Here is a 144,179-nt window from a genome sequence, read left to right as displayed (position 1 = left end):
CACTTGTGTGGTTATGTATATGTATTGCATTTTTAAATTTCCTATTATGTAGAAAATTACAGTGAGTAGCAGCAGATGTATTTGTACGTTTGGGAAATATGCAGGCCTACGGTAAGATGACAAATCCTACAAGTGCCATCACTTTGTAACTATTTGGGGGTTCCTCAAACCTATAGGAGGGAGTAGCTCATTCCACCACTTGCCAAGACGCAACACTCCACATGGTGAGCAAGACATGCTACTCTGACCGTCACGCACACGTTGGGGATCTTCTGCCGGAACTGTAGATAGAGGGAAGAAGTGCTCTCTCTCCAGTAAGGCACCCTAATTATTCCCTCCTGACTGTATTCTGAGCCCAAAGGGGTTTAAACTACAGTCAGCCGGGACTGATATTCTGGGTTAATTCAGTGGTAAATTACAAAACATAGGTTTTTCAATGGCGCTAGTGTGGCTATGCTGCTGGGTGATCAAACTGTTTCTGGCCATTGTTACGAACACCTGACGACAGTAGAAGTGAAGTCAGCATTCAGTGTTTCTTCATGAATTGAATTTGGAAAGTAATGACTCCATCTCCGACCCACAATCTCTGCTACAGTAGCTGTGTGTGTGTGTGTGTGTGCATATGTGCATAAATACAGTATGTGTGAGCATTTTCATATTTCCCCTCAGACTACAGACAGGGTCCTGGCATCTGCTTGAGGCACTGCTAAAGTAAAGATCTACACTCTAAAATGAGTTCTGTCAGATGATGCCAGCACATACTTACTGTTCATTCCTGGGGGTGTCGACAGTGTCTCCTCAGTTCATTACAGATGGCTACTGGGAGTCAGGTGGAGGGCGAGCTGAAGAATACACAGCACAGGAAGTTCATAGCCCAAAACTAGAGGCAAACTGTGACAGACAAGCACAGCACAGGTTTGGCTTTTACTGTAGGTCTCATGATTCAAATATGAATTTACTGTTAATGGACCGTGTGTGTGATTTTTCTCCAGATTTTTTGTTTGGAATTGTATATATTTGACAGATTTCTACAAATAAATATGTCTGGTTAGCCTACTGTCTGACCTCTATTGTTTGTGTGTACTTCCTTTACTGTTGTGTGATGTTATCCATGCACATGTTTCGAACCATACTGAAATGGCTTGACATAATATCAGATGCAGTCAGATACACGTGTCCACTCACACATACAGTGCCTTCAGAAAGTATTCACACCCCTTGACTTGTTCTGCATTTTGTTGTGTTTCAGCCTGAATTTAAAATTGATTCAATTTAGATGTTGTTGTCACTGGCCTACACACAATACCCCATAATGTCAAAGTAGAAATATGTTTTTCAAAATGTTTACAAATAATAAAAAATGAAAAGCTGAATTGTCTTGAGTCAATAAGCGTTCAACCCCTTTCTTATGGCAAGCCTAAATAAGTTTAGGAGTACAAATGTGCTTAAGGCCAGGCACCACAGGCAAAAATTGTGATTTTGCTCCATCTATCAATTTTCAGATTTGGGGATATTTTGCAACTATAACTTACATACTTTCATAAAATGTACAAATAAATTGGCAATAATGTATATAAATACTTCATTTGTATCATTTTATTCCAACCGCGTCAACTACACCTACCATAAATGCCGTTCTTGATAGCTATGTTTCATGTAGAACTTCAACCCTATTTTTAAAACTTTCCAGGTTGAATCATATATCATTCAAAGGCTTATTTTCCAGAGCATATTATTAGCCAGTCTATACATGGCTATATCCTTTGTATGAGTAGTGCTTCGTGCTGAAAGATTAGTAATTTCCTGACATCCGTTTGTTTACTCGAATTTAAAGGCCCTTTCCCGGCTACCTGATTGGTTAAAATTTCTCACGTGCTATGCAGCACTTCCTTGTTTGAAAATATCTTCCGCGACAAGTCAACGTAAAGAGAGACCAAATGAAAGAATCTCAAAGAATATACCTACAGTACGTTAATAAAAATAGGCGATCTCAGTTAGCCAATGTGAGAAAAGCAGTGAATGAAAGAAAACATTTGCCTGATCGGCCGATCGAGGTAGTGGCAATACAGGAGTAAAATGAGTTAGCCCGCAGCAGCGCGTTGAGTCGCAAATTAGTTGAGATGAAGATGACAACTAGCGGCGATCGACCAGACAGCAAGCAGCCACCAGTGGCTTTTATTCCACATGTCTCAAACAAATCAACTTGTACATCATTTGATTTGCCCTCATGGACTTCACCAACCAGTGATTCTGTAATTCTGTCATGGTAGAATGTGCAGAATGTGAAGGGGATCGTGATGCATTTAGGAGGAGTGTTTACACTTCCTCCAGGCTGCAGGAGTGCTCCAGGGGAGATGTGGCATTTGATATAAATGTGAGGATGGTTCTTCTAGCCCACGAACTTGGACTTGGTTATGCAGCTCTAAAGAATAAGCAAAGGGATTCCTTCCTTGCTTCTCAGCTCATATCAGAGACATGACAGGAGAATGACAGGTAAATAAAAAAAGGGAGAGTAGCCCATTATTGTCAGGTGACTTGCTGTGTATAAATAATATGTATTTCCTTGTTCCTGCAAATGTATTCAAAGTTAACAAAACAGAGTGACAGGAAAACATATCTATACAATGAGACTGTCACGTAGGCCTACAGTGTCATAGGGTTGTAGCCTAATGTGATTAATGAGAAAATTAGCTTTACATATAGTAAATGCATGCTGATATTGCTTAATATTTACATAGGTTAACATGCTGATATTTAGTCGACAGACATAATGAGTACTTTTTCACCCAACTTTAGTTGCAGAGATTCAGAGAGGGAGAGTCAATGGCGAGTGCTGCAAAGATAATTAGAAGAGCATACGTGGATATAGATCCAGACATAGCAGAGTTGCTGAAGGATGAGGATGCCATCATAGACATTAATGTATCCTTCTATGGCACTTGGCACAAGAGAAGATTCACTTCCAACTATGGGATAGATGTGAGCCATAGAAAACGGTGAAGATCCACACCGTCACAAAAACCTTGGAGGCCATACATTTTAAATAGAGATGTTGCACAGAAAATGGTACCTGTATATCATAGGATATCAAATGATGAGGTCCTCAAAAGAATTTACCACGGAGAAACCCAGAATGCAAATTAATGCCTGAACTCAAATATGGTCGCGATGCCCCAAAACTGTCTTTGTGGGCAAAAACAGCATTGACGGAGCAGCCACGTTCAATGTGGGAGCCACTGCTAAAACAAATGTGATGAACAAATTGTGGCTTGACAGCACTTTGGTGACACTGGAGCAATCAGACAGGAGTTGTAAAAGCTGATGCTGGTTCAATGGAGTGTGCCAAGCGTAGACGCAGGTCCCATGACACTATCAAGAAAGTAAAGCGTCACCAGCAACAACTCAAAGAGGGCCTTACATATGGGTCAGGCATAGCTGATTAATGTCCTGCATGTTTCAACAGCCATACAAAATTATTGTATGTGACAAATTGAGCGAAGTGATATGAGAATTTGCCCAAAACGGCATATTTGCCGAACAGACCCGTATTCAAAGCATATGCTCTAGTGCTTGAAACAAATGTATTAAACATGCTCTGTATATGTAAAAAGGATATTGTATATTTATTTGTCAGTTTAGAAGTAATATATGAATAAGAGTTTAATTAATGTGACATAAATGGTCGTATTTATGGAAATTACATTTGAATTGCATTAGCCCAACTTTATCGGCCATTTTCTCAAAATGACACGTTCCTGGTGCGCCAATTCATTTTTCTCATTCTTCAAAGGATGAACATTCCCATTATTCCACACACAGGTTCTAAGGTCTTATATTCAGACTTTTACCGAGGCTATTTTTTATATCTTGTGTCGTTTTGATTTCAAGTGTCATTTTATGTGTAAATATATGCATCCATCATACATGTGAATAGTGTTTTAAAAATATATATATTTCCATATTCCATGGCAGCAGGGTAGCCTAGTGGTTAGAGTGTTGGGCTAGTAACCGAAAGGTTGCAAGTTTGAATACCCAAGCTGACAAATCTGTCGTTCTGCCCCTGAACAACCCACTGTTCCTAGGCCGTCATTGAAAATAAGAATTTGTTCTTAACTGACTTGCCTAGTTATTAAATAAAGGTAAAAAATGACAATATTTTGATGAACTGATCTGTAAAAGTCTTACGATTGAGTGTCTTTATAAAACTAAATAAAACATTCTGCCTTGAAGCAATGTGTTGAAAAACAGATTCTCATAATGTGCAAATTAGAGCATATTTAAGGTAGGTTTGCCTCATTTGCATATTTTAATTTTAAAACAAATACATATTGTACTACAATAGTATATTGTATTTATGTATACTTTCAACTGGTAAAGTTTTAGTCTGGTGAGAGTAAAGAAGAAAAAAATCCCTATTAGCCTGTGGTGCCTGGCCTTAACAAGTCACATAATAAGTTGCATGGACTCACTCTCTGTACAATTCTAGTGTTTAACATGATGTTTTAATGACTACCTCATCTCTGTACCCCACACATATAATTATTTCAAACACAGATTCAACCATAAAGACCAGGGAGGTTTTCCAATGCCTCATAAAGAGGGCACCTATTACATTTACATTTACATTTAAGTCATTTAGCAGACGCTCTTATCCAGAGCGACTTACAAATTGGTGCTTTCACCTTATGACATCCAGTGGAACAGCCACTTTACAATAGTGCATCTAGGTCTTTTAAGGGGGGAGGGGGAGAAGGATTACTTTATCCTATCCTAGGTATTCCTTAAAGAGGTGGGGTTTCAGGTGTCTCCGGAAGGTGGTGATTGACTCCGCTGTCCTGGCGTCGTGAGGGAGTTTGTTCCACCATTGGGGGGCCAGAGCAGCGAACAGTTTTGACTGGGCTGAGCGGGAACTGTACTTCCTCAGTGGTAGGGAGGCGAGCAGGCCAGAGGTGGATGAACGCAGTGCCCTTGTTTGGGTGTAGGGCCTGATCAGAGCCTGGAGGTAGTGAGGTGCCGTTCCCCTCACAGCTCCGTAGGCAAGCACCATGGTCTTGTAGCGGATGCGAGCTTCAACTGGAAGCCAGTGGAGAGAGCGGAGGAGCGGGGTGACGTGAGAGAACTTGGGAAGGTTGAACACCAGACGGGCTGCGGCGTTCTGGATGAGTTGTAGGGGTTTAATGGCACAGGCAGGGAGCCCAGCCAACAGCGAGTTGCAGTAATCCAGACGGGAGATGACAAGTGCCTGGATTAGGACCTGCGCCGCTTCCTGTGTGAGGCAGGGTCGTACTCTGCGGATGTTGTAGAGCATGAACCTACAGGAACGGGCCACCGCCTTGATGTTATTTGAGAACGACAGGGTGTTGTCCAGGATCACGCCAAGGTTCTTAGCGCTCTGGGACGAGGACACAATGGAGTTGTCAACCGTGATGGCGAGATCATGGAACGGGCAGTCCTTCCCGGGAGGAAGAGTAGCTCCGTCTTGCCGAGGTTCAGCTTGAGGTGATGATCCGTCATCCACACTGATATGTCTGCCAGACATGCAGAGATGCGATTCGCCACCTGGTCGTCAGAAGGGGGAAAGGAGAAGATTAATTGTGTGTCGTCTGCATAGCAATGATAGGAGAGACCATGTGAGGTTATGACAGAGCCAAGTGACTTGGTGTATAGCGAGAATAGGAGAGGGCCTAGAACAGAGCCCTGGGGGACACCAGTGGTGAGAGCACGTGGTGAGGAGACGGTTCTCGCCACGCCACCTGGTAGGAGCGACCTGTCAGGTAGGACGCAATCCAAGCGTGGGCCGCGCCGGAGATGCCCAACTCGGAGAGGGTGGAGAGGAGGATCTGATGGTTCACAGTATCGAAGGCAGCCGATAGGTCTAGAAGGATGAGAGCAGAGGAGAGAGAGTTAGCTTTAGCAGTGCGGAGCGCCTCCGTGATACAGAGAAGAGCAGTCTCAGTTGAATGACTAGTCTTGAAACCTGACTGATTTGGATCAAGAAGGTCATTCTGAGAGAGATAGCGGGAGAGCTGGCCAAGGACGGCACGTTCAAGAGTTTTGGAGAGAAAAGAAAGAAGGGATACTGGTCTGTAGTTGTTGACATCGGAGGGATCGAGTGTAGGTTTTTCAGAAGGGGTGCAACTCTCGCTCTCTTGAAGACGGGAGGGACGTAGCCAGCGGTCAGGGATGAGTTGATGAGCGAGGTGAGGTAAGGGAGAAGGTCACCGGAGATGGTCTGGAGAAGAGAGGAGGGGATAGGGTCAAGGGGGCAGGTTGTTGGGCGGCCGGCCGTCACAAGACGCGAGATGTCATCTGGAGAGAGAGGGGAGAAAGAGGTCAGAGCACAGGGTAGGGCAGTGTGAGCAGAACCAGCGGTGTCGTTTGACTTAGCAACGAGGATCGGATGTCGTCGACCTTCTTTTCAAAATGGTTGACGAAGTCATCTGCAGAGAGGGAGGAGGGGGAGGGGGAGGAGGATTCAAGAGGGAGGAGAAGGTGGCAAAGAGCTTCCTAGGGTTAGAGGCAGATGCTTGGAATTTAGAGTGGTAGAAAGTGGCTTTAGCAGCAGAGACAGAGGAGGAAAATGTAGAGAGGAGGGAGTGAAAGGATGCCAGGTCCGCAGGGAGGCGAGTTTTCCTCCATTTCCGCTCGGCTGCCCGGAGCCCTGTTCTGTGAGCTCGCAATGAGTCGTCGAGCCACGGAGCGGGAGGGAGGACCGAGCCGGCCTGGAGGATAGGGGCATAGAGAGTCAAAGGATGCAGAAAGGGAGGAGAGGAGGGTTGAGGAGGCAGAATCAGGAGATAGGTTGGAGAAGGTTTGAGCAGAGGGAAGAGATGATAGGATGGAAGAGGAGAGAGTAGCGGGGGAGAGAGAGCGAAGGTTGGGACGGCGCGATACCATCCGAGTAGGGGCAGTGTGGGAAGTGTTGGATGAGAGCGAGAGGGAAAAGGATACAAGGTAGTGGTCGGAGACTTGGAGGGGAGTTGCAATGAGGTTAGTGGAGGAACAGCATCTAGTAAAGATGAGGTCGAGCGTATTGCCTGCCTTGTGAGTAGGGGGAAGGTGAGAGGGTGAGGTCAAAAGAGGAGAGGAGTGGAAAGAAGGAGGCAGAGAGGAATGAGTCAAAGGTAGACGTGGGGAGGTTAAAGTCGCCCAGAACTGTGAGAGGTGAGCCGTCCTCAGGAAAGGAGCTTATCAAGGCATCAAGCTCATTGATGAACTCTCCGAGGGAACCTGGAGGGCGATAAATGATAAGGATGTTAAGCTTGAAAGGGCTGGTAACTGTGACAGCATGGAATTCAAAGGAGGCGATAGACAGATGGGTAAGGGGAGAAAGAGAGAATGACCACTTGGGAGAGATGAGGATCCCGGTGCCACCACCCCGCTGACCAGAAGCTCTCGGGGTGTGCGAGAGCACGTGGGCGGACGAAGAGAGAGCAGTAGGAGTAGCGGTGTTGTCTGTGGTGATCCATGTTTCCGTCAGAGCCAAGAAGTCGAGGGACTGGAGGGAGGCATAGGCTGAGATGAACTCTGCCTTGTTGGCCGCAGATCGGCAGTTCCAGAGGCTACCGGAGACCTGGAACTCCACATGGGTCGTGCGCGCTGGGACCACCAGATTAGGGTGGCTGCGGCCATGCGGTGTGGAGCGTTTGTATGGTCTGTGCAGAGAGGAGAGAACAGGGATAGACAGACACATAGTTGACAGGCTAGAGAAGAGGCTACGCTAATGCAGAGGAGATTGGAATGACAAGTGGACTACACGTCTCGAATGTTCAGAAAGTTAAGCTTACGTAGCAAGAATCTAATTGACTAAAATGATTAAAATGATAGAGTACTGCTGGGGTAGGCTAGCTGCGTTGTTGACACTACCCTAATCAAGTCGTACCGTTGAGTGTGAAGTTTCTACAGTGCTGCTGTAGATGGGTAAAAAAAAAAGCAGACATTAAATATCCCTTTGAGCATGGTGAAGTTATTAATTATGCTTTGGATGGTGTACACCCAGTCACTACAAAGATGCAGGCGTCCTTCCTTACTCAGTTGCCGGAGAGGAAGAAAACTGCTCAGGGATTTCACCATGAGGCCAATGGGGACTTTAAAAAAGTTACAGAGTTTAATGGCTGTGATAGAAGAAAACTGAGGAGGGATCAAGAACATTGTAGTTACTCCACAATAATAACCTAATTGACCGAGTGAAAAGAGGGAAGCCTGTACAGAATACAAATATTCCAAAACATGCATCCTGTTTGTTGTAACAAGGCACAAGGGTGTGAACTGGAGCTCGCTCCATATTGTTTTTATCCGCTATTGAACACAGTATATTCCGTCTTAAATTATATTGATTATTTATGTTTTAGGATATCTAAGGTTGGATTAGGAAAGTTGTTTGAAATGTTTGGACCAAGTTTACAGGTAACTTTTTAGATACTTTGTAGTCATGTTGGGCGAGTTGGAACCGGTGTATTTCTGAATCAAATGCGCCAAATAAATTGACATTTTGGGGATATAAATAAGGAATTTATCGAACAAAAGGAGTGCCAACAGAAGAAGCTCTTCAAAGGTAAGGCATGAATTATATCCGTATTTCTGACTTTTGTGTCGCACCTGCCTGGTTGGAATATGTTTTTCATGTGTTTGTAGCGGGGCTCTGTCCTCAGATAATCGCATGGTTTGCTTTCGCAGTAAAGCCTTTTTGAAATCTGACACAGCGGCTGGATTTACAACAAGTTAAACTTTATTTTTATGTATTGCACTTGTGATTTTATGAAAGTTAAATATTTATAGTAATTTATTTTGAATTTGGCACTCTGCAATTTCACCGGATGTTGTCGAGGTGGGACGCCACTGATCCGAAAGAAGTTAAATTAAATCTACTTGAAAATCTAAAACCTGACAATGGTGGTCCCGCAATGATCAACAACCAATTTGACAGAGCTTGAAGAATTTTGAAAAGAATAATGGTCAAATGTTGCACAATCCAGGTGTGGAAAGCACTTCGAGACTTACCTACATACCTACTTACCTACTTACATACATACAATCATATGGGAAATGCAAGTGGCATTTCCCATATGATTGATGAGGATCTCCACACTGAAAATGAACGATCACTTACTAGACGTCCGCGGGTGTTATTAAAATAGGACGACGGCCTCAGGTCATTCCCCAGGGCCCGGTCTTCCGAGAAGTCATCAAATAAAGTCTCTCGGACATTTTGTTTCTGCGTTATACATTTTAAATGTTGGGACATTTTTCTGCTGTACCGAAAAATTCCACCAGATGGCAACTGGCTGTATATTGCAAATGGACAAAACATCACCAAATGTACACGGCCGTTTCTCGTAAACGGAAAAGTGTTCGAAGACGAAACTTGGTGAGCACAGGTTTGGCCAAATGTGCTTTTAGTCCAGAAACAAGATGGCGTTAAGGCCTCAATGCCCTTTGTGTTAGCCCATTTTCTGGAATGAAAGGTCAAATAATGGTAATGCAGCACTAATTTGACCGCTTCTCATCAAGGTACATAAACCTACGGTGTCAGGAAAAATAGAACCAGCCATTTATCGTAATTTACGAGAAATCGTACTACTTCCGTTTGATGATGGTTAAACAAATGTTGTTTTTTGTTTGTTTTTAAGTTATAGATCTAGTTGCGGTGTGTTAAGGTGAATCCGTTAAGGCGAGTTTCCTAGCTCTACGTGATTTCTGTGATGTTCTGTACTCACACACACAATGTGGAGTGACAGTGTGGGGCTTACAGACACACAGAACCTGCAATAGTTACTGGCGTTCGTACCATCAAAGAGCTCTGAAACTTTATAAACCTGTTCTAGAGCTTAAGTCGATAGTGCATGGTGAGTTGTGTGGCTCTTAGAAGGTTCTCAGGCTGAGAAACAGCCTCGTCCATTTGCAATAACTTTAACCAGTTGCTCCTACCCTCTACTTTTTGAACATTTTGTTAAAAATCGCGCAACATTTCAGCGCCCTGCTACTCATGCCAGGAATATAGTACGTTCATATGGTTAGAATGTGTGGATAGGAAACCCTCGGACGTTTTTAAAACTGGTTAAATCACGACTGTGGCTATAACATAACGTGCGTTACATCGGAAAGCACAGGAAAACCTGATCACAGAAAATGGAAATAAATATCCTTGCGCAACTTCCAGCAATTGTTCACAGTGAGCCGAATTAGATAAGACCGAGCATTCAACTACCACAGCATCCCCATGTTGTCTAGAGTCTTGTGAATTGAATCATCTTTGATTCTTGGTTGAACCGAAACAGGGGCACCACTTACCTCCGGTCTCCGCCCAGATCATTCTGGAAGAGCTCTCTCGTGAAATTTTTTCCAAGACGACAGCTAATGATTTTTACATCGCCTACGGATGATTTTTATCGCTTATTAACGTTTACTAATACCTAAAGTAGCATTACAAACGTATTTTGAAGTGTTTTGTGAAAGTTTATCGACTACTTTTTGAATTTAAAAAAATGACGTTACGTTGTGAAATCGCTGTTTTTTTCGTTTATCACACAGTCTACATATAACGATATCTTGGCTTTATATGGCCCGATTTAATCGAAATAAAGACCCAATAGTGTTTATGGGACATCTAGGAGTGCCAACAAAGAAGATGGTGAAAGGTAATGACTGTTTTCTATTTTATTGTGCGGTTTGTGTAACGCCGAAATGCTAATTATTTTGTTTACGTCCCCTGCTGTGCTTTTGTGTTGTAGTGTATTGGTGCATGCTATCAGATAATAGCTTCTCATGCTGTCGCAGAAAAGCATTTTAAAAATCTGACTTGTTGCCTGGATTCACAACGAGTGTAGCTTTAATTCGATACCCTGCATTTGTATTTTAATGAACTTTTGAGTTTTAACTAATACTATTAGCATTTAGCGTAGCACATTTGCATTTCCAGAGCTCTAGTTGGGACGCAAGCGTCCCGAGTAGAGGAAAGAGGTTAATTCATTTTTAACGCCGTCGTAAATGACAACATTTAGAAGAGTCCCAGAATCACAAGACTAGGTGCATTGATACTGCCTCGGCCCATAGAGACTGACCCTACATGTTTCTCGCCGAAAGCTCGTCCAGGGACCCCATAGCGTCCCCCGAAATAAGTGAATTTCAGGCTCCGAATTACCTATTTATCCTAAACTCTGGATTCGGGGTTTCATCAGCTAGGCCTACACATAATGTCAGAACGGGCCACACAGCTTGAATGTAACTATGCTTTTTATGTTTTTTTAATGGTTTTAACAGAAGGCGCTATACGTTGTGGGCCGACTCTGAAATATGTGAGAGTTGACTTCTAAAAGAGTTTGACAAAGTAAGTTTGTTATCAGTATGATATCTTATTGACTGATGGCTGACTTGATGGCAGTATAATATATTGGCATTGTACATTTTATATTGCAAATGGACAGTGTACATTTCCAATGTATTTAATGAGGGATTTACCATCACCAAATGGACAGGGTGAAATCAACACCAAAGAGCGATGGAGAGGAACCACTATCACTGCTCGGCCATCCCGAGATCAATTGGACATTTCTGCAGTATATTAGAGCATGACCAATTCGTGATGGTAAATGCCCATTGTAAGACATTGCAAATGGACAGTGTACATTTCTAATGTATTTAATGAGGGTTTTTCCATCACCAAATGGACAGGCTGAAATCAACACCAACGAGTGATTGAACACGTGCTATATTGTCAGTGTGAACATGCTCTTCTGCAAGTTGACAGTGTCCATTGCCAATGTATATCCATAAGGACTTCCCATTACGAAATGGACATGCTGAATCAACACCAATGAGAAATTCTTACTTCCTATGACTTACTATGATCAAACATGGCAAATAGACCTTCTAGGTTGATTCAGGACATATACATAATTTGGTCAGTATATATGCCATTTGGACATTTCTTATGCCATTTGGAAATGGTTCACTGATATTTGGGTTCGGAAGCCAGCTTCCTATGATCATATAAGGCAAATGGACAAAAAATAGGCCTTATGGACACACTCAATAAAATAAGACAAATGTATGTCCATACGGTTACTGCATATGTATAATTGACACATTTGTTTTATATATATTTTTTTTTAAACTGTCCAAAACTCACTTTTTATGAGTTTGAAATATTTTTTTGAGATTTTGAACATTTCCCATATGAAAATCTACGGTGTAGCACCCTCACCCCCTATGGGACTGTTGGTTTATTACACTTCGCATTTGCAATGTTTCGGTTGCAATATGGTTTTGATGAACTGCCGTCCATTTGAGTGGTATTTGCGATTGTATATATGGTTCGCCCAATGCCAGTAAGTTGCCATTAATTTTTGTCTGTTCCATGAATCCTTCCCGTACCCAGAAAGACTCACATTTGTAATCGCTGCCAAAAGTGCTTTTACAAAATATTGACCCAGGGGTGTGAATTCTTATGTAAATTAGACATTTTAATTTTAATTTTCAATTACTTTGTCATTATGGGGTATTGTGTAAAACAACTTCAGGATGTAACACAACAAAAGTCACTGTACACATACGCAATCTCTCTCTGTCTGTCTGTCTGTCTGTCTGTCTGTCTGTCTGTCTGTCTGTCTGTCTGTCTGTCTGTCTGTCTGTCTGTCTGTCTGTCTGTCTGTCTGTCTGTCTGTCTGTCTGTCTGTCTGTCTGTCTGTCTGTCCTCTCTCTCTCACACACACAGACTACATGTACTCTCACACACACACACAGACTACATGTACTCTCACACACACACATACTCTGACACAACCCCCTCATATTTTTCACTCTATTTCCCACACTTCCTAACATGCATGCATTCACAAAACACACACAGACACACACACACACTCACAAGCACAGAGTCAAGCAAACAAACTCGTTGGCACGCACACCGACTAATGATTAAGAGGTCGGACGGCCTTCAAGAAAGGCTTGGAATGGGGGCTGCAGTGAATCAGAGCTCTGATGTGGCCGATGCTTTCTAATCCTATTTGTCAGAGAGGCTCAGGGCCCTGCCCACTGAAGTGTGAGTAGGACCAGGCAGGGCCACGGCAGGCACTCTCTCTAGCCCAAGCTTCTCCTGCTGCTACGCAAGGGCCAGTATTCTAATTCAAGAGCACACTGGAAACTCAATGCTAACTGGACTCATTCTAGACTCAATGTGGGGAAGGGGAACCCAGGTCGATGTTGATATAATAATTTTTAACACTTTTCACATACATAGTGGCCGTAACTACATATGAGGACACAGTGGTCTGGACCAAAGTAATTTTTCTAATTAGATTTTTTTTTTTTTATATAATAGAAATATATATTTTGTACACAATACAGAAAATTAATTACAGGTCAACATTTAAATATTGATCTAGGCTCAGAAAGCTTATATTCTTGATCTGACTGAGTTCAAATCACCCGTGCCTCTTTGCGAATGAGAGGGATCATGAGCAGTGGTTTGTTCGTTATGTTTACCTGTGTCCCCTGGATTTGCGTTTTTAGCACCACATTCACCAGTCATCAATCTCTCAAAATGACTAACTCCGCCCTCTCACAGCACAGGCCGAGGCCCTGAGACGTGAAACGAACTACCCCAGCTCGCAGTCAGCTCAAGTAGGCAATAGAGTCGCTGTTGACAGTGTGTTTGAGAGATGCCGGACAAAAGGCAATTAAAAAAACGTACAGAAACTCCTGCCGTGTCATCCCCCAAACAAACAAAAAACAACTCTTGGAGAATGAGTGCAGAATGAGCGCAATGCATGGAGGAGGAAGCAGAGGAGATAGCGAGAGTGGAAACAAGCAGAACAAGAGGTTAGTACAGTGGTTCCCAAACTTGGGGTCAGGCCCCATGTGGGGTCCCCTGAGAAAACCTGTACGGATATCAAACAAGTTAGGAACTGTAAAAAAAATATATTAAAAAAGACATTAAAATGCTATCAAAATGCAAACAATACAGTTCTAAAATGTTTATGCTTTTTCGTTGCGTCGCTGATGCTACGTGTCAGTGTGAATCATTTCTCATAACCCACAACACCTTCCGGACCTCACTAAAACTGAAACCCTGGTTTATGTATACTTTCCCCAAAGTATACAGAAAGTACTGTAATATACAGGCAGAAGTTAATTGATTGTATGTAACCAAGGATGGGGTTTTAAGTTAAAAAAATATATACTGTATATGGAAAATCCTAAACTAAAGAAAGGAAAAAATGTCATTAGAAACACAATGCACTAGGTTCTTACACTCAGTACCACCAATCTGTACTGTACATCTCTGTGTGGTGGAAGCAGGGCCGTCAAGTTTCTGTGGGCTGTCAAACACAGCCCCTCGGCGAGCATAATGAGGAGCGTGACGCATTACATTTACATTTAAGTCATTTAGCAGACGCTCTTATCCAGAGCGACTTACAAATTGGTGCGTTCACCTTAAGACATCCAGTGGAACAGCCACTTTACAATAGTGCATCTAAATCTTTTAAGGGGGTGAGAAGGATTACTTTATCCTATCCTAGGTATTCCTGAAAGAGGTGGGGTTTCAGGTGTCTCCGGAAGGTGGTGATTGACTCCGCTGTCCTGGCGTCGTGAGGGAGTTTGTTCCACCATTGGGGGGCCAGAGCAGCGAACAGTTTTGACTGGGCTGCGCGGGAACTGTACTTCCTCAGTGGTAGGGAGGCAAGCAGGCCAGAGGTGGATGAACGCAGTGCCCTTGTTTGCATCAGACCCTATCGCTTGGCCTCGCCGCTGACCAGTCGCTTACGTATGCCGTGTACACCACTGGATCCCAAAACAGACACTGTCAGGTGTGATAACAGCTCCAGCTCTAAAACCCTGCCCTCTCCCATTCCCCCATGGCCTGTTTGATGCTGCACAGCTCATGGACCACAATGCACCGCTGTGAGTGCTGTGTCCCAAAGATACTTTCCCTGCTTCACCTGTAGGTACACTGCGGTACAGACCCCTGGCTGAGGCCTAGAGATAACCTTGCTCTGCTCCATTTAACTGGACAATTACCGCACCATCAGAGGAAAGACTGTACCTCCACATGGGTTTTTTAGGAGAGATAAGGGCCACTACTGTACCACTGGTCTGCGGAGGGAATCAAATGCCTTCCCTCTCTCTATCACAGAGGCAAGGTTCACTGTGAGGATACTGGCTCTTCCCAACTTTAAGCTGAATGCATACTGCATATTATTTGCAGTATGAAAAAAAAATACTGCCCAAACGTTAATGGTATATGCAGTGTTATTGGATTAACTCATTGTAACTGTCTTGTAGTGTACTGTACGTTTTCTGTATTAATATGCCTCTCTCTTCCTGAGGACCTGCTCCCTCTGAATCATGTATTGGAGTGGAAATTTCACTTTTTTGTTGTTTCTATGTCCTCTGGCATCCTCCATGCCCCTTGGTCCCAAATCTGCTGCCTACATTTGGCATTGGGTTAATATTCCCTGGCACACACTCATTATTTCAATCCTCACAAGCCTGCCGACAGGCACAGCTTCCCTGACAGCATTTGATGCTGCTTCTCTCTCTCTCTCTCTCTATCTCTCTTTTTTTTTATTTCTAGTCTCTTTTTCCTTCTCCCATTCTCTTCTTTTCTCTCCCAAATCCCTCTTCTCTTGATGATAAAAAAAACTGTAGAAATAACAAGGGGGAAAATAGAGCAGCAGCACTTGGGAAAAAAGGTTTTTTGTTGTGCATCAAAACGCTGCACAGTAAACTGTCTGTCTCTCCTGGCTCACACACTGTCCCTTTTGGAGAAAATGTCAGACATGTTTATTTCGGTAAGTAAGAGTGTTTGCACGTTGAGTCACACAAGGTAAATCCTCTACAATCTCCAGAGATGATCCATTCATTGGTAATTACTGGAGGTTAGGGTGGGAACATATAAGTACATGCAAATCGATAGGAGATGAAGCCCACATGAGGTATAAGATCTCAGCATCCGAGGCCTCTTTATTCTAGCTCATCCTGTCCATCACGTCTCAACCTGGCTGGCTGTTTGCTATAGTGAACCTCTGACCGTTTCCCTTTCGCGCTGTTTGGTTTGCAACATGAATGGGAATGATATAGCAAATACTGTAGCAGCCTAAGGATGCTGGAGTCTGACAAAACAATGTAGGGGTGGAGGAGGAGAGGAAAGGAAGAAATGAAGAAGAGCAATTTCCTGTGGCAGATTGTTCTCTTTGATCTGGGGTGCAGTAAAAGGAGGTCATTATGTAACCGTCTTCAGCACACACATGGCTGAGGGTGTGACTGCAAAACAGAGAGAAGGAGAGAGAGAGAAAGAGAGAGAGAGAGAGCAAAGCCACAGGCCCAAACCCCACTAATACACCCACCCAAACCCCGTCCTGCAACCTAAGAGGCTCAACGTGCTCTGCTCACACCTACTGTAATGGTCTAAGCCTAAACCACACAAAAACAACACTAGACACTATGGGACACTATACACTTTTACTATCTCATTATGGAATATACAGGTCTGATGTCATCTGGCCTAAAGAGCAGGAACCCAGACTTCATCAAAGAAATTGGAAATACAGACATTGTCATCCTACAAGAAACATGGTATAGAGGAGACAGACCCACTGGTTGCCCTCTAGGTTACATAGAACTGCTAGTCCCATCCACTAAACTACCAGGTGTGAAACTGGGAAGAGGCTCAGGTGGTATGCTAATTTGGTATAGAGCAGACCTAACCCACTCTGTTAGTCAAAACAGGAACATTCTACATCTGGCTAGAAATTAAGAAGGCAATGATCTCAACGGAGAAAAATGGCCTACCTTTATCCCCCCAATATAATCCCCATACAGCTTCTCCGTCCTATAGGGGGAGATCAAACATGTCCCAGCGCAGAGACATGTAATAGTCTGTGGCAACCTAAATGCCAGACTGGACAAGAACCTGACACTCTTAGCACACAGGTGGACAAACACCTACCTGGAGGTGAAATAAATCCCTCCCAAATATGCCCCCAGACACAACAATGACAAAACAACCAACAAAAACGGGTCACAACTCCTGCAGCTCTGTTTTATGCTGGGTCTGAACATACAGTGCCTTCGGAAAGTATTCAGACCCCTTGACTTTTTCCACATTTTGTTAGGTTACAGCCTTATTCTAAAAGGTATTATTCTTCTCTTGAGTGACCCATCCTCTCAAGCCGTTAGGTTGGATGGGGAGCGTTGCTCCACAGCTATTTCCAGGTCTCCATCGGGTCCGGCTCTGGCTTGGTCACTCAAGATTATTCAGAGACTTGTCCTGAAGCCACTCCTGCATTCTCTTGGCTTTGTGCTTAGGGTCGTTGTCCTGTTGGAAGGTGAACCTTCGCCTCAGTCTGAGGTCCTGAGTGCTCTAGAGCAGGTTTTCTCTCTGTACATCGCCCAGTCCCTGCTGCTGAAAAACATCCCCACAGCATGATGCTGCCACCACCATGCTTCACTGTAGGGATGGTGCCAGGTTTCCTCCAGACGTGACGCTTGGTATTCAGCCAAAAGAGTTCAATCTTGGTTTCATCAGACCAGAGAATTTAGTTTCTCATGGTCTGAGAGTCTTTAGATGCCTTTTGGCAAACTCCAAGCGGGCTGTCATGAGCCTTTTACTGAGGAGTGGCTTCTGTCGGGTCACTCTACCATAAAGGCCTGATTGGTTGTGCTGCAGAGATGTTTGTCTTTCTGGAAGGTTCCCCCATCACCACAGAGGAACTTTAGAATTCTGACAGAGTGACCAACGGGTTGGTGGTTACCTCTCTGACCAAGACCCTTCTCCCCCAATTGCTCAGTTTGACCAGACTGCCAGCTTTAGGAAGAGTCTTGGTGGTAAATGTCTTCCATTTAAGAATGATGGAAGCCATCGTGTTCTTGCTGCAGGTACCCTTTCCCAGATCTGTGCCTCAAAACAATCTTGTCTCGGAGTTCTACGGACAATTCCTTCTATCTTTTTGCTCTGAAATGCACTGTCAAAGTGGGACCTTATATAGACAAACGTGTGCCTTTCCAAATCATGTCCAATCAATTGAATTTACCACAAGTGGACTGCAATCAAGTTGTAGAAAGGATGATCAATGGAAACAGGATGCACCTGAGCTCCATTTTGAGTCTCATAGTGAAAGGTCTGAAAACTTACGTAAATAAGGTATTTCTGTTTTTTAGCAAAAAAACATCATTTTGTTTATTATCTATTTCACTTGCTTTGGCAATGTAAACATATTTTCCCCATGCAGATAAAGCCCTTTGAATTGAATTAAATTGAGAGAAAAAGAGAAAGAGAGAGATGGAAAGAGAGGGAGACGAGAGACAGTGAGGCAGAGAAAGACGGAAGACGTGATAGGAGCAACACCGCTGCTGATATTGGTGTTAGGTCACTTTCCTTATTAAGGCTGTTCAGTGGAGCAGCTGTAACATGGACCCTAACGAGCCTGATAATGAGATACAGTTGAAGTCGGAAGTGTACATACACTTAGGCTGGAGTCATTAAAACTCGTTTTTCAACCACTCCACAAATTTCTTGTTTACAAACTATAGTTTTGACAAGTCGGTTAGGACATGTACTTTGTGCATGACACAAGTAACTTTTCCAACAATTGTTTACAGACAGATTATTTCACTGTATCACAATTACAGTGGGTCAGACGTTTACATACACTAAGTTGACTGTGCCTTTAAACAGCTTGGAAAATTCCAGAAAATTATGTCATGGCTTTAGAAGCTTCTGATAGGCTAATTGACATCATTTGAGTCAATTGGAGGTGTACCTGTGGATGTATTTCAAGGCCTACCTTCAAACTCAGCACCTCTTTGCTTGACATCATGGGAAAATCAAAAGAAATCATCCAAGACTTCAGAAAATAAATAGTATACCTCCACAAGTCTGGTTCATCCTTGGGAGTAACTTCCAAAAGCCTGAAGGTACCACGTTCATCTGTACAAACAATAGTATGCAAATATAAACACCATGGGACCACACAGCCGTCATACCGCTCAGGAAGGAGACGCATTCTGTCTCCTAGAGATGAACGTACTTTAGTGAGGAAAGTGCAAATCAATCCCAGAACAACAGCAACCTCAAATCAAATGTATTTATAAAGCTCTTCTTTCATCAGGTGATATCTGAAAGTGCTGTACAGAAACCCAGACTAAAACCCCAAATAGCAAGCAATGCAGGTGTAGAAACACGGTGGCTAGGAAAAACTCCCTAAAAAGGCCAGAACCTAGGAAGAAACCTAGAGAGGAACCAGGCTATGAGGGGTGGCCAGTCCTCTTCTGGCTGTGCCGGGTGGAGATTATAACAGAACATGGACAAGATGTTCAAATGTACATAGATGACCAGCAGGGTCAAATAATAATAATCACAGTGGTTGTCGAGGGTGCAACAGGTCAGCACCTCAGGGGTAAATGTCAGTTCAGAGTATCTCTACCGCTCCTGCTGTCTCTAGTGAGTTGAAAACAGCAGGTCTGGGACAGGTAGCACGTCCGGTGAACAGGTCAGGATTCCATAGCGCAGGCAACTGTTCTCAGTTGAAACTGGAACAGCAGCACGGCCAGGTGGACTGGGGACAGCAAGGAGTCATCAGGCCAGGTAGTCCTGAGGCATGGTCCTAGAGCTCAGGTCCTCCAGGAGAGAGAAAGAAAGAGAGAAAGAGAATTAGAGAGAGCAAAGTTAAATTCACACAGGACAAGACAGGAGAAATACTCCAGATATAACAGACTGACCCTAGCCCCCCGACACATAAACTACTACAGCATAAATACTGGAGGCTGAGACAGGAGGGGTCGGGAGACACTGTGGCCCCATCCGACGATACCCTGGACAGGGCCAAACAGGCAGGATATAACCCCACCCACTTTGCCAAAGCACAGCAAAGGACCTTATGAAAATGCTGGAAAAAACAGGTAGAAAAGTATCAATATCCACAGTAAAACTATCGACATGACCTGAAAGGCCGCTCAGCAAGGAAGAAGCCACTGCCCCAAAACCGCCATAAAAAAAGCCAAACTACGGTTTGCATCTGCACATGGGGACAAAGATCATACTTTTTGGAGAAATGTCCTCTGGTCGGATGAAACAAAAATAGAACTGTTTGGCCATATTGACCATCATTATGTTTGGAGGAAAAAGGAGAAGGTTTGCAAGCCAAAGAACACCATCCCAAACGTGAAGCACAGGGGTGGCAGCCTCATGTTGTGGGGGTGCTTTGCTGCAGGACGGACTGGTGCACGTCACAAAATTGATGGCATCATGAGGACGGATAATTATGTGGATATATTGAAACAAGACATCAGTCAGGAAGTTAAAGCTTGGTCACAAATGGGTCTCCCAAATGGACAATGACCCCAAGCATACTTCCAAAGTTGTTGCAAAATGGCTTCAGGACAACAAAATCAAGGTATTGGAATGGGCAACACAAAGCTCTGACCTCAAGCCTATAGAAGATTTGTGGGCAGAACTGAAAAAGCGTGTGCGAGCAAGGAGGCCTACAAACCTGACTCAGTTACACCAGCTCTGTAAGGAGGAATGGGCCAAAATTCACGCAACTTATTGTGGGAAACTTGTGGAAGGCTACCCGAAACGTTTGACCCAAGTTAAACAATTTCAAGGCAATGCTACCAAATACTAATTGAGTGCATGTAAACTTATGACCCACTGGGAATGTGATGAAAGAAATAAAAGCTGAAATAAATCATTCTCTCTACTATTATTCTGACATTTCACATTCTTAAAATAAAGTGGTGGTCCTAACTGACCTAGGACAGGGAATTTTTACTAGGATTAAATGTCAGGAATTGTGAAAAACTGTGTTTAAATGTATTTGGCTAAGGTGTATTTAAACTTCCGACTTCAACTGTATCAGAATGCCCCTTAGTTATGGTTCAACATACATTCTCTGCTGCTCCATGCCCAAGGCCCACTGTCTCAATACAGCCCTTTCTGGGGCATACATTAACCTAAGGATTGTTGTTATATAAATACATGAGGGTGCTGATCTTGTAAGACATTAAAAAAATATATGGTTGCTGTCTAATTACAAAAACATACTGACTTATCGTGATGGTTTGTTCATCTTAATTGGGGACAACTCATTATTTTAGGGGGATGGGGTGGGTGGGTGATGGTAAGTGCCAGGTCATGCTATTGTGTAGCAGATGGGTTTTGTAATCAATCATTCAAAGAGAATGAATAATAAATAAAAAATCTTTAAATTATATGTCACTTGTATCCTTTGGAAATGTCCTGTCCCAAACACCATACGGTCCATAAACCTCAAATAACAGGCTGCTAATAGGCTTGTCTAATGTACACTACAAAGGAGGTCAGAGATGTACATGACAGTACACTGAGACAGCAAGACTGAAAAGTATAAATAGATCATGGCAAATCAATGTTTACACGCCATACAGGGGGATAACAAAGGGAAGCTGTCTTAACTGACGAATGAAGGATATGAGGTAGCAGGAGCGATTGGCTGACACTGAGACGGCCTGACAGGTTCTGTTTCTGCTCATTGGTGGACCGTTATCCGGAGTGACCGCGTTGTCTTTCCTTCCCTCCACTGAGGTTATACCATTGCCAGCAGTCCACATGACACAGTGAATGAGTCTCCAACACGGCTGGCTGGGGCCAGGCAGAGGCACAGAGAGACCCTCATCAGGTCAGCCCACTGAAGGTAATTCACCAGTCCTCTCAACCCCCCCTACACTGGACCTATACACACCACACATCACTCTCCACACATCACAGTAGCATGGGCTTGGGATGGGGGTCAATCACCCAGATAGCTCTCCATATATTGCCGCCTTTGTTTGTGACCCATGGTAGCGACCGCTGCGTTTGGAAGATGACGTGCTTTGTAATCGGGTGTGTTGGGCTGTCAGCTCAGGGTGCATGACCTACGCCAGCATGACTCAAGTCTGCCCGTGAGCCGCTTCCTGCGCTTGTTCATCTACTCCAGTTGCTTGTATGATCTATTTTAGATTCTCTAGCCCAAGGATGTGTGCGCATCCACACAGCAGGGAGCCACAGAGAAAAAGAGGGGTAGGGGGATAGATAATATTCAAATAATCTAAAGGCAATCATGCAAAATCCCCTTCCGTGGTGCACTCAGGGATGTAGATAGCAGAGCAGCCCTACATCCTCATCAGCCACAACACATTTGGAATTATGCAAACCAGCGAATGAGATCTCTATCAGCCCTTTGCACACACCAACATGTAGGCTACACGTATGTCAACACGTGACAGTCAAAGGGGGCACGTTTCTATTTACCCTTTAGAATGACTCAATTGATTGCCATTACAACCGGGCGTCTGTGAATCGCTCTAAAATATGCGTATCTAGTGAACTCGCTGTGTTTCAGTGGTACGTCCGCTTTACATAACTGCTATGGAACACAATGGGAAAGGACACTGTCAACTGATGTCTGACTTGACCATGTCTGTGAGCATAAGTCTGTGGTATTACAGCGATAGCAGGCGGCAGGGGCTGAGGACCGGTTCTCTTCGTCTCCACTGCAGATGTCACGCTCCTTGCAGCCTTCGCACACTGAAGCATTCAGGCCTGGGTTTGGCGTGGCCCTGAAGTGTCGTTCTGATTTAGACCCTATTGTCTGTGTCTACTGCTGATGTGGCCTGATGGCTGTGCGGCCATGTCGGGACTACGCCATGCTCTGTGTCTGCCATTGGGTTTTTGCATTAGGCGGGGAAATGTGTATCTTCTTCCTTCTTCTTTCCTCTCCTCCCAGTAATCCCAAAGGAAAAGGTTTCCTTGGAAGGCTTGGTGTAGTAGGAGAAGTAGCATTGTGCCGTTTCAATGGTTAAATCTAATCTCGTGGAGGCAGGGGTCTGTTGGAGGGGTTTTAGAGCAGCTTTGAGCCTGAGGGGCGCAAGCACAAAAATCCCAGGGATCTTCCCCCTATCCCAGTTAGAAGATGTGGGTTACCATGGGGGGTGTTGGGCAAATTCTGTGTTGCCAAACTAACTGGAGGGGCTCTGACTTGTAAATGACATACTGTAGGACTGCCTAAATCCATCGAGCCAAAAAAACGAGGCCATCTGAAATGTCGCTTGAAGTTCTAAAATCAAACAATGAATGTGTTAATCCTATACATTTCTCCACTGCATGGTTGCATTGTTGATTGCCAGAGGCATCAGTTATGATAGGGAGCAACATTTTACAATCTCTCCAGCAGCAGCAGCAGCAGTAACCCTACTGACCGCAAGATGGTGCCATTATTCATTTTACCTCGTAAAAGAGCAGCAGTAAATAACAAAAGTGGGGCTATATACAGGGGGTACCGGTACAGAGTCAATGTGCGGGTGGGGGGCACCGATGTCGAGGTAATTGAGGTAATATGTACATGTACAGTTGAAGTCGGAAGTTTACATACACTTAGGTTGGAGTCATTAAAACTCGTTTTTCAACCACTCCACAAATGTCTTGTTAACAAACTATAGTTTTGGCAAGTCGGTTAGGACACCTACTTTGTGCATGAAACAAGTAATTTTTCCAACAATTGTTAACAGAGATTATTTCACTTATTATTCACTGTATCACAATTCCAGTGGGTCAGAAGTTTACATAAACTAAGTTGACTGCGCCTTTAAACAGCTTGGAAAATTCCAGAAAATGATGTCATGGCTTTAGAAGCTTCTGATAGGCTAATTTACATTTTTTGAGTCAATTGGATGTGTAACTGTGGATGTATTGAAGGCCTACCTTCAAACTCAGCACCTCTTTCCTTGACATCAAGGGAAAATCAAAAGAAATCAGTCGTCCTCAGAAAAAGAAATTGTAGACCTCCACAAGTCTGGTTCATCCTTGGGAGCAATTTCCAAACACCTGAAGGTACCACGTCCATCTGCACAAACATTAGTATGCAAGTATAAACACCATGGGACCGCGCAGCCGTCATACCGCTCAGGAAGGAGAAGCGTTCTGTCTCCTAGAGATGAACGTACTTCAGTGCAAAAAGTGAAATTCAATCCCAAAACAACAGAAAATGACCTTGTGAAGATGCTGGAGGAAACAGGTACAAAAGTATCTATATCCACAGTAAAACAAGTCCTGTATCCACAGTAAAAACGAGTCCTATACCAACATAACCTGAAAGGCCACTCAGCAAGGAAGAAGCCACTGCTCCAAAACCACCATAAAAAAGCCAGACTACGGTTTGTAACTAAACATTATTGATTGCACTTATTGATAAAGCTCTGTGTGTAGAGTAACGGTGGTCTAGAATTTTTTTTCCTCTCGTTGCTCATTTAACATGCTGATATAAATGAGGTAAAACTGACTTAAGTTTCCCTGCATTAAAGTCCCCGGCCAATAGGAGCCCCGCCTCTGGATGAGCGTTTTCCTGTTTGTTTATGATGGTATACAGCTCATTGAGTGCGGTTTTAGTGCCAGCATTGGTCTGTGGTGGTATGTAGACAGCTACGAAAAATACAGATGAAAACTCTCTAGGTAGATAGTGTGGTCTACAGCTTATCATGAGATACTCTGCCTCAGGCGAGCAAAACCTTAGATATCACCAGCTGTTGTTTATATATATGCAAAGGCCCCCGCCCCGTGTCTTACCAATGGCTGCTGTTCTATCCTGCCGAACGCGCCAGCTGTATGTTCTTAATGTCGTCGTTCAGCCACATCTCAGTGAAACATAAGATATTTCAGTTTTTTAATGTCCCATTGGTAGGATATACGTGTAAAGGCCCAATGTAGCAGTTTTTATATCAAATCAAATCAAATGTTATTTTGTCACACGCGCCAAATACAACAGGTGGCGACCTTACCGTGAAATGCTTACTTACAAGCCCTTAACCAACAATGCAGTTAAAAAATATAGTTAAGAAAATATTTACTAAATAAACTAAAGTAAAAACAAAGGGGGTCAATGTAAATATGTAAATAGTCCAGTGGCCATTTGATTAATTGTCTTATAGTTTGGGGGTAGAAGCTGTTAAGGAGACTTTTGTACTTGGCTCTCCGGTACCTCTTGCCGTGTGGTAGCAGAGAAAACAGCCTATGACTTGAGTGACTGGAGTCTTTGACAATTTTTTGGTCCTTCCTCTGACACTGCCTTGTATATAGGTCCTGGATGGCAGGAAGATTGGCCCCAGTGATGTATTTGGACGTACGCACTACCTTCTGTAGCGCCTTACGGTCGGCTGAGAGCAGTTGCCATACCAGGCGGTGATACAACCGTTCAGGATGCTCTCGATGGTGCAGCTGTAGAACTTTTTGAGGATCTGGGGACCCATGTCAAATCTTTTCAGTCTCCTGAGGGGATAAAGGTGTTCTCGTGCCCTCTTCACCACTGTCTTGGTGTGTTTGGACCATGACCATATCAATACCAAATCATTTCTGGGTAACAATTAAGTACCTTACTGTAATAGATTTCCATTGAAGCAAAAAATATATATTTGTTAAACACACATTTTGCTAGGACTGTCTGTGAGCGGTCTGAGTGGGGAGGGGAAAACTAGCTGTTATTGGCAGGGAGGTTTGGAACGCTCTTTCTTATTGGTCTATTAACTCATTTACCATGGTGATGTCACCATTGAAAGCCGAAACTCCTGTATATGCAAACCTACTGATTAGAAGGTCCTGTGTCGATTATATTTTCAACCAGCAACTACCAGGAAATAATCAAATGTTTTCACACTTTTATAGTGTTAGTTTCATCAGCTGTTGTACTATATGATATAAAACACAGGAAAAACAGAATTTTGACTGACTGGGCCTGTTCATACATAAAACATCCTCCATTCAGGCTGCAAAAATGTGTCAGTTTCATCCTTAACTCTGTTTAATGGATCCTGTGTAAAAAAATATGCAAACTGTCTTAATAAAACACAATTTTTCACCACAATTTTTTTGATTTTCAGACAACTTCCGGATTTTGCATACCAAGGCTGTATTTCAAACACTTAAAAGACACACCCTATTGTCACATATACTCCCTCTCCGGCCTCTAGGTCATCGGGCTGCTGATTATGCCGCACAAATGTCAGCATCGTCTTGTGTACCTGCGCCTCATAACACTCACCTGGACTCCATCACCTCCTTGATTATCTCCCCTATATCTGTCCCTCCCCTTGGTTCTTTCCTCAGGTGTTATTGACTCTGTTTTCATGTTGGTGCGTTGTTTGTGTTTTGTGTTCATTGTTTCTTTTATTCATTAAAACACTCACTCCCTGAACTTGCTTCCTGACTCTCAGGGCACTCATTATACCATATCCCCTCAGCCCTCAAATTAAGTGGACACTTCTGATGACTTATCATGACGTCTGACGAGTATACACTTGCAGGGCAAGAGGCGAGGAAGGAAGGAATGATTTCTAAAATGAACAGCCCTTGCCGGAAATTTGTCACTGTTCATCCCTGGATGATTGTGTTTTCAGCCACCGGTAGCTTGTGGGTGCTTTATATGCGCTACAGTCATTTATGATTGCATGTCTACTTAAATTAAGTATATAATGATTAATATACGCCTACTGTATGATAGCTAGAAAATGAATTAGCTAACTAATGTTAGCCTGCCTAGCTGGAACTTCTGAAGAATTTTCTTTTATTTCTACAATTTCCAAAAGCTAACCAAACAAAAACATTACTTTTACAAGATGTGTTTGTGCGGCCATGTGCATTAGAAGCACAATTTCTAATCTTTTTACATTCGTATTTACTTACACTTGTATGCTGATTTATCCATGTTGAGGTTTTAAGTTTCGGCTGACTTTTTTTTTAGCAGATGTACAATCATTGCGAATTGAATTATGGTGCGTTTCAGGCCCCAAAGTGAAAATAATTGTACACTCGCAAACTCGACCAGAAACGAGGGCTGAGGCGAGGGTAAGTGGATGAGGGTGTGTCTTTTATGAGTTTGAAGCACAGCCCTAGTGAGTGTGTTTACCCCTTCCTGAAAGTGCACCGCAACATCAGGAAGTAGCATTAGCCACCCTAGCATGGTGATGGAAAATAGTTTTATTAAGACAGTACACATATTTTACCCGTTTTTTTCCCCACGACGAGATCTTAAATCGAGTTAAGAAGGAAACTGATGCTTTTGCAGCCTGAATGGAGGATGTTTTATATATGAGCCGGTCCATGGAAGATAGAGTGTATTACTGGCTGGGCTGACTGGGTCGGCACCTAGAGGTAATTGGACATCAGGAAGAACTACGCCCTCTAGGGGTCTCAGCGCTAGAGCAGCACTATCAAATGCAAATCCAGGAGCCAGGTAGACAGCAGAGAATGACGCCTTCGGTAATCTACCCCTTTCATCATGAGATTATGCTGTCACCTGCGTTTGTTTCAGTGGAAAACACATGTAAGAATAAATAATATGAGAGATGAGAGATGTTTCATTCAAATCAGCCTTCCCAGAGTGATAATGCACCTTTTCTTTGTTTGGTCTCTGGGTAGTGGAAGGAGTTTCATAGTGCCGTCTGTATCGTGGTTCTATACTGCCATCTAGTGGGTGGAGATACACTTAGCGTTGGCTCAAATCCGTGTTATGCGGCTCCATGCTCAAACTAATACCTGGATGACAACAATCTTGTGTTCTGAAAAACAAGTTCAACCAGATATGGGAAATGTTGCACTTGGGCCCTCTTTAGGCGTTTATGCTAATCTGTCCCTGAAATAACATTTGACTTTGCAAGAAAGGCATTTCACTATACTTGTTCATGTCACATTAAAACTTGAAACTTGAAATTACACTAATATAGCCTAATTTGCCTGATTTTGGACTAATGACAGTGATAGTATCTCTTTCATGTATCACTGTCTGGACCAGCAGGGTTGGGTGTGAAACAGGTCTTGTGAACTAACTTTAGTTGCCTGCAGTAATCCAACCATTACTTTATCGCCAAAACAATTACATTTTCACTAGTTTACATTGCGCAGTTTTATAAATTGCCTAGTGTTGAACGTGATTAGCCAAGAGACAGATATTTAAACACAGCCTCACAGACCAAAATGTGTCAGCTTCCCCAAGTGACAGAATAAAGACATCATCATTAAAAAAGCAGTCATGGAAATCCTTCAAAACATGTTACTACGATTGCCACTGAGTCAGTGACCTCACAACTTGAGAATAGTTTCACCAAACAATGGCAAGACAGAACCATTAAAAGGGAGGGTGTAACCCCACCAACAGTCAGAGGATAATACAAACCAGATCTTGTGGTGGTGTGACACTTGTTTGGGCCTATCAGCCAAAGCTTACAGAGTCACACATATACTCATTGGATGTAAAATGTAGTCTATTTCATGACTTTTATGGCTCTGTGATCCCTACTAGCAGTTGAAAGAGGTTAGTTACACATCACAAATACTGTAATTACACAAATATAATATAGTTGACAACCATTGCATTATGATATAAAGATTCTATATTCTTGCGGCTGCAGTTTGGTCCAAAAACTCTCTTGTATTAACGCAGCCATCTGAGGACACTGTTTGTTGAGGTCCCTCTCTCTCATAGGCTGACCACCTGTTACGCGAGTGCAGCAAGGAGCCAAGGTAAGTTGCGAGCTAGCATTAAACGTATCTTATAAAAAACAATCAATCTTAACATAATCACCAGTTAACTACACATGGTTGATGATTTTGCTAGTTTAACTAGCTTGTCCTGCGTTGCATGTAATCATTGCGGTGCCTGTTAATTTAGCATCGAATCACAGACTATCACAAACCATAAACATCAATGTCTTTCTTAAAATCAATACACAAGTATATATTTTTAAACCTGCATATTTAGTTAAAAGAAATTAAGGCAATAATAACTAGGGAAATTGTGTCACTTCACTTGTGTTCCAGTGCAAGCAGAGTCAGGGTATATGCAGCAGTTTGGGCCGCCTGGCTCGTTGCGAATCGTGTGAAGACCATTTCTTCCTAACAAAGACCGTAATTAATTTTCCAGATTTGTACATAATTATGACATAACATTGAAGGATGTGCAATGTAACAGCAATATTTGTGTCAGTTTCTGACAGAGAAGACCTCATCATTTGTCTCAAGTTTTTGGCAAGAAATAGCGGACGGGCTGGCACAAATGGTTGCCACCCGTTCGATAAAATACGGAACAGTTCCGTATTTCCCTGAAAGAATAAACGGTTTGTTTTCTAAATTATAGTTTCCGGATTTGACCATATTAATGACCTAAGGCTCGTATTTCTGTATGTTTATTATATTATAATTAAGTCTATGATTTGATATTTGATAGAGCAGTCTGGTCTGAGCGGTGGTAGGCAGCAGCAGGCTCGTAAACATTCATTCAAACAGCACTTTCCTGCGTTTGCCAGCAGCTCTTCGCAATGCTTGAAGCACACCGCTGTTTACGACTTCAAGCCTATCAACTCCCGAGATTAGGCTGGCAATACTGTAGTGCCTATAAAAACATCCAATATGGAATATTGAAGACTCATGTTAAAAGGAACAACCAGCTTTCATGTTTTGAGCAAGGAACTTAAACGTTAGCTTTTTTACATTACATTTCATTATAGTACAACGGTTTGATTTGTCTAATCTTAGCAATTTCTTCTTAGCTAGCTACATAGCCGTCTTTGTATCAAAGATAATTGCGTAATTATCGTATTTCGTCGTCCTAACGTAGCCTACACTGCTATCTGCCCAGCAGCTAGCCAGCTAGCTAACGTCCACCGTCTACCGTATAGCAGCACTGTAGTAACTATTACCCTCAACTGAACGACTTGATTAGTGTAGTGTTAGCTAGCTACATAGTTGTCTTTGCTGTCTTCGTATCCAAGATAATTGTGTAGTTTAGAGTGTGTAGTTTTAGAGTGATTATCTTAATTTACCGAGGTTAGCTAGCCAGCTATTTGTCGTCCTTAACGTAGGAGACACTGCTAGCTAGCCAACAGCTAGCCAACGTCTACCGAATAGAACTTAACAAACCGGTCGCATTCCGCCTCGCTCCACAGGTAGTATCACATTTTCATTTCATTTCATTACAGTACAACGGTTTGATTTGTTTGATCGTAGCTAGCTACATAGCTAGCTACATAGCCGTCTCTGTATCAAAGATAATTGTGTAGTCTAGAGCGATTTTCTAGGTTACCTAGCCAGCTATTGTCGTTCTTTTAACGCAACGTAACGTAATCAACACTGCCAGCTAGCCCCCGAATCAACAACGCAGCCACTGCCAGCTAGCCTACTTCAGCAGTACTGTATCATTTTTAATCATTTTAGTCAATAAGATTCTTGCTACGTAAGCTCAACTTTCTGAACATTCGAGACGTGTAGTCCACTTGTCATTCAATCTCCTTTGCATTAGCGTAGCCTCTTCTGTAGCCTGTCAACTATGTGTCTGTCTATCCCTGTTCTCTCCTCTCTGCACTGACCATACAAACGCTCCACACCGCGTGGCGCGGCCACCTAATCTGGTGGTCCCAGCGCGCACGACCCACGTGGAGTTCCAGGTCTCCGGTAGCCTCTGGAACTGCCGATCTGCGGCCAACAAGGCAGAGTTCATCTCAGCCTATGCCTCCCTCCAGTCCCTCGACTTCTTGGCACTGACGGAAACATGGTTTCTTTTATAGCACGTAATCAGTTTGCTGGCTAGCCAGCTAGCCCCGAATCAACAAAGCCACTGCCCAGCTAGCCACTTCAGCAGTACCATTTTAATCGTCAATAAGATTCTTGCTACGTAAGCTCAATGGATCACCACAGATAACACTGCTACTCCTACTGCTCTCTCTTCGTCCGCCCACGTGTTCTCGCACACCCGAGAGCTTCTGGTCAGCGGGGTGGTGGCACCGGGATCCTCATCTCTCCCAAGTGGTCATTCTCTCTTTCTCCCCTTACCCATCTGTCTATCGCCTCCTTTGAATTCCATGCTGTCACAGTTACCAGCCCTTTCAAGCTTAACATCCTTATCATTTATCGCCCTCCAGGTTCCCTCGGAGAGTTCATCAATGAGCTTGATGCCTTGATAAGCTCCTTTCCTGAGGACGGCTCACCTCTCACAGTTCTGGGCGACTTTAACCTCCCCACGTCTACCTTTGACTCATTCCTCTCTGCCTCCTTCTTTCCACTCCTCTCCTCTTTTGACCTCTCCCTCTCACCTCCCCCCCTACTCACAAGGCAGGCAATACGCTCGACCTCATCTTTTACTAGATGCTGTTCTTCCACTAACCTCATTGCAACTCCCCTCCAAGTCTCCGACCACTACCTTGTATCCTTTTCCCTCTCGCTCTCATCCAACACTTCCCACACTGCCCCTACTCGGATGGTATCGCGCCGTCCCAACCTTCGCTCTCTCTCCCCCGCTATTCTCTCCTCTTCCATCCTATCATCTCTTCCCTCTGCTCAAACCTTCTCCAACCTATCTCCTGATTCTGCCTCCTCAACCCTCCTCTCCTCCCTTTCTGCATCCTTTGACTCTCTATGTCCCCTATCCTCCAGGCCGGCTCGGTCCTCCCCTCCCGCTCCGTGGCTCGACGACTCATTGCGAGCTCACAGAACAGGGCTCCGGGCAGCCGAGCGGAAATGGAGGAAAATTCGCCTCCCTGCGGACCTGGCATCCTTTCACTCCCTCCTCTCTACATTTTCCTCTTCTGTCGCTGCTGCTAAAGCCACTTTCTACCACTCTAAATTCCAAGCATCTGCCTCTAACCCTAGGAAGCTCTTTGCCACCTTCTCCTCCCTCCTGAATCCTCCTCCCCCTCCACCCCCCTCCTCCCTCTCTGCAGATGACTTCGTCAACCATTTTGAAAAGAAGGTCGACGACATCCGATCCTCGTTTGCTAAGTCAAACGACACCGCTGGTTCTGCTCACACTGCCCTACCCTGTGCTCTGATCTCTTTCTCCCCTCTCTCTCCAGATGAAATCTCGCGTCTTGTGACGGCCGGCCGCCCAACAACCTGCCCGCTTGACCCTATCCCCTCCTCTCTTCTCCAGACCATTTCCGGAGACCTTCTCCTTACCTCACCTCGCTCATCAACTCATCCCTGACCGCTGGCTACGTCCCTTCCGTCTTCAAGAGAGCGAGAGTTGCACCCCTTCTGAAAAAACCTACACTCGATCCCTCCGATGTCAACAACTACAGACCAGTATCCCTTCTTTCTTTTCTCTCCAAAACTCTTGAACGTGCCGTCCTTGGCCAGCTCTCCCGCTATCTCTCTCAGAATGACCTTCTTGATCCAAATCAGTCAGGTTTCAAGACTAGTCATTCAACTGAGACTGCTCTTCTCTGTATCACGGAGGCGCTCCGCACTGCTAAAGCTAACTCTCTCTCCTCTGCTCTCATCCTTCTAGACCTATCGGCTGCCTTCGTTACTGTGAACCATCAGATCCTCCTCTCCACCCTCTTTTATTTTTTTTATTTTACCTTTATTTAACCAGGCAAGTCAGTTAAGAACAAATTCTTATTTTCAATGACGGCCTAGGAACAGTGGGTTAACTGCCTGTTCAGGGGCAGAACGACAGATTTGTACCTTGTCAGCTCGGGGGTTTGAACTTGCAACCTTCCGGTTACTAGTCCAACGCTCTAACCACTAGGCTACTCTCCGAGTTGGGCATCTCCGGCGCGGCCCACGCTTGGATTGCGTCCTACCCTGACAGGTGGCTCCTACCAGGTGGCGTGGCGAGAATCCGTCTCCTCACCACGTGCTCTCACCACTGGTGTCCCCCAGGGCTCTGTTCTAGGCCCTCTCCTATTCTCGCTATACACCAAGTCACTTGGCTCTGTCATAACCTCACATGGTCTCTCCTATCATTGCTATGCAGACGACACACAATTAATCTTCTCCTTTCCCCCTTCTGATGACCAGGTGGCGAATCGCATCTCTGCATGTCTGGCAGACATATCAGTGTGGATGACGGATCACCACCTCAAGCTGAACCTCGGCAAGACGGAGCTGCTCTTCCTCCTGGGGAAGGACTGCCCGTTCCATGATCTCGCCATCACGGTTGACAACTCCACTGTGTCCTCCTCCCAGAGCGCTAAGAACCTTGGCGTGATCCTGGACAACACCCTGTCGTTCTCAACTAACATCAAGGCGGTGGCCCGTTCCTGTAGGTTCATGCTCTACAACATCCGCAGAGTACGACCCTGCCTCACACAGGAAGCGGCGCAGGTCCTAATCCAGGCACTTGTCATCTCCCGTCTGGATTACTGCAACTCGCTGTTGGCTGGGCTCCCTGCCTGTGCCATTAAACCCCTACAACTCATCCAGAACGCCGCATCCCGTCTGGTGTTCAACCTTCCCAAGTTCTCTCACGTCACCCCGCTCCTCCGCTCTCTCCACTGGCTTCCAGTTGAAGCTCGCATCCGCTACAAGACCATGGTGCTTGCCTACGGAGCTGTGAGGGGAACGGCACCTCAGTACCTCCAGGCTCTGATCAGGCCCTACACCCAAACAAGGGCACTGCGTTCATCCACCTCTGGCCTGCTCGCCTCCCTACCACTGAGGAAGTACAGTTCCCGCTCAGCCCAGTCAAAACTGTTCGCTGCTCTGGCCCCCCAATGGTGGAACAAACTCCCTCACGACGCCAGGACAGCGGAGTCAATCACCACCTTCCGGAGACACCTGAAACCCCACCTCTTTAAGGAATACCTAGGATAGGATAAAGTAATCCTTCTCACCCCCCTTAAAAGATTTAGATGCACTATTGTAAAGTGGCTGCTCCACTGGATGTCATAAGGTGAATGCACCAATTTGTAAGTCGCTCTGTATAAGAGTGTCTGCTAAATGACTTAAATGTAATGTAAATGTTACATGGCACATATTGCACTTTTACTTTCTTCTCCTACACTGTGTTTTGGCATTATTTAAACCAAATTGAACATGTTTCATTATTTATTTGAGACTGATTTTATTTATGTATTATATTAAGTTAAAATACAAGTGTTGATTCAGTATTGTTGTAATTGTCATTATTACAAATATATATACGGTGTGTGTGTGTGTGTGTGTGTGTGTGTATATATATATATATTTTTTTTTTTAAATCGGCCGATTAATCGGTATCGGCTTTTTTTGGTCCTCCAATTATCTGTATCGCCATTGAAAAATCATAGTCAGTCGACCTCTAGTTTCCACTGACTGACCACAACTCCCCCAACGCAGTCCTCCTCTGAACTTTCGAAATAAGCAGCAGCATTATGAAATTTGCCAACACCCTGATGGTCAAATGACAGACTTCATCATGGGCTGATTCTACTCATTAACACTGCTGTGGCCCCAACAAGCCTGTAATGCCCTAGAGACTTCTGCCTTCAACTGCCCCATCCAACTGGCCCTATTATTAATGGAAATTAGACAGAGTATAGTTTCCCCTTGATGTTCAGACACAGGATTTGGTTTGGATGTTTATGTTCCTCAACTTCCTAACTTTACTCTTCACTGAACGAGGGTGGGGGGTGGGGGGACTCTTGTTTAGAGGGAGTTGGTGTTTGAGAAATAGAAAGACAGAGAGAGATAATTACATCCCTCCCTGCCAGCACTGAGAAACAACAATCCCACAGCACAGCTGTAACTAGTTACTGTATGTTACCACCACGCCCATGAGGCCAAATACAACTTTATTTATGAATAGTAAATCAACGACCCAGAACTGCCTCTGTAACCAGGTAATCAATGCAAGTAAATGTCAGAATTAAAAAAATGTCAGGACAGGCCGGATGGAGACAGAACATTTGTCAGTAAACTTTCCAAATGTCAGCAAAACACAATACGCTGACAAGGTGGGATCTTTCTTTGTCTGTAAAATACATTTTGCGAGGAATGGCAATTGAAAATCCTTCATGCGCAAATATTATTAATAATAATAACCATCATATGGAAGTAAACTTGAAGTCACGTAATTATATATTTTGACAGGTAGCCCAGCGGTTAAGCGCATTGGGTTAGTAACCGAAAAATCACTGGTTAGAATCCCCTAGCCAGAGAGCTGAAAATAATCTGCGGAAGACACATTTTGGATTAATTCATTCAGTTGTGCAACTGACTAGGTAGGCTCTCCCCTTTCCTCATCCCACTACGACTTGGAAAAGCATGCAGTCTATGAAGGGATGTATCAAAAGTATTGTTTAATCTAGTCCAGGGCAGGGTCATGTAATTTTGTAATTGATGAAATTTCTAAATCGATGTGTTTGCCCGATGCCGCCCCTCATCTCTGATTTACTGTGGTCTCAATCAAATGATCCATAGCCTATAGCAGGGGCGCTACTTTGGTTTTAGAAGTGGGTGGGACATAATTTTTTCATCCAGTCAGATGAACACTGCGAACAGCCTACCAGACCGCTCGGAGGCGTCCGCACGATCCTAAAGCACACCGTCGCCTTGTTTTGTATCACATTCCAAAGATAAATCTTGGGAGGGACAAAAATACCGTTTTGGAATGTCGGGGGGTCATGTCCCCCCGTCCCCAATGAAATTTGCGCCCCTGGCCGTATAGGCTTTGACGTTCATGCACGGAGAAGCACAGAGCAAAGTTATACTTTTAAAATAGCTGCTGGGATGGTCTAAATAAAACCCATCAGTCAAGTTGAAAATGACCCATTTAACTTGCCTTTTTTTTTTGTTGGTACATGAGCATTTAAGTGCAAGTTATCTTTATGTGCACTACGCCATTACGCAAAGCCTTTAATCGGCAACAAGTCAATTTGATGGTGGGAAAATGTGCATATTGTTTTTTTGCCAGCTTTAGAAAATTCACATGAAATATTTGCCAATTGGATGGAAACCTAGCTTGTGGCTGGTTTCATGGCAATGGGCTGGGATCTGTTGCAAGATGTGAAAATTGCCCAAAGTCTGAATGGTGAATTACATTGTTCGACAAATATTGATGAAACAAAACAAAAAAACATTAAAATACTGGACTGAGAGAGCATTTTAAAGTTTATTTAGGAGAAATCAAGTACAAAAAAAGTGACATTTTCTTTTGAAAAAAATAAGACAAAAATAAAGTAAATAAAAGGTGAACAAAAAGTAAAAGGCAATGTAGTTTCCCATGTGAAGCCACAGAGTTAGTCTAGTTCCTGTGACTTGTCGTCTAGAGGCACAAGCAGTCGAATACCAATTAAATAACATTGGAACATTAAACCCCAACATATCACTGAGAGACAACTCGTGATAAGCCCTTACAGTTCCACTGCAGTATAGAAACAGACTCAAAACATGCAGCAGTAATGTCACCCTGACATTATCTTTATACTGAACAAAAATATAAATGCAACAATTTAATTTGATATGAGGAAATCAAAATTTGGCCCTAACCTATGGATTTTACATGACTGAGAATACAGATATGAATCTAGCTTGCGGCTGGTTTCATGGCAATTCCATAACCCCACCGCCACCATGGGGCACTCTGTTCACAACATTGACAGCAAACCATCCACGACGCCATAGACGTGGTTTGCGGATGTGAGGCCGGTTGGGCATACTACCAAATTCTCTAAATTAACATTACATTCTCTGGCAACAGCTCTGGTGGAAATTCCTGCAGTCAACATGCTAATTGCACACTCCCCCAAAACTTGAGACATCTGTGGCATTGTGTTGTGGGACAAAACAGCACATTTTAGAGCAGCCTTTTGTCCCCAGCACAAGGTTCACCTGTGTAATGATCATGCTGTTTAAACTGATTCTTGATATTGCACACCTGTCAGGTGGATGGATTATCTTGTCAAAGGACAAATGCTCACTAACAGGGATGTAAAAAATTTGAGAGAAATTTTCTGCGTATGGAAAGTCCAGGATCTTTTATTTCAGCTCATGAAACATGGGACCAACACTTACCATGTTGCATTTATAATTTTATTCAGTGTACATTTAGATGGAGCAATTAGTGTTAAGTGCCTTGCTCAAGGGCACATACAGATTTTTGACCTTGTCGGCTCTGGGATTCGAACCAGCGACTTTTCGGTTACTGGCCCAATACGCTTAACTGCTAGGCTACTTGCCGCCCCCTTTATGCCAAGAGAGCCTTATTCATAGAATGACAAGTGTGTTCCTGCACTTATCACACCTCAGACAACTCTGGAGAAAGAAAAAAAAAATCAACTTTTTAGATAGATAAAAATGCATCGTTAGAGTAATAATGAATATCCAATGGCTGGATATACAGTATAAAGTTTTTTTTAAATGTATAGGATCTTTACGCGCCGCGCAATGATAGTCTTTACAAATTAAAGAAAAACAGAATATAATAGTTCGTAGTAATTCTTAAACAGTGTGTAGAATATTGGATGCAAGTACATAATTCTCAAAGAGCTGAGAGGTGACTAAAACAATGTCAACGTACTATAACATAGTGTTAACCCATAGATTTAATAAATGAAATGGAAATCATTTCAGAAAAGTCATACAACTGTATTAATCTGTATAACCTGCACCTTCAGTACATTAGATGTTCTAGAGTGGTACTACCCTGGATTCTGTTCTGTTTTTTTTTACTCCCTTACAGTTTATGCTACACGAAGGAAACACCCCAAATTGAAGAGAAGCTATCCTCAATCCACAAATCTTACCAGCTCTTACTTGAAACATAAAATGGAGTTGGGTAGTAATGGTGGAATGTTCATGCCATTGTCTCAAGACAAGCATGAGCAAGGGTTTTGTTCAAGGCCAGCCATGATACGTGTGTGAAGTCACCAGGATTTTCAGTTTTAGAGTTAATAAACCACTACACTTTCAAAAATAAAGATTTGAGTAGAAATCCTCATTACTAGTCAATCTAACAAAAGTTAGTCAATGTGATAGCATTCAAAGTTCAAATGGAAGTTGAACTGAAACTAAACAGATTAGAGTAAATAAAATCATGACTAAATGGCATGGTGAAGATAGAACAGTCCTATCTAGGAGTTGACTACAGATGTTCAATGTTTACTGTATTCAGTCATAGCATCCAGTAACACAGAATAACAATGCAATCGAGCCTATTATACTGCAGCCAGGCAGCCTTGCCAGAGGCTGCGTTTTGTAGATGGATGCGTGTGAATATATATATTCTAATGAAAACCAGATACAAAAAAATATATTTAGTACGACTGTACCAGCAGTGAATATTTCTAAAACGGTTACTGACAAAAATAAATTCTGATGGTAAATAGTATAGAATAACAAGGCTTATAATAGATACCAGCTATTTGAAACATGCGTCTCGGTGAGCAGAATACTATCCTTATTACCAACTGTATCTATGAAATTAACCACAGTGAGTATTACGAGAACAAAAAGGATCAAAACAAAATGTAAAGTCCACAAATAAGAAAGTGAGTCCAGTTCAGAATAGTGGGAGAGAAAAAGAGAAACATTCAGACCGGAGGGAGGCCCGAGCCTTAATTGCATTACCACAGTTAGTATTGTAAAAAAAAATAAAAAATAAAAAAAAAGTATTAATAATCCCCCCCCAAAAATGGTATGCTCCAAATGAAACAGGTATGCCGCTACCCCTACCTCAATCTAACACATATAATAGTGCAAATCAGAGCCGGCCTTCCTTTCCAAGAAAAAACACACTCAAAACACGGGGTTACAGGGTGAGTGGAGAGTTAAAGGAGATGGCAGGATGATGGAGACAGAAGAGGGGCTAACCAGACTATGGCTTTTTGTTTGAAGTGGCAGGTGAGTTCTTTGGCTAATAAAGAAGGCATGAGGGAGTTAAGACAGAACACCTTCTCAAAGGCTTACATTATTTGATCGTTTTGGGAATCTCTGTCAGGGTTAAGTCTATAAAATGTTTTTTTAAATTGTTATTATCAATAGAAGAACTCAAAGATGACATCAGCGCTGACTAATACTGGTCCTAGAGGGCTCCTCAAATTGATATTTCTGCCTTCAAAAAGGAAGAATTTACACACTTGGACTCAATCCAAAACTGCCCTAACTGAACAAATCCTCCCAGATCTGAGTCAGTAATTTAATAGGAGCAGAAGCCACCCCCCAGGTCCGTAAAAAGACAGTCTTGGTGTACAATACAGTATTCAAACTGATCGTCTTGTTTAGCATGGTTGTCACAGTTGTTCTGAGCTCAGGGATGTCAAGCTTGACAATGAATGGTATAGGGAGGTCAATCTGTGCCCTTATCTGATGCCACAGACAAAAGGAGTGATTGTGTTTCACCACTCAACAATGAGGGAGGCTCAGCCCATCTTTCAGGAGTTGGCCTCTGGACTGTGGGGGCCTCCCCCTGGCCCCTTGGCCTTGATCTGGAGCCAGGTCTTCCCCAAGGCCTTGGCAAAGTGGTCATCCACAGAGCCTGTGATGGACACAGAGTTGGAGATGGGTTCGGGCTCCTTGTAGTTCTTCCCCAGGCTGCGGCGGAAGTGCTCTTCGATCACAGGGTCGACGGCAGTGTTAGCTGGGATTACAGAATAGAGGTAAGTAATTACAGCTCCTGAATTGAGTAAAGCTATTTATGAGTATTGAGAAAAGTCTAAATTCCAAGTGTGGTATGGTAACAATGGTGCAGATGTCCAATTTATGCACAGAGATTTACCAGTAGGGTAATGTGGTGCTAAGGATTTACCATTGGCCTTCCTCTGATCGATGGGTGGGCTGGGACTGTGAGACTTGTGGCAATGAGACCGGTAGCAATTGCGATTGCTTGCAGGAGCACAGGTGATCACAGAGGGACGATTCTATAAGAGATAAATACACACAAATTAAGAGACTGTAGGCAAGACGCAACTGATGAATGCATGACAGTATTTCTTATTTGTCAGAATAACCTGTGGTCTGTCCACAGGGCCGGGCATGGCAGGCCTCTCTGCACCACCCAGTCCAGATTCCAGGCTGTTTTTAGTCAGAGCCAGGGGCTGGTCCAAGCCATAGGAGGGGATGGAGGCATACAAGTGGTTGTCATGGAGACAATTGGAGGAGGAAGTGATGTGCTCCACAGAGCTGTGTCCGAGGCTCCAAGGATCGCTGCGGTTGTCTCCACCGGCAGGCCTTCCCCTTGTTAAAGGACGGACAAGTGGCAGATTACCCCTGACAGCCTTACACAGCCCACCAACTGCACAGACTATTCATAGGCCACTTTCAAAATCAATCTCACTTTGATGTCAGGAGATTGGGCCATGCAGACTGTAGCTTAATGAGGATTCCGTGCTAGAATGTTCAAAAACCAGCCGTGTTTACTTATGACACATTTAACCACATGCACACTCCTGTGTGCAATCCTCTGATCGATACATCTAAGTCCATTCATGCCGATAAATGTTTGGATACAAGTAACATTTAAATATTGTCATAAAACAAACATCTAAAAAGTATGTAAGATTGCACTTACAGTTGAGCAGCAAACAGTCTGCTCATTTTGGTCATGTGGTCATTGTCACAGTCAATGCGGTCATCCACTTGCTCCTCGCCATACTTCCTTTTGCTGGAGCAGATGGGGGGAGGACCGGTCCTCATGTTAGTCATTGCAGAGGGCAGCGAGGGAATCCTGGACTCACCTGTAAGAGAAGATTCAGCTGTAGAGAACAGTCCCCGTTTATACATTTCATGTAAACCAGGGTGATCATGTCTCAATAATTTAGAACGTTTTTAAACTAAATCAGTAATAGGTGGTTTGAGCCATCCTCCCCCCACGTGATCTAGTTACCTGCTGTGACTATTACCTGAAAAGTGGGGACTAATGTTAGAGGTGGGGCGGCAGGTGCCTAGTGGTTAGAGCATTGGGTCAGTAACCGAAAGGTTGCTGGATCGAATCCGAGCTGACAAGGTTAAAACTAAACTAAATCTGGCCTTCAGCCCCTGAACATGGCAGTTAACCCACAGTAGCCCGTAATTGTCACTAAGAATTTGTTCTTAACTGACCTGTCTAGTTAAATAAAAGGTTACAGAGGTTTAGCGTTAGTTTTTGTCAATCCTTGCAGCCACAATGAGTGGTTAAAAAAAGTGGCACGGTGTAATTGATCAATACATTAAAATTGTGTTCGCTAACGTTACTCGCGGTTGGTTTGTCAAAACATAATATGGCACATAGCTAGCCAGCTATGTGAACTACGAGGGCTAGCTAGTTAGCGAACAACTAGTACTAGCTTGTTACGCCAATAACACACGCATGGAAAAATTGTAAATTATTCTCCCTTACCTTCGTAGTGTAGTCTCCCGATATTGTTGTTCATTTTGTCCAGGAACTGATAGTTCAACAGGTCCATTCTCGTGTAAAGCATTTACGCGTACAGGCTACTTGCTAACATCAAAGTTAGCAAAATAGCAGCTGGTTAACTAGTTGGGGTGCGTCCTAGAATATAAGAAATATAACATTAGTTAGCTAACGTTAAATAACATTATAGGTACCTAGCTAGTTAGCTAATGGTTTAGCAACCTCTGACAACGAACGTTAGCTAATCAGTGTGTCCCTGTCAAATGGCCCACTTTGCCTGTAAACATTGGACACGTTAGCTGGCAAGGCTAACTAATTACATCGCTAGCAACGCTGGTTAACTAGCTAACTAAACTGTAAACTGGTTAGCTACCTAGCTAAGAAGATTTAAACTTACACTTCGTTCGAGTAAAGAGGTCCAGATTCGATGACCGATAGTCAAAACGAGCTGTGGATCAACTTGACGAAAATCAGTTCATCGTCACTATTCAAAATGTTTCACAAACACAGTTTAGACAAGGGACGTTGCGCCACATTCCAGCCTAGCTAAACAGTGTGGCTGCTTTGCTAACCTACCTAGCTAGCGAGCCAACTAAGTCCGATGATTCATAGCAGCTCTCCTTCTTCTTTTGTATTATGGGGCACCGCAAACAAATGTTATAGGTGAATGCCGCCACCTACGGTGTTGGCTGTGCATCAGTTTACTAGTATCATCCTACTTTTCTGTTGTATGAATGCGGAAAAACAACCTTATTGAATGAAGCATGTTATTCCCATCACTCTCTTATTGGCCTCGGCCTTACTCACCTGGACCCATCTTCCCCTACTAATCTATTCACTGCCTCAGCATAGGACAACTGGCATAGGACACCTGGCAACCTCAACCTGCCTTTCTAGTGCTGACACCATGGGTACCCCTACAGTTTACACACATCATATCTTCTCTCCCATGACCCACTCAATTTATGGTGCTTTTAAAACAACTGGGAATTCAGAAAAAAAACAAGGTTCAATTATGTCAGTGATCTTCAAGTCAGAAAGTCAGAGCTCTAGAAAGAAGGCAAAGTTTTCCACTTGGAATTCTGAGTTGGATCACCAGTCGGATCTTGTTTCTTGTTTTTTTTCCAGAGTTCCCAATTCCCAATCCTCACTGAAGTTGGGAGTCATAGATTTCCAGTTGTTTTGAACCTTGAACACAAAAATCTCAGACTTCCGACTTCAGAGCTTGCAAGACAACAGGGAACTCGGGGGGAAAAGTATCTCCGACTGGGAAAAATCTTTTTGAATGGTCATCCAACTCGGAATTCCAAGTCAGGAACAGGCATCTTTCTAGAGCCCCGACATTCTGACCAAAAGATCACTGACATAATTTAACCTGATTTTTTTCTGAATTACCAGTTGTTTTGAAAGTACCAATACAGATGTAGGACTTTGACATGCATGAAATTTGTAAAATCTTCAACAACACTTGAAGCACATAGAATATAATAACTTTTTTCTGAGAGATTGGTTTGGTTGTGGCATTATTCAATAAGCCTAGTATTTTTGAGTTTTGACCCTTGGGGGGCCTCAGAGAGCTTTCTGCAGTGTTGGTAGTAGTAAACTACATGTAGCGCAAATAGTAATTTAACTACATTTTGCAGTAGCTTGGTTGTAGTTGAACTGAATAAAAATGTTGGTAGTGTTTTCAATAGTTAATAACTTTTTTTGCCACGTAGCGGTGTAACTAACTACTGGATCTACACACAACTTTTTTGCATGAAATAAATATAGCTCTCAGTACCACAAGGATGACGCAAGTGAAGTTTAGTTCTGTAGGTTGGATGCAGCAGGTAATCATTCTTAAAGTCATTAGGGCTAGATGTCCTGTCAGCGGGACACCTGCAGGCAACTTCCGGTGAAGTTGGAGGGCGTGCAATTAAAATAAATAATCATACAAATGATGAATATTAAACATCTAGATACATACAAGTGTCTTGTATCGGTTAAAGGCTTAAATTCCTGTTAATCTAACTGCATTGTCCGATTTACAATAGGCTTTACAGCGAAAGCTGTAACTGCGTTCGTCTGTTGTTGAAAGAGAGGCGGACCGAAATGCAGCGTGGTGGTTACTCATGATCTTTAATGAAGGAAATCGGAACGATACATGAAATAACTTATAAAGACGAAAACAACAAACAGAACGTGACCCTTATTACAGCCTATCTGGTGCACACTACACTAAGACAGGAACACTCACCCACAAATACAAAGTGAAACTCAGGCTACCTAAATACGGTTCCCAATCCGAGACAACGAGAATCACCTGACTCTGATTGAGAACCGCCTCAGGCAGCCAAGCCTAACTAGACACACCCCTAATCATACACAATCCCAATGCTATAAAACCCCATTACGAACACAACACATAACCCATGTCACACCCTGGCCTGACCAAAATATATACGAAAACACAAAACATTATGACCAAGGCGTGACAAAAGCATGCTATTGTTCGATGACGTCGCCCCACATCAAGATATTTTTCAACCAGCACAGGCTTCATGAAATCACAAATAGCGATTAAATATTCACTTACTTTTTGAAAATCGTCCTCTGATTTGCAATCCCAAGGGTCCCAGCTACAACATGCATGGTCGTTTTATATCCCCAAAATTATGTTTAGTTGGTGCCATCGATTTGCTACCGCTAAACGTTGTTAAAACAGGTCAAAATAAATTTCTATATAATCCTCAGGTACCCTAAAATGTAATTAAACTATAATATTTTATACGGAAAGAAGTATGTTCAATAGAAAAGCTAAACTAGCAAGTGTGCGTCCTCTTCGTCGCGCGCCACCAGACTTATTTCCAACTCTGACTCCCTGTACCAAAACTCTAAATTTTTCCTCATTTGGGAAGAAACAAGCCTGAAACCTTGAACAAAGACTGTTGACATCTATTGGAAGCCATAGGAATTGCAATCTGGGAGCTGGAATTGCATCGGACCCATAGCTTTCCATTGAAAGAGTGTGGGCTCTCTTCTTTGGATTTTTTGGCTACCATATCAATTGTGTAATAGTCTCAGACATTATTTTAACTTTTCTATGAACTTCAAAGTGTTTTCTATCCAATGGTACCAATTATATGCATATCCTGGCTTCTGGGCCTGAGTAACAGGCAGTTTACTTTGGGCACATCAGTCAGACAGGAAGTGGAGAAAAATAGACCCTAGCCTGAAGAAGTTGTGCTGAGTTTATATATAAATATGAATATTTATAAATATAGTGCCTTCAGAAAGTATTCACACCCCTTGACTTTTTCCCCATTTTGTTGTGTTACAGCCTGATTGAAATTGTATTACTATTTTTTTTTATTCACTGGCCTACATACACTACCCCATAATGTCAAAGTGGAATTGTGTTTTTCAAAAATGTAAAACATTTATTTTTTTAAATGAAAAGCTGAAATGTCTTGAGTCAATAAGCATTCAACCCCTTTGATATGGCAAGCCTAAATAAGTTCAGGAGTAAGAATGTACTTAACAAGTCACATAATAATGTGCATGGACTCACTCTGTGTACAATAATAGTGTTTGACATGATTTTTGAATGACTACCTCATCTCTGTACTCCAGACGAGCTTAAATGCCATTACAACTCTCCTTCCGTTGCCTCCAACTGCTCTTAAATGCAAGTAAAACTAAATGCATGCTCTTCAACCGATCGCTGCCCACACCTACCTGCCCGTCTAGCATCACTACTCTGGACGGTTCTGACTTAGAATATGTGGACAACTACAAATACCTAGGTGTCTGGTTAGACTGTAAACTCTCCTTCCAGACTCACATTAAGCATCTCCACTCCAAAATTAAATCTAGAATCAGCTTCCTATTTCGCAAAAAAGCATCCTTCACTCATGCTGTCAAACATACCCTTGTAAAACTGACTATCCTACCGATCCTTGTCTTCGGCAATGTAATTTACAAAATAGCCTCCAACCCTCTACTTAGCAAATTGGATGCAGTCTATCACACTGCCATCCATTTGGTCAACATATACTACCCCCATTTATATTTATTTTTTTGCTCCTTTGCACCCCAGTATCTCTACTTGCACATTCATCTTCTGCACATCTATCACGCCAGTGTTTAATTGCTAAATTGTGATTATTTCGCCACTACGGCCTATTTATTGCCTTACCTCCCTAATCTTGCTTCATTTGCACACACTGTACATAGACCTTTCTATTGTGTCATTGACTGTACGTTTGTTTATTCCATGTGTAACTCTGTGTTGTTTGTGTCGGAGTGCTTTGCTTTTTCTTGGCCAGGTCGCAGTTGTAAATGAGAACTTCCTCTTAACTGGCCTACCTGGTTAAATAACGGTGAAAAAAATATGTATCAGGTTTGAAGGTAAGACCCAAATGCAGACTGTGTGGAAGTAACAATGTTTATTACAGCAACAGGGGCAGGCAAACGACAGGTCAAGTCAGGCAGGGGTTGATAATCCAGAGTAGTGGGGCAAAGGAACAGGACAGCAGGCAGGCTCAGGGTCAGGTCAGGCAGAGGTCGGTAATCCAGAGTAGTGGGGCAAAAGTATAGGACGGCAGGCAGGCTTAGAGTCAGGGCAGGCAGGAATGGTCAAAACTGTGAAAAACAGAAAACAGGCACAATAGGCAAGACAGGAGCAGGTGGAAAACCACTGGTAGATTTGAAGAACAAAATGAACTGGCAACAGACAAACAGAGAACACAGGTATAAATATACAGGGGATAATGGGGAAGATGGGTGACACCTGGAGGGGGGTGAAGACAATCACAAGGACAGGTGAAACAGATCAGGGCGTGACAAATATCTGTAAGATCCCTCAGTCGAGTAGGGAATTTCAAACACAGATTTAACCTCAAAGATCAGGGAGGTTTTGCAATGCCTTCCAAAAAAGAGAGCCATTTGGTAGATGGGTACAAATAAAAAAGCAGACATTGAATATCCCTTTGAGCATGGTGAAGTTATTAATTACACTTTGGATGGTGTATCAATACACCCAGCCACTACAAAGATAAAGTTGTCCTTCCTTACTCAGTTATCAGAGAGGAAGGAAACCAATCAGGGAGTTCACCGTGAGTTCACCAGAGTTACCTCTGCTGTCTGTAAGAAAACTGAGGATGGGGATCAACAACATTGTAGTTACACAATATGAACCTAATTGAAAGAGTGAAAAGAAGAAAGCTTGTACCGAATAAAAAATATAGCAACATGTGCATCCTGTTTGCAACAAGGCACTAAAGTAATAATGCAAAAAATGTTGCAAAGCAATACACTTTTTGTCCTGAATACAAAGTGTTAGGTTTGGTGCAAATCCAATAAAACACATTACTGAGTACCACTCTCCATATTTTCAAGCATAGTGGTGGCTGCATCAAGTTATGGGTATACTTGTAATCGTTAAGGACTGTGGAGCTATTCCAGGATAAAAAAGAAACAATGTAGCTAAGCACAGGCAAAATCCTATAGAATAATCTGGTTCAGTCTGCTTTCACCAGACACTGGGAGATGATTTCCCCTTTCTGCAGGACAATAACCTAAAACACAAGGTCAAATCTACACTGGAGTTGCATAACAAGAAGACAGTGAATGTTCCTGAGTGGACAGTTTTTACGTAAATCTGCTTGAAAATTTATGGCAAGACCTGAGAATGGTTGTCTAGCAATGATGAACAACAAATTTGACAGAGTTTGAAGAATTTTGAAAATAACAAGGGGCAAATGGTGTGGAAAGCTCTTAGATACCCAGAAAGAATCACAGCTGTGATCACTGCCATAGGTGATTCTAACATGTATTGACTCAAGGGGTTGAATACTTATTTAATCAAAGTATATTAGTGTTTCTTTTTATATACATGTTTTACAAATGTTAGAACTTTTCTTCCATTTTGATATTACAGCGTATTGTGTGTAGATTGTCATTTTTTTGTTTGTTTTACTATTAACTCATTTTTAATCGCACTTTGTAACACACCAAAATGTGGAAAAAGTCCAGGGGTGTGAATACTTTCTGAAGACATATTCAGACTCCTTGACTTTTTACAAATTCTTTATGAACCAATCTTTTTCTAAAATTGATGAAATAAAACAAAGTAAAACTAGGTTTTTAGAAATGTTTGCAAATGTATAAAAAAAACTGAAACACTGTATTTACATAACTATTCAGACCCTTTGCTATGAGACTCGAAATTAAGCTCAGGTGCATCCTGTTTCCATTGATCATCCTTGAGATGTTTCTACAACTTGATTGGTGTCCACCTGTTGTAAAATCAATTGATTGGACATGATTTGGAAAGGCACACACCTGTCTATATGAGGTCCCACGGTTAACAGTGAATTTCAGTGCAAAAAGCAAGCCATGACGTCGAAGGAATTGTCCGTAGAGCTCAGAGACAGGATTGTGTCGAGGCACAGAACTGGAGAAGTGTACCAAAAAAATTCTGCAGCATTGAAGGTCCCCAAGAACACAGAAGCCTCCATCATTATTAAGAAGCCTCCACCAATACTTTTTCTTAAGCTGGCAGGTCAGCCAAACTGAGCAATTGGGGGAGAAAGTGTTTGGTCAGGGAGGTGAACAAGAACCCGATGGTCACTCTCACAGAGCTCCAGAGTTCCTCTGTGGAGATTAGAGAATATTCCAGAAGGACAACCATCTCTGCAACACTCCACCAATCAGGCCTTTATGGTAGAGTGGCCAGACGGAAGCTAAAGTCTGACCATGAGAAACAAGATTCTCTGGTCTGATGAAACCAAGATTGAACTCTTTGGCCTGAATGCCAAGCGTCAAGTCTGGATGAAACCTAGCACCATCCCTACGGTGAAACATGATAGTAGCAGCATCATGCTGTGGGGATGTTTTTCAGAGGCAGGGACTGGGAGACTAGTCAGGATTCAGGGAAAGATGAACGGAGCAATGTACAGAGAGATCCTTGATGAACACCTGCTCCAGAGCACTCAGGACCTCAGACTGGGGTGAAGGTTCACCTTCCAACAGGACAACGACCCTAAGCACACAGCCAAGACAATGCAGGACTGGCCTTGGGACAAGTCTCTGAATGTCCTTGAGTGGCCAAACCAGAGGGGGACTGGAATCCAATCAAACATCTCCGGAGAGACCTGAAAATAGTGTGCAGTGACTCTCCCCATTCAACCTGGCAGAGCTTGAGAGGATCTTCAGAGAATAAGGTTAAACATTCCCCAAATACAGGTGTGCCAAGCTTGTAGCGTCATATCCAAGAAGACTTGAGGCTGTAATCACTGCAAAAGGTGCTTCAACAAAGTACTGAGTAAGGGGTCTGAAAACTTAGGTAAATGTTATATTTCAATTTTCAATTTTCATCCCGATATTTCACATTGTTTGTCTGCATAATTTAAATCTAACAATAATTTGCATGAGACAAAGTCTACTTGATCAATAGTTATTGCTATAGTATCTTATTGTGCCATTGGTGCCAATGACATCTATAGTGCCACCACTACTTTGAGAATCTTCAAAGTAGCCACCCTTTGCCTTGATGACAGCGTTGCACACTCCTGGCATTCTTAATTAACAGGTGTGCCTTGTTAAAAGGTCATTTGTGGAATTTCTTTCCTTCTTAATTTGTTTGAGCCAATTAGTTGTGTTGTGACAAGATAGGGGTGGTATACAGAAGATAGCCCTATTTGGTAAAAGACCAAGTCCATATTATGGCAAGAACAGCTCAAATAAGCAAAGAGAAACGACAGTCCATCATAACTTTTTAAGAGATGAAGGTCAATCAAACAGGAAAATGTCAATATCTTTGAACATTTCTTCAAGTGTAGACCCAAAAACCATCCAGCGCTATGATGAAGCTGGCTCTAATGAGGACCACCACAGGAAAGGAAGACCCAGAGTTACCTCTGCTGCAGAGGATAAGTTCACTAGAGTTACCAGCCTCAGATGTTGCAGCTTAAAAAAATGCTTCACAGAGTTCAAGTATTTGTGGTTCCAACTGCTGTGTCTTTGTGAGATACAGAGTAGGTGAATGGATGATCTCCGCATGTGTGGCTCCCACCGTGAAGCATGGAGGAGGAGGTGAGATGGTGTGGGGGTGCTTTTCTGGTGACACTGTCAGTGATTTATTTAGCGTTTAAGGCACACTTAACCAGCATGGCTACCACACATTCTGCAACGATATGCCATGCCATCTGGTTTGCGCTTAGTGGGACTATCATTTGTTTTCAACAGGACAATGACCCAGAACACACCTCTAGGCTGTGTAAGGGCTATTTGACCAAGAAGAAGAGTGATGGAGTGCTGCATCATATGACCTGGCCTCCACAATCACCCAACCTCAACCCAATTGAGATGATTTGGGATGAGTTGGACCGCAGAGTGAAGGAAAAGCAGCCAACAAGTGCTCAGCATGTGGGAACTGTTGGAAAAGCATTCAAAGTGAAGCTGGTTGAGAGAATGCCAAGAGTGTGCAAAGCTGTCAGAGGCAAAGGGCGGCTACTTTGGAGAATCTAAAATCCAAAATACATTTTGATTTGTTTAACAATTTTTTGGTTACTACTTGATTCTATATGTTATTTCATAGTTTTGATATCTTCACTATTATTCTACAATGTAGAAAATAGTAACAATGAAAATTAAACTTGATTGAGTAGGAGTGTCCAAACATTTGACTTTACATAACTACTGTATATAACTGAACAAAAATATAAATGCAACAATTTCAATGATTTTACTGAGTTACAGTTCATATAAGGAAATCTGTCAATTGAAATAAATGCATTAGGCCCTAATCTATGGATTTCACATGACTGGGCAGGGGTGCAGCCATGGGTGGGCCTGGGAGGTCATTGGCTTGGGAACCAGGCCCACCCACTGGGGAGCCGGGCCCAGCAAATCCAAATTAATTTTCCCCTTCGTGCGGTGACGTCGATAGACCAGTCGTGGAATTAGTCGGGTTCCAAGTAGCTCTAGGTAGCTAGTAGGACGCGGTTAGCAGAATGGGCCTTCAGCCAGATTATGTAGGTATTCCAGTCGTAGAGGATCAGTGGGCTGGCAGTAGAAGGGGTCCGGATATTGTAGCCCAGGAGTGGGCTTCGGTGGTAGCACAGGAGCCCTGGCCGGGTTAGCTTCAGGCTAATTGGTGCTTGCTCTGGGATGGAAACGCTAGCCAGGAGTAGTCACCCGGGATTGCGGTTAGCTAGTTGCGAAGATCCAGATGAAAATGTTCAGAGTTTGCGGTAGGAATACGGGGATATGGGTAAATAAATTTAAAAAATAATAATAATAGGTCCGTTATGCTCTGGTTTAAGGGTCATTAGGCCATATGATAGTATGTGTTTAACTCATAGAGATACTGCATCATGATGGATCATGTTTTTATGGGTGTGTTTTAAATGAAAGACATAACTTTATGGGTGTGTTTGAAATAAAAGACATAACTACAATGTAGCAACTTTAACCCAACACCTAGAAACCTTGTCAAGAGGTTTGGACCTCTTGGCATACCTGTGAAGGTTTTGGCTTGACAGTCACAGGACTAGGACCCCCCCCATCCCCAATGTAGGCAATGCGTTTATTGCGCTGTGATTAGGGATGATCATAATATTATACTGTAATTTACTAGTATTGTTTGCAGAATTATCTACCCTCGCATTAACCACTGTTGTGCTCCTACTCATTAAGACTTGTGTCCTTCCTTTCTGGACAAAACACTTACGATCCACCATCTACACTTATCACCCTACCTGAGATAATAGCAGATTTCTAACCACAGTTTCCATGGAGATACATTTTCTGCCACTAGTTACAATGTGTTCTACACTCTGTGCAGAATGTAGCCTAGAGCTGTGGCAGAGCAGCATGACATTTAATAACATTACCTGAAAGAAAGAGCACCTCTTAGGTCAGCGTATGACAATGTGAAATGAGTTATTCACATAGCTCCTTAGGTGGTCATCATGTTCTTTGGCTTTTTTAGTGCCTTCAACACCATCTAGCCCCATTATCTAACTCGCAAACTCCAGGTCGTGCAGTTACATCCTTCCACCATCACCAGGATAATGGACTTCCTCACTGACAGGCTGCAGTGGGTCGTCAGACTACAGAATCACTCTGTAGGTGCACCACAAGGGATGGTTTTGTCACCATTCCTCTTCACTCTCTACACAGCAGACTTCCGGCACTCCCAAGCCACCTGTCACCTACAAAAGTTTTCACACAATTCAGCCCATAATAGGCTGCATCACGAAGGATGATGGCAAGTAAAGTTAAGTTTACTTATCCAAAGCTAAGCTAGTTATCCATAGAATATAGTGTATTTGTCATTTTAGTGAATTATCGCTTGAACAAATGTGTGATGAACATGAATTTCTACATTTGATGATGTGATTAGAATAAAAGGAAGGGTATAATCTTTATTTAATAATTAAATGTTTGTACTTTTCTATTGAAAAGTTCATTATTTTAACGGTCCAATGTATATGTTTTTATCTCTTTTTATATAAAATAATTTCTGGTTAACTATTAAAGACATGCTCCAGAACTTTGGAAACTACTAAATATTTTTTTGAACCTCACGCTTTATTGGGCTGGGTGTGTCAATGTGTAATTCATACATGCATAATCTATGAGCAGAATTATGGTTTTACCTCAATTAGCCACGAAATCCCTAGTTTAAAAGCAACAGTTTTTCTGGAAGCATTTTACCTACATTTTCCCCCACGTGGGCCAACCCCCTAGCAATTAGAGTTCAACCAATGAGCTTCGGCCCCTTGCCATTTGAAAACATTTTTTGAAGTCATTGAAGTATAAACTAACAAAGTTACCATAGATTGCCATAGATTAACTGTTAATTACGAAAATTACCGAAGATTCCAGTAGCTTCAGTAAATTACCAATAGCTTTGTAACCCTAGCTCTGAGTGGCGAGGGGAAAACTGAAAATTGGCAGAGAGGTTTGGAACTCTCTTTCTTATTGGTCTGTTAACTAATTTACTGCCTGGGGATGTCTGTCACCAGGCAGGCCAAAACTCCATCCCACCAAAACAGACTGAAATTTCAGGCGACCTTTTCAAATAGCTCTTACTCTAAAAGGGCCTTATCAAACTGTTCACAATTTCACAGTATTATTCCAACCTTATTTCAACCTACACATGGAAATCGCATTTTTGTGCCAGATAGAACCTTATTACTGAACCCAGATTGACATTTCAGAACTATAAGGTTCTATCTGCAATTGCACCCCCCTAAAAAAAACTGATTTTACAAGTGTCTCAGGATTTTGATACTCTGCACTTTAGGTAGGCCTATCTGACATTTGAGTCTTTTTACTTTTTGTATGCAAACCATTATCATTATATTTTATTCCACCATCAAAGCCATAGAAATGACTGTGTGAGCCTATATGAAAAATGTATTCGATAGCATGGCATTATGGGAATTAATCTATTTGCAGCAGGAGCAAAGCTCCCCAATCATACATTATGCAGACCTCCACACACCCACATTATATATTTTTTTAAATCATGCTGGTCATGTACAATAGTAAAGATATGTCAATATTTACCAAAAATGTTTTAAATGTAAATATTTAAAACAACTCTAAGTCCACTTGGATGAATCCGAAAGGCTGCATGGGGACTTTCCTCAGTTAAATCGGCTGTTTGATGATGAAGGACAAATCCATCACATGACAACGTGAAGGAAGGGGTTTTAACAGCATGCACGATTGTCCACACCGACACCAGACCAAACAGCCATTTTCTCTCTACATCCCCAAAGCTGTATTAGGCACAGGCAGTTAAGGACAGGGAGACAACATAAGGAGAGAGAAGGGTGCAGTCTGTATTGGAGGTTTCCTCTATATTACTACCCCAGGCATTTCCATTGGAAACCCCTCTCCCCCCCCCTTTTTTTTTGCAGAAGTACGAAAAGATGTAACGCTTGTGAGGCAGTAAAGAATGGGGGAGGGGTAGAGGAGGCAGGCACGCATACGATACGAGTGAGTGGGAGTAGGGAGGAGAGAGTGGAGGAGGGGTGGAGAGTGTGAGCATCTTTTGCAGTCGTTCAGGCTGGCAGAGAGGCAGTTCGATTGGCTGAGGGGAAGAATAGCGTCACGGCCACAGTGAGGGGAGCTCTGAGGATGCACGGCTGAGCTGGGAGGAAACACATTACATTCACTGGGAGTTTGCATGGAGAAGAGCTGAGCCTTCAACCAGCTGCACACTGGGAAGTGGCATCTTCTGCAAATTAATACGACCCTCAGGTGATATCGTCTGGACTCAACCATCCCCTTAAGGACTCTTCATATCCAGCCGTCGTTGATCCGTCTGCTCTAACAGCTCTCCAGCTATGAACTACCTGCGCCGGCGTCTCTCTGACAGCACCTTCATCTCCAACCTGCCCAATGGCTACATGACGGACCTCCAGAGGCCTGATCCCGCTCAGCCGCCTTCCCCAGCTACAGCAGCCCCACCCAAATCTCCCACGGTGGGGTCGACGCCGCCCGTCACCTCCCCTACCCCCTCCCCGGCCCCGGAGAGGAAACCCCAGCCGTCCCAGTCCAGTGGGGCAGGCTTCTTCAGCTCCATAACCAACGTAGTCAAGCAGACTGCTGCCTCAGCAGGGCTGGTGGAGCAGTCCGCGGTCACGACACCCAAGAAGTTCAAGATCCTCCTGGTCATCGATGAACCACAGCAGGAATGGTGAGCAACAAGCTGTGTCTTGCTGTAGAAAGATGTGATGTGAAGACGTGAATTATTAATGTGTTGATGTATATGTTGTTTGTTGTTTTGTAAACCCGGAGCTGTCCTCTTGGCCAGGTCACTGTTGTAAAATAGATATTCTGCTGAGGATCCTTTTTTGAAAAGAGGAGCTCTCAGTTGGACCTAGCTTGTGGTAAAGTAAAGGTTCAAACAACCTGTCAGCCAACAGGTCTGGTGTCCATCAAGCTCTGCAGATCAGATTTGATCAGGGTACTTGCATGGGTCGTCTAATGCCAGTGCACGTCTCTCTAATGACAAAAAACAGATGCAGTGCTCAGGAGGAGAGGAGGAAACAAGGTCCACTGACTGACTCACCATCTTAATGATATTACAGCACCGGGAAGTCTTTTTATGGCTTGCCTCACCCATATACTGTGGTTCCTGCAGTAATTGAATTCGTTGGTTTATGCCCCCTTTGACATGACATTTTTTCTAAATTACAGATTGGCCTTGCAGCAGGACGAAAATCCAATATATTTTGAGGAGTTGTTGTTTTTAATCTCAATCATTGGTTTGACTTGGTATTCCAAGAAACCAGTGTGCATTCTGCCGCTATTTTGCATATTAGCTCCGTTTCCTGCAACCACCTGTGAGTGTGCGTACGATATAAACCAATTTAATGGATTAGTCTAATCAACTCAGTGAACTCAAACATGGATTTGCATCATTGCGGAGAAAGCCAATGCCATGAATCTTCAACAACCAGTGAGTGCATGGGAAATGCGTTTGTGTTTTCTTGATTAAGTAAAGACTGCAGTGATGTCCAGTCACCAATGAGGATTCCCTTTCCCACAGACATGGCATCGTTATAGGATGCATTAATGGAAAACATAAGTGATACATAGGCTAGGAGTAGCACTTGAAACATTGAGTGGAAAATGACAATGTTAGTTCAGACAGACTCCTCTCTCTAATGCTGTGTGTTGGGGAGGGGGAGGCAGGGGAGGAGGCAGATCGAGATCTACTTTAAATCAAGCCTCTTTTTCTAATGTTCTGCATAATTTAAGGCAACTGCAGTGTTGTGAGTGAAAAGGTTGACTTATGGTTGATTCCTCTTGAAACTAGAACCAAAGAAATGATTACATTTTATTTTATTACAAAATGTAATCCATAGAAGGGTTCTTTGGAGGAAGGATTGTTGAAATATTTTACATTTGTATCTTAAAGCATAATTGAGAAATAGTTCATTGAAGTTGGAATATGTGTGACATTTTGGCCTTACCCAGGCCTCCTTTAAGACTCCATCATGTTTCATTTGTATGTGCTACAAACCAAAAATTGGTGTCATATGAAGCTTTACCAGTTTGTCAAATTCTTCTATATAGTTGCACATAATATACTCTATGGGTATATCAAAGTTCCAGAGCTGGACCTCTGCTTGGGGGATCACCCTTATGATATATTAAAAACAAACCATTACATTTTAAGTGAGAAGTAGGTATTGGTCCCGAAAAAGAAAGGACATATACATGAGCACCAATGCCTACTCCACCCATGCTCTGCCAAGGTTTTCCAGCACACAACTTTGACTTGCTACAGTAGCTATGTTAATATATTCTACTTCAAACAACGTCTGTGCAGGTTGCTTAGGATTCAAACCTTCTCAAACAGCCTAATTCACACTCTTCAATGGAATAATGGACTTTACCGTGTCCTGCTATTAAAATGTATACAGTGCTTTCAGAAAGTATCCATATCCCTTGACGTGTCCCACATTTTCTTGTGTTACAGCCTGGGGAGGGGGTTATGCAGGGACCAATGGGTTGCAGGAACGCCCCAAATTACGGTCCGCAATCACACACTATTAGCAAACGCGCACAGTAGTACACACCCCACAGTCCCTGTCCATTGCCACTCATCAATGCTCTTTTAAGAGCAACCTAACAATTGAAAATAAGCACACGGGCTAATGTGTGTGTGTTAGGACAAAGGAGGTGTCAAAACTTGACACGAAAGGGAATGCTAAAATGTCTCATCCGAGAAGCGAACCCAGGACCTTTGTATTGGTCGTCACTAGTTACCACTGCCACAAAGTCATAAATCCCATCTATTTCTAACATTTCTCTTCTTAAAATCTGATTTAAAACCTAACCACACTGCTAACCTTGTGCCCAACCCTAACCTTATATTAAGACACATTTTTACGATATAGACCATTTTTACTGTGTGGCTGTGGTAACTAGTGGAAACCCATCAGATGTCGTGGCAGTGACATTAACGCTTACGCTATGAACCCTCTCATGAATTCATTCTCTTGACCCAATTTAAATGGACAGTATGGTGATGACAGGATGTTTTTGTTGTTGTTTATTCACTCAGTACTGATTGAACATTTATTTTTTGTCTTACTTGGTTATAAAAAAGAGCTGACAGTCACATAGCTAACCAAGTTAGCAAGCATGGCATTTTCCTTTCACTGCACAAAGGTCATGCAAACAAACAATGATGTTAGTGGTGTTTCATCCTGGGTGAACCCGCACCCCCTGGCTACTTTGTACTTGGATGGTGACTTCAGGTTTTCGGGAATATATTGAAAAGTAACTTGACACTTTGTTAATCGACTAAGCATAAATTTGGACTAATGACAAGAAGAAAATTGCATTGACAGAGGAGGAGCGTACTGAATCAATGCATAAGGTAAGGCCTGTATTGTTAGCCAGCTACATTGTAAAGCAAGACATATTGATTAGTGCATGAGTAACTCTAGCTAACTTTTAACACCAAGCTAAAGTTGGTTTTATATTCACACATTCGGACATTCATCAGACATTCATCAGACATTCACCAAAAGCCCTTTAAAATTGTAAAATTCAATAACTAATTCATTCACAGAAACAGAAAAATAGATATAATTTATTCTATCAATGTCTAGCACACTTTTACAATGTTTTTTTATAATTAAAAAATCCAGTTCTGATTTGATGGAAATACATAATATCTTAAAAATGCCATTTAAAGCTGTATAAATCAATAACTAATTCACCGTTTGTCACAGATTCATCAAACAAGATATGATTTATTCTATAAATGTCTAGCATACGTTTACAACCTTTGTTTTGAATACAAATTCCAATTTAAGTCAAGGGTTTAGCTATTTTGGAATGAAGAACATTTCCAATAACTTTATTTTCAAGAATCTAATTTCCTCTTAACTTTTTGCTCAAGGAGAGGCATAAGAAATGGTGCAAAAACATTTCCAATAACCTTTTTAAGGAATAGCAACTTTGCTTAACTTTCTTCTTTAATCTATAGTTAAGGAAAAAATGGCAGTTAAGAAGAAATTTCTTCTTAAGAAGGTTTTGTGAATCTGAACTCAGAGTCATTAAGAACCTTTGGGTGATTGTTCTTGGTGACTGGAATCACAGTAGACTGTTGGCTGTGTGATAACGTAAAGATATAATTAAAGATAGGGCATAACTCCTCTGCACAGGAGGTGAGCAGGCGGATACCTACAGTATGTTGTCAGGTCCGGGGCTTTTTCTGGGTTTGTTCCATCTAAAGGCACTGCGTTCATCAAAAAGAGTTTTGAGTGGATGTAAGCCCGTCAATCACCAGCTCCGAGTCCAAATCCTTATCCTTAAGCTACAGGATGTCTCAGTGAGAGACAGAATACAGGCATCTCTGAATACATGTTGAAACGAACAGGGACTTGCAGTTCATCAGTTTTGTTAGGAAAATAATTACCATTTGCTGGAATGGCCAGAGGAATGCACAACAGAGACTGACGCTTCGCCCTTTCCCGGACTAACCCTCTTACCCAGTTTTCTCGCCTTGCGGTGTAGCTCGCTGGTAGAATCCCTTTGACCAGTATTATGGGGATGGCAGGTAGCCTAGTGGTTAGAGCGTTGGGCCAGTAATCAAAAGGTTGCTAGATCAAGTCCCAGAGCTGACAAGGTTAAAAATCTGTTGTTCTACCCCTGAACAAGGCAGTTAACCCCCTGTTCCTAGGCTGTCATTGTAAATAATAATTTGTTCTTAACTGAATTGCCTAGTTAAATAAAGGATCAAATGCGTCAAGGTTTGGGTAAATTAAATCCGAGGGAGGATTGGCATTTGGGGGATTATTTCTATGGAGAAGAAACTCCCTGCAGTACTGGATTTGTGTTGACAGATATTGATGACTTTGTGCCAGGTGTCCACAATAAAATAAAAAAAGACAGCTAACTCCATATTCCTGAAAGAAATTAGAGGACTAGTTCAACATGGTTCTTTCTATTTAATTGATCTATATATAAATAATTGCATTCAGTGATTTAAAACAGTGATCTAAAACTGGACAAATAGCAAATAACATACAAACAGTCAAAGAAACACCTTTCTGCTGGTTGCTGCAAGAGCATGCATACCTTGACTTTGCTCTTGTTACTTGGGTCCTCTGCTGATTCTCCTCAGACATACTGTATGTAGCTACACTACATGACCAAATGTATGTGGACACCTACTGGTCAAACATCTCATTCCAAAATCATGGGCATTAGTATGGAGTTGGTCCCCCCTTTGCTGATATAACAGCCTGCACTCTTCTGTGAAGGCTTTCCACTAGATGTTGGAACATTGCTGCGGGGACTTGCTTCCATTCAGCCACAAGAGCATTAGTGAGGTCGGGCACTGATGTTGGGCGATTAGGCCTGGCTCGCAGTCGACGTTCCAATTCATCCCAAAGGCGTTCGATGGGGTTAAGGTCAGGGCATTGTGCAGACCAGTCAAGTTCTTCCAAACCAATCTCGACAAACCATGGATCTCGCTTTGTGCACGGGAGCATTGTCATGCTGAAACAGGAAAGGGCCTTCCCCAAACTGTTGCCACAAAGTTGGAAGCACAGAATCGTCTAGAACGTCAATCATTGTATGCTGTGGTGTTAACATTTCCCTTCACTGGAACTAAGGGGCCTATCCCGAACCATGAATAAGAGCCCCAGACCATTATTCCTCCTGCACAAAACTTTACAGTTGGCATTAGGCATTGAGGCAGATGCCTTTCTCCTGGCATCCGCCAAACCCAGATTCGTCCGTCAGACTGCCAGATGGTGAAACGTGATTTATCACTCCAGAGAATGCGTTTCCACTGCTCCAGAGTCCAATGGCGGTGAGTTTTACACCACTCCAGCTGACACTTGGCATTGGTGATTATAGGCTTGTGTGCGGCTGCTCGGCCATAGAAACCCATTTCATTAAGCTCCCGACGAACAGTTCTTGTGCTGATGTTGCTTCCAGGGGCAGTTTGGAACTTGGTAGTTTGTGTTGCAACCGAGGACAGAGTATTTTTTACATGCTACGTACTTCAGCACTCGGCGGTCCCATTCTGTGAGCTTGTGTATCCTACTACTTCGCGGCTGAGCCGTTGTTGCTCCTAGATGTTTCCACTTCACAATAACAGCACTTGTAGATGACTGGGGCAGCTCTAGCAGGGCAGAAATTTGACGAACTGCCCTGCTAAAGGTGCGATCCTATGACGGTGCCATGTTGAAAGTCACTGAGCTCTTCAGTAAGGCCATTCTACTGACAATGTTTGTCTATGGAGATTGCATGGCTGTGAGCTCAATTTTATATAACTGTCAGCAACGGGTGTGGCAGAAATAGACAAATCCACTCATTTGAAAGGGCGTCCACATACTTTTGTATACAGCACCTTCGGAAAGTATTCAGACCCTTTGACTTTTTCCACATTTTGTTACGTTACAGCCTTATTCTAAAAATATATGTATATTTTTTTTATCCTCATCAATCTACTCAGATTTTTTTGCAAATGTATTAAAAATAAAAAACTGAAATACCTTATTTAGATAAGTATTCAGACCCTTTGCTATGAGACTCGAAATTTGGCCCAGGTGCATCCATTGATCCACCTGTGGTAATTTAAATTGTTTGGACATGATTTGGAAAGGCACACACCTGTCTATATAAGATCCCACAGATCCCACAGTGCATGTCCGAGTGAAAAGCAAGCCATGAGGTCAAAGGAATTGCCCGTAGAGCTCCGAGACAGGATTGTGTTGAGGCACAGATCTGGGGAAGGGTACCAAAAACTTTCTGCAGTATTGAAGGTCCCAAAGAACACAGTGGCCTCCATCATTCTTACATGGAAGAAGTTTGGAAACACCGACTTCCTAGAGGTGGGTGCCCGGCCAAACTGAGCAATCAGGGGAGAAGGGCCTTGGTCAGGGAAGTGACCAAGAACTCGATGGTCACTCTGACAGAGCTCTAGAGTTCCTCTGTGGAAATAGGAAAACCTTCCAGAAGGAAAACCATCTCTGCAGCACTCCACCAATCAGGCCTTTATGGTAGAGTGGCCAGACGGAAGCCACTCCTCAGTAAAAGGCACAACAGCCCGCTTGGACTTTGCCAAGAGGCACCTAAAGGACTCTGACCATGAGAAACAAGATTCTCTGGTCTGACGTTACCAAGATTGAACTCTTTGGCCTGAATGGAAACTTGGCACCATCCCTACGGTGAAGCATGGTGGTGGTAGCATCATGCTTTGGGGATGTTTTTCAGCGGCATGTACTGGGAGACTAGTCAGGATCAAGGGAAAGATGAACGGAGCAAAGTACAGAAAAATCCTGCTTCAGAGCACTCAGGACCTCAGACTGGGGTGAAGGTTCACCTTCCAACAGGACAACAACCCTAAGCACACAGCCAAGACAATGCAGGAGTGGCCTTGGGACAAGTCTCTGAATGTCCTTGAGTGGCCAAACCAGAGGGGGACTGGAATCCAATCAAACATCTCCGGAGAGACCTGAAAATAGTGTGCAGTGACGCTCCCCATTCAACCTGGCAGAGCTTGAGAGGATCTGCAGAGCAGAACGGGAGAAACTCCTCAAATATAGGTGTGCCAAGCTTGTAGAGTCATACCAAAGAAGACATGAGGCTGTAATTGTTGCCAAAGGTGCTTAAACAATGTACTCAGTAAACGGTCTGAATACTTGTTTGATGTTTCAGTTTATTTTATTTTGTACATTTGCAAAAATGTATAAAAACCTATTTTTGCTTCGTCATTATGGGGTATTGTTTGTAGATTGATGAGGGGAAAAAAACGATTTAATCCATTTCTGAATAAGGCTGTAACGTAACAAAATGTGGATAAAGTCAAGGGGTATAAATACTTTCCTAATGGACTGTATATAGTGTGTACACAGTAGGCTATGCAGATGGCAACTGTAGCCTGGGGGACATAGCTGTGTTTGGATGACATGCTGCTTGATGGATAGTGGCTATTCAAGGTTGAGTCCTGTGTATGTGCATGATTCATCTCACCATGCAAAATGGATGCTACTACAATAACATGGGCAGAGTGGACACATTACATTTATTGGAATTTGGCATACTGCAGATGCATTTATTATATTGGTGTGTATGTTAAATCCGTACAAGCTCCGTTTAACAAAAATGACCACTATGCTTGCACTGCAGATATGCTGTAGCCTAGGTCTAAGTAATGCTCGATATTTCAATTCAAGTCACGTTGCATCACGAGTGATTTAGCCCATTTAGGTAATGGAAACCCAGATCAAAACTAATAGGATCTTACTCATTTCATTTGAAAGGATGCCATGTCTTTTGGCTCCACATAAAAGCAGACAGTCAACAGCCTAAGAGGAAATAAAATCATTGTTTTCTTATAGTATTTGTCAATGTATTGGCAATCATTAAATAATACCATACAATGTGAAACATCAAAAGCCTGGAGTTTATCAAACGGTCAACAGTTATGGAAACATTGAAGACATCTGAGTAAATTACATAACCTTTAAAACGACATTAAAAACAACAGTGTGTGTCAGTGTTGAAGCCAGCAGGCCACATCAATACAAAACAGCTATTTTCTGTTAGAGAAAACCTCAGTAATTTCTGGCTCATAAACCATTTCCAAAAACCCATAGCCATCAGCTGAAAGATTTGTGCAGCTCAGTATTGAAGCCTCCCTGTTTCATGTTTCAACCACTTAGCCACTAGAAAGACCTGCCGCTCAGTCTCAAAGCCTGCCTCAGGCCAAGCACCACATACATATTTAATGTGTCTACAATATGAGTCAGTTCTGAGGCCCTCTCTCATTTTACACTCTTTGGGATTGGTGGCCAACACTGACTCAATCATGTCACGCCTGCTTCCGGGTTTGGGCAGCAACAAAGGCTCTCCATTCTGTCTGTCTCTGACCATCTTCTCCACCATGTCCCATCTCTGCTGATGTTGTTGGAGCTCTGTCTCCACCTCTGTATTCCAATGAACATCTATTCTTGGGATCGAGTCTCTGAACTCTTTCTCAGAAAATGTCCAGTCCAATGTGTGATGCAAGAACAAGGCCATCAGTGAAGTCTTCTAGAGTAGGTCTTCTAGAGTAGAATACAAGGTCCATAGTATTTCTCTTGCCTGATTTTCTGTTGTTTGCCACATGACCTAATCTATTGCCAGGTTGAAGAGTAAGGCTGACATAACACAACCTTGATCAACTCCAGACTTCACAGCAAAGCTTTTTTTAAATTTATTTTACCTTTATTTAACTAGGCAATTGATTTTATCATTGAATCATTGGCCATCGTTAATCATTGGGCTTTTAGGTTGTGGTCGTATTTCATAAGGATTCGTTGTTTGACTATAGGCCTTTACTCAGATGAGTGTAGAAATGAGCTTTTCTTTCAGTGCCCAATAACGAAATCTTATTAGAATGCCTGTGGTGGGGATTCATTGTTCAGAAACGTTCCCTCTGTCACATTGAAAAGCATAGGCCTAGTTACAGACATGGATGTGATGAATGCATTATCACTTAATTGTCTATGAGTCTGGGATACTAAAATAGCAGATATTATGTTTCAACAATAACAGTATTTAAACCATACAATGGTTAGGTAGATATCCACAGACAATATACAGTATCAGGCTATAACTTTTGTGTATCCTGTGTCTCCTGCATTTAGCACAGACACTAAAATGGAACCAGACAGGAATACCAGTCTCACTACCAACTGACGGAAAAAAAGACTAGGCAATGAGCACTGGTAAACAGAAACCATTTTGAATTTTGAATGATAGCAATGCACAATGTTTTTCTCACAAATTACACCTATTATGTCATTATTATGGTTGTGAATGTCAGTGCTGACAGTCCCTGTAACTTGGCAATATCACTACAGGCATTTAAGAAACGTTTTCTCCCCTTCTCGACTATTTGAATTAGTGGTTGCCAAGGAGCGCTAGACAAAGATTAATACAGTGCTATAGGAATGTTCTGAAAGCATGATTAACCTGGAGAATAACTAGCATAGTAGTATAATGACCAAAGCTTGCCTCAGTGACAGTGATTATGACAAATCATCCCTCTATTATTGTGATTATATGTTTAACAAATGTAATGAAAACGCAATTAGATGGCCATAATATGGACTTGGTCTTTTACCAAATAGGGCTGTCTTCTGTATACCACTCCTACCTTGTCACAACACAACTGATTGGCTCAAATTCATTAAGAAGGAAAGAAATTCTACAAATGAACTTTTAACAAGGTACACCTGTTAATTGAAATGCATTTCAGGTGACTACCTCATGAAACTTGTTGAGAGAATGCCAAGAGTGTGCAAAGCTGTCACCAAGGCAAAGGGTGGCTACTTTGAAAATGTTAAATATTAAATATAATGAACACTTTTTTGGTTACTACATGAATCCATATGTGTTATTTCATAGTTTTGATGTCTTCACTATTATTCTACAATGTAGAAAATAGTACAAATAAAGTAAGTGACTCCAAACTTTTGACTGGTACTGTAGATTGCGTTGTCCTCTTAGCAGAGATCATGGCTTGAAGACTGACCCCAGGACTGTATATCAAATCAACCGTTTGACACTGCCACCCTCTAATGCCATTAGCCTATACATATACTGTGCAAAGTACAAATCTTTATGATATCAAACTCCTCTTTCTGCATACAATGCAAATAACATTAGGTAGTGTTGTTTCCCTTGTCAAAATACATGATGTGCATCTGCATCTTATACATTCAGCATGACTCCACACTCTTAGAAAAAAGGGTTCCAAAAGGGTTCTTCAGCTGTCCCCATAGGATAACCCTTTTTTGGTTCCAGGTAGAACTCTTTCGGGTTACATGTCAAACCCTCTGTACAAAGGGTTCAACATCAAAGGGTTCAACATCAGCCCGAATACAACAGGTGTAGGTAGACCTTATCGTGAAATGCCTACTTTACAAGCCCATAACCAACAATGCCATTTTAAGAAAATAGAGTTCAGAAATGATTTACTAAACAAACAAAAGTTTTAAAAATAGCACAACCCTCAAAGTGATAGATAATAAACAGTGAGTAGCAGCAGCGTAAAAACAAGGGGGGGGGGGGGGAGAGGGTGTCAATGCAAATAGGCCAGGTGGCCATTTATTTAATTGTTCAGCAGTCTTATGGCTTGGGGGTGAAAGCTGTTAAGGAGCCTTTTGGATCTAGTCTTGGTCCCAGGGTCCTTAGCTTAGTGATGAGCTTTCTGGGCATTTTGGTGTTGAACACTGGGCTGTAGTCAAGGAACAGCATTCTCACATGGATGTTCCTTTTGTCCAGGTGGGAAAGAACAGTGAGGAGTGTGATTGAGATTGCCTCGTCTGTGGATGTGTTGAGGTGGTATGCAAGTTGGAGTGGATCTAGGGTTTCCGGGATGATGGTGTTGATGTGAATCATGACCAGCCTTTCAAAGCACTTCATGGCTACTGTCATGAGTGCAACAGGGTGGTAGCCATTTAGACAGGATACCTTCGCTTTCTTGGGCACAGGGACTGCTTGAAACATGTAGGTCTAACAGACTCGGTCAAGGAGACGTTGAAAATGTCAGTGAAGACACTTGCCAGTTAGTCAGCACATGCTCTGAGTACACGTCCTGGTAATCCGTCTGGCCCCGCGGACTTGTGAATTTTGACCTGTTTAAAGGTTTTGCTCACATCGGCTACAGAGAGCGTGATCACACAGTCTTCCGGAACAGCTGGTGCTCTCAAGCATTCTTCAGTGTTGCTTGCCTCGAAGCGAGCATAAAAGGCATTTGGCCTGTCTGGTACGCTCTCTTTTATGCTGGGCAGCTCGCGGCTGGGTTTCCCATTGTAGTCCGTCATATTTTGTAAGCCCTGCCACATCTGACGAGCACCAGAGCCGGTGTAGTAGGATTCAATCTTAGTATTGAAGCTTTGTCTGTTCGATGGTTCGTCTGAGGTTATAGCGGGATTTCTTATAAGCGTCCGGATTAGTGTCCCACTCCTTGAAGGTGGCAGCTCTAACATTTAGCTCGGTGAAGATGTTGCCTGTGATCTATGTCATCTGGGTGGGATATGTACTTATGGTCACTGTGGGGACCATATTGATGAAGCCGGTGACTGAGGTGGTCACTCAATGCCATTGGATGAATCACGGAACATATTCCAGTCTATGCTAGCAAAACAGTCCTGTAGCGTAGCATCTGTATCATCTTCGTAAGCAGGAATCAGGAGTATAGAATTACGGTCAGATTTTCCAAATGGAGGGCAAGGGAGAGCTTTGTATGCGTCTCTGTGTGTGGAGGAAAGGTGGTCTAGTTTGTTTTTCATCTGGTTGCACATTTCACATCCTTGTGGAAATTAGGTCAAACTAATTTAAGTTTCCCTGCATTAAAGTCCCCAGCCACTAGGAGTGCCGCTTCTGGATGAGCATTTTCTTGTTTGTTTATGGCTCGTTGAGTGTGGTCTTAGAGCCAGCATCAGTTTGTGGTGGTAAATAGACAGCTCCAAAAGTACAGATGAATACTCTCTCCATTTATAGTGTGATCTACAGCTTATCATGAGGTACTCTACCTCATGCGAGCAATACCTCAAGACTACCTTTAATATTATACATTGCACACCAGCTGTTATTGTAAAACAGACACACATCCCCGCCCCTCATCTTACCGGACGTAGCTGTTCTGTCCTGCCGATGCACGGAAAACCCAGCCAACTGTATATTATCCATGTCATCGTTCAGCCACGACTTGATTACAATTTTGAATGTCCAGTTGGTAGGATAATCTCGGACGGAGTTTATCCAGATTATTCTCCAGTGATTACACGTTGGCCAATTGAACGGATGGTAAAGGCGGGTTACCCACTCGCCGACAAATTCTCACAAGGCACCTTGATCTGCGACCCCTGTATCTCCTTATTTTCTACATGTGAATGATGGGGGTTTGGGCCTTGTCCAGGAGCAACATTATATCCTTTGTGTCAGATTCATTCAAGAAAAAATCATTGTCCAGTTTGAGGTGAGTAATTGCTGTTAAGATATCCAGAAACTATTTTCGGTCATAAGAGATGGTAGCATCAACATTATGTACAAAATAAGTTACAAACAATGAGAAACAACACAGAAAATAGCATAATTGGTTAGGAGCCAAAATGGGTTCTATATGGAACCAAAATGATTCTATCTGCAACAAAAAAGGGTTCTTCAAAGTGTTATTCTATGGGGACAGCCGAAGAACCCTTTAAGGTTCTAGATAGCACCTTTTTCTCTAAGAGTGCATGAAATCAAATCAAATCAAATCAAAAATTTTATTTGTCACATACACATGGTTAGCAGATGTTAATGTGAGTGTAGCGAAATGCTTGTGCTTCTAGTTCCGACAATGCAGTGATAACCAACAAGTAATCTAACTAACAATTACAAAACTACTGTCTTATACACAGTGTAAGGGGATAAAGAATATGTACATAAGGATATATGAATGAGTGATGGTACAGAGCAGCATACAGTAGATGGTATCGAGTACAGTATATACATATGAGATGAGTATGTAGACAAAGTAAACAAAGTGGCATAGTTAAAGTGGCTAGTGATACATGTATTACATAAGGATGCAGTCGATGATGTAGAGTACAGTATATACGTATGCATATGAGATGAATAATGTAGGGTAAGTAACATTATATAAGGTAGCATTGTTTAAAGTGGCTAGTGATATATTTACATCATTTCCCATCAATTCCCATTATTAAAGTGGCTGGAGTTGGGTCAGTGTCAATGACAGTGTGTTGGCAGCAGCCACTCAATGTTAGTGGTGGCTGTTTAACAGTCTGATGGCCTTGAGATAGAAGCTGTTTTCAGTCTCTCGGTCCCAGCTTTGATGCACCTGTACTGACCTCGCCTTCTGGATGATAGCGGGGTGAACAGGCAGTGGTTCGGGTGGTTGATGTCCTTGATGATCTTTATGGCCTTCCTGTAACATCGGGTGGTGTAGGTGTCCTGGAGGGCAGGTAGTTTGCCCCGGTGATGCGTTGTGCAGACCTCACTACCCTCTGGAGAGCCTTACGGTTGAGGGCGGAGCAGTTGCCGTACCAGGCGGTGATACAGCCCGCCAGGATGCTTTCGATTGTGCATCTGTAGAAGTTTGTGAGTGCTTTTGGTGACAAGCCGAATTTCTTCAGCCTCCTGAGGTTGAAGAGACGCTGCTGCACCTTCTTCACGACGCTGTCAGTGTGAGTGGACCAATTCAGTTTGTCTGTGATGTGTATGCCGAGGAACTTAAAACTTGCTACCCTCTCCACTACTGTTCCATCGATGTGGATAGGGGGGTGTTCCCTCTGCTGTTTCCTGAAGTCCACAATCATCTCCTTAGTTTTGTTGACGTTGAGTGTGAGGTTATTTTCCTGACACCACACCCCGAGGGCCCTCACCTCCTCCCTGTAGGCCGTCTCGTCGTTGTTGGTAATCAAGCCTACCACTGTTGTGTCGTCCGCAAACTCGATGATTGAGTTGGAGGCGTGCGTGGCCACGCAGTCGTGGGTGAACAGGGAGTACAGGAGAGGGCTCAGAACGCACCCTTGTGGGGCCCCGTGTTGAGGATCAGCGGGAGGAGATGTTGTTGCCTACCCTCACCACCTGGGGGCGGCCCGTCAGGAAGTCCAGTACCCAGTTGCACAGGGGGGTCGAGACCCAGGGTCTCGAGCTTGATGACGAGCTTGGAGGGTACTATGGTGTTGAATGCCGAGCTGTAGTCGATGAACAGCATTCTCACATAGGTATTCCTCTTGTCCAGGTGGGTTAGGGCAGTGTGCAGTGTGGTTGAGATTGCATCGTCTGTGGACCTATTTGGGCGGTAAGCAAATTGGAGTGGGTCTAGGGTGTCAGGTAGGGTGGAGGTGATATGGTCCTTGACTAGTCTCTCAAAGCACTTCATGATGACGGAAGTGAGTGCTACGGGGCGGTAGTCATTTAGCTCAGTTACCTTAGCTTTCTTGGGAACAGGAACAATGGTGGCCCTCTTGAAGCATGTGGGAACAGCAGACTGGTATAGGGATTGATTGAATATGTCCGTAAACACACCGGCCAGCTGGTCTGCGCATGCTCTGAGGGCGCGGCTGGGGATGCCGTCTGGGCCTGCAGCCTTGCGAGGGTTAACACGTTTAAATGTCTTACTCACCTCGGCTGCAGTGAAGGAGAGACCGCATGTTTTTGTTGCAGGCCGTGTCAGTGGCACTGTATTGTCCTCAAAGCGGGCAAAACAGTTATTTAGTCTGCCTGGGAGCAAGACATCCTGGTCCGTGACTGGGCTGGGTTTCTTCTTGTAGTCCGTGATTGACTGTAGACCCTGCCACATGCCTCTTGTGTCTGAGCCGTTGAATTGAGATTCTACTTTGTCTCTGTACTGACGCTTAGCTTGTTTGATAGCCTTGCGGAGGGAATAGCTGCACTGTTTGTATTCGGTCATGTTGCCAGACACCTTGCCCTGATTAAAAGCAGTGGTTCGCACTTTCAGTTTCACGCGAATGCTGCCATCAATCCACGGTTTCTGGTTAGGGAATGTTTTTATCGTTGCTATGGGAACGACATCTTCAACGCACGTTCTAATGAACTCGCACACCGAATCAGCGTATTCGTCAATATTTTTATCTGACGCAATACGGAACATGTCCCAGTCCACGTGATGGAAGCAGTCTTGGAGTGTGGAGTCAGCTTGGTCTGACCAGCGTTGGACAGACCTCAGCGTGGGAGCCTCTTGTTTAAGTTTCTGCCTGTAGGCAGGGATCAACAAAATGGAGTCGTGGTCAGCTTTTCCGAAAGGGGGGCGGGGCAGGGCCTTATATGCGTCGCGGAAGTTAGAGTAACAATGATCCAAGGTTTTACCACCCCTGGTTGCGCAATCGATATGCTGATAAAATTTAGGGAGTCTTGTTTTCAGATTAGCTTTGTTAAAATCCCCAGCTACAATGAATGCAGCCTCCGGATAAATGGTTTCCAGTTTGCAAAGAGTTAAATAAAGTTCGTTCAGAGCCATCGATGTGTCTGCTTGGGGGGGGATATATGAACAACTGTGTATAAAGACAACACTGTGATGTCAGAGGTTGTTGAACTTGAGTTGAACTGTCTATAGATAAACTATAGCCAAGAACCAAGACAAAGTGTGGGAACAGTCTTCCTTTGTTAAACAGAACTGGGACAGCACTCACTCACAGAATGCCTGCTCAGTACAATATCCTGCCTCAGATGGAAATATTAGAAACAAAGCAGCACTTATATTCACTAGCTGTTCTTTGCTTGCTACCTGTTTGAAGTGGCAGAGTGGCATGTCAATTTCCCCTCAACTGACAGACTTTCAATTGCATACTCACTAGTGGTTCTGTATTGACTTGTGCATTGCAATGAAGCATATAGGCCAGATCACCTATCACCATTATTCTGGAAGTGTCACAAATATGGCATGCTACAGAGGCCTCTTGAGATACTAACATGATGAATAAACCCAGATATAGGAGGTTAGCATGTCAATCAGGACCAGAAGCTTCCCCCAACCTCTGATACAGGATCAGATTACTTATCCCCCTTTTTATTTATTTAACCCGGTAAGTTGACTGAGAACACATTCTCATTTACAGCAACAACCTGGGGAATAGTTACAGGGGAGAGGAGGGGGGATGAATGAGCCAATTGGAAGCTGGGGATGATTAGGTGACCATGATGGTATGAGAGCCAGATTGGGAATTTAACCAGGACACCAGAGTTAACACCCCTACTCTTACAATAATTGCCATGGGATATTTTAGTCCCATCTGAAAGACCTCACCCTACACAGGGCAATGTCCCCTATCATTGCGCTGGGGCATTGGGATATTTTTTTAGACAAGAGGAAAGAGTGCCTCCTACTGGCCCTCCAACACCATTTCCAGCAGCATCTGGTCTCCCATCCAGGGACTGACCAGGATCAACCCTGACAGGGTAGCCTATTGGTTAGAGTGTTGGACTAGTAACTGGAAGGTTGCAAGTTCAAACCCCTGAGCTGCCAAGGTACAAATCTATCGGTCTGCCCCTGAACAGGCAGTTAACCCACTGTTCCTAGGCCGTCATTGAAAATAATAATTTGTTCTTAACTGACTTGCCTAAAGGTACAAATAAAAACCCTGACCAACCCTGCTTAGTTTCAGAAACAAGCTAGCAATGGGATGCAGGGTGGTATGCCCGTAATGGTTCAACTTTGGGGATAGATTAATCTAATCCTAGATCTGTTGTTCAAAGCGAGTGTAGCAAAATGCTTGTGCTTCTAGTTCCGACAGTACAGCAACATCTAAAAAGTAATCTAATAATTCCACAACAACTACCTAATACATACAAATCTAAGTATAGGAATGGAAAAAGAATATATACATGTAAATATATAGATGAGCAATGACTGAGCGGCACAGGCAAGATGCAATAGATGGTATAAAATACAGTATTTACATATGAGATAAGTAATGCAAGATACTGTATGTAAACATTATTAAAGTGGCTACTCATCCATTTATTAAAGTGGCCAATGATTTCAAGTCTGTATGTAGGCAGCAACCTCACTATGTTATTGGCTCTGGTGGTTGTTGTCCCTGATGAGCTTTTTGGCCTCCTGTGACATCGGGTGCTGTAGGTGTCCTGGATAGCAGATAGTTTTCCCCCGGTGATGCGTTGTGCAGACCTCACCACCCTCTGGAGAGCCCTGTGGTTATGGGTGGTGCAGTTGCCGTACCAGGTGGTGATGCAGCCCAACAGGACGCTCTCAATTGTGCATCTGTAAAAGTTTGTGGGGGTTTTCGGTTTCATAATTTAGTTTCTCTTTGTCTGACATCTAAATCAACCAATCAACGGTTAATTGTAAATCACTGATCAAACAAACTAAAAGAGGTTGACTAATTGTTTGTTTGGCGTTGTTTTCACAATGGATGGAAGTGAATACTGATGAAACATTAGTATTCAGGTAATACTTGCTCCCATCGTACCACAACCTGTCAAGATCATCTCTGAATCATCTTACTCTCACACAAACATCCATTTTTAGAGGCCATTTTAGCATGTCTGAAATGTGGAACATATTTGGAACACATTTCCATGTATACAATTTGATTGACCCAAACACTGACTCGTTCACTCACTCAATGTTCACTCACTCAATCTCTGTCTTTTTGCTCCCATTTCTATCTTAGACTTGGGTATAGATCATTTGAATACGAGAGTTATAACTACAGGACATTGATATTTCCACCATTGGGTCTTTTCTTGCAAATGTTTCTTCACATAATATGGCCCTTGATATTTAAAGTGTGGATTGTAATTATACCTTCATAGGATTATAATGGATGGCATCGATTTTTTTTCACCTTTATTTAACCAGGTAGGCCAGTTGAGAACCAATTCTCATTTACCACTGCGATCTGGCCAAGATAAAGCAAAGCAGTGCGACAAAAACAACATCACAGAGTTAAACATAAACAAAAGTACAGTCAATAACACAAAGGAAAAGAAAAATAGAAAGATCTATGTACAGTGTGTGCAAATGTAGAAGAGTAGAGAGGTAGGCAATAAATAGGCCATAGAGGTGAAAATAATTACAATTTAGCATTAATACTGGAGTGATAGATATGCAGATGATGATGTGCAAGTAGAAATGCTGGGGTGCAAAAGAGCAGGAGGGTAAGTAATAATATGGGGATGAGGTAGTCGGGTGTGCTATTTACAGATTGGCTGTGTACAGGTACAGTGATCGGTAAGCTGCTCAGACAGCTGATGCTTAAAGTTAGAGAAGGAGATATAAGACTCCAGCTTCAGAGATTTTTGCAATTCGTTCCAGTCATTGGCAGCAGAGAACTGGATGGAAAGGTGGCCAAAGGAAGTGTTGGCTTTGGGGATGACCAATGCAATATACCTGCTGGAGCATGTGCTACGGGTGGGTGTTGCTATGGTGACCAGTGAGCTGAGATAAGGCGGGAATTTACTTAGCAAAGACTTACAGATGACCTGGAGCCAGTGGGTTTGGCGACGGATATGTAGTGAGGGCCAGCCAACGAGAGCATACAGGTTGCAGTGGTGGGTAGTTTATGGGGCTTTGGTGATAAAATAGATGGCACTGTGATAGACTACATCCAGTTTGCTGAGTAGAGTGTTGGAGGCTATTTTGTAAATTACATCGCCGAAGTCAAGGATTGGTAGGATAGTCTTTTTTACGATGGTATGTTTGGCGGCATGAGTGAAGGAGGCTTTGTTGTGAAATAGGAAGCCGATTCTAGATTTAATTTTGGATTGGAGATGCTTAATGTGAGTCTGGAAGGAGAGTTTACAGTCTAACCAGACACCTAGGTATTTGTAGTTGTCCACATATTCTAGGTCAGAACCGTCCAGAGTAGTGATGCTAATTGAGTTGGAGGGTGCTAATTGAGTTGGAAATCGGTTGAAGAGCATGCACTTAGGTTTACTAGCATTTAAAAGCAGTTGGAGGCCACGGAAGGAGTGTACAGAAGGAGTGTTGTATGACCTTGAAGCTCATTTGGATGTTTGTTAGCACAGTGTCCAAAGAAGGGCCAGATGTATACAGAATGGTGTCGTCTGCATAGAGGTGGATCAGAGAATCACCAGCAGCAAGAGCAACATCATTGATATCATTGATATATACAAAAGAGTCTGCCCGAGAATTGTACCCTGTGGCACCCCCATAGAGACTGGCAGAGGTCCGGACAACAGGCCCTCCGATTTGACACACTGAACTCTATCTGAGAAGTAGTTGGTGAATCAGGCGAGGCAGTCATTTGAGAAGCCAAGGCAATTGAGTCTGCCAATGAGAACGTGGTGATTGACAGAATCGAAAGCCTTGGCCAGGTCGATGAAGACTGCTGCACAGTACTGTCTTTTATCGATGGCGGTTATGATATCGTTTAGGACTTTCAGCGTGGCTGAGGTGCACCCATGACTGCTGAGATGTTGGCCGGGGTAGGGTTAGGCAGGTGGAAAGTATGGCCAGCAGTGGAAAAATGCTTATTGAAATTGTTGATTATCGTAGATTTATCGGTAATGACAGTGTTTCCTATCCCCAGTGCAGTGGGCAGCTGGGAGGAGGTGTTCTTGGACATGGACTTTACAGTGTCCTAAACTTTTTGGAATTAGTTCTACAGGAAGCAAATTTCTGTTTGAAAAAGCTAGCCTTAGCTAGATAAAAGCTCTCACAGTAATGATGCATCATTTGATCTGTAGTCATCTTACTCATCAGTAGCTACATTAGACTGCACGCTCTTAGAAGACAAACCTCAACCTTCATCACAATACCAGCCACCTCCATCTAGAGCTCAAATTGGGCTCATCACTTTGAAAACCGCACTGATTTATAAATAACATATAAATGGCTCCATCTACAGTACACGGCATCTGTTGTTCCGTGCATGGGTAATTTACCAGCAATTCTACATGGATCGCTTTGAAATGTCTGGCGCCTGAATTCTGTTATAGACGGTCAGTTATTATTGATGATGACACCATATGGTCCTGGACAAGTGGCATGTAGGCTACTTCATTCAATGCTGGAAGGTGGACTTTATTAGCATGTGCAATGGTCAGGGTACAGAGCAAAAAAGCAAAGATCAAACAGTTGATTGATCTGCCTCAATGCATAGACCTACATGCTATGTAATGTAACCAACTGGAGTTTCAACCTGAGCCACAAGACTGTTAACACGCTGAGCAAAGCCAAGGCATTAGCTCGGGGAGCTAATGCAAGTATTCAGGTCTCAGGGAAGATTACTCGTGAGTTTGGTTCTGAACCACCTCTGTTCTACAAATATATTCAGTACATCCTCCACAATAAATATAAGTTGAAGTAGGAACTGAATCAGGGAGATCTGATGCTGAACCATCCCTTAAACCAGGGCTGCCAAATATTCTTCCTAGAGATCTACCGTCCTGTGGGTTTTCAGTCCAACCCTAAATTAACACACTGGATTCTACTAATTAGCGGCTCAACAAGCCGTTAACTAGCTGAATCAGATATGCTAAATTAGGGTTGGACTGGAAACCTACAGGACAGTAGACCTCTAGGAAGAGGGTTTGGCAGCCCTGCCTTAAACCAACCCCTACAATTTAATGCATTGTCACTGTGATTCTGTCTCTGAGTCATGTCTTTGGCAGCCCTGCATATATCCATTCACAGAGGCCATGTATCATAACACAAAGTATCTACAGGTTTTCATTCTACTGTGACTGTGCTGGCGTGATTCATATTCAGATGCTTGTTTTCCTCCACAGCCACAGATAAATCCCAGACTCAAATTAGATCAGCCATGAATTATTCAGCTGTTCCTCATTAGGGTGTGTTTGACATACAGTACCAACGTGAAATAAACAAGCAGAGGGTGACAGGTAGCCTAGAGCGTTGGGCCAGTAATCGAAAGGTTGCTGGTGCGAGTATTCGGGCCAACGAGGTGAAACATGCGTCCTTGATCAAGGTACTGTACTTAACCCTTATTTGCTCCAGGGGTGCTGCACTACATTGGCTGACCCTGTAAAACAACACATTTCACTGCACCTATCTGGTGTATGGGACAATAAAACATCTTTATGTGTATGATAATTGCTTCGATTGTATTTTTCTTCTAGTAGACTTCAGTGATCACTGTTATTGATGTGTCATTTCAATAGAAAGTTAAGGCCGGCCATGGAAACCTTGTATGGCCCTACTGTAAATACATGTACACAGCACCTTTTGATTACTTTGGCCATTGAACTGTACAGCACCATTTCTGAGGAAGGTTTAAGATTTTTTTTTCTCTCCTCTTTGTCCGTGGGTATATTCAACAACTGCAGTGTGTGGTGGGTTCAAATAGTGCCCAGCCTGTTTATTGACAGGGAATGAGTGGCAGTGTCTGTACAGACGTAGCTCGATGCTAAACTGACTCTCAGTAGACTAAGATACACCAAACAAATGCTTTAGTCCACACAAAGGCTTTTATCTTGGACAAAAACCATAGCTATTGAACCAGATAATTTCATCAATTGTAAAATGTATCTTGTTTCAAGAGGGCAGTAAAGATCCAACAGATGGCAGCAATTGCTGCAACAGGGTAGCCTACTAAAATATCATATAACAGGGATATAAACCGGAACAAAAAAAATGAAAATGATCAGTGTGGGGCCATACTTGAGAACATTGTAAAAATGTGCATCAGCCAATTAAAATCTGTGACGTAGTCGCACGTGAAAGCTGTTCCCATTATATAATCTGGTACATTAAGCCCCATGCTAAACTGAGCAGGTGGTGGTGATTATTTCCTGTAACAAATTCTGCATCAGTTTATCAGAGATCTTGTACTTTTTATCCACCAAACAATGGCATAAATTGATACAAAATCCAAAATTTTTGCTAATCCGTTTCACACCCATCCGTGTGCTTTAACGGGGGAAAAATACAAACTTAAATGTTGTATAGGCCTTTATCTTCCAAAATGTGCGATTTTGTCTTTTGGAATTTTGTCTGACGTTACTAGCTAGTAGCCTAGTCAAGGATGCATCAGGCAATGTTGGCACTCTACTATTTGTTCCATGTGGAACAAAATGAAAACTTGAATTAGGAGGTTTAAAATATCCCTCTGGTGGTCAAATTGACCTTCAGCATTTTAAGAAATTCCATTGGTTGGTGGATATAAAGTGTATGTTTTTGATAGGCTGATTCAGAATTTGTTACAGGAAATAATCACCACCACAAGCTCAGGTAAGGACCTTAGTTCCTTTGTTTTGTATTTGTTTTAGTATGGTCAGGGCGTGAGTTGGGGTGGGCAGTCTGTTTTTCTTGGTTGGTTTTTGAGTTTGGCCTGGTATGGTTCTCAATCAGAGGCAGGTGTCGTTAGTTGTCTCTGATTGAGAATCATACTTAGGTAGCCTTTTTCCACCTGTGTGTCGGGGGTGTTTGTTTTCTGTCTTTGTGTGTCTGCACCAGACAGAACTGTTTCGGTTGTTTTCTTTGTTGTTCAATTTACATTAAAAAGGATGAACACTTACCACGCTGCACTTTGGTCCTCACCTTCATCCCAAGACAGCCGTTACAATGTGCCAGGTTATATAATGGGAGCAGCTAACTTGTAGCACTTTATCACGTGCGACTACATCAATGATTTCAATTGGCTGATGCACATTTTGAGACTAAGAAAAAGTCTAAACGTAGTTTTTCAAATGTTCGCTAGTATGGCCCTGGAGTGAATATATCACCACCTTGACTTTATCACAAGCAACAGTTCTCTAAGTCACGTTTATCTGAGGGGATATGTGCCACAAAGACGGAATGTTTGGGTAACGGTGTGGTGTGTAATTAAATCATTAAGATGCATGTGTTCGCGCCATAAAATGTATATTGATGCATATTAAATTCAATGAAGTGTATCTTATTCAATATTGACTGGAGCTGTACCTGATTGTGAATTGATGGAAGGCATCCACAGAGAAACACAATCACAAAGAGTCACAGGGTTCTCATAATGTCATCAAAAGGATAATCAATGAATGTCTCTATTGCCTAGGGCCAAACTCTTCAGAGGGAAGAAAGTACATGGAGATTATGACATCAAAGTCGAACAGGTAAGCCTCATTAGGAAAACTGCGTCGATTAACTTTTGGCACCTGTCTCAGAATTCTCTACCTAGAAACTGAATATGTATCTATGACTCCTATTATTGTAGTGTCTACGTTCAGTTCTTCAGATGTACCTGTCTGTTTTTCTGCCTTGCAGGCTGAGTTCAGTGAGATCAACATCATAGCTCATGCCAATGGGAGCTGTAATGTGGACATGCAGGTTCTGAGAAATGGTACCAAGGTGGCCAGGTGAGACACGCATGGACGCACGTGCCCGCCTGCCCACACACACACACAAGCCAAACTGTAGCATCTGAACTCATTGACAATTCACCATTGCTCTGAAAGGCTATTTTTCCTGAGCAACACACTCAAGCCTTACATGCTGACCACACCGCTCCTGTGGCATGTGAGAGCGTTGCAAAATAAATGTACACGTACATGTTATTCAATCATTGCGACAAGTTGGTGCTATTTGTGACGCTCAACGCGCTGCAAGTCCTGCCTCTCAAAGATGAACTGATGTCCACACTCCAGTAGTAATGCACCATAAAGTTGGTTGCCAACCATATAGAGTCCAAAGTAAAAATATTTTTAAAAGAATCCTGAGGTTGGAGGAGAGATGACAAAATGGTAAACCAAATTCCTTTCTCATCATCTCTCCTCCTTCCTCAGGCTTCTTTTGACTTCTTTGGACTTTATATAGGAGGTTGGCAAACAACTTTATGGTGCATTACACCAATGAGGAGATGGCACGTGGGTATATGCTCCTAAAAACCTACGAGGAGATGGGAGAGGCAAATATAATCTATTTTAGCACACGCAGACTCTCGCTGAGGTGCGCGAGCAGTGTGGGTACAATGATTGAATAACATGTATGTTATTTTCAAAGCTTGCGCACACGACACAAGTGGTGTGGTCAGCATTAGTTGACCTTCACATGTAAAGAGAACCATGGCAAATTTCCAGATTTGATATTCCACCAATATTAATTTGGGGACAGGTCGAAACGCATGTAACATTTATGGCAATTTATCTAGCTTGCTGTTGCTAGCTAATTTGTCCTGGGATATAAACGTTGAGTTGTTATTTTACCTGAAATGCACAAGGTCCTCTACTCCGACAGATAAAACGGTCAACTGAATTCCTTTCTCATCTGTGGATTGATTGTCTCATTACGCACACCTGGTTCCCATTCCCCCAGATTAGTATGTGTCCTCTGTTCCCCGTTGTCCTTGTCGATTATTGTCCCATGCCGTTTGGTCTTGTGAGTACCTGTGCTCGGTTGTATTGGCTTTCCTGCTACGTGTTATTGTGCACTTGTTATTACGGGTCTCGTCCCGTGTATTATTTAGAGGTTTACAACTCGCTCTTTAGTTTGGGTTACATCCCTGTTGTCACGTGTGCTCCCTCTCCGGCCTCTAGGTTACCAGGCTGCTCGTTATAGTTATGGCGAACACCTGTCACCATCGTTACGCGCACCTGCACATCGTGAGACTGGACTCCATCACTTCCTTTATTACCTGCCCTATATATGTAACTTCCTTCGGTTCCTTACCCAGGCTTCATTGTTTCTGTTTCTTGTCTGTGTGTTGTTCGAGGTTCTTGTTAAGTATTATCTTCTGTTTATTGTATTAAACACTCACTCCCTGAACTTGCTTCCCAAATCTCAGCTCACATCGTAACAGAATGACGCCGCACCTAAGGGAAGTATCAAGGAGTGGTTTTTGTATTTTGGGCTAGGTGGGAATGACGTCGGGTCCGGAAGCCACTACAGGCTCTCATGCCTCAGCCGGATCAACAGGCTCCCCTGCCTCAGCCAGCTCGTTGTGCTTTCATGCCTTCACTGGATTGCCAGGCTCCCCTGCTTCTACTGCCTCGTCAGGCTCTCATGCCTCAACCGGATCGCCAGGCTCCCCTGCCAGGCTTCCAGCCGGCGACAGGTTCCCGCGCATCAGCAGGGGGTGACCGGTCCGCTCCTGATCCACGGGATCATCCCTGAGGCTGGATCCAAACGTTCCAAGTGAAGGGGTACCATCAACTATTTACTCTCTCTCCGGCGCTCTAGGTCACCATACTCCTGCGTCTCAGCCGGATTGACGGGTTTCCTGCACCTCTGCAGAGGTGTCCACTCCTGTTCCCTGGATCGTCATTTCGGTCAGCGTCCTGCGGATAGAGCCGTGCGTGTGGGAGAGGGTACTGTCACGTGTGCTCTCTCTCTGGCATCTAGGTCACCAGGCTGCTCGTTATGGCGCACACCTGTCACCATCTTTACGCACACGTGCACTTCGTCAGACTCACCTGGACTCCATCACTTCCTTGATTACCTGCCCTATATAAACTCAGCAAAAAAGAGACGTCCTCTCACTGTCAACTGCGTTTATTTTCAGCAAACTTAACATGTGTAAATATTTGTATGAACGTAACAAGATTCAACAACTGAGACATAAACTGAACAAGTTCCACAGACATGTGACTAACAGAAATTTAATAATGTGTCCCTGAACAAAGGGGGAGGGGGGGTCAAAATCAAAAGTAACAGTCAGTATCTGGTTTGGCCACCAGCTGCATTAAGTACTGCAGTGCATCTCCTCATGGACTGCACCAGATTTGCCCGTTCTTGCCATGAGATGTTTCCCCACTCTTCCAACAAGGCGCCTGCAAGTTCCCGGACATTTCTGGGGGGAATGGCCCTAGCCCTCACCCTCATATCCAACAGGTCCCAGATGTGCTCAATGGGATTGAGATCCGGGCTCTTCGCTGTCCATGGCAGAATACTGACTTTCCTGTCATGCAGGAAATCACGCACAGAACGAGCAGTATGGCTGGTGGCATTGTCATGCTGGATGGTCATGTCAGGATGAGCCTGCAGGAAGGGTACCACATGAGGGAAGAGGATGTCTTCCCTGTAAGAGCACAGCGTTGAGATTGCCTGCAAAGACAAGAAGCTCAGTCCGATGATGCTGTGACACACCGCCCCAGACCAAGACGGACCCTCCACCTCCAAATCAATCCCGCTCCAGAGTACAGCCCTCGGTGTAACGCTCATTCCTTCGAGGATAAACGTGAATCCGACCATCACCCCTGGTGAGACAAAACCGGGACTCGTCAGTGTAGAGCCCTTTTTGCCAGTCCTGTCTGGTCCAGCGACGGTGGGTTTGTGCCTGTAGGCGACGTCGTTGCCGGTGATGTCTGGTGAGGATCTGCCTTACAACAGGCCTTACAAGCCCTCAGTCCAGCCCCTCTCAGCCTATTGTGGGCAGTCTGAGAACTGATGGAGGGATTGTGCGTTCCTGGTGTTACTCAGGCAGTTGTTGTTGTCATCCTGTACCTGTCCTGCAGGTGTGATGTTCGGATGTACCAATCTTGTGCAGGTGTTGTTACACGTTGTCTGCCGCTGTGAGGACGATCAGCTGTCCGTCCTGTCTCCCTGTAGCGTTGTCTTAGGCATCTCACAGTACAGACATTGCAATTTATTGCCCTGGCCACATCTGCAGTCCTCGCGCCACCTTGCAGCATGCCTAAGGCACGTTCATGCAGATGAGCAGGGACCCTGCATCTTTCTTTTGGTGTTTTTCAGAGTCAGTAGAAAGGCCTCTTTGGTGTCCTAAGTTTTCATAACTTTGACCTTAATTGCCTACCGTCTGTAAGCTGTTAGTGTGTTCACGACCGTTCTACAGGTGCATGTTCATTAATTGCTTATGGTTTAATTGAACAAGCATGGGAAACAGAGCTTAAACCCTTTACAATGAAGATCTGTCCTTTTCAGGGTCCTGAAAAAGGGAAGTTTCTTTTTTTGCTGAGTTTGTCGCTCCCTTTGGTTCCTTCCCCAGGCGTCATTGTTTCTGTTTCATGTCTGTGCATTCTTCGAGGTTCTTGTTTTGTATTATGTTCCATTTATTTGATTAACACTCACTCCCTGAACTTGCTTCCCGAATCTCAGCTCACATCGTTATACATATATATACACACACAAAAGTACGTGTTTGTTTTTCATGACGTACTTTATTTTGTGTGGAGAAATAAAAAACCCTATTACATATTCCTGCGCCTATCTCCTTTCATTATACAGTGTGACAGTCCCCAAATTCATATAATTGGCTCAGAGTTTGTTTTGATATTTCAACCTGCGTGTGCTGATCGTGTCTGGTGTGGGGGTACAAAATCAACATGCGATCGCATTTCTCTCTAAAGCATCTGTATATTCATTTTTTTTTTTACAGGTCATTCAAGCCTGACTTTGTCCTTATCCGCCAGCATGCCTTCAGTATGACCCAGAACGAGGACTTCCGTAACCTGATCATTGGTCTGCAATATGGGGGCATCCCCAGTATCAACACCCTGGAGTCCATCTACAACCTGTGTGACAAGCCCTGGGCGGTAGGTATGACAGAGGATTGGCTGGGTTCCATGCATGATGCTTGTGTATTTGTGCCTACAGTACATAGTTTGCATAATTTGACTAATGGATGTCTGATGTTTGACTCCAGTTTGCACAGCTAATAAGCACCTACAGGAAGCTTGGTGCAGAGAAGTTCCCTCTGATTGAACAGACCTTCTATCCCAACTACAAGGATATGGTAAGAACCTAATCATCTCCTGCTCTGAAATGTAGCATTTAACGTGTGACTTCTTTTGCTTTTTTTGTCTGATGAAACCACGCACACGTAAAACAATAACGTCTACATGGTGTATTACCCAGGTTGCCATGCCAACGTTTCCTGTCGTTGTGAAAATTGGGCACGCTCACTCAGGAGTAGGAAAGGTAAGAATGTTTGTCATTCTTGTAATTTACAAAAACAATTGCTTCACAAAAAATATTATACTATCAGAAAAAATACATGGGTTTCTAACTGTACTCTGGTGTGTGTGTGTGTGTCCAGGTGAGGGTAGATAACCACAGTAAATTCCAGGACATTGCCAGTGTGGTGGCTCTCACCCAAACCTACACCACCACTGAGCCTCTCATTGACTCCAAGTACGACATCAGGATCCAGAAGATTGGCAATGACTACAAAGCTTACATGTACGTACTAATTATTCACCTGTTTTATGTATATGATATATGCTTCTGAAAAGATTCACATTTTCCACAGTGTACCTTAAGGATCGTCCGTTTCTCTAAATAATCCAGCAGTGTAATCAAATTAATCCAACACAATTTGAATTTGCCAGGGACTTTAATATGTATACATGTGTAATGTCTGCCTCATCCATTATAGGAGGACCTCAATCTCTGGCAACTGGAAGACCAACACAGGCTCAGCCATGCTGGAACAAGTGGCCATGACTGACAGGTATGAGTCCTGAACAACAGCAGTACAGCACCACGGATAATGCATCCATTCTAATAGGACAATGCCCTGTCTCATTACGAGAGTCACGTTTACATGGTCTCTTAATGAGCTACGTCTGTATTGATCCGAGTTAGCACTGCATAGTGTTCTCTCTGAATGGTACACAATTGATAACAGCCATTTGAGTAATTGCATTGCTACATGCAATTTGTTTCTGTTAAATAGCAATAACACTTGTCTTTGGCATGAATCTATAGACTGACACTATGTTTTTGTGAGTGTCTTCTTCTTCTTCCCCCTGTGTTCAGGTACAAGCTGTGGGTTGACACCTGCTCAGTGATCTTCGGAGGGTTGGATATCTGTGCTGTCAAAGCCATTCATGGGAAGGATGGGAAAGATTACATAACGGAGGTATGAGCTTCATACAGTTGGAGTAAGCGAGAAAATATTTCAATGTACAGTGCTTGACGTATTGCACACATTTCTTATGCTGTATTGCCTCATTGTGTAGCTGCTCTCTACACACCGACGCAATATAATGAAAGATTCAACATCTTTGCTAATCAATGTATTGATGTATTCCACATCCTTGTCAGGTCATTTTGAGTATATCTGGTTGCTATGGGAACAGCAGCCTACACATGATATGGTTATAACTATATGTTCATGCTCACACAGACAGTTGAGAGGAGCACAGGGTCAAGCTGCAGTGCCCCTGGATGGAGAGCATGTTTTGGGGTTAAGGGCCTTGCTCAAGGGCCCAACGGTAGGGGATTGTTTTTAGGATATGAACCCAGCAGTCCCTTTTTTTCCGACGCCTGTTCAAGATTCAAACAGGTGACCTTTTGGCTACAGGTCTAACTCCTTAACTGTTGGGCTACCTATTTTCCCAGCCATTCAGTTTTTCCCTAATTTCAACTAAAGGTGTCCACCCTTCATAACCTACTCCACTTCCACCTTATCTTCCTCTGGTAATAATACCATCTTCTGTGTGTGTGTCAGGTGGTGGGGTCCTCCATGCCACTGGTAGGAGAGCATCAGGCAGAGGACAGGCAGCTCATCACTGACATGGTGGTAGCCAAGATGAACCAGGCAGTAGGACGGACACCCACTGGGTCCCCTAACAGACCCACCACCATGCAGCCATCACAGGTATGGTGCAGTAGGCTACATACACCACTGTATGGGGGGGATGTGATCAGTCATAGTCTTACAGGAAGGCTTTGTAGGAAATCCGGTTTGAGAGCCTCCGCCTATATTAGAGTTTATTGTGTTACAGCCATATTAAATCAAGTCAAATGTTATTGGTCACATACACATATTTAGCAGATGTTATTGCAGGTGTAGCGAAATGCTTGTGTTCCTAGCTCCAACAGTGAAGTAGTATCTAACAATTCACAACAATACACGCAAATCTAAAAGAATGGAATTAAGAAATCTATAAATATTAGGACGAGCAATGTTGGAGTGGCATTGACTAAAATACAGTATATACATATGATGTGGGTAAAACAGTATGTAAACATTATTAAAGTGACCAGTGATGTCTATGTACATAGGGCAGCAGGTTGTGTATTACTGTCTCTTAGTAACTATAGCTATATTTGTTTAAAATATATTCCTGTTTAAAAAGTGCATTCTTTAAAGCAGAATTGTATCATAAGGACATAATGACTTCTGCAATTAAAGAATGTTACTTGTAGTGGACACTATTACTGTAGTGTCCCTGGGAGTATCACTGTGTTTTGTGTGTTTGCAGAGTGGTGGCCAGAAGGACCTCGTGGTTGATCCCAAGACTGGCACTGCACACCCCCCTCAAGGTTGTCTGCAGTACATTCTCGACTGTAATGGCGTTGCAGTGGGGCCAAAACCCGTTCAGGCCAACTGAGTAGCCCGCCAGGGAGGAAGTCTATCTAATATCGAAATGATGATGACGTACATTAGCTGGACACAAGCGGGGAGGGTGTTGGGGGGGAGAGACGGTAGACGGACTGAGATGTGGCTGGTATTAGTTTGGGCCAGAGTGTAGTGCTGGCCTGGACTGTGTTTTTCCTCTATGCAGTGTCAAGATGTACTGTTAACGTGTTTCCCTGTTGATTTAGTGTGCTTGTAACGGTCGCCTCTGTTTATCTGTAGCCGTGGTTCTTTGGGGCTGTTGTTGACAGTGTAATAAGCAGATTGTGCCTACACTGAGTCCAGTGCTGCTGTGTGTGCCCAATGTTTGATTCAGTCATTATTCATTATTTGCCCTCCCTCTACCCCCCCCCCATTTATTTCTCCATTTTGGTGTGTACTTTTAGATATTGTTCAAACTGTGGTTTGTCGTGCAGTTTGACGTTTGTGTATATGTCAATATGTACATGTTGGTGCGTATGACTGTAGTGGTAATTATTTTCATACATATACTAATACAATAGATATTTATTTTTGTTTTGCATGTATGATATTCAGGCAGGTAACAGTATGTTTTTTTTCCTTCTCATTCTGGATGTTTCTTTAGTGACGCCACTATTATTCTTTTGATCCAAACTATGGTCCTTGTGATTTATGCATTGTGAATGTGTCATAATAACAAATGCATATTGTATAAGTTAAACAAAATAGATGTATGCATAAACAACCAAATGTTAGAGCCAAGAAAGCTGATGAGCACCTGCATACATACAGCCAGATCCCTGCTATGTAAACTTTCATTCCATGCGTTGTTTGAAAGGATATGATATATAGATTTGTCTTTGTCCATTATTAGCAGATAGCTTACCCATCAAGATACTTCCATCAGTGAATGTTGCTATAACAACCAACGCTTAGAAAGACCGTTCTTTGACAGTTTTAGAACCTGTCTCTTATGCACAGAACACAGCCATAGCTGTTTTCATGTGTATGAGGACAAGCATATTAGATTAGACTTACACAATTACAATAGACTACTGTAAAAGAAAATATTTAAAAAAGTCCTGTTGTTTTTATGGTAACTTACTGGCAGACAGTTACCTGTACGTTACTGTAAAAAAAAGTACAGTATGTTACTGTAAATTCAAAATAAACTTTGGTTTAACAGTACATTAGTACGTTTTACAGTAATGCACTGTTAAACCAGTTTCTTTAGAATTTATGGTAACATACTGTACTTTTTTTTTTTTTACAGGTACCTGGCTGCCAATAAATTACTGTAAAAACAGGATGTTATTTAGTGTACCATTTTTTAGCCTAATAATACATATTTGACTCATTATCACGCAAGCACGTATATGGGATTGGTTTGTGGCAGCTGCAGTTGCGATCGTGAGAGGAGAGATTTTATGTGATAGATTTAGAGAGTAACTAACTATGATATATTCAAACGCTCTCATTCATTCCAATAATTAAGATACATTAACATAATGACTCTAGAGGTTTGTCTGTAAACTAATAAGATTCCAGTAACAACCGTTGCCTCTTTGGCCAACGATTAATGTGTCAATCTGTTTTTATTTATATATATATATTTCAGGAAGTAGTCAAATTAGTTCTGTCACTTTAAATTATATTGTCAAGTCAAAAAAACTAAACTGGGATCAGTTAAATGATCAACGTGTTACATAATATATCTGAAATTTTAGGTATGAGGTTTCTGATTCTACCATAAGCGCACCGTCCGTGCAGAATATCAACAACCATATTGGTGTTGCCATGACAACAGTGATGGTGCTCTGTTTTGCAGTGATGATGTGCGTGGAGTTATGCTTATGTTACTGCCATTTAAGGATTCTTTGACATATTTGCCTTATACTCCCTCTGAGTTAATGGAGTGCAATATATATGTTTTTAACTTTATATTCTTTATATTTTTATTACCAGATATTATTCCATAATTTATTCATACAGCTACATTCACAAGTGGGATACAAACATTTTCCCATTAAAAACACCTGCATTAAGTAGCAGTTAATAATGTAGAATCCATGCATGTCTCCTATTTGGTACAATGGTCATACTGCACAACTAAGAATACAGCTATATCAACACCATTGTAAATGTGTGTCACATTCTAAAACACACTTTTGTTTGTTACTAACAGAATTGTACAAATGAACTATGTTAGCAAGCTCTATGTGCAATTTATGTTCCAACGTGTATGAAATGCCATTGTGTCTGTGCAGATAACCCAGAGAGTAACCCTGTTAAAAGCCTTACCTGTGGCTTTGTGTTGTGGTTTGTGGGGCAAACTGCCATGACGTTCCTATAAAAGGGAGGATAGAGTGGAGGCACCAAGGTCCTTAATAGTTGCACGGTGAGGAATTTGTTGTGTAACTAATTGATCAAAGGCGCTATTGTCAGTGGAAACTCAAAATCAGCCATCCTGCCCAGGGTGAAACTCCTTCGCTGGCTTAGTTTTTCATACCGGATGGGTTGCAGCCATTTGGGACCAGGGTGGCCACCAACTGTTAAGTGTGTTCTCTTGGATCTAGTGTTGAATTGTTTGAAAGAATTCAGTACAGATAACAATACATTGTGGAAAAAAATTCCCTAACTGGATATTTTGCTCCTGTCACTGGCAATAAAGCTTCCTTTGCGGTATATGCTCAGTCTGTGTCGCCATATTTGTTATGGTTGTATAAAAAGACAATATTAACGAGCAAATCACCCTATATTGTGGCACTATGTACATACAGTAGCTAGAGAGACTCCTTAAAAATGTCAGTTTATAGAAATATATTTGGAGCAAGAAGACCAACAACAAACACAGGTGAAGCAAGGTCAGAAAACATCAATTTACTGCTATTTTTAGACCCACTAATGATAGTTAAACTCTTTATCTATCATGTCATATTATTGAGGTGGAGAATCATTGAGCAAACCTGATTGGTTGGTCAAAACCCCTCCATCTATACCCTCAAAGCATGTGTGCCCCACATTGCATTGCTTCTAATGCATGAGAGATAATGTATCTGCAGTATTGTAATATTGTATCCCCTCCTGCTTTGTGTGTCTTCATTTCGCAGCTTTTACTTCCTCCCTTGACCAGTGTCGATTTTAGACTGTGTCTACTGTTTTTGTCAGATGGTTTGAGGGACAAAATTTCACGTACAACTGTGAAAAAATACAGACTCAAATTCAAAGACTTTCAATATCCTCTCTCCACAGCAAAAGTGTGATAATATCATAAAGTGTTTCTTGTACTAAAATTAGGGGGCCGGGTGGAACCCCAAAGTCTCAGACCTGATCCAAAGTCAACTCCTAAAGCTTCTGCTAAGGACTCAAGCCAGAGGCCTACCCCAACCACACAGCAGCCCCAGTCAGCGAGTCAAGGAAAGCCCAGACCAGGAGGCCTGGGGGCTCAACAAACACCTCCAGCACAGCCTGCCAAGCCTGCACCCCCAAGACAGCGCAACTCAGCGCCTCAGCTCCAACCCGAGTTCAAGGCACCCCCACAGGCCTCAGCCCTGCCCCAGCCTGAGCCACTGGCCCAACCCCAAAATGAGCCAACGACTCAGGCACAACAGAAGGACCTGAGCCCTGAGCAGAGCCAGCCTCCAGTGGTAGAGCAGCCAACAGCAGAGGAAAAAGCACAGGCACATCCATCGCTGAAGTAAGAACACATTGGCAGCAACATTAAAAAAACATAGTTCCCGACATAACTAAAAGGTTTAGCAAAAAGAAGAGCCTGTATCTAATAAATACAATGCTCTACAGTCCAGTTGTGAGGTTATTTGTTCTGACAAAACCTTTGACGTTCTACAGATTGTAATCAACTATTTTATTTTGTTTTCCAGTAAATCTCAGTCCCTGACCAATGCCTTTGGTCTGAAGGAAACATCCTTCTTTCGTACAGCCAGTGAAGACGTGGCCAAAGCGGAGACCATGCGCAACTTGAGGAAGTCTTTTGTAAGTCTGTTCTCTGACTAGACGAATGTGGGTTGAATATCCCTGAAACAGAGGGAATGAAAAATGAGGTACCGAAACCAGTCTCTGTGTCATCAACTTCACAAAGTGTTACAGTTAACCTCCTTCCTGTTTATCTAGATACATACGTACTGTGCATGCTATATCATTACAGTACTACAATTGACGGTATGACTTCTTGAGATGCAAGTCGAGAGATGTAAAGTTTGTGTTGATCATGCAGTAGTGTGTGTATCACTGTTGGGCAGAAGAGGATCAAACCATCTGTAATGTGCATTTATGACTTTTGAATGTTGTAGCTTTATTGTAAATGTGTTTAATAGTTTGAATGTGTACGGTCTGTCATTAGCATAAGGAGATTACAACACTCATTTAAAGTCTCTCCTATTTTGACATATGCTCTCAAATCCCTAATTGACTAAACTAACTGCATGTTTCTACAGAGACGGGAATCCATAGCCATAATTGACTAATGCCCGGTTATCTGTGTCGACATAAACTGTTCAATCTGGAGTTCTATTTTAGTGGTATTGTGATAGGCATTTGGCTTTGTTTGTAGACATTATTGTTGACATGAGTATATCCACTGATGGTTTCTGCAGTCCTACAACTCTTAATAAAGTTACCATGCATCAATAAGCAATGTGACTCTAGAGGGCCTACTCATTCTCTGCATTGGAATTAATAGGTTACCCTTGTAGTTATATTAACCCCTAAAAGAGGCAACATACGTTTAGCTTCAAAGCAGTAATGATTGCAAAGCCTTTTGTAACCCCAGTAAATGGTTTAAGATCCCTAAAATAAGCATATATTTGAAAAATGTCACATTTATAGTCAAATCTGATGTTTCAAAATATATGTTTCCACGTGTATTTTTTTTCAATTGGATCCATGGCCACTTGTTATGAAAACTTGTCTGTTATTCGTTCAAAGTGTTGTGTTTCTGTGGTACTCGGAGGCTCAGAAATTGGCGATTGAGCTAATCTGACATACCTGTATGACCTAAAATGCCCACCGATATGGGCGATCAGGGTTGGGGAGTAACTGATTACATGTAATCTGGTTACAAAAAAAACTGTAACTATAATCCGTTACATTACCAGCTAAAATATTGTAAGCAGATGACAGATACGTTTGAAAAACTAGATGATTACTTCTTGGATTACCTTTAAATCCAGAAAGGATTACGTCGAGAGAAAAAAATACATTTTGACACCTTTCAATTTTATCAATGATATTCAGTTCAGCATTGAAAAAGGGCACAAGTTTAAGTTTGTTCCACCTGAGCGAGTCTGACCTCAAGTCAGAGACCACTGTGATGACACACCAAATGCATTTGATGGATCCTTTTTGTCTTCTTCTAATGCCACTTAAGGGGAAAGTAATCCAAAAGTAACAGAAAGTAATACGATTACATTACTGAGTTTGGCTAATCGTTACTCATTTCAATTTTGGACAAGTAACGGTATACTGAACAAAAATATAAATACAATACAACAATTTCAAAGATTTTACTGAGTTACAGTTCATATAAGGAAATCAGTTCATTGAAATTAATTCCTTAGGCCCTAATTTATGGATTTTACATGACTGAGAGTACAGATGGTCATCTGTTTGTCACAGATACCTTAAAAACAAAGGTAGGGGCGTGGATCAGAAACCAGTCAGCATCTGGTGTAACCACCGTTTGCCTTCTCCTTAGCGTAAAGTTGATCAGGTTGTTGATTGTGGCCTGTGAAATGTTGTCCCAGTCCTCTGCAATGGTTGTGCTAAGTTGCTTGATGTTGGCAGGGACATGGTACACGTTGATCCAGAGCATCCCAAACACGCTCAATGAGTGACATGTCTGGTGTGTAAGCAGGTCATGGAAGAACTAGGACATTTTCAGTCTCCATGAATTGTGTACAGAGCCTTGAGACATGGGGCAGTGCACTATCATGCTGAAACATTAGGTGATGGCGGCGGATGAATGGCACAATAATGGGCCTTAGGATCTCGTCATGGTATCTCTGTGCATTCAAATTGCCATTGATAAAACGCAATTGTGTTCATTGTCCGTGGCTTATGCCTGCCCATACCATAACCCCACCGCCACCATTGGGTACTTGTTCACAATGTTGACAACAGCAAACCGCTCACCCACGCGGCTCCATACACGTGGTCTGTGGTTGAGACGCTGGTTGGACATACTACCAAATTCTCTAAAATGACGTTGGAGGCAGCTTATGGTAGAGAAATTAACATTGAATTCTCTGGCAACAGCTCTGGTGGACATTCCTGCAGTCATCATGCCAATTGCACGCTCTATCAGAATTTCAGACATCTGTGGCATGTGTGACAAACCTGCACATTTTAGAGTGGCCTTTTATTGTCCCCAGCACAAGGTGCACCACTAGGTGCATCGTCTTGATATGCCACACCTGTCCGGTGGATGGATTACCTTGGCAAAGGAGAAATGCTCACTAACATGGGATGCAAACAAATTTGTGCACAAAATTTCTGAGAAATACGCATTTCTTTGCATATTGAAAATGTTGGTTATCTTTTATTTCATCTCATGAAACATAGGACAAACACTTTACATCTTGCATTTATATATTTTTTTCTCAGGGTAATTGCTTGACAAAGTTAAAACATTTCAGAAGGATAAAATATTTGTTTTGAAATTATGACTTTTTTTTTTTTTTTTTACCCCTTTATGTCAAAAATGGACCCCTGTTGGCCTATGGATTTCTGTGTACTGCTGCTCTGAATACAGTGCTTCACACCTTACGAGAATCAAACACTCTCAGAAAGGAGTCTACAGTAGCCTACATCATTGTACTCTTCCAGCCTACCTATCAAATCAGATAATCACTCTTTGAGCAACAGGTTTGTCTCCAGTCTTCCGTGAAGTAATGATTCCAAAGTCCATCCGGCAAATTGATGGGGGAAGGGAAGTATGCAGGCTGTAACTGGGCGAGGGAAACTTCTGTCATTCAGATACTGGCCATTTGACCCACATGCAACCTGCAGTGCCCTGGCCTATAATTCAGCTACAACGGGATCAAGAAAAAGGAAGAAAGATGGTGGAATATGTGAATGAAGCTCTACAAGTGCGTGGTGAAGCGTTATAAGGCTATTTTTTTTGCGTAGAAGACCAGGACAGGTAAGCTAGGCTATATCAGCCTTGAATTATTCTGATACGTGAGAATGTAGACTGCCTGGCTCAGGCTAAAGGTGAACAAGTGAAACTGATGTCTGACAACGCTTTGCATAAACTGATACTGGTCTTAGATCGATCAAATGCTTTCATTTATTACATTTGAAAAATGTATCTAGACCTATTTGCATTGGCATAAAAAAAAACATGGTTGAATTATAATAAAGATTTCCGTTGTGAATTTAAATGTTAACTTTGTCTGTAATTCAAACTGGAAAAAGGCTACTGTCAACTTTTGACAGTTTGATAAAGATGTCATTCATTTCAATTTATGTTACTATTTTTATATTATTGTATAATCGAGACCTCTATATGATCACCAAAATTCAGGTGTTTCCTAGTTTACCAACTTCTAACACACTAACTATTAAAATCATTCCACTTTGGTAACAAGACTATTCCACAGGACTTTATCAGTCTTCTGTTTAGGTATGTGTAGGTCATTTCAAATCAAATTGATTTGTCACATACACATGGTTAGCATATGTTAATGCGAGTGTAGCGAAATGCTTATGCTTCTAGTTCCGACAATGCAGTAATAACCAACGAGTAATCTAGCTAACAATTCCAAAACTACTACCATATACACACAAGTGTAAAGGGATAAAGAATATGTACATAAAGATATATGAATGAGTGATGGTACAGAGCGGCATAGGCAAGATGCAGTAGATGGTATCGAGTACAGTATATACATATGAGATGAGTATGTAAACAAAGTGGCATAGTTTAAAGTGGCTAGTGATACATGTATTACATAAAGATGCAGTAGATTATATAGAGTACAGTATATACGTATACATATGAGATAAATAATGTAGGGTATGTAAACATTATATTAAGTAGCATTGTTTAAAGTGGCTAGTGATATATTTACATCATTTCCCATCAATTCCCATTATTAAAGTGGCTGGAGTTGAGTCAGTGTCAGTGTCAGTGTGTTGGCAGCAGCCACTCAATGTTAGTGGTGGCTGTTTAACAGTCTGATGGCCTTGAGATAGAAGCTGTTTTTCAGTCTCTCTGTCCCAGCTTTGATGCACCTGTACTGACCTCGCCTTCTGGATGATAGCGGGGTGAACAGGCAGTGTGGTTGTTGTCCTTGATGATCTTTATGGCCTTCCTGTGACATCGGGTGGTGTAGGTGTCCTGGAGGGCAGGTAGTTTGCCCCTGGTGATGCGTTGTGCAGACCTCACTACCCTCTGGAGAGCCTTACGGTTGTGGGTGGAGCAGTTGCCGTACCAGGCGGTGATACAGCCCGACAGGATGCTCTTGATTGTGCATCTGTAGAAGTTTGTGAGAGCTTTTGGTGACAAGCCGAATTTCTTCAGCCTCCTGAGGTTGAAGAGGTGCTGCTGCACCTTCTTCACGATGCTGTCTGTGTGGGTGGACCAATTCAGTTTGTCTGTGATGTGTACGCCGAGGAACTTAAAACTTACTACCCTCTCCACTACTGTTCCATCGATGTGGATAGGGGGGTGTTCCCTCTGCTGTTTCCTGAAGTCCACAATCATCTCCCTTGTTTTGTTGACGTTGAGTGTGAGGTTATTTTCCTGACACCACACTCCGATGGCCCTCACCTCCTCCCTGTAGGCCGTCTCGTCGTTGTTGGTAATCAAGCCTACCACTGTTGTGTCGTCCGCAAACTTGATGATTGAGTTTCCCATTTATCATCATTATGATGCACACGCACACACACACACGTTTGTTATACTATCCTTGTGGGGACCAAACAATTGATTCCCATTCAAAATCCTATTTTCCCTAACCCTTACTCCTAAACCTAACCCCTAACCCTAATTCTAACCCTAACCTTAATTGTTACCCTAAACCTAACCCCTAAGCCTAAAATATCCTTTTTCCTTGTGGCGAAATGTCCTCACTGTTGGTCCCCACAAGGATAGTAAAACCAAAAACACACACATTTTATATTGCACACAGCACAGGTTTGAGCATGTGCAAGACCTATTTGAGCCTGTTAGAGGTTGTAATTAGGTCTTGTACTGGGAATGGATGTCTATTAGAAAACAAACCTACTAGAATGAGCATTTGATGCATCACACTGAAAGCCTGGCCCTCTTCCCACAAATGTATTATCCAATGATGTGCCTCTTGATTTATGGCCAATGCCACCCATTAAAGTTCTCTCGTGACTTTTGAAAGACAATAGCTACATATAACAGAAAGGGAATTTATCATCCTACAATCAGAGATGATTCAATAAAACATATCTCGATTTCTGCAGAGAGAGAGAGATAGAGAGAGTAGTTAGACCTGTCTTTCTTTGAGTTGAAGTGAGCATGGCTATATTGACCCGTCTCTACTAATGCATCTAAAGATCTGTCTGTGTGTTCTATAAAAGAGGAGACATTTTACTAGCGTCTAAGATGTTCTTACTGTCCCGCTGAAATCATACAGAAGTGTGAGTTCACTGACAGTGGGGCTGAGAGTTCCTACCAGGGGGGCGGACGAATAAGTTGTCACTATCTGTTAAGCACTACTGCAAGCTCAATGAAACCGTTCTTAAATTGCATTCCTGTGTTCACCCGAATCTAATGTACAGTCCATAACCAGATCCATATCAGCGTGAATGTAGAATTAGTCCAGTTCTGTTTCTTAGTCTTAACAGGCTAAAGTTAGAGTACAGTTACAACGGCGGAGGTAATTAATGGTTTTCCTTTTCTGTTATCTCCTTGATAGCTCTATGTACAGTGAATGTAGATGGTTATACTGTTGGATGACCTTTTTCTTTTAACACTGCTGTCTAGTGTCTTCTTATCCAGAGATGGTGGACACTGAGAGCAGCGTGGTCCTTGCTGAGTTTTGGGCTGGGCACGTTGGACTTGGCACAGATGGACAACAAGATGAATAGTTTTGACATGGAGACCCTGTCGACGCTGGACTACCCTTATCTCCCTTCTCTAGAGTACAGCCACAACAGTCCCCACCACCACAGCCCAGACAGAAGCCACTCATTCAACCACAGCCCAGACAGAAGTCACTCATTCAACCACAGCCCAGACAGAAGCCACTCATTCAACCACAGCCCAGACAGAAGCCACTCATGTAACCACAGGTCAGACAGAAGCCACTCATTTAACCACAGGTCAGACAGAAGCCACTCATTCAACCACAGCCCAGACAGAAGCCACTCATTCAACCACAGCCCAGACGGAAGCCACTCATTCAACCACAGCCCAGACAGAAGCCACTCATTTAACCACAGCCCAGACAGAAGCCACTCATTTAACCACAGCCCAGACAGAAGCCACTCATTCAACCACAGCCCAGACAGAAGCCACTCATGTAACCACAGGTCAGACAGAAGCCACTCATTTAACCACAGCCCAGACAGAAGCCACTCATTTAACCACAGCCCAGACAGAAGCCACTCATTTAACCACAGCCCAGACAGAAGCCAATCATTTAACCACAGCCCAGACAGAAGCCTCTCATGTAACCACAGCCCACACAGAAACCACTCAATCAACCACAGCCCAGACAGAAGCCACTCATACAACTACACATACAGCGTGTATCAACGTAAGTCTACTGTAAGGGATTGTCAATAAATCTGTCATTTCCTACAACTAAAAGTGTAATAACTTAATTATCTATTCACATCGATTTAATCTTGTGTTAAAGCAATTGCCAGACATTTTGAATGACACTCTTTCCTTTTGCCTTCGATGTTATGTACAGTGGGGCAAAAAGTATTTAGTCAGCCACCAATTGTGCAAGTTCTCCCACTTAAAAAGACAAGAGAGGCCTTTAATTTTCATCATAGATACACTTCAACTATGACAGACAAAATGATGAAAAAACATCCAGAAAATCACATTGTAGGATTTTTAATGAATTTATTTGCAAATTATGGTGGAAAATAAGTATTTGGTCACCTACAAACAAGCAAGATTTCTGGCTCTCACAGACCTGTAACTTCTTCTTTAAGAGGCTCCTCTGTCCTCCACTCGTTACCTGTATTAATGACACCTGTTTGAACTTGTTATCAGTATAAAAGACACCTGTCCACAACCTTAAACAGTCACACTACAAACTCCACTATGGCCAAGACCAAAGAGGACACCAGAAACAAAAATGTAGACCTGCACCAGGCTGGGAAGACTGAATCTGCAATAGGTAAGCAGCTTGGTTTGAAGAAATCAACTGTGGGAGCAATTATTAGGAAATGGAAAACATACAAGACCACTGATAATCTCCCTCGATCTGGGGCTCCACGCAAGATCTCAACCTGTGGGGTCAAAATGATCACAAGAACGGTGAGAAAAAATCCAAGAACCACACGGGGGGACCTAGTGAATGACATGCAGAAAGCTGGGACCAAAGTAACAAAGCCTACCATCAGCAAGGGCATTGAAGATGAAACGTGGCTGGGTCTTTCAGCATGATCCCAAACACACCGCCCGGGCAACGAAGGAGTGGCTTCGTAAGAAGCATTTCAAGGTCCTGGAGTGGCCTAGCCAGTCTCCAGATCACAACCCCATAGAAAATCTTTGGAGGGAGTTGAAAGTCCGTGTTGCCCAGCAACAGCCCCAAAACATCACTGCTCTAGAGGAGATCTGCATGGAGGAATGGGCCAAAATACCAGCAACAGTGTGTGAAACCCTTGTGAAGACTTACAGAAAACGTTTGACCTCTGTCATTGCCAACAAAGGGTATATAACAAAGTATTGAGAAACTTTTGTTATTGACCAAATACTTATTTTCCACCATCATTTGCAAACAAATAAATTAAAAATCCTACAATGTGATTTTCTGGATTTTTTTCTCATTTTGTCTGTCATAGTTGAAGTGTACCTATGATGAAAATTACAGGCCTCTCTCATCTTTTTAAGTGGGAGAACTTGCACAATTGGTGGCTGACTAAATACTTTTTTGCCCCACTGTATATTGTTTAGGTTCAGTAAACAATAAGCCCTTATCGCCTTCTCAGTCTAGCGACTGTAGCATTGTCAGCCTGTCCAGACCCCGGCCTCACTCCAGTCCCCCTACTTACACAGACGCCAGCTCTCCGCTCAATATTGACTGTAGAGTGTGTGGGGACACGGCCTCAGGCTTCCACTATGGCGTCCATGCCTGTGAGGGCTGCAAGGTAGGACTGAGACCTACCTCCTTTGGTTCTTTTGGCTTGTGAATGCTTGGAGGTATTGAACTGTCTTGCTCTGTGACCTCCATGGGGCCATATTAGTAAGGATTTACCCTGAAACTTAAACACGCACCCTGGCCCTTGGATTAGTGTAAAGCTCATGGTTTTTGTTGACATTTCTTTCTATTTTTTCCTGTAAAATAACTACAGCCAACTGCTGCCGTAGGATTCTACAATCAACATGTTCTCTGCCTTTCTCTCAGGGGTTCTTCCGCAGAACCGTGCGGTTAAAACTGGTGTATGACCTCTGTGAGCTGCACTGTCGGATTCACAAAAAGAGCCGGAATAAGTGCCAGTACTGTCGCTTTCAGAAATGTCTGCTTGTGGGCATGTCACACGATGGTAAGCATTGTTATGTAAAAAAATAAAAAATAATCTACAAAGGTTTGTAAAGGGTCATGATTTGTCATAGATGATAACGCCAAAGCTGAGCGTCATGGAATGTTTTTTTTGGCTGCTCCAATTCATTTTGCCTCAAGCTCAGACATTTTCTTTTGCTTGTCTTGCACTAAATTTGGAAGAGATAGATAGCAACCATAAGCACATTCCTGTCCGTCTGCCTTAGCTGGTCACATGATGTGTTTGTATGTCAGTGGTATGCAGCCCGTCCACAATCTCAGCGACAGCTTGCTATTGGTCATTTATATGTTAGTTTGTATAACAGTGACCTTTGTACTCTTTTATTACCTGTGATGGGACAACTGCTGGCAGACACAGCAAAGCTCTCAGGAGATGTTGTCATGTCGTTCTGATGTTTCTTGTTCTTAACATGATTTTTAATTTGTGTATTTGCTAGGCATTCTACTGCACTGTTAGAGCTGTTAACGCAAGCGTTTCACTGCACCTGCTACAACACCTGCAAATCTGTGTACACTTCGATTCGATTTACCATCAGTTGACATTGCTCGGTTACACAATATGTGCACGCAACTTTGTCTCAGCTCATCCATATAATGTCGAGGAATCATCACATTTTTGTTCAGTTAAATATTTTTAGTGTAATCGTTGATGAATTAAGACAGATAATGTGGCCACGACATAAAATGCTTAGACAGATGGGCTGGGCTCCAAATGGAGACCATGAGAACTATTGTAAAAGTTCATAAGCCCTCCTGCAGCCATATTTATTATACAATCACAATCTGAGTAACGCCCACTCACAAAGGGTTGACAGGGTTAGTTGTCCTATTTGATAACACTTATTTCATGTCAAGGGCGTTACACATATTCAATATGAACTGTTTCAACAGCAGTTGTCTGTCTGAAAAGGGCCTTTAGACTTTGGAAAGTTTTCTACACAGTGGGATGAAGTATAGTCCTTCTTTAGCCAACCTATTTGTCATTGTCTTGTTTGAGCCAGCATTGTTTAATACAGAAAGCGTCTGACTGGCGCCCAGGCTAGAATGTAATGCACTAACTGTAAACCTCCCTGATGCCCCCATGCAGCCATCCGCTTCGGCCGGATGCCCCAGGTGGAGAGAGAGAAGCTGCAGGCTGAGTTTATAGATGTGGACGCCAGGAACCCAGAGTCAGCGGACCTGAGAGCCCTGTCCAGACTGCTGTGCTTGTCCTACCACAGACACTTTCCCCTGACCAAGAGCAAGGCCAAGGCCATCCTCTCTGGAAAGACCCACGGAAACTCAGTAAGGGCCCAGTTGTTACTTGAGATACTGTACATGCACACACAGTGTTACGGGAATGATGCATTGATGTCCATGGGAAATGTGTGAGATCAATCAGAACAGACCCATTGAAAGGCACTTCACCGAACACTCTCGCTCTCTCTCACACATACACTCACACACACACCAGACATTTGGTTCTATTTATTTGAATATCACAGTTTTTGGTAGATCCACTCTGTCCTGATTTACTGGTAGCAAAATATCTAAGTTCTATAGGAAGCAGTAATATTGGGTCATGTTAGTTTGTCTTAGAGGAAATGACTAATAGACCGTTATTTATATTTTAGAGAAACAGATTGAATTTTGGTTCTCAAGGAAACAAACACAAAAGTCAGGATTTTAATTGACCTTTTATTTCCTAGGTATATTAACCCCTTGTGCACCAAGCAAGGTGCCTAATACGAGAATCACTACTAAGTCCCAAGAGAATGAATGACAATGGATGGAAATGCTTCTTTACGTAGTTAATTACCAATGGGACGCATCTCTTTTCTTCCAGCCCTTTGTCATCCATGACATGAAGTCTCTGACGGCGGGTCAGTACTTTATAAACTGTAGACAGCTCCCAGTACTGGAGCGCCAGAGGTCCGTCCTGCCCCCTGAGGAGCCTGCTGGGGAGCTGGAGCTCTCCGTCTTCCGCCGCATCCAGATCCGCTCCGCCGAGGCCGTACAAGAGGTCACAGAGTTCGCCAAGAGCATCCCTGGGTTCACGGAGCTGGACATGAACGACCAGGTGATCCTGCTGAAGTACGGGGTCATCGAGGTCATGACGACCATGCTGGCGCCGCTCATGAACAAGGACGGCACACTGTTTGCCTATGGACAGATCTTCATGACCCGGGAGTTCCTCAAGAGCCTGAGGAAGCCCTTCTGTGAGATGATGGAGCCCAAGTTTGAGTTTGCGGTAAAGTTCAACGTGCTGGAGCTGGACGATAGTGATATGGCGCTCTTCTTCGCCGTCATCATCCTCAGTGGAGGTGATTGTTTTTCAGTTTTCATGTATGCATTTATATGCAGGATCTGCAAGATTGCCTTTTTTATTGTTCAGAGACGACTTGATTGGGCTTGAGACCAGATATAAAGTAATGGGGTCCTCTTTTGTGCTGTATCCTTTCATTTGGACTTTGCTCGTCGGGTAGATCATTATAACTTCAGATCATTTTCTGTATACTGTTTGTCCAACCTTCCTCTATTTCCCTCTCTCACTCTCTGGTGACTAACCTTGACCACGTTGTACTCTACTGTAGACCGTCCAGGCCTGGTGAACGTGAAGCCCATTGAGGGCCTCCAGGAGACAGTGCTGCAGGCCCTGGAGCTGCAGTTGAAGACCATCCACCCAGACTGCCCCCAGCTGTTCGCCAAGCTACTGCAGAAGATGACCGACCTGCGGCAGCTGGTGGCCAACCACGTCCGCCTCATCCACCTGCTCAAGAAGCAGGAGCTGGAGGTGTGTCTGCATCCCCTACTGCAGGAGATCATGAGAGACCTGTACTAAAGTGGAGGGGGTCTCAGTTTAACAGCTATGAGGAAAAGAAGACTGCTCACTGTGATAGATACAGTAGTACAGTATTATCCCAATTGTGATTACTGTAACAATGTGTAGACCCTTATAGATCTTTAACTAGCCTGGTCCTAGACCTGTTTGTGCTTCGTCAACTCCTCTGTGGCGTGTACGTCGTAAACAACAATAGTCACTGAGACCAGGCTATTCTTCATCAGGTTGTCAAGGAAACCGAATGTCTGACTTCAGAAGTGAACTCCGTGACAAAGACACGTTCTGCCGCTCCGCTGAACCCTCTGTTTGATATTCAGTAAGGGGGAAGATTGGTTTCTTGGAAGGGTCTTTGAACTGTACTACATTGTGAATGATTCATTACAGAGCTTCTCACCGTCTCGTTGTTGATGCAGCTATTCCGTCTTCTGCTGTGCTTTTTAATTAAAGGGCTGAAAGGAGAAGTACTTTCAATTGCAGGGCATTCATTGGACAAATAGAATAAAGCCTGGCTAAGGTGGTAATATAATGTGAAAACAATATGTTATCCTAATACATTTATTGTTAATGATACACATTTGTAATAATAACAATAATAACTTTCTTTGTGTAGCTCTATATCATAAAATAATCCAATCGAAGTACTAAAAAAGTAAACAGACAGAAGGAAGTAGAATGAAAAAGAAATATAGCTCATTCAAATCATTTGTTATGTACAGCATATCGATTCTCCTTGTCTTTGAATCATTCCATAGGGGTTCGATGAATGTGAAAACATCTCTTGAGTTTCCATTTCCTCAACACGACCCTCTCTAAACATGTCAGTGTATAATGCATCCATCTTTTCGCCTAACATAGTATATGACATGTACTACCACGGACATATATCCCGTGTTGTTTATAATGACCTGTATAAGCAATACGAAAATCCTCTCTAGTAAGTACAAAAAAGTATTGCTCAATGTTGCCATCTGCTGGTGAACATATTGCACATTCTGTTGCTTTATGATGTTATGCAATGTCATGATATTCCACTGTTGCTGACACATGGTGAAATGTTCCAGCGCTTATGTTAGGGTGACTAGAAGGGCTTTATGATTATTTCTATACATGGTGTATTTGATCTACAATGAGATATGGCATAGTTAAAATACTTCAGTTTAGTCAAAACATCATTGGGGAAATGGTACAATAGAGGGGTCCTTTGTAGCTCAGATGGTCGAGCATGGCGTTTGTAATGCTAGGGTCGTGGGTTTGATTCCAGGGAACACCCATAATGAATAGGTATGTAAGTTGCTTTGGATAAAAGCATCTGCTCAGTGAGATATATTATAATGTTTCCGTGAACTAACAATGTGCATTACAGGAAGTAGACATGCAGTACACACTTATCTACTATAAGTGTCTATCTTTTGAATATTTATTTAAATGTAGATGCCAAAAAAAAACAGGATTTTGTATATCCAACCAATGTCTGTTTCTGTGTTCAGGCACTGGGAACATGCATTTTGATTGACAGCTTTTGTTTTGAGTGAATCCATTCTTTATATGGTTCATCCTTGAGCTGTATTTGGTTATACACCCTACTGGGCTTGACATGAGTTACTGTCACCATGCCCACGGCTGTATTCTGTCTCGGTGGACACCTGTGCTCTGCAGATTAGATGCTGTGTCTCCTCCAGCATGGCTCTGTGTACTGTGTGCGTGTTTTTAAAGGGATATCTGCACATGGGTTGCACACGGGCTTCGTTGTATGTGCAAGAGGAATGACCTGTATACTTGTGTTTGTAGATACTGAATAATGTAGCCGACTTAAAGCCCCCTGGATCTGCTCCAGCACCCCCTGTGTGAGGAGGTTGAATCTGCTGCATGTGTAAAAGCAAAGTAGGCAGAAACATGATCACAGCATGCCGCCTGGTGGAGCTCTTGTCGCCATCGGGCCAGATCAGAGTTTGCTCTTTGTATTCTATTGCTCGTCTTATTTTCAGCAGTCTCTGTGGCCTGTCAGAAAGCAGAAATAGAACAGTTAAACAAACAGATAGCAAAACTCCACAGAAATAGAAGCCAAAGAGGCCAGCCAATAAAGGTCTTGCGATTCACAACTTTCGATGACGCCATGGCTATTCTTCCCTTCCCTTTTTTGAGACAAATGGTTCAGTAAGATAAAATAAATCACATGACTAATTGCAAAAACTAGCTAGCCGGAGCGATGGTCAGGTAAGTAAACGTTGGAGTCACACGGCTTTTACTTTGAAACCGCTAGAACACGTTTCCTATGGCAGCCCTTACTATGCCCACACCGTGTGTGTTCATTCAATCTTGTGGACGACATAGAAAAATGAATTCACGTAATCAAAATGATTATCCGTCTTTGTTGTTTAAGTTCGGATATTGATTGAACAAACCGTATACGGATCCTAAAGCTTATGCCCTGTCACAATCTATGGAGCGATTTCAGTGCCAACATAAATTGTATTTTAATTCCATAATTTCGAATGTGTATTTGGATATTGATATTTAATTAAATATTTAATTAAAATACTTTGATGTACAATAATGTGTGGTGCACAAATGTAACCATTAAATTAATAAATTGAACTTTTCATGATTTTAAACTGAATTGAATGAACATACAAATTCAATATTTATGTTGAGTTCCAATATGGTAAATATTGAAATCATTGTCTGTTTATCAAGTTTATCAAAATGTATATATTCAACTTGTCAGATGCATTCTGATTCAGTTTCTCTAAATTCAGATTCCAAACCAGAGACAACATCCAGGTACATTACCAGCCAGGAAATATAGAGAACAGATAGAATCAAATGCTCTCGTGGTAAACGGAAGCTTCTTGTGGGTTCTGAAGCCAATGTGGCATGTTGAATTTCTCTCTTCCTGTGGTCTGAATACTTATGTAAATAAGGTATTTATGTTTCTATTTTTAATAAACTTGCAAAAAATCTTAAAACCTGTTTTCGTTTTGTCATTATGGAGTATTGTGTGTAGATTTATGAGGAAACTATTTAATTTAATCAATTTTAGAATAAGCTGTAATGTAACAAAATGTGGAAAAAGTCAAGGGGTCTGAATACTTTCCGAATGCACTGTATACAAAAACAATAGACAACCGAATCTGAATGCATCTGAGAAGTTGAATATATGAAAGATTGATCCATTTGAAATTATAGTTCGTAAACTTGATGCAGACAATGAATGCAATGTTTACCATATTGAAACTGAATGTATAAATATTGAATTTGAATGTTCAATAAATTGCAATATTCATTCAATAAAGTTTCAAATCATGAAATACAAGTAAAATGTATGAATTCAATCATCAGTATGTGCATTACAAATAAAAATATGTTTTATTCAAATTCAATATCTAGATACAACTTCAAATAATATTTCCGCTGGCACTGAAATCGTTCCATATCAAATCCCCCAGTTAGGTCTGATAATCAACTGAAATGCTGACTGAGGCCAGGCTGGATACAAACATCAGAGACATCATTATAGAACACAAGAGTCTATGACTGCATAGGTGTGTGGATGTTTATAGGGCAATGTAGCACATAAGCAGCCACTTCAACTAAAGTGTTACCCAATAGCTTTGTTTAGATGTGTTATCATTTAATCCCATCTCTCCACCAAGTGTGTCTTTCTCCTCTCTCTCTCTCTCATGTAGGCTGTTTTTCCTGTGGGCTTGCCAATAGCTGTGGAGCACCTAGTGCCATTGCCCAATGGTGGAATCTCCTAGTGGTGTGTCTCAACTGGATCCACGGTGTGATTGCACCACACTGCTACTGCAACAGCAAACATTGCACCCAGCCACAAAGTCTTGCACATGTATGGGATCCTACTGAGAGGCAGTGCACAGAGAGAGGCAGCAGGGAGTTCAATGGTGGAGACCAGTGTCTCAACATCTGGAACCGTCAAGATTAAAGCAAGTACTTGAGAGCAGACAAAAATCAGTGTCCGCTAACCATCTGAGGCCCCACTAGTCAGCAACTTTTGCCAGTCAGTAGCAACAAAGAACGGAAGGTTTTGAACACTTCTGCAATTTAGTTTAACTTAATTTTATTAAAATAACCTGGAATAAACATTCTCACCACGTTTACAATAAAATGTTTAACCTCTTGAAAGAGACATGGCAGACAAAAAAAGCTAATTAGATGTCAAATATTTTTCTACATATTAAAGAGAACCGCCTAATATCCAGCTGGTGATGGTTAAACCCAAAGAGAAGGCTGATTCAAATGTGTAGGTAACTACTGATAAGAACTCTCAGCAAAGCCGTGAACAAATCACATGGACCGGAGAAATAGTCATCGCTTTAGTTCAAATGTGCACAACAAAAAAAGAAAAACTGTCTTCCTCAATCACACATGCGTGACAGACTGACAGACAATAATTTTCCAGAATAACAAAACAAAAATAATAAAAAGCATGAAGATGAAGACACTGATAATCATTTCGTATCTCTATCTGATTTAAGACAATGTACAATCAAATAATCCTAAAAAAACAATGGATTGCGTCACACTGTTTTTTGTTTTATAAGAATCCTCCTAGGTGAGGTTTGTGCAGAGGGTCTTTGTCTAGGCTTCATCTCCTCTTCGGGGAGGTCAGCTTAGAGAAACTATCCTTCATAATAAACCAAGGCAGTCAGTCCCTGTCAGTCAAGACAGAAAGGTGTGCTTCACAGCACAGAGATAAGAGAGCTTCTTTTTACTGCTCTCTCACATGCGGTTCCTTCGATGTCTCTACCTCACTAACCTAACATAGCAGGAGTAAAATAAACACCTGAGCAACATTTCTTTCTTTCTGGTCCTGACAAGATTTTTTTTTTTTTTTAACTGTCGGGGGGAGGTTGTCTTCTGCACTGTTGAACCAATCCACTAAACGTGGAGGACGAGTTAAGATTTAAGATGGAGTGTCGCCTTGTTAACGTCCAAAAGCGTTACATTACATTTATCATCAATGGCACACAGTGATTTTTCACCTTTTCAACTCTGGGATTCAAATCAGGCAAACTTTTGGTTACTGGCGCAACGCTCTAACCATTTTGACCACCTGCCCAGCAAAACAAAGTGGAAGCAGAAGTCGTGTCACAGGCACTCTTTCCATTTCCCCTGAAAACCGGATGCATTCCCGACCCACAGAGGGTGCTGCCTCACTGTCCCCAGGTAGGTGTGCTTTCTTTCACATATTTCACTAACTGCATTGCCACTCTGTCCGTTGCACCCATATTAGCCATGGGGAAAAGTAGGCCTCTGACTAAACCTAGAAATGGGCATTCATTTCCTTCACTGCCAATCATCTACCTCCAAACCAATGGGTAGTCTTTCTCTGCTCTTTACACCGAAACCATCACTGGCACAACTCAGTCAGTGACTGAAATACCATATTGATCCCATTCACTGTCACCTTTCCTCCCAGTCAGTCCTCTTCCTCTTTGCCGGTGATATTCTGTCTGTGTGTGAGCGTGTGTGTGTGAGCGAGCGTGTGTGTGTCTGCGTGTGTGCGCGCTCATGCACACGTGTGTATGTTTTGGAACAGGAGCATGTAGGAGGGGCATGTTGGGTGCTGTAATTCTAGAACACAGGCAGCCTGCTATAGGTTGATGTGAAGACGTTGATGTCCTCAGTGTGGGAGGCTCTGTGCAGGGAGGGTTCCGAGGCACTGCGGTTGATCTTAGGCAGGGAGTGCTGCAGCAGCTCAATGGACGACAGGATCTGGAAGAGAGGGAGAGAAAGCGAGGAAGATTCGAAGCACCCCTAGCAAAGCGTGGAGGCATTTGGTACAGTGCCATCAACCCACTTCAGCCATTTTAGAAATGTCCTAAATAAAGATGGAGAGATGATGTAAAAAGAAAAGCCATTAGCAAAACTCAGGTGTACCTGGGGAAACAGAGGCCTCTCGTCTTTGATTTTCTTAATGCAGTCAGCCACCAGCCTCTTCATGGCTTTGGGGCAGCTCTTATAAAGCTTACTGAGGTCTGGAGACAGGTACCCCCGACCCACCATGAAGATGATCTGACAGGGGAGACAGAGATGAATGGTCACAGTGTTATTTCTTTCTGTGGAAGTCACAGTGAGTCCCTAATATTGTAATACCTGCTGTGAGAAGAATGTGGTGACCAGATGATATTGAAACAGCTCCATACAAGTCTGTCTGCCAGTCTGAACCACTGGTTGTGACATTACTACACTGAGGACAGGTGAGTCGTCAGATAATGAAAGGTGAGTCCTCAGATAATGTGAGCCAAACCTGACACCTTGACAATAGAGAGAGAGCGAGCGATAGAGAGTGAAAGAGAGAGATAGATAGATAAATAGCGAGAGAGAGAGCGAGCGATAGAAAGAGATAGATAGCAAGAGAGAGCGAGAGAGATAGATAGCAAGAGAGAGCGAGCGAGATAGCTAGATGGCGAGTGAGAGAGAGAGCAAGAGAGATAGATAGATAGCTAGCGAGAGAGCGCAATAGAGATCGAGAGATAGATAGCGAGAGAGCGATAGACATAGCGATAGAGAGAACCAGAGAAAGAGAGAGCAAGAGAGATAGATAGCGAGCGAAAGACATAGATAAAGAGCGAGAGAGATAGAGAGAGCAATAGAGAGAGCGAGAGAGAGAGAGAGAGCGTCATTGAGAAATAGATCTAATCAAAAACACAGAGAACCAGACAACAAAAATATACGCCTTCAATATGTGGAAACACTGAAGCAATACAAACACACCCTAAGAACAAAAAAGGAACAGCACATTAGAAATCAGCTGGATGGAATTGAGGAATCCATTGAATCAAACCACTTCTGGGAGAATTGGAATAAATTAAACAAACCCCATCATGAGGAATTGGCTATCCAAAATGGGCATATGTGGAGAAATCACTTTGCAAACCTCTACAGCAATATAACAAAGAGCCCAGAACAAAAAGATACACAAGAAAAATTACAAATCCTTGAATCAGCAGTCAAAGACTATCAGAATCCTGTGGATACCCCAATTACAGAAGAATAATTATTGGAAAAACTATGCACTCTCCAACCCAAAAAGGCCTGTGGTGCTGATGGTATTTTAAATTAAATTATCAAATATACAGACCACAAATTCAAATTGTCTATACTCAAACTCTTCAACAGGTATTTCCCCGATATTTGGAACCAGGGATTGATCACACCAATCTATAAAAATGGAGGAATTACAGAGGAATTTGCATTAACAGCAACTTGGGAAAATTCTCTGCAGTATTATAAATAGCAGACTACATCAGTTCCTTGACGAACACAACGTCCTGAGCAGAAACCAGATTGTATTTCTAAAAAATGATCGTACAACAGACTTCTTCTCTCAGGGACGAGGAGTGAAACAGGGCTGCCCAATAAGTCCAACACTATTTAACATCTACATTAATGAATTGGCAAAAACATTAGAAGAATCGGCAGCACCTGGTATCACCATACACAACAATGAAATCAAGTGTCTGCTGTACGCAGATGACCTGGTGCTGCTGTCTCCCACTAAAGAGGGGTTACAGCAGCACCTAGATCGTCTTCACAGGTTCTGTCAGACCTGGGCACTGACCGTAAACCTAAAAACCCCAAATATAATGATATTCCAAAAAAGGTCCGGCAATAAGGATGACAAATATAAATTCTATTTGGACACAGTTCTATTAGAACACACCAAAAACGACACATATCTAGGACTAAATATCAGCAACACAGGTAGCTTTCACATGGCTGTGAATGAGCTGAGAGACAAAGCAAGAAGAGCATTCTATGCCATTAAAAGGAACATCAAAATCGAAATTCCAATTAGAATCGGGCTCAAAATGTTTCAATCAGTTAAAGAACCAATTGCTCTATATGGAAGTGAAGTATAGGGTTCCAATCTCTAATAATGAATTTACCAAATGGAACAAACATCCAAATCGAAATACTGCATGCAGAGTTTTGCTGTATTGCAAGTGCAAAGAAAAACTCAAAATAACGCATGTAAAGCAGAATTGGGCCAATATCCCTTCCTCATTCGAATAGAAAAAAAGAGCATTCAAATTTTACAACCATCTAAAAACAAGTGACCCCAAAACATTCCATCACACAGCTCTACAATGTCAAGAGATGAAAAAAGAGAAGAGTCCCCTCAGCCAGCTGGTTCTGAGGCTCAGTTCAACATCCCAAACCAACCCCATAGAGCCTCAGGACAGCACTCAGAAAATCTGGCCCAACCAAATCATTACAAAAAAAAAGAAAAATATATCACCTATTGGAAAGACACCACAAAAAATTGAAGTAAACTTCAATGCTATTTGGCTCTAAACAGACAGTACATGGTGGCAGACTATCTGACCACTGTGACTGATAGAAAACTTTGGAAAACATTGACTAGGTACAGACTCAGTGAGTACAGCCTGGCTATAGAGACCAGTCATCACAGACAAACCTGGCTGCCCAGAGAGGACAGGCTGTGCTCACTCTGCTCCAGGTGAGAGGTAGAGACAGAGCTGCATTTCCTATTACACTGTGACAAATACTCAGACCTAAGAGAATATTTCTTTCCCAAAATTATAATTCAATACAAAGAATTTGAAACTATAAACGATGAAGAAAGAAATCAAATATTTATTGGGTGAAAAGCCAAAATGTGCAGTTTTGGAAGCCAAATATGTGTCCTCCTGCCACAACCTGAGGGACAGCCAGTGAAAAGTGAAAAGTAATATCGATAATATTTCCCATCTTGTTTTGTTTTGTCTTTCATATCATGTCATGTGTCTTCTCAGTCATGTTGACACTGGTCCACTACCATTGCTTTAATATATTGTTGTTCTCATTAATATTGTTGTTGTTGTTGTTGTTGGTCATCCCATGTCCACTACGACTATTATTATTGCTGTTGGTCCCAACATTTCTTTATATATAAAAATATATTTTATATATATATATATTTAAATGTTATGTTTATTTTTCGATATGTATACATTGACAAAGTAAGTAATAATGAACTTGCCATGTCAATAAAGTCAATTGAATTGAATTGAGAGCGAGATAGATAGATAGCGAGAGCAATTGAGAGAGCGAGAGAGACAGCGAGAGAGATAGAGAGCGAGAGATGGCGATTGAGAGAGCAATAGAGAGAGCGAGAGAGATAGAGAGCGAGAGAGCGCAAGAGAGAGCAACAGAGAGAGAGCGCAAGAGAGAGAAAGTGTGAGAGAGAGAGAGAGAGCGAGCGTGAGAGAGAGCGTGAGAGAGAGAGAGCGCGAGAGAGAGCACAAGAGAGCGCGAGAGAGAGAGAGAGCATGAGAGTTAGACAGCACGAGAGAGAGAGCGCGCGAGAGAGAGAGCGATAGAGATAGATGCATGCAGAGCAGAATTAGGCCGATACCCACTAATTATCAAAATCCAGAAAAGAGCCGTTAAATTCTACAACCACCTAAAAGGAAGCAATTCCCAAACCTTCCATTACAAAGCCATCACCTACAGAGAGATTAACCTGGAGAAGAGTCCCCTAAGCAAGCTGGTCCTGGGGCTCTGTTCATAAACACAAACACCCTACAGAGCCCCAGGACAGCAGCACAATTAGACCCAACCAAATCATGAGAAAACAAAAGATAATTACTTGACACATTGGAGAGAATTAACATAAAAACAGAGCAAACTAGAATGCTATTTGGCCCTACACAGAGAGTACACAGCGGCAGAATACATGACCACTGTGACTGACCCAAAATTAAGGAAAGCTTTGACTATGTACAAACTCAGTGAGCATAGCCTTGCTATTGAGAAAGGCCGCCGTAGGCAGACATGGCTCTCAAGAGAAGACAGGCTATGTGCTCACTGCCCACAAAATGAGGTGCAAACTGAGCTGCACTTCCTAACCTCCTGCCCAATGTATGACCATATTAAAGTGACATATTTCCCTCAGATTACACAGATCCACAAAGAATTCGAAAACAAATCCAATTTTGATAAACTCCCATATCTACTGGGTGAAATTCCACAGTGTGCCATCACAGCAGCAAGATTTGTGACCTGTTGCCACGAGAAAAGGGCAACCAGTGAAGAACACACACCATTGTAAATACAACCCATATTTATGCTTATTTATTTTATCTTGTGTCCTTTAACCATTTGTAAATTGTTAAAACACTGTATATATATATAATATGACATTTGTAATGTCTTTATTGTTTTGAAACCTCTGTATGTGTAATGTTTACTGTTAATTTTTATTGTTTATTTCACTTTATATATTCACTTTATATATTATCTACCTCACTTGCTTTGGCAATGTTAACACATGTTTCCCATGCCAATAAAGCCATTGAATTGAATTGAGTTTCACAGCCCCCCCCCACCCACCCAAATGCAGAGGCCTTTGAGGCCCCCATGGCTTATCCCTGTCCAGAGGTCATTACAATACAGTACCCCATGGATATTAAAAATAACATTGCAAGGAATACGTTTTTTTTATTTTTTAAAAGCTCCTCAAGGACAATCCAGAGACACTATTAGCTGATTGTTTGCAAAGAGGGGAACTTAAGCAACTTGTTTTTTTTACACAGACCATCCCCTGGCATGGCACCGTGCTATAAGAGCACACTACCCCTATGTCAAGAGAGTGGGTATTGGCCCAGGGTCCTGTATTTGATGCTTTGCCTGTGATGGTTCGTCTGAGAGCACAGCAGGATTTCTTAGAAGCTTCCGGGGTAGAGTCCCGCTCCTTGAAAGTGGCAGATCTACCCTGTAGCTCAGTGCGGATGTTGCCTGTAATCCATGGCTTCTGGTTGGGGTATGTACGTACAGTCACTGTGGGGATGACGTCATCGATGCACTTATTGATGAAGCTGATGTGGTGGACTCCAATGCCATCGGAAGAATCCCGCAACATATCCCAGTACGTGCTAGCAAAACAGTCCAGTAGTTTAGCATCTGCTTCATTTGACTATTTCCTGCTTCAGTTTTTGCTTATAAGCAGAAATCAGGAGGATAGAATTATGGTCAGATTTGCCAAATGGAGGGTGAGGGAGTGCTTTGTATGTGTCTCTGTGGGTTGGGTAAAGGTGGTTTAGAGTTTTTTCCCTCTGGTTGCACATTTAACTTCTTTGGGAATGGGGGGCAGTATTGAGTAGCTTGGATAAAAAGCTGCCCAGAGTAAACTGTCTGCTACTCAGGTCTAAAAGCTAGAATATTAATATAATATTGGATAGTATATTTGGATAGAAAACACTCTGAAGTTTATAAAACTGTTTGAATGATGTCTGTGAGTATAACAGAACTCAAATAGCAGGCAAAAACATGATAAAAAATCCAACCAGGAAGTGGGAAATCTGAGGTTTGTAGTTTTTCCAAGTCATTGCCTATCGAATATACAGTGTCTATGGTGTCATATTGCACTTCCTACGGCTTCCACTAGACGTCAACAGTCTTTAGAACCTTGTTTGAGGCTTCTACTGTGAAGTGGGGGCGAATGAGAGCTGATTCAACCAGAGGTCTGCCAGAGTGGCATGAGCTGATCATGCGCGCATTTCTGAAGACAAAGGAATTCTCCGGTTGGAACATTATTGAAGATTTATGTTAAAACAGCCTAAAGATTGATTCTATACATCGTTTGACATGTATCTACGGACTATAATGGAACTTTTTGACTTTTCGTCTGGACCTAGTGATCGGGTGTCGTGAATTTGGATTACAGGTCTAAGCGCACGAACAAAAAGGAGGTATTTGGACATAAATTATGGACGTTATCGAACAAAACAAACATTTATTGTGGAACTGGGATTCCTGGGAGTGCATTCTGATGAAGATCATCAAAGGTAAGTGAATATTTATAATGCTATTTCGGACTTCTGTTGACTCCACAACATGGCGGATATCTGTATGGCTTGTTTTTGTGTCGGAGCGCTGTACTCAGATTATTGTATGGTGTGCTTTTTTCATAAAACAAAATTGAAATCAGACACAGCGGTTGCATTAAGGAGATGTGGATCTAAATTTCCATGCAGAACACTTGTATCTTTTAGCAATGTTTATTATGAGTATTTCTGTAAATTGACGTGGTTCTCTGCAAAATCACCGGATGTTTTGGAACTACTGAAAACAACACGCTAATGTACACAGATTTTTGGATATAAATATGAACTTTATCGAGCAAAACATACATGTATTGTGTAACATGAAGTCCTATGAGTGTCATCTGATGAAGATCAAAGGTTAGTGTTTAATTTTCTCTATATTTCTGCTTTTTGTGACTCCTCTCTTTGGCTGGAAAAATGGCTATGATTTTCTGTGACTAGGTGCCGACCTAACATAATCGTTTGGTGTGCTTTCGTCGTAAAGCCTTTTTGAAAATCGGAAACTGTGGCTGGATTTACAACAAGTTTATCTTTAAAATTGTGTAAAATATTTGTATGTTTGAGGAATTTTAATTATGGGATTTCTGTTGTTTTGAATTTGGCGCCCTGCAATTTCACTGGCTGTTGGCGAGGTGGGACGCTACCGTCCCACATATCCCAGAAAAGTTACCTTGCTGGTAGAAGTGAGATAAAACGGATTTGAGTTTCCTTGCATTAAAGTCCCCGGCCACTAGGAGCACCGCCTCTGGATGAGCGTTTTCCTGTTTGCTTATGGCCATGTACAGCTCATTGAGTGTGGTCTTAGTGCCAGCATTGGTTTGTGGTGGTATATAGACAACTATGAAAAATACAGATGAAAACTCTTGGTAAATAGTGTCATCTACAGTTTATCATGAGTGTCATCTACAGTTTATCATACTCTACCTCAGGCAAGCAAAAAACTTGAGAAAAACTTTCGTGCACCAGCTGTTGTTTACAAATATACACAGACGCTGCTGTTCTATCCTGCCAAAAAAGCTTAAAAGCTGCCAGCTGTATGTTATTCATGTCGTCGTTCAGCCACGACTCTGAAACGTAAGATGCTCATCATGCTCTGCTCTGCTGACACCTACTGTGATGGTTCGGGCCTAAACCACACAAAAACAACACACTATGGAACACAAATCTTTTACTATCTCATCCTGGAATATACAAGGTCTGAGAAACAGAGAAAAATGTCCTCATGTGTGCTACCTATACCCCCTAATAGAATCCCCATACTTTTAACTATGACTAGTTTCTCCATCCTATAGGGGGAGATGAACAATTCCCTGGCTCAGGGACATGTCACAACTTAAATACCTGAACTGGACAAGAACCCAACACACTTTACACACGGTGGGACAAACACCTACCTGGAGATGACAGCAGTCTCTCCCCTATATGCCTCCCATGACACAACTACGACAACATAACAAACAAAGACGGGTCACAACTCCTGCAGCTCTGTCGGACGCTGGGTACTAGAGGTCGACCGATTAATCGGAATAATTAGGGCCGATTTCAAGTTTTCATAACAATCGGAAATTTGTATTTTTGGACACCGATTTGGCCGATTTAAAGAAATATATATTTTACACCTTTATTTAATCTTTATTTAACTAGACAAGTCAGTTAAGAACACATTCTTATTTTCAATGACAGCCTAGGAACGGTGGGTTACTGCCTCGTTCAGGGGCAGAACGAGAGATTTTTTACCTTGTCAGCTCGGGGGATTCAATCTTGCAACCTTACAGTTAACTAGTCCAACGCTCTAACCACCTGATTACATTGCACTCCACGAGGAGACGGCCTGATACGCGAATGCAGTAAGCCAAGGTAAGTTGCTAGCTAGCATTAAACTTATCTTCTAAAAAAAAACCAAATCAATCAATCATAATCACTAGTTAACTACACATGGTTGATGACTATTACTAGTTTATCTAGCATGTCCTGCGTTGCATATATTCGATGCGGTGCATATCGTTGCTCCAATGTGAACCTAACCATAAACATCAATGCCTTTTTTAAAATCAATACACAGAAGTATATATATTTTAAAACTGCATATTTAGCTAAAAGAAATCCAGGTTAGCAGGCAATATTAACCAGGTGAAATTGTGTCAGTTTTTGCAACAGTTTGGGCCGCCTAATTTGCCAGAATTTTACGTAATTATGACATAACATGTAACAGGAATATTTAGACTTATGGATGCCACCCATTAGATAAAATACGGAACAGTTCCGTATTTCACTGAAAGAATAAACGTCTTGTTTTCGAGATGGTAGTTTCCGGATTCTGCCATATTAATGACCGAAGGCTCGTATTTCTGTGTGTTATCATGTTATAACTAAGTCTATGATTTGATAGAGCAGTCTGACTGAGCGATGGTAGGCAGCAGCAGGCTTGTAAGCATTCATTCAAACAGCACTTTCGTCCGTTTGCCAGCAGCTGTTTATGACTTCAAGCCTATCAACTCCCAAGATTAGGCTGGTGTAACCGATGTGAAATGGCTAGCTAGTTAGTGGTTGTTCCCCTTGCTATATGCATGGGTAACGCTGCGTCGAGGGTGGCCGTTGTCGTTGTGTTCCTGTTTCGAGCCCAGGTAGGAGCGAGGAGAGGGACGGAAGCTATACTGTTACACTGGCAATACTAAAGTGCCTTTAAGAACATCCAATAGTCAAAGGTATATGAAATACAAATGGCATAGAGAGAAATAGTCCTATAATTCCAAAAATAACTACAACCTAAAACTTCTTACATGGGAATATTGAAGACTCATGTTAAAAGGAACCACCAGCTTTCATATGTTCTCATGTTCTGAGCAAGGAACTTAAACGTTAGCTTTCTTACAAGGCACATATTGCACTTTTACTTCTCCAACACTTTGTTTTTGCATTATTTAAACCAAATTGAACAGGTTTCATGATTTATTTGAGGCTAAATTGATTTTATTGATGTATTATATTAAGTTAAAATAAGTGTTCATTCAGTATTGTTGTAATTGTCATTATTACAAATAAATAAAAAATAAAAATTTAACAAATAAAACATTTAAAATACATTAAAAAAACAAACAAATAGGCCGATTAATCGGCATCGGCATTTTTTGTGGGTCCACCAATAATCAGTATCGGCGTTGAAAAATCATAAAATCGGTCGACCTCTAGTATGTACATAATCAATGGTAGGCTTCGAGGGGACTCCTATTGTAGGTACACTTATAGTTCATCTCGTGACCTGGGCCCTGATAATAAATCTCAGTAAGACAAATATAATGGTGTTGCAAAAAAGGTTCAGTTGCCAGGACCACCATTGCCCTAGAGCACACAAAAAACAATACATACCTCGGCCTAAACATCAGCGCCACAGGTAACTTCCACAAAGATGTGAACGATCTGAGAGACAAGGCAAGAAGGACCTTCTATGCCATCAAAAGGAACATAAAATTCAACATACCAATTAGGATCTGGCAAAAAAATACTTTCAGTTATAGAACCCTTTGTCTTTTATGGTTGTGAGGTCTGGGGGTCCGCTCACCAACCAAGAATTCACAAAATGGGACAAACACCAAATTGAGACTGCATGCAGAATTCTGCAAAGATATCCTCTGTGTACAATACGAAACACCAAATAATTCATGCAGAGCAGAATTAGGCCGATACCTGCTAATTATCAAAATACAGAAAAAAGAGACATTAAATTCTACAACCACCTAAAAGGAAGCGATTCCCAAACATTCCATAACAAAGCCACCACCTACAGAGAAATGAACCTGGAGAAGAGCCCCCTAAGCAAGCTGGTTCTGGGGCACTGTTCACAAACACAAACAAACCCCACAGAGCACCAGGACAGCAACACAATTAGACCCAACCAAATCATGAGAAAAAAAAAAATTACTTGACACATTGGAAAGGATTTACAAAAAAACTAGAATGCTATTTGGCCCTAAACAGAGAGTACAGTGGCAGAATACCTGACCACTGACTGACCCAAGATTAAGTAAATCTTTAACTATGTACAGACTCAGTGCGCTTAGCCTTGCTATTGAGAAAGGCAGCCCTGGCTCTCAAGAGAAGACATGCTAGGTGCACACTGTCCACAAAATGGGGTGGAAACTGAGCTGCACTTCCTAACCTCCTGCCAAATGTATGACAATATTAGTGACATATTTCCCTCAGATTACACAGACCCACAAAGAATTCAAAAACAAATCCAATTTTGATAAACTCCCATATCTATTGGGTGAAATACCATAGTGTGCTATCACAGCAGCAACATTTGTGACCTGTTGCCACAAGAAAGGGGCAACCACTGAAGAACAAACACCATTGTAAATACAACCTAGTGTGCGCTGGGAGTTGGGAAGCAAATTCAGGGAGTGAATCATTTAATAAATAAATGAAAACATAATTCAAAACAAGAAACACAAACAACGCACAGACATGAAACTGAAGCAGAAACAATAATGCCTGGGGAAGGAACCAAAGGGAGTGACATATATAGGGAAGGAAATCAGGGAAGAGATGGAGTCCAGGTGAGTCTAATGACACGCTGATGCGCGTAACGATGGTGACAGGTGTGCACCATAACGAGCAGCCTGGTGACCTAGAGGCCGGAGAGGGAGCATATATGTGACAGCGCGTGGCTCCAACAGCAAGACGCTGAACTAAATGACAATCCCGGGGATTAGGAGCGGACACCTCTGCTGAGGCGCGGGAAACCTGTCAGTCCGGCTGAGGCGTAAGAGCCTGATGAGCCAGCTGAGACCTCCCCGTTTACCTCGGTCGAGGCATGGGAGCCATTAGATCCCGCTGAGGCCTGGGAGCCATTAGATCCCGCTGAGGCCTGGGAGCCAGTCGGATCCCGCTGAGGCCTGGGAGCCAGTCGGATCCCGCTGAGGCCTGGGAGCCAGTCGGATCCCGCTGAGGCCTGGGAGCCAGTCGGATCCCGCTGAGGCCTGGGAGCCAGTCGGATCCCGCTGAGGCCTGGGAGCCAGTCGGATCCCGCTGAGGCCTGGGAGCCAGTCGGATCCCGCTGAGGCCTGGGAGCCAGTCGGATCCCGCTGAGGCCTGGGAGCCAGTCGGATCCCGCTGAGGCCTGGGAGCCAGTCGGATCCCGCTGAGGCCTGGGAGCCAGTCGGATCCCGCTGAGGCCTGGGAGCCAGTCGATCCCGCTGAGGCCTGGGAGCCAGTCGATCCCGCTGAGGCCTGGGAGCCAGTCGATCCCGCTGAGGCCTGGGAGCCAGTCGGATCCCGCTGAGGCCTGGGAGCCAGTCGATCCCGCTGAGGCCTGGGAGCCAGTCGGATCCCGCTGAGGCCTGGGAGCCAGTCGATCCCGCTGAGGCCTGGGAGCCAGTCGATCCCGCTGAGGCCTGGGAGCCATTAGATCCCGCTGAGGCCTGGGAGCCAGTCGATCCCGCTGAGGCCTGGGAGCCAGTCGATCCCGCTGAGGTATGGGAATCCTTCGAACCCGCCGAGGCATGGGAATCCGACAACCTGGCTAAGTCCTCCCCGGTTCTGACACCCGAACCCGACATCACCTTCAACAGGAAACAAAAACAACCTCCCTGATGCTTCCCTTTGGTGAGGCGTTATTCTGTAACGTGTGCGCTGGGAGTCAGGAAGCAAGTTCAGGGAGTGAATGATTTAAAAAATAAATGAAAACATAATAAGAAACACGAACAACGCAGACATGAAACAATAACGCCTGGGGAAGGAACCAAAGGGAGTGACATATATAGGGAAGGTAATCAGGGAAGTGATGGAATCCAGGTGAGTCTAATGACGCACTGATGCGCCATAACAAGCAGCCTGGTGACCTAGAGGACGGAGAGGGAGCACACGTGACACCTATCTTTATGTTTATATAGACTGTACTGTACATATAGACTGACATCTGAAATGTCTTTATTCTTTTGGGACTTTTGTGAGTGTAATGTTTACTGTACATTTTTTATTATATATTTCACTTGCTTTGGCAATGTAAACATATGTTTCCCATGCCAATAAACCCCCTTAAATTGAATAGAGAGAGAGAGAGAGAGAGAGAGAACAACTGGTTTGATGCAAATTGTAAAATTATAAGGAATAAACTTAGAACACTATCCAACCAAAAGCACAGAGACCCAAATAATGGTGTATTACGCCTTCATTACTGAGACTTTAAAACTCTATAAACGTACACTCAGAACCAAAAAAGCACAGTAAGCAGCTGACACTAATTGAGGAGTCCATAAACACACACACAACTTCTGGCAAAATTGGAAAAAAACGTTAAAAAAATTCTAAACAAGAGGAATTAGCGATACAAAATGGTGACATATGGATAACCCATTTTAAAACACTCTACAACACCGTTCAAATTGACACAAACGCAGAGCAACGCCAAATTCATGAGAAGTTGAATGGATTAGAAAAAGCTATTAAAAGACAATCAAAATCCACTGGACTCCCCAATTACTGATCAGGAGCTCTATAAGAAACTTCAAGCTCTCAAATTTCAAGTCATGCGGACCTGATGGCATCCTAAATGAGATGCTCAAACTCACTAGTGCAAAATTTCAATTGGCTATATTAAAACTGTTTAATTTGATCCTGAGTGTAGGTTATTTCCCTGACATCTGGAATCAAGGACTCATAACCCCAATCTTTAAGAACGGAGACAAATTTGACCCTAACAATTACAGAGGCATTTGTGTGAACAGCAACCTGGGGAAGGTTTTCTGTAGTATTATAAATGTAAGAGTTCTAAACTTCCATAATAAGCACAATGTCTTGAGTAAAAGCCAAATTGGATTTATACCAAAACGTTGCACAACTGATCATATTTACACCCTACACACCCTGATAGATAAACATGTCCACCAAAATATACCCTTGCTTTATCGACTTCCAAAAAGCATTTGATTCTATTATGCATACAGGATTGTTCAACAAAGTTATTGAAAGTGGTGTAGGGGGTAAAACATATGACATAATTAAATCAATGTATACTGGCAATACGTGCAGCATTAAAATTGGTAAGAAAATAACAGAATTCTTTAACCAGGTGTGGCGCCTTCGCCAGGGTTGCAAGAGTCCTGCACTCTTCAATATTTACATTAACGAATTGGCCACTATTCTAGAAAAATCCTTCGCCCCTGGTGTTAGTCTCCACAATTCAGAAGTTAAATGCTTATTCTTCGCAGATGACCTATGCCTGCTGTCACCCACAGCACATGGCCTACAGCAGAGCCTGGACCTGCTAGAGCAGTACTGCCAGACCTGGGCCCAGGCAGTAAACCCCAAAAAGACTCAAATAATGATTTTCCAGAGAAGATCCAGTTCTCAGGGAATTAGACCAAAGTTCTCAATTGGTACAAATATATAGAGTACTGCACACACTACAATTACTTAGGTTTAAAAATAAGCTCAACTGGACACCTTAATGAGGCAGTGAATGAGCTGAGAGAGAAAGCATTCTACGCCATTAAAAAGCTAATTCAAATTGAAATACCTATTAAAACTAATTGAATATGTCATTGAACCAATTGCACTTTATGGCAGCGAGGTGTGGGGTCCACTTGCAAAACAAGATTTCATCAAATGGGACAAACACCCCATTGAAACCCTGCATGCAGAGTTCTGTAAGATTCTCCTACATGTCAAGTGTCTGACAGACCAATCAACCTGCACATGTCCTCTACTGTATACTTATTGTTGAATGTATGGTTATTTTGACATTTGTTTTTGTTGTTACTGTTGTCCCGTTGACAATTTGATTCTCATTTTTATTTATATTGTAAATATCCAAAATAAGCTTTGGCAATATGTACATTGGTACGTCATGCCAATAAAGCGAATTGAATGAGAGCGAGAGAGCGAGAGAATGTGGTCACTGCACGAAAGGGAAGTTGAGACAGAGATGCAAATATTATCCAGCAAGAGTCATTCTTTGAACAACTGGCTCCGTCCCACCTCACTCAAGCAGGTCCAGCGCTTCCTCAGGTTTGACCATTTTTACAGGCGTTTTATATGCAAATTTGGTGCGGTGGCAGCGCCTCTCACAGTCCTAACCCGCAAGTCGCAGACCCGTGTTTGCTGGACCCCTGAGTCTGACAGGGTATTCATGGAGCTCAAAGGACCCATCATCGTTCATCCTACTCTGACTTGTCCCTTTGTGGTGGAGGTGGATGCCTCGGACACCGGAGCAGGGGGCGGTCCTTTCATAGAGGAACAAGGAGTAGATGGAACTGCACCCATGTAGGCAACCGGGAGCTCTTGGCAGTTAAGTGGGCTCTTGAGGGGTGGAGACACTGGTTGGAGCGGGCACCTCATCCTTTCGTGATCTGGACGGACCATAAGAACTTGGTCTTCATTCAATAAGGTTGAACGCTCGCCAGGCTAGGTGGGCTGTTTTTTAACAGGTTTGATTTCACACTAGCTTATCGCCCGGGATCCAAGAATCAGAAGGCAGACGCCTTGTTCTGCCAACACGATGTCTCTAACGAGGAGAAGGACCCTGAGCCCATCCATCCCCAGCTCACGCATTGTGGTCCCTGTGATATGGAGTATTGAGACCACGGTCTGACAAGCCCAGACCTGAGAATCTGATCCCAAGGACTGGTCCCAAGGACTACAATGGGGACACTCCTAAATTAACTGGGCATCCAGGTGTTAATCGGACACTGGAGTTCCTGAGGCGGAAATTCTGGTGGCCCAACATGATGGAAGACGTGAGAACGTGTTTCATCTGTGCCCAAAGCAAGTCATCGTGTCAGCGACCGGCCAGGTTGCTCCAACCTCTGCCCATCCCAGGTCTCATTTACATTTACATTTAAGTCATTTAGCAGACGCTCTTATCCAGAGCGACTTACAAATTGGTGCTTTCACCTTATGACATCCAGTGGAACAGTAGTGCATCTAAGTCTTTTAAGGGGGGTGAGAAGGATTACTTTATCCTATCCTAGGTATTCCTTAAAGAGGTGGGGTTTCAGGTGTCTCCGGAAGGTGGTGATTGACTCCGCTGTCCTGGCGTCGTGAGGGAGTTTGTTCCACCATTGGGGGCCAGAGCAGCGAACAGTTTTGACTGGGCTGAGCGGGAACTGTACTTCCTCAGTGGTAGGGAGGCGAGCAGGCCAGAGGTGGATGAACGCAGTGCCCTTGTTTGGGTGTAGGGCCTGATCAGACCCTGGAGGTACTGAGGTGCCGTTCCCCTCACAGCTCCGTAGGCAAGCACCATGGTCTTGTAGCGGATGCGAGCTTCAACTGGAAGCCAGTGGAGAGAGCGGAGGAGCGGGGTGACGTGAGAGAACTTGGGAAGGTTGAACACCAGACGGGCTGCGGCGTTCTGGATGAGTTGTAGGGGTTTAATGGCACAGGCAGGGAGCCCAGCCAACAGCGAGTTGCAGTAATCCAGACGGGAGATGACAAGTGCCTGGATTAGGACCTGCGCCGCTTCCTGTGTGAGGCAGGGTCGTACTCTGCGGATGTTGTAGAGCATGAACCTACAGGAACGGGCCACCGCCTTGATGTTATTTGAGAACGACAGGGTGTTGTCCAGGATCACGCCAAGGTTCTTAGCGCTCTGGGACGAGGACACAATGGAGTTGTCAACCGTGATGGCGAGATCATGGAACGGGCAGTCCTTCCCCGGGAGGAAGAGCAGCTCCGTCTTGCCGAGGTTCAGCTTGAGGTGATGATCCGTCATCCACACTGATATGTCTGCCAGACATGCAGAGATGCGATTCGCCACCTGGTCGTCAGAAGGGGGAAAGGAGAAGATTAATCACTTGGTTACCTCCATCTCAAGGGCTTATCACTATCCTGGTGGTCATCGATCGGTTCTCCAAGGCAGCCCTTTTCATCGCCTTACCCAAATTGCTTTCAGCGAAGGAGACCGCTGATCTCGCTGATGTCTATCGACTACACAGACTTCCCCATGACATTATCTCAGATTGTGGGCCCCAGTTTGTCACACGGTATAGGAAGGCCTTCTGCTCCCTGTTGGGAGCACCGGTGAGTCTCTCCTCGGGGTTCCACCCTCAGTCGAATGGGCAAACTGAGCGGGCCAACCAGGAGCTGGAGAAGTTCCTGCGCTGCTTCGTCTCCACTCAGGGCAGCAACTGGAGCAAGTTCCTCGTCTGGGTGGAGTATGCTCATAACACACTGCCAATCCTCCTTGTTCCGCTCCTCTGCCCGACACCAACATCAGGCAAACAGGCACCTCGGATCGGGTCAACGGGTGTGGCTATCCCCCCGTGATCTTCCCTTAAATGTGGACTCGCGGAAGCTCGCTCCATATGACCATTCAAGATCATGAGTCGCATGAACCCGGTCACCTAACATCTCCAGCCTCACAGGTCTATGAGGGTCTGTCCGTCCTTTTATGTCTCCCATTTCAAGCTGGTAAGGACCAGTCCATTATCTCCCCCTACACCTGCTCCTCTGCCCCCTCGACTTGTGGATGGCCACGTGGGCCTACACGGTCTGGCGTCTGGAGGCTTGTCAGGGCCGAGGGACCCTGCAGTATCTGGTGGACTGGAAGGGCTACAGTCCCGAGGAGTGAGCGTGGCTGCCTGCCCGGGACATCCTGGATCTGGGTCTTGTTAGAGACTTTAAAAAACTATGTGGTGGTCATCATGGCTTCGCCGCTGGGGCCGCTCCTAGGGGGGGAAGTACAGTCATGGTTCCCCCTGGCACAAGAGGGAATTGTTTTCTGTGGTCCTTTGCAGAAGCTTGAATTGTTTACTGTGTGCATTTGTTTCCTGAGCATATTTAATGGGACTTAGTGTTTTTTAAAGTTTACTGTGATCCTGCGGCTACAGTTTCTCAGTAAAATATTAGGTTATCCTTAACCACTGATTCCTCGTCTGTTCTCTTCTCTGCACCTGGGTCCAACCTTACCACGTCACAGCTGCTGAGTTCTAAAACAGCCCATCATTTGAATATCGTTGCTTTAACTTCCTACGGGCAGGTGGGACGGTAGCGTCCCACCTGGCCAACATCCGGTGAAATTGCAGAGTGCGAAATTCTAAAATACTAAATTCAAATTTTTTACATTCTTGAAAATATATGTGTTATACATCAAAATAAAGCTTACCTTCTTGTTAATCCAGCCGCTGTGTCAGATTTTAAAAAATGCTTTACGGCGAAAGCACACCATGCGATTATCTGAGGACAGCGTCCCACATACAAACACATGAAAATAATTTTTCAACCAGGCAGTTGCGACACAAAAGTCAGAAATAGCGATATAATTAATGCCTTACCTTTGAAGATCTTCTGTTGGCACTCCAAAATGTCCCAGAAACATCACAAATGGTCATTTTGTTCAATAATGTCCTTCTTTATGTCCCAAAAATGTCAATTTATTTGGTGCATTTGATTCAGAAATACACCGGTTTCAACTCGCCCAACATGTCTAAAAAGTATCTAAGTTACCTGTAAACTTGGTCCAAACATTTCAAACAATGTTCCTTAAAACGTAAATAATCAATCAAATTTAAGACGGAATAAACTGTTTCTAATACCGGATAAAAACAACGTGGAGCGAGCTCCTGTTCACGCGCACCAAAACAGTAGAGCCTACCTGGAGTGACACTTACAATGAATAGGACTACTTCTTCATTTCTCAAAAGAAAAACATCAACCAATTTCTAAAGACTGTTGACATCTAGTGGAAGCCATAGGAACTGCAACCAGGTTCCTAATAATTGGAAAATCCTATGACCTCTGGGTTTCGCCTGCCAAATCAGTTCTGTTTTCTCTCAGACATTATTTTAACAGTTTTAGAAACTTTAGAGTGTTTTGGATCCAAATCTACCAATTATATGCATATCCTAGCTTCTGGGCTAGGCAGTTTACTTTGGGCACACTTTTCTTCCTGGATGTCAAAATACTGCCCCCTATCCCAGAGAGGTTCAAATCAGTACACGTGCGAGCACTCTCTCGTTGTCTCTCTCTCTCCATACAACAAACAAACCCCCACTCAGATAGTCAGCCAGCCAGTGACACAGAGCCCATCTACCCCTCTGACACCCACACACTGGAACCCAGGCCAGGGAAATACAGACCATGTGGCTTAAACTGTGTCCTACAATCCAAGTTATATTTGATATGTTATACTCAAACACAGCAGGGGAGGTCAAAGTACCATGGTTTTAGAGATGGTTATGTGGCAGGCTGCATTTACCTGGTCTCTGTTGGCTATCTGTGAGTATGGCAGCTCTCCTGTCATCAGCTCATAGAGGACAACACCGTAAGAGTATACGTCAGACTGGAAACTATAGGGCATATTGTCCTGCATCCGTATAACCTCTGGAGCCTGAGAACAGAGAATGGAACAAACAAACATGACTAAATTGATTTAATTTACAATTCCGGGAACCCTAATTAGTAAATCTGAAAACCATAAGGAATCAACTTCTCATAGGGGTCTGATGGGTGGTAGCTTCTGTTTCATTTTGTGTCAATTTCAACAGTCAAGTCAAACACAGAAGAAACGCACAATTCACTTTTCCATGTCCTGTTTACTGACCATCCACAGTATGGATCCTGAAGGTTGCTCCACCTGGTGAGAACCACTCCACCTGGCTTTGACTGTGGCCAGACCAAAGTCGCCAATCTTCACCGTCAGGCCCTCGTGTAGGAAGATATCTGTACTGCTGTCAAGGAGGCAGAGCTGTGGCAGAGACAGCGGAGTCTGTGGAAAAAAACTATATATCTGAGCTCATACATCATTTGTCTAATGTCAAGCGGACAATTTTTTTTATTCAATTTTGTCACAAGAGTGACTGAGCATGAAAGAGTATGAAGAAAAGGCTATGGTGTAAAAAGTATCCAATAGAAGTGTACCTTAATAGAAAATGACTCTAGTAAAAGTGAAAGTCACCCAGTAAAATACTATTTGAGTAAATGTCTAGAAGTAATTGGTTATAAATATACTTAAGTATCAAAAGAAAATGTAATTGCTAAAATATACTTAAGTATCAAAAGTATAAATAATTTCAAATTCCTAATATAAAGAAAACCAGACTGCGTTATTTATTTCTTATTTACGGATAGCCAGGGGCATGGTCCAACACATTTACAAATGAAGCATGTGTTTAGTGAGTCCGCCAAATTAGAGGCAGTAGGGATGACCAGGGATGTTCTCTTGATAAGTGTGTAAATTTGATTATTTTTCTGTCCTGCTAAGCATTCAAAATGTAACAAGTACTTTTGGTTGTCAGGGAAAATGTATGGAGTAAAAAGTACTCCATTTTCTTTAGGAATTATAGTGAAGTAAAAGTAAAAGTTGTCAAAAATATAAATATTAAAGTAAAGTACAGATACCCCAAAAAACTACTTAAGTAGTACTTTCAAGTATTTTTTTTACTTAAGTACTTTACACCACTGAGAAAAGGATACTGTTTGATTTCATGTCCCGGTGGATGATGTTTTTAGCGTGCAAATAGCTGAAAGAGAAATACAGTGAAATTGTATTTTAGGACATTCAGTTGCATGCTAGCAATAATACCATTCTACACCTAAGCTGCTTAGGTATGGACTCACTCCATGCCCTGAGCTGTCTGCCTGGCGATGTCTATGAGCTGGAACATCTGCAAGTTGGTCTCCTGGACGTGGAGGTGTTTATAGAGGCTGCTGCCTTCACACCACTGTGTCACGATGGCCAGGTTGTCCTTCGTCATGTAGCCCATGAACAATAGGATGTTGACGTGTCGTGTTTTCCTGTGGTGAAAGAGAGAGAGAGAGAGAGAGAGAGATAATGCTGCATGAAGATAATCTACCAATAATAAACACATTATAGGGTCAACTTATTGTTCTCTCTAAAGTGAATACCCTGAATGCAATATGGGCATCACTATAGTCCTCTTCACCACTCTCACCCTCTCTTACCTTAGCACAGCCACCTCGTTTCTAAAGGCCTGGAACTGTTCCGGTGTGGGGTCAATCACCTTTAGGATCTTCACTGCTACGTCACCTACAACAGACCAAACCATGTGGTAAAGAAACGTCCTTTGTTATGCAGGTGAGTGAGGACCCAAAAGCGGTTTAACAGAAACAGAGTCTTTTGATGTCCAAACACAGGGAAGACATAAATCCTCTTCTGATGTATCGGTTGACAAAATAGACAACCCGCAGAGAGAGCGACAAATAAATCATAAAGTCCTCTGATCTTTACAGGAGAGTCCCCTTCTAGCAGCAGAGGAGAATAGCAGGGTTAGCGGCAACAGGCTGCTGGTCTCTCCGGGTAGGCGCGGGTTGTAGAGGACAGAGGTACCTGATCACACGTAGCATCTGATGAAGAGGCAGATTACGACAGGACGGGACAAGGGTGAAGCAAACGAGAATCTGACAAAGACAGAAGCAGAAACAGAGAGAGAAATAGAGACCTAATCAGAGGGAAAAAAGGGAACAGGTGGGAGAGAGTAAACGAGGTAGTTAGAGGAGATGAGGAACAGCTGGGGGAAGGAAAGGGAGAGAAGGTAACCTAATACGACCAGCAGGGGGAAACGAAGTGAAGAGAAAGAACAGGAACAAGACATAACATGACAATACATGACATCCTTAGCTGCTGTGCGGCCATCTTGTCTCAACAAACTACACGACAGAGAGGAGGTGAAGCGAATCGCCAAGTAGACTAGACTCAGCACAAGTGTTACACTCCGTGGGGTGGTTAGAAGAAACAGCCTACAAACAGACCAAGTCTTTACAAGAAGTGTGTTTATCCAGAAGCGTGCTCACCGTGCCATTTCCCTTTGTACACCGTTCCGAAGGAGCCTGAGCCGATACGGGAGTGCAGCACCACTTCACTGGCCTCGATCTCCCAGTAGTAACTAGAGTCTCGCTTGTCCCTCGGACGCTGGAGGAGGACAGCCAATATAAGTCCACATTCTCTATATTCAGTAGACATTACATACAATACACGTATGCAGTTATTCCTAGGAATTCAAAGTACTGTTAAGATGCTATTAACTCACAGGCACTGTACAAACTACAAGCGCTGTCTCGCTTACAATTTTGTGTTTCTCTTGAGTGTTGAACGACGGAGCCCGTTCTCGTCTGTCTGGCGCTGGGGTTTTAGACTGTGACCAGCTTGTGGGACTCTGGCTGGGGGAACTCCCGTCTAGAGAGGGACGATGGCCAACGGTATTCAGCACACCAGGTTATGACAAAGTGTTGTTATGGGATGTTATACATGTTTCCATTTAGCATAGCAGAAACTTTCGAAAATCTTACCGGAGTCATGATTACGCATTGCTTCGTGATTACGCATGGCCTCCTACGACAACAAACAAGAAAATATTCCGTCACATTTGTACAAATATCAAATGAACACTAATCATTCAACAGTTTGATAATTCAGTTCGACACAGACACTGTAAAAGCATGCCATGTTGTTCATCACACAACACTCAGACACTCTGCCTCCTAACCTTGGCTGGGCTCTCTGAAGTCGCCTCAAGAAAAGAGTTGGAGAAGCGAACAATACCTACTCTCCTCTTCAGCCAGAAGCGCCTGCACCAGGAGCTAGGGTAGGCATTCAGGCAATCTAGCTACTCCCAATCAGGGCACGACACAGTGGGACAGTGAGGACAGGGAAGGAAAGGGAGACAGAGTGGAGGAAGGTAAGGGAGGAGAGAAAGAGTGCTACCTGGGTGTTCAATTTGGTGGGCATATTAGACAGCATTCAAGTTATAATTTTTCCAAATACACCCGGGTATGGAGACATAAAAAACAAATCAGAAAAGAATACAGTAAGTGCAGAATATAGAAAGTGATATCGAACACAATCAAGAAAATCATGGAAAGTAAACATGCAAGATGGATTACTTAATAGAAAACATAAGGGGGGAGGATGGTAGACAGAAGTGAGGCAGAGGAGGATGGTAGGGATTCCTGGCGTGTAAAGAAGGGCCAGATCGGGCAGGGAGGTTATTTTCAGAATTGTTGCCTGGACATCCAGGAGTCCCCTGGGGGCCCCCGTGGTGTGTTGTTACCTCAATCATGCTGCTGTCGACAGGCAGGGTGGTGCTGACCATGTGGACGTTGGGCGTGGAGGTGGATCGCTGCCTCTGGGACAGAGTGATCCCTGTGGGTGGGTAGGGGGCCGTGTAGTTGAAGGCGTGAGGGGTTGAGTAGCGGTGCAGAGAGCTAGGGGGTGAACACAGGGGGAACATCATGCTTAGGAGTTGGGATACCACCTTGTGCGAGCCGGTACGGCTCCTATGAGCATCTCCTGTTTCAGTATTGTGAGGCAGCTTGATGTAGTTAAGTACACCCCCTGGACAGGGAAGCTAGTATATCACCATGACAATTTTGGGGATTATCAAAAGATCAAAATAGTATTATTATTATGATTGAATAATTACTATTGTTGTTTTTGTAAGTCTTAGATAGTTCTCAGACAGATGCCATTGAGGTGCTCTGCGGATGCTTACACATTCTACATACACCCTCAGTTCTTGTTAGGGAAAACTTCACACATAAGAACATTCGGAAACTTCTTCAAATTAGTCTCACAGGGTTGTGGTGGATGGCAGCTTGTCACTTTCATTTCTGCCATGTTGCGTCATTTTTGCCAGACTCACCCTGGTACACTCCTGCCAGACAGTCTCTTGTACTGTATTGTCGGTTGCTGGTGAAAGTGGCACCCCATGTGAGTGATGTACCACAACAGCGCTTATTACTGTATTACACCACACTTCTTATCGTGTAAAGCACTCTGAGAAATAATCCCCTTTTTTGGCCAAAACAGAAATTTGTTTCGAAAGAGCAATTTAGATTGTTCTGCAAAGAACAACTTGATACTGTGTGTGAGCTACTTTGGCGATCGGAGTGCTTTTAAACGGTTTTAAATGCTTCTGAAACCACGGGCTCTTTTCACGCCTCTGGTTACATCAGCCCCCTGGACAGGGAAAGCTTCATAAAGCTGGAGACGTAATCAAAAACAGGCTTTAATTCAGTTTGAGGCACAAGTTAAGGTGCTTTACAACTTACAGCTGCATCAGCTGAGGGCCAGTCAAGCATGACAACCTAAGAACCCTTAGCATTTGACCACCATTAACTCCAAGAGCCAAAGTACTTACCTCAACTTACTGTAGTTAAATAAATGACTACCACACGCAACCCTTAGTCGATGTTAAATAGTAAGTCAATAGGAAGACTTTTACTGAACGTCTGTTGTTGTCTAATTGCTGATGCTTGTATTGCTGCCCGGAGTTAACCTTGCTCACAGTGTCATGGTGAAAGTGGTCCATGGGGCCAATATCACTCAGGGATCAGAGGTGATAGGTCAGGAACAGGAGGTGTGGCCGTACCTGCTAGGGAATCGGGATAGTGATTCTCTCATTCGTCGAGATGTAAGAGGAGGAAGAGATGGACCCCCACTTTCACCTGGTGTAGGGAACAACCTAGAGAGAGAGAGAACAAGAGAGACAGAGACAGAGAGAAACAGTTGAAGTCGGAAGTTTACACACACCTGAGCCAAATACATTTAAACACAGTTTTTCACAATTCCTGACATTTAATCAGAGTAAAAATTCCCTGTCTTAGGTCAGGTAGGATCACCACTTTATCTTAAGAATGTTTAATGTCAGAATAATAGTAGAGAGAATTATTTATTTCAGCTTTTATTTCTTTCATCACACCCTCAGAGGGTCAGAAGTTTACATACACTAAATTAGTATTTGGTAGCATTGCCTTTAAATGTTTTAACTTGGGTCAAACGTGTCGGTGGTAGCCTTCCACAAGCTTCCCTCAATAAGTTGGCTGAATTTTGGCCCATTCCTCCCGACAGAGCGGTTGTAACTGACTCAGGATTGTAGGCCTCCTTGCTCGCACATGCTTTTTCAGTTCTGCCCACAGATTTTCTATTGGATTTAGGTCAGGGCTTTGTGATGGTCACTCCAATACCTTGACTTTGTTGTCCTTAAGCCATTTTGCCACAACTTTGGAAGTATGCTAGGGGTCATTGTCCATTTGAGACCACGCTTTAAGTTCCTGACTGATGTCTTGAGATGTTGCTTCAATATATCCACACAATTTTCCTCCTCATGATGCCATCTATTTTGTGAAGTCCACCAGTCCTCCTGCAGCAAAGCACCCCCACAACATGATGCTGTCTCCCCCGTGCTTCACGGTTGGGATGGTATTCTTCGTCTTGCAGGCCTCCTCCTTTTTCCTCCAAACATAATGATGGTCATTATGGCCAAACAGTTCTATTTTTGTTTCATCAGACCAGAGGACATTTCTCCAAAAAGTACAATCTTTGTCCCCATGTGCACTTCCTTGCTGAGCGGCCTTTCAGGTTATGTCGATATAGGACTTGTTTTACTGTGGATATAGATACCTTTGTATCCGTTTCCTCCAGTATCTTCACAAGGTCCTTTGCTGTTGTTCTGGGATTGATTTGCACTTTTCGCACCAAAGTATGTTCATCTCTAGGAGACAGAACTTGTCTCCTTCTTGAGCGGTATGACGGCTGCGTGGCCCCATGGTGTTTATACTTGCATACTATTGTTTGTACAGATGAACGTGGTACCTTCAGGCGTTTGGAAATTGCTCCCATGGATGAACCAGATTTGTGGAGGTCTACAATTTATTTTCTGAGGTCTTGGCTGAGTTCTTTTGATTTTCCCATGATGTCAAGCAAAGAGGCACTGAGTTTGAAGGTAGGCCTTGAAATACATCCATAGGTACACCTCCAATTGACTCAAATTATGTCAATTAGCCTATCAGAAGCTGCTAAAGCCATGACATCATTTTCTGGAATTTTCCAAGCTGTTTAAAGGCACAGTCAACTTAGTGTATGTAAACTTCTGACCCACTGGAATTGTGATACATGAAGTATAAGTGAAATAATCTGTCTGTAAACAATTGTTGGAAAATGTACTTGTGTCACGCACAAAGTACATTTGCCAAAACTATAGTTTGTTAACAAGAAATTTTGTGGAGTGGTTGGAAAACTAGTTTTAATGACTCCAACCTAAGTGTATGTATACTTCCGACTTCAACTGTAGATCTGTTGAAAATACTTCAGGATAAAAAAGGACCATGGAAGGTTGCCAGATAAAATGAGCCATGTATCCCTTCATTGCCAGTGATAGCCATCTATACATGCTTACTGTTGAAATATGGAGTTCTAAAACCTGCATGCAAAACAATTCTCTATTTCCAGTGCCTGCATGCAAAACAATTCTCTATTTCCAGTGCCTGTATGCAAAACAATTCTCTATTTCCAGTGCCTGTATGCAAAACAATTCTCTATTTCCAGTGCCTGTATGCAAAACAATTCTCTATTTCCAGTGCCTGTATGCAAAACAATTCTCTATTTCCAGTGCCTGTATGCAAAACATTCTCTATTTCCAGTGCCTCTATTTCCAGTGCCTGTATGCAAAACAATTCTCTATTTCCAGTGCCTGTATGCAAAACAATTCTCTATTTCCAGTGCCTGTATGCAAAACAATTCTCTATTTCCAGTGCCTGTATGCAAAACTAGGTCCCTATAAAGTACTCTACTACATAAACCATATCAACAGAGGTTACACTTTATCCTGACAACACTGTTCTCATCAATTGGAGGTTTCCTTTGTAGAACATGTCATTTGTATCTATTTGTTCTGAATAGCTATCAACAATGCAGACTGTGAGAGCAGTACATTAATTTATCCCCTATGCTAGAATGTTCATAGCATCCTTTATTCACCGATTGATATATAGTTGTACTTAACATTCATATTGTTTTGTAAGTGTTCTGGCTATTCAATACAAACAGTTGGGTGTTGGCAGACTTTTTGTTTTGCTCTGCACAGTAGAGAGGAGAGGAGACTTACAGGAGCTGTCTGATGTTGCTCCAATCCACACACATCGTGGGCACTTTGGTGCTGCAATGCTCATGGAATTTGTAGCCGCATGTTTGGCAACGGAAGCCGTTCAAAAGGAACTTCTGGCATATATCGCAGAAGGCCAACTTAAGAAATGTTTTCCGAACCTGAAAGTTAAAAGAGGAGAATTAAGTACTTATTTATTTTCCAGTCAATAGTAACGGCCTGGGTGGATGGTGTAAAATTATGTATGGGCTACTTACAAAGTTGTGCGTCGTCAAGGGGACATGATCTAACACTTCCACCAGCAGTTCTTCCCCAATTAGTGAGGTAGAGTCGGTATTCCAATCCATACGTGACTTTTTACTGTTAGAAAAGGGACATGACACATTTAGTAAGGTAACACCTACTGGAGACTACAGACCAAGACAAGAAAAGGTCATTCAATACGTCTTAACCTGAAAGGTGGAATAGCTGTAGAAAGCTTTTTGCAGAAAAGTTTATCCACGTGGCTGAAAAATGTTTTTATAAGTTTCCCCTAACCACAGATCTAAGGTCAGATTGTCCCACTCTCAATCCTAGCTTTAAATATTAGGCGGGTGAAATAATATCTGACCCTGTGTCAGTGGTTAGGGATAACTGTCACTGACACTGTGGAGAGAGCCAGTGACACCACTCTGATCTCCCTCTCCAGTGCCTAGTGCATACCTCCTCTGTCCTGGGTGCAGTCTGAAGACAGCACAGCACTCCGGCTGCAGACCCCGCACCTTCAGCGCTTTGATCAGGCAGCTGTGCAGGGTCATACCTGGCCTCACGTTCACCTGGGGGACCACAACAAACACACTTAACAACAACAACACTTAATGTGACTAGTTAAAACACAAACATGTGCATAATACATTATATTTTGGGATAATGGGATGATTTGGGATAATGGTCTGTGTCTCTGTATGATGGTGACAATCAATTTAGGCAGCAATTTTCCACCAATAAACTGCCACACTTAGGTGACTCAGTTAATTAAGCACTCTCAAAACAACAGCAGTACAACAGTGTGTTGTTGTTGTTTCAGTAATCCCACTCACTCCCTGTCCTCTGAACTACTGTTTTCATTGTGTCTCCATGTGTCCAGTGTCTTTGGGTGTTTTGAAAGGCTCTTCAAATGAAATGTACCGTTAGTTACAACATTAATATTCTATTAGACTCACCACGGTGCGCTGCTGGTTGGGGAGGTAGACTCGGATGGTGCTGCTGGTCTTAGAGTCGGGGATCTTGCTGTCGTCTGAGGAGCGGCGCTGGTAGGGAAAGCCCTGAACCATGGTGGGGGAGAGGCAGGGGCCCTCGAACACAGAGTCCTTCATTCCAAAGCCGTTGCTCAGGGTCTTCCACGCTCCCTGGAGGTGCTCCATCAGCAAACACTAGTGCTCTCAGGGCTCTGGGGACACAGAGAAATATCAGGCTACACTAGAGGTCAGCCATGTCAGTAGACTGTGAACTAGGCAAGGTTTCTACACATGACACTGGATGACTCTGTTTAGAGCAAGTAAAGTTGTGTGAGGTTACATGTTGGGTGAGAAAATGTGTTTTGTGACAAAAATCGATATATTTATAACCGAATGGGTTTGAATACTTCGAAATCGAGTCTCCTCCCTATAATTAGCTCAGGTAGCAAATGCAAACCTTAAGGCAAGGTTACTCATCATGCAAGCGTGGTTCACCAGCACATCTGCTACATATCAACACACACAAAACAAAGCACCTGCAAAGATTCAAAATCAAAGCACAAATTAAGAGTTTATTTCCAAAATGCTATAATTGATCATATTTGTGTTTTTTTTCACCAAAAATGAGCGCTTCATGTGTGTGTAACATACAGTTGAAGTCGGAAGTTTACATACACCTGAGCCAAATACATTTAAACTCAGTTTTTCACAATTCCTGACATTTAATCAGAGTGAAAAGTCCCCGTCTTAGGTCAGTTAGGATCACAAATGTATTTTAAGAATGTGAAATGTCAGAATAGTAAGAGAGAATTATTTATTTCAGCTTTTATTTCTTTCATCACATTTCCAGTGGGTCAGAAGTTGACTGTGGCAGACCAGGGGATTTGGTCAAGACGTTTAACCAGATCAGACACGGACAGAGAAGAATAAGCTCAGTTTCAAGGGTGTTTATTTGAATAAAATATAAAAAAGAAAAGGATATGTCTCCCCTATGAGATCCTCTCCGGGATGCCGTCTTCTGGGATTCCGGGTCTGGATGTTCCCTGTCGGGCACAAAACTGAACTCCCTCTTATTACCTCTGCAACCGTTAACAATAACACAACACAACACAACACAACACAACACAACACAACACTTTCTCTTTCTCTTTCTCTCCCCCCCCCCCCCCCCCATTCCTCCCCTGTGTACTGCCCTTCTGGCAGCTTTATGGGCCTTGCACAGCTGGTGAGCAATCCGTCCTTGATTACTCACCAGCTCCCAATCAGACCCAATTAGTCCTGGCTGGAGAGCCCATCGAGACCTGGCACGTCCAGCAGATGGAGCCATCACCACGTGATGTATACTCCATCTGTCACCAGACCTCGACGAGTCTCCCCCTGGTGGCTGACCTGCCGTACGCCACACAACCCCCCCCTTAGCTCTGTCGGGGAGTGGACTGTCATAAGTCTCCCTTCTCGATAGGGCATCCGCGTTTCCATGCTTCGCCCCTGACCTGTGCACAACTGAAAAAGAGAAGTGTTGAAGGGACAAGAACCACCTGGTGACCCGATCGTTCGTGTCCTTTCCCCGGGCCAGCCAGACCAGGGGAGCATGGTCCGTGACCAGGGTGAAGTGGGGACCTAGCAGGTAATACTTGAGAGTGTCTAGCGCCCACTTCCCGGCTATTTATTTTCCTTAGGCATCAGCTTTTGGCTGATGTACATGATGGGGTGCTCCTCCCCCTCGTGTATCTGGGACAGAACGGCCCCTAGTCCCGTATCACATGCATCCATCTGGACCACCATCGGCACCTGGAAATCAGGCGTTATCAGAATCGGATGGGAGCACAGCGCTTCTGTCTCGTCCGTCCATTTCACTGTTTTCGGGAGGCGGGCCCTGGTTATATCGGTGAGCTATAGCCGCAAAGTTGGGGATAAACCGGCTATAGTATCCTGCCAGTTCCAGGAAGGACTTGACCTGTGTCTTGGTGCGTGGAACAGACCAGTCACGCACAGTTTGAACCTTCCTCTCCTGGGGCTTGACGTTCCCCCGTCCGATCAAATACCCCAGGTACTCCACCTCCTCGAACCCTAGCTTGCATTTCTTGGGGTTTGGAGAGCCCGTCGAGACCTGGCACATCCAGCAGATGGAGCCATCAACCTTGTGATGTGTTCTCCATCTGTTACCAGTCCTCGACGAGTCTCCTGCTGGTGGCTGACCTGCTATACGCCACAATACACTTAATTCATATTTGGTAGCATTGCCTTTAAATTGTTTAACTTGAGTCAAATGCTTGAGGTAGCCTTCCACAAGCTTCCCACACACACTAAGTTGGGTGAATTTTGGCCCATTCCTCCTGACAGAGCTGGTGTAACTGAGTCAGGTTTGTAGACCGCCTTGCTCGCACACACTTTTTCAGGTCTGCCCACAGATTTTCTACAGGATTGAGGTCAGAGCTTTGTGTTGGCAACTCCAATACCTTGACTTTGTTGTCCTTAAGCCATTTTGCCACAACTTTGGAAGTCATTTTCTGGAATTTTCCAAACTGTTTAAAGGCACAGTCAACTTAGTGTATGTAAACTTCTGACCCACTGGAATTGTGATACAGTGAATTATAAGTGAAATAATCTGTCTGAAAACAATTGTTGGAAAAATTACTTGTGTCGTGCACAAAGTAGATGTCCTAACCAACTTGCAAAAACTATAGTTTGTTAACACGAAATTTGTGAAGTGGTTGAAAAACGAGTTTTAATGACTCCAACCTAAGTGTATGTTAACTTTCGACTTCAACTGTATTACTGTTCTCAGATTTTTGATTGCCAGATTTTAGGAGTGTATCAAAAATATTTTGGGGGGGCAAAACGCGGTATATTCATTGTTTAGCTGGAATGGAATGTTTGTATACTGTATATTTGACTGTGATATGTGGATGTCTCATCTAGCTATCTTAAGATGAATGCACAAACTGTAAGTCGGTCTGGATAGGAGCATGTGCTAAATGACTAAAATGTCCAATGTAAATATTTTACATACAGATCTCATATTACTGTATTGATTCATAAAAATACATTTTGAACAAATATATATATTTCTGAACAATTCCGTTGCCATGATTAGATAGTGGAAAAAAAAAACAATAAAAACTAATTTACCAACCTATCTGAAAATGGATATAATGCATTTTGGAAAGAAACGCTTCAAATAGCATATTTGTGTCAAATCAAAGTTTATTTGTCACGTGTGCCGAATACAACAGGTGTAGACCTTACAGTGAAATGCTTACTTACAGGCTCTAATCAATAGTGTGGAGGGACAAAAAGTATGTGTGTGTGTGTGTGTGTGTGTGTGTGTGTGTGTGTGTGTGTGTGTGTAGGTAAGTAAAGAAATAAAACAACAGTAAAAAGACATTTGAAAATAAGAGTAGCAAGGCTATATACAGACACCGGTTAGTCAGGCTTATTGAGGTAGTATGTACATGTGGATATGGTTAAAGTGACTATGCATATATGATGAACAGAGAGTAGCAGTAGCGTAAAAAGAGGGGTTGGCGGGTGGTGGGACACAATGCAGATAGCCCGGTTAGCCAATGTGCGGGAGCACTGGTTGGTCGGGCCAATTGAGGTAGTATGTACATGAAAGTATAGTTAAAGTGACTATGCATATAAGATGAACAGAGAGTAGCAGCAGTGTAAAAGAGGGGTTGGGGGGGGGGGCACAGTGCAAATAGTCTGGGTAACCATTTGGTTACCTGTTCAGGAGTCTTATGGCTTGGGGGTAAAAACTGTTGAGAAGCCTTTTTGTCCTAGACTTGGCACTCCGGTACCGCTTGCCATGCGGTAGTAGAGAGAACAGTCTATGACTGGGGTGGCTGGGGTCTTTGACAATTTTCAGGGCCTTCCTCTGACACCGCCTGGTGTAGAGGTCCTGGATGGCAGGCAGCTTTGCCCCAGTGATGTACTGGGCCAGACGCACTACCCTCTGAAGTGCCTTGCGGACGGAAGCCGAGCAATTGCCGTACCAGACAGTGATGCAACCGGTCAGGATGCTCTCGATGTTGCAGCTGTAGAACCTTTTGAGGATCTCAGGACCCATGCCAAATCTTTTTAGTTTCCTGAGGGGGAATAGGCTTTGTCGGGCCTTCTTCATGATTGTCTTGGTGTGTTCGGACCATTCTAGTTTGTTGTTGATGTGGACACCAAGGAATTTGAAGCTCTCAACCTGCTCCACTACAGCCCCGTCGATGAGAATGGGGGCGTGCTCGGTGCTCCTTTTCCTGTAGTCCACAATCATCTCCTTGATCTTGGTTACTGAGGGATAGGTTGTTATTCTGGCACCACTCAGCCAGTTCTCTGACCTCCTCCCTATAGGCTGTCTCGTCATGGTCGGTGATGTTGTGTCGTCAGCAAACTTAATGGTGTTGGAGTCGTGCATGCCCATGCAGTCGTGGGTGAACAGGGAGTACAGGAGGGGACTGAGCACGCACCCCTGGGGAGCTCCAGTGTTGAGGATCAGCATGGCAGATGTGTTGCTACCTACCCTCCCCACCTGGGAGCGGCCCGCCAGGAAGTCCAGGATCCAGTTGCAGAGGGAGGTGTTTAGTCCCAGGATCCTTAGCTTAGTGATGCGCTTTGAGGGTACTATGATGTTGAACACTGAGCTGTAGTCAATGAATAGCTTTCTCACATAGGTGTTCCTTTTGTCCAGGTGGGAAAGGGCAGTGTGGAGTGCAATAGAGATTGCATCATCTGTGGATCTGTTGGGGCGGTATGCAAATTGGATTGGGTCTAGGGTTTCTGGGATAATGGTGTTGAGGTTAGCCATTATGAGCCTTTCAGAGCACTTCATGGCTATGGACGTGAGTGCCACGTGGGTCTGTAGTCATTTAGGTAGGTTGCCTTTGTGTTCTTGGGCACAGGGACTATGGTGGTCTGCTTGAGGCATGTTGGTATTACAGATCAGGGACATGTTGAAAATGTCAGTGAAGACACCTGCCAGTTGGTCAGCACATGCCCGGAGCACACGTCCTGGTAATCCATCTGCCCCCGCAGCCTTGTGAATGTTGACCTGTTTAAAGGTGTTACTCATGTCGGCTACGGAGAGCGTGATCACACAGTCGTCCAGAACAGCTGATGCTCTCATGCATGCCTCAGTGTTGCTTGCCTCGAAGCGAGCATAGAAATGATTTAGCTCGTCTGGTAGCCTCGTGTCACTGGGCAGCTCGCGGCTGTGCTTCCCTTTGTAGTCTGTAATAGTTTACAAGCCCTGCCACAGCCGATGAGCGTCGGAGCCGGTGTAGTATGATTCAATCTTAGCCCTGTATTGACACTTTGCCTGTTTGATGGTTTATCGCAGGGCATAGCGGGATTTCTTGTAAGCTTCCGGGTTAGAGTTCCGCACCTTGGAAGTGGCAGCTCTACCATTTAGCTCAGTGTGAATGTTGCCTGTAATCCATGGCTTCTGGTTGGGGTGTGTACGTACAGTCACTATGGGGATGACGTCCTCAATGCACTTATTGATAAACCAGTGACTGATGTGGTGTATTCCTCATTGTCATCGGAAGAATCCCGGAACATGTTCCAGTCTGTGATAGCAAAACAGTCCTGTAGTTTAGCATCTCCTTCATCAGACCATTTTTTTATAGACCCAGAGTCACTGGTGCTTCCTGCTTTCATGTTTGCTTGTAAGCAGGAATCAAGAGGATAGAGTGGTGGTCGGATTTACCAAATGGAGGGCGAGCTCTGTACGCATCTCTGTGTGTGGAGTACAGTTGATCGAAAAATGTTTTCCCTCTGGTTGCACATTTAACATGTGGATAGAGATTTGGAAGAACTGATATGTTTCCCTGCATTATAGTCTCTGGCCACTAGGAGCGCCGCACCTGGGTGAGTGGTTTCCTGTTTGCTTATTTCCTTATACAGCTGGCTGAGTGCATCTGTCTGTGGTGGTAAATAATCCTCATTGCAATCAATAATTATCTGAAAACAAGAGCACTTTCTAGTTGATAGATCTCATCAAATTGTAACAACAAGCCCTTTGGCCCATTTGACTACAAATATGCACCTGCTTCGATCTTGTTTTCAATACAAATGCAGCAGCACACATAAACACAAGAAATGTAAATACTGTCTCTGGTCGTGTGGACACAAGAGAAACAACTTAAACAAAGAACAGTTGACATGACAGAGATGATTGACTACTGTTGTAAACTTTAACCCCACAAGGTTCACAGGTCACAACACAAAACCAAGGGCCTACTCAACAGGTACACGACCATAGCCGATGAGACCACCATACCTCAGTTGGAGTTGTGTTCAAAATGTACAGGGTAGGAAGTGAGTGGACCAGCAACGAATGCCAATGAAATATAATTTTTCCAGTCCCTGCCATAAGCAGGCTTTGTCACTGGGGCAGGAGCAATCGCACTTGTTCGAGAAATGGACATTGATACTCCTCCAGCTGCCTTCATGCAGACAATGCAGTGTCATCCTAGCCTAGCTGACATGACCCACAGTGCAGGGAGAGCTGTGACCACACTGGTCTGGAAAGGAGGCCACTAGTTAATGCAATATTCACTCAGAAATTGTGCAACAGGTTTGATTGGTTCTTTGAACAACAACAAAAATCCTCGGGGGTTGAGACCTCGTTGTTGGGATTGCTCGGGGACTGTGTTTGGCTGTGCTTGTTGGTGTTTGAGTGAGAAAGACACAAAAGAGAGTCAACCACAGCCTCCTTCATTATCAACGCACTGTGCCAACAACATCAGACTTTAAGTGTTAGGTGTTAGCCAGTCTAGCGTCATCCAGCACTACAAAGACAAATTGTGACAAAGATTGTGTTTATTTATTGGACTCACTAAGAAGTGCCATCCGTTTTGTTACCAAAGCGCCTTATACTACCCACCACTGCGACCTGTATGCTCTAGTCGGCTGGCCCTCGCTACATATTCGTCGCCAGACCCACTGGCTCCAGGTCATCTATAAGTCTATGCTAGGTAAAGCTCCGCCTTATCTCAGCTCACTGGTCACGATAACAACACCCATCCGTAGCACGCGCTCCAGCAGGTATATCTCACTGGTCATCCCCAAAGCCAACACCTCCTTTGCCTGCCTTTCCTTCCAGTTCTTTGCTGCCAGTGACCTTCCAGTTCTCTGCTGCCATCCCTCATATTGTTTTTATTTACTTTACTGCTCTTTTGCACACCAGTATCACTACTTACACACCATCAACTGCTCATCATCATCTGCTCATCTATCACTCCAGTGTTAATCTGCTAAATTGTAATTTCTTTGCTACTATGGCCTATTTATTGCCTTACCTCATTTGCACACACTTTCTTTTTTTCTCCATTGTGTTATTGACTGTATGCTTGTTTATTCCATGTGTAACTCTGTGTTGTTGTTTCTGTCGCACTGCTTTGCTTTATCTTGGCCAGGTCGCAGTTGTAAATTAAAACTTGTTCTGAACTAGCTTAACTGGTTAAATAAAGGTGAAATAAAAAATAAAAAAGTTGTTGTTTTCAATATGCATGGCTAGGCAAAATGCAGTTCAGAAGCAACAAGTTATACAATGCACCACCACAATTTCTATTCCCGCGAAAGTAAACCTAACATGCAAGCCTCACCAGCCACGTTGTGTGCGCGAGCGTTGCAAAATAACTGTACACATACATGTTATTCAATCATTTCACTGACGCAGATCGCACATGTGAATAAGCGTCTGTATAGCCAAGCGCTAAAATAGAATTTGGTTCCATTTGAGACGCTCCACACGCTGCAAGTTATTGGGTATCAGGAAGATACAAACCCACATGGATGCTTGAAAGATAAAGGATGAGATAGTTATCTTTAATTAATAACTAAAAACAAACTAGGTTTGCCTTTTAATCTGTGCATTTTAACCTGTGTGTCATGATCGCATCTGGTGTGGATGGACAAAATCAACATGCGTGCGCGATGGAGGTTAAAATACCAAAACCAAATGTGAACCAACTATATTAATTTGGGGACAGGTTGAAACACACATGAAAACGGTCATGGATATTTAGCTAGCTTGGTGTTGCTAGCTAACTTGTCCTGGGAGATAAACATTGGGTTGTTATTTTACCTGAAATGCATACCCACTGGGCACAGACGTCAATTCAACGTCTATTCCACATTGGTTCAACGTAATTTCATTAAGGTTATATAGAAACAACATTGATTCAACCAGCATGTGCCCAGTGGGTATGTTCCTTTTTTTAGCTGGATCTTCTTCGAATTTAAACAAATTCTGAGTCATACAAAATTGTGTGTTCTCTACCCCGACAATTAATCCACAGATAAAAGGGGAAACCTACTTTAGGTTTTAGTTTGTTTTCTTTGATTCATCTATCCTCGTTCATCTTTCTTCTTGCTCTTCTTCTGTGGATTTTATATGGTGGTTGGAGACCAATTTTAAAGGTGCATTAGCATTACCGCCACCAACTGGACTAGTTTGTGGACCTCGTTCATCTCTCAATCACCCACGTAGGTTAGTATGCTCGCGGAAAAACAATGAGTAAATGGGAGCGGGACATGCAGCGCGTTAAGCTTTTAGCTCAATAATGTCTATCTGCAGACTGAGGTTACTACTGCAGAAATATTGCAAAATTACTGCAATAAAAAACTGTGTTATTTGGGACGCAGTATTTGCAGCATACTGCAGTTATACTGCACTCTGACTGCAATCTATTGTCTTAAGAGAGTTCCTAGGTTTATTGTACTAAGAGAAATGTATTGATCTTGACTATTGCAATTTCTTTTTACTGGCTTCAAGTGGAAGTAACTGTACAACAGATTGACCTTTAAATTGGTCAGCAATATTAAAAACATTATTATGGGATGCATTAGCTTCTCCAGCTTTACATTATAGTAATCGACATTGTGTTGCTTTAATTTCAACAGCCACAGGTTTTGGAAGATAAAAAAAAATCCTATTACAGACACTCTAATGCATACTTTTTTTAAAACAATACATACAATTGTATGAACTGAACAGAAGCCAATACATTTTTTAAAACATTGACATTTTTAATAGAGTTCTTATGTTTGCAGTCCCCACTACAAAAAAATGAAAATAACTAAATGCATGTATTTTTTTTTACATTGATACTGTAAATTCCCATGAATTATTATAGAAGCTTTTCCTTATCAGGAGTATCAAAATGGCAGACAGTAACTTCAGAATAGCGCCCCCTGTCAGTCATCTAGTGAACACATACACATTGGTGGAATGTTTAGTGAAAGGACACAAGCCTAACACGGGACCCAAACCGGCTGCGCGCGTGCGCCATCGTGCATAAATGTATTTTGTCCCTCCACACCAAATGCGATCACGACACGCAGGTTAAAGTATCAAAACAAACTCTGAACCAATTATATTAATTTGGGGACAGGTCGAAAAGCATTAAACATTTATGGCAATTTAGCAAGTTAGCTTGAACTTGCTAGATAATTTGTCCTGGGATATAAACATTGAATTGTTATTTCACCTGAAAAGCACAAGGTCCTCTACTCCGCCAATTAATCCACACATAAAACATTCAACCAAATCGTTTCTAGTCATCTCTCTTCCTTCCAGGCTTTTCTTCTCTTGAGTTTATATTGCAATTGGCAACTTTCATAAATTAAGTGCATTACCGCCACTGACCTCGTTCGTCTTTCAGTCACCTACGTGGGTATAACCAATGAGGAGATGGCACGTGGGTACCTGCTTCTATAAACCAATGAGGAGATGGGAGAGGCAGGACTTGCAGCATGATCTGCGTCAGAAATAGAACTGATTTCTATTTTACACGGAACCCAAACCGGCTGTGCGCGTTCGCCATCATGCGCCATCGTGCATACATTTATTTTGTCCCCCTACACCAAACGCGATCACGACACGTAGATTAAAATATCAAAACAAACTCTGAACGAATTATATTAATTTGGGAACAGATCGAAAAGCATTAAACATTTATGGTAATTTGTCATATTTAGCTAGCATGCTGTTGCTAGCTAATTTGTCCTGGGATATAAACATTGAGTTGTTATTTTACATGAAATGCACAAGGTCCTCTACTCTGACAATTAATCCACACATAAAACGGTGAACCGAATCGTTTCTAGTCATCATCTCTCCTCCTTCCAGGCTTTTTCATCTTTGAATTTATATGGTGATTGGCATCTAAACTTTCATAGTATTACTACACCGACCAGCAACACAGTTCGTCTTTCAATCACCCACGTGGGTATAACCAGTGAGGAGATGGCACGTGGGTACCTGCTTCTATAAACCAATCTGTGTCAGAAATAGAAAGGAGTTCTATTTTTGCCCTTGGCAACGCAGACGCTCGTTGACGTGCGCGAGCAGTGTGGGTGCAATAATTGAATAACATAGATTTCTACATTTATTTTGCAACGCTCGCGTAGTCATCCGGTAACAGATTATTTTTGGCCCGTTCCCTCCTTTGCGCAACACTGCGCAGAGCTGACGTTCTTGAACAAACACCGAAAGCAAAACACTTCCCTTAGATTTATCACAATCGGTTCACAGGCCTACTTACTACATTACAGTGTGAAAATGTATGCAATGCAATAACTAAACATGTTCTATAAAGTAACCTGGATATACTACACAAATCTCAATGTGTTATAGAATGGGAATATAATGCAAAGAATGTATTATATACATTTCACAAGATAAGTCAATACATTTGTGGAGGAGAATAGTGGTAGAAATGACTGAATTCTCAGTCCTATAATTTGCAAGGTTAACTCAACATTTCCTCTAGAGACTGTTAGATTGAAGTAGCATAAACAATGCCACGCTGTATAAAATATGACAACAGCCCATCTAGGCCCATTTCCCGTACGATCCTAACTCCAACAGCAACCGAAACTTTACACATCACCATTTTCCTATCACAATAATTACTGACTCCAACAAGACTCGCAGTGAAATGGAACGGGAGAAAGACGACAGCTGAAATCCAATTTTGTGCAGAATTAATGGCACTGTCAGAGCAAACTTACCACGACAAGTTAGAAAACTTCAGCTCCGCCATAACTGGAGGAAATGTAGAGTCGATGACATCATCGCAACGCATTCAGGGAGAAAAAAGTAGCGTGTTATTATGATTAAATCCAAAATGTGGAGCCCGGAAAAAAAGTAACAATGTATCAATGTAAGCTACCAAAACATTCACATGTATGCAATAATGTCCACCAACTAGGAAAACCCGATAGGTTACTTAACCAATCGCTAAAAATATATTTAGTATTTCTTCCATTACTTACGCTGAGTGAAAAAAAATGACTGTAGCCTAGGTCCTACAGGTCCAACAGAGACGCCTTCTCAAAGTCACAAGTGAAGGATACTAGAACCGTACGCTTCTATTAGGTTGATGGAAAATTAAAACTCAAAAAGTTGTTGTAGCCTAGTTATGTTGTTCGCAATATTTACGGCGATATGCAGAAGGTGAAATACTTTTGAGTTCGTGTCGTGCGCCTGCCTGACGCCAGTGATTGAAACAGGACCCTGCAGTCATAAAAATAATTTCAGCCATACACACTCACTGCGCCATAATGTGGACACAGATTTAAGCCCACCCACTCTGACACTCATTGATATTTACTTTTTATGTCAATAACTGGTGAAAAGAAAACAAAGTCCAAAAAGTGGAGGTGTAGCCTAATAGAAAACAACCACATGGTATTACTGCACTATGAACGTGTGATGCAGGTTGGGGCCTGACATACAGCACACAAACGAGACAACATTTAGCCTAGCTATCTAAAGGTGGGGGCATTTAGGATGAATACAATTACAGTGTTGAGATTGAAAAGTAGGCCTGTTACACCGAATTATAAGCCATTC

General features: G+C 42.9%; 4 protein-coding genes across 9 annotated transcripts; 2 read left to right on the top strand and 2 right to left on the bottom strand.

Moving 5' to 3' along the window:
* Window positions 1–35,851: 35,851 nt before the first annotated feature.
* Window positions 35,852–41,723, bottom strand: LOC115131886 (transcription cofactor vestigial-like protein 4). 2 transcript variants are annotated; one of them, XM_029663954.2, is made up of 6 exons: window positions 41,485–41,723; window positions 41,073–41,225; window positions 40,266–40,449; window positions 39,706–39,931; window positions 39,504–39,615; window positions 35,852–39,335 (listed from the first exon to the last, which is right to left on the bottom strand). In XM_029663954.2, exons 2-6 carry the CDS (start codon window positions 41,152–41,154, stop codon window positions 39,130–39,132), a joined length of 810 nt encoding a protein of 269 aa, XP_029519814.1. In that variant the 5' UTR covers window positions 41,155–41,225; window positions 41,485–41,723; the 3' UTR covers window positions 35,852–39,129. The 2 variants fall into 2 exon arrangements, with proteins under 2 accessions (XP_029519814.1, XP_029519815.1); XM_029663955.2 differs by having other exon boundaries at window positions 40,266–40,431; window positions 41,485–41,722.
* An 11,454-nt stretch (window positions 41,724–53,177) lies between these two features.
* Window positions 53,178–88,511, top strand: LOC115131883 (synapsin-2-like). Of its 2 annotated transcripts, XM_029663951.2 has the most exons (13): window positions 53,178–53,790; window positions 76,634–76,691; window positions 76,843–76,934; window positions 80,909–81,065; window positions 81,176–81,265; window positions 81,388–81,450; window positions 81,569–81,711; window positions 81,908–81,982; window positions 82,291–82,393; window positions 82,985–83,134; window positions 83,742–83,802; window positions 87,155–87,554; window positions 87,739–88,511. In XM_029663951.2, the coding sequence occupies exons 1-13, from the start codon at window positions 53,438–53,440 to the stop codon at window positions 87,869–87,871; spliced, it is 1,878 nt and encodes a 625-aa protein (XP_029519811.1). In that variant the 5' UTR covers window positions 53,178–53,437; the 3' UTR covers window positions 87,872–88,511. The 2 variants fall into 2 exon arrangements, with proteins under 2 accessions (XP_029519811.1, XP_064876661.1); XM_065020589.1 differs by lacking the exons at window positions 87,155–87,554; window positions 87,739–88,511 and having other exon boundaries at window positions 83,742–86,550.
* Window positions 88,512–90,815: 2,304 nt separating this feature from the next.
* Window positions 90,816–99,510, top strand: LOC115131884 (peroxisome proliferator-activated receptor gamma-like). 2 transcript variants are annotated; one of them, XM_065020586.1, is made up of 7 exons: window positions 90,816–91,016; window positions 93,837–94,611; window positions 95,988–96,181; window positions 96,439–96,577; window positions 97,682–97,878; window positions 98,420–98,897; window positions 99,168–99,510. In XM_065020586.1, exons 2-7 carry the CDS (start codon window positions 93,921–93,923, stop codon window positions 99,413–99,415), a joined length of 1,947 nt encoding a protein of 648 aa, XP_064876658.1. In that variant the 5' UTR covers window positions 90,816–91,016; window positions 93,837–93,920; the 3' UTR covers window positions 99,416–99,510. The 2 variants fall into 2 exon arrangements, with proteins under 2 accessions (XP_064876658.1, XP_029519812.1); XM_029663952.2 differs by having other exon boundaries at window positions 90,817–91,016; window positions 96,090–96,181.
* Window positions 99,511–103,476: 3,966 nt separating this feature from the next.
* Window positions 103,477–143,861, bottom strand: raf1a (Raf-1 proto-oncogene, serine/threonine kinase a). 3 transcript variants are annotated; one of them, XM_029663950.2, is made up of 18 exons: window positions 143,600–143,861; window positions 143,336–143,369; window positions 132,308–132,534; window positions 131,808–131,920; window positions 131,363–131,465; window positions 131,109–131,266; window positions 128,595–128,687; window positions 127,275–127,428; window positions 126,514–126,556; window positions 126,291–126,400; window positions 126,019–126,136; window positions 125,170–125,254; window positions 124,825–125,001; window positions 124,681–124,727; window positions 123,809–123,927; window positions 123,464–123,595; window positions 105,317–105,451; window positions 103,477–105,151 (listed from the first exon to the last, which is right to left on the bottom strand). In XM_029663950.2, the coding sequence occupies exons 3-18, from the start codon at window positions 132,506–132,508 to the stop codon at window positions 105,011–105,013; spliced, it is 1,929 nt and encodes a 642-aa protein (XP_029519810.1). In that variant the 5' UTR covers window positions 132,509–132,534; window positions 143,336–143,369; window positions 143,600–143,861; the 3' UTR covers window positions 103,477–105,010. The 3 variants fall into 3 exon arrangements, with proteins under 3 accessions (XP_029519810.1, XP_064876659.1, XP_064876660.1); XM_065020587.1 differs by lacking the exon at window positions 143,600–143,861 and having other exon boundaries at window positions 143,336–143,592; XM_065020588.1 differs by lacking the exons at window positions 143,336–143,369; window positions 143,600–143,861 and adding an exon at window positions 126,711–126,830 and having other exon boundaries at window positions 132,308–132,508.
* Between the last annotated feature and the right edge of the window lie 318 nt (window positions 143,862–144,179).

Source organism: Oncorhynchus nerka, linkage group LG7 (genome assembly GCF_034236695.1).
Source record: "Oncorhynchus nerka isolate Pitt River linkage group LG7, Oner_Uvic_2.0, whole genome shotgun sequence".
NCBI classification, from domain to species: Eukaryota; Metazoa; Chordata; class Actinopteri; order Salmoniformes; family Salmonidae; genus Oncorhynchus; species Oncorhynchus nerka.
This window is presented reverse-complemented; position numbering and strand designations above follow the sequence as displayed.

What these genes read in the sequence shown, in the direction of transcription:
- raf1a (XM_065020588.1), bottom strand. Translation starts at nt 132,508, where the DNA reads ATGGAGCACCTCCAGGGAGCGTGGAAGACCCTGAGCAACGGCTTTGGA. An exon ending in TCGACAGCAGCATGATTGAG is followed by an intron (nt 126,831 to 127,274) that starts GTAACAACACAC and finishes GATTGGGAGTAG; the next exon opens with CTAGATTGCCTGAATGCCTA. An exon ending in AACGAGGTGGCTGTGCTAAG is followed by an intron (nt 125,002 to 125,169) that starts GTAAGAGAGGGT and finishes CTTTCACCACAG; the next exon opens with GAAAACACGACACGTCAACA.
- LOC115131884 (XM_065020586.1), top strand. Translation starts at nt 93,921, where the DNA reads ATGGACAACAAGATGAATAGTTTTGACATGGAGACCCTGTCGACGCTG. An exon ending in ATGCCTGTGAGGGCTGCAAG is followed by an intron (nt 96,182 to 96,438) that starts GTAGGACTGAGA and finishes CCTTTCTCTCAG; the next exon opens with GGGTTCTTCCGCAGAACCGT. An exon ending in CGTCATCATCCTCAGTGGAG is followed by an intron (nt 98,898 to 99,167) that starts GTGATTGTTTTT and finishes ACTCTACTGTAG; the next exon opens with ACCGTCCAGGCCTGGTGAAC.
- LOC115131886 (XM_029663954.2), bottom strand. Translation starts at nt 41,154, where the DNA reads ATGCTTTACACGAGAATGGACCTGTTGAACTATCAGTTCCTGGACAAA. An exon ending in CGGGAGACTACACTACGAAG is followed by an intron (nt 40,450 to 41,072) that starts GTAAGGGAGAAT and finishes TGTTCTCTACAG; the next exon opens with CTGAATCTTCTCTTACAGGT. An exon ending in GCCCTGTGGACAGACCACAG is followed by an intron (nt 39,616 to 39,705) that starts GTTATTCTGACA and finishes TATCTCTTATAG; the next exon opens with AATCGTCCCTCTGTGATCAC.
- LOC115131883 (XM_029663951.2), top strand. Translation starts at nt 53,438, where the DNA reads ATGAACTACCTGCGCCGGCGTCTCTCTGACAGCACCTTCATCTCCAAC. An exon ending in TGTGTGACAAGCCCTGGGCG is followed by an intron (nt 81,066 to 81,175) that starts GTAGGTATGACA and finishes GTTTGACTCCAG; the next exon opens with TTTGCACAGCTAATAAGCAC. An exon ending in CAAGTGGCCATGACTGACAG is followed by an intron (nt 81,983 to 82,290) that starts GTATGAGTCCTG and finishes CCCTGTGTTCAG; the next exon opens with GTACAAGCTGTGGGTTGACA.